This window comes from Fistularia commersonii, chromosome 29, assembly GCF_037954325.1.
Source record: "Fistularia commersonii isolate RoL2024-O1a breed Wild chromosome 29, RoL_Fcom_v1.0, whole genome shotgun sequence".
Classification (NCBI taxonomy): domain Eukaryota; kingdom Metazoa; phylum Chordata; class Actinopteri; order Syngnathiformes; family Fistulariidae; genus Fistularia; species Fistularia commersonii.
The window spans coordinates 3,958,521-4,099,137 of record NC_141312.1 but is presented as its reverse complement, the minus strand read 5'-3'; the positions used below and the strand labels follow the sequence as shown (position 1 = coordinate 4,099,137).

The 140,617-nt window shown below is 39.4% G+C and overlaps 11 protein-coding genes across 18 annotated transcripts; 7 read left to right on the top strand and 4 right to left on the bottom strand.

The window, feature by feature from the left end:
- The first annotated feature begins 25,970 nt into the window (after nt 1–25,970).
- On the top strand, nt 25,971–38,933 carry LOC147216706 (uncharacterized). 3 transcript variants are annotated; one of them, XR_015109083.1, is made up of 14 exons: nt 25,971–26,098; nt 26,283–26,636; nt 27,035–27,141; nt 27,859–28,012; nt 30,015–30,137; nt 30,857–30,973; nt 31,057–31,236; nt 32,145–32,247; nt 32,412–33,916; nt 34,806–34,913; nt 34,995–35,019; nt 35,257–35,333; nt 35,638–35,696; nt 36,159–38,933. XR_015109083.1 is itself a non-coding variant. In XM_086177348.1 (9 exons), exons 1-9 carry the CDS (start codon nt 26,038–26,040, stop codon nt 32,539–32,541), a joined length of 1,329 nt encoding a protein of 442 aa, XP_086033474.1. In that variant the 5' UTR covers nt 25,971–26,037; the 3' UTR covers nt 32,542–34,323. The 3 variants fall into 3 exon arrangements, 1 of the variants encoding a protein (XP_086033474.1); XR_015109082.1 differs by having other exon boundaries at nt 35,212–35,333; XM_086177348.1 differs by lacking the exons at nt 34,806–34,913; nt 34,995–35,019; nt 35,257–35,333; nt 35,638–35,696; nt 36,159–38,933 and having other exon boundaries at nt 32,412–34,323.
- Nucleotides 38,934–39,029: 96 nt separating this feature from the next.
- Nucleotides 39,030–40,745, top strand: timm10b (translocase of inner mitochondrial membrane 10 homolog B (yeast)). Its single transcript, XM_086176817.1, has 3 exons — nt 39,030–39,265; nt 39,360–39,455; nt 40,088–40,745. Exons 1-3 carry the CDS (start codon nt 39,239–39,241, stop codon nt 40,733–40,735), a joined length of 771 nt encoding a protein of 256 aa, XP_086032943.1. The 5' UTR covers nt 39,030–39,238; the 3' UTR covers nt 40,736–40,745.
- A 1,914-nt stretch (nt 40,746–42,659) lies between these two features.
- ilk (integrin-linked kinase) lies at nt 42,660–51,429 on the top strand. Its single transcript, XM_086176843.1, has 13 exons — nt 42,660–42,789; nt 43,191–43,319; nt 47,411–47,576; nt 47,657–47,752; nt 47,941–48,037; nt 48,146–48,229; nt 48,308–48,393; nt 48,477–48,586; nt 49,938–50,065; nt 50,188–50,309; nt 50,406–50,505; nt 50,660–50,790; nt 50,897–51,429. Exons 2-13 carry the CDS (start codon nt 43,231–43,233, stop codon nt 51,044–51,046), a joined length of 1,359 nt encoding a protein of 452 aa, XP_086032969.1. The 5' UTR covers nt 42,660–42,789; nt 43,191–43,230; the 3' UTR covers nt 51,047–51,429.
- A 922-nt stretch (nt 51,430–52,351) lies between these two features.
- Nucleotides 52,352–58,251, top strand: smpd1 (sphingomyelin phosphodiesterase 1). Its single transcript, XM_086177529.1, has 9 exons — nt 52,352–52,531; nt 52,677–52,911; nt 54,166–54,486; nt 54,969–55,249; nt 55,630–55,803; nt 56,025–56,196; nt 56,396–56,472; nt 56,805–56,950; nt 57,085–58,251. The coding sequence occupies exons 2-9, from the start codon at nt 52,693–52,695 to the stop codon at nt 57,486–57,488; spliced, it is 1,794 nt and encodes a 597-aa protein (XP_086033655.1). The 5' UTR covers nt 52,352–52,531; nt 52,677–52,692; the 3' UTR covers nt 57,489–58,251.
- A 1,599-nt stretch (nt 58,252–59,850) lies between these two features.
- On the bottom strand, nt 59,851–66,033 carry tpte (transmembrane phosphatase with tensin homology). 3 transcript variants are annotated; one of them, XM_086177141.1, is made up of 19 exons: nt 65,890–66,033; nt 65,445–65,525; nt 65,214–65,294; nt 64,950–64,997; nt 64,688–64,846; nt 64,144–64,263; nt 63,585–63,684; nt 63,378–63,441; nt 63,198–63,262; nt 62,732–62,792; nt 62,567–62,648; nt 62,344–62,432; nt 62,112–62,173; nt 61,936–62,016; nt 61,052–61,157; nt 60,877–60,974; nt 60,689–60,784; nt 60,531–60,601; nt 59,851–60,396 (listed from the first exon to the last, which is right to left on the bottom strand). In XM_086177141.1, the coding sequence occupies exons 2-19, from the start codon at nt 65,489–65,491 to the stop codon at nt 60,291–60,293; spliced, it is 1,536 nt and encodes a 511-aa protein (XP_086033267.1). In that variant the 5' UTR covers nt 65,492–65,525; nt 65,890–66,033; the 3' UTR covers nt 59,851–60,290. The 3 variants fall into 3 exon arrangements, with proteins under 3 accessions (XP_086033267.1, XP_086033266.1, XP_086033268.1); XM_086177140.1 differs by lacking the exon at nt 65,890–66,033 and adding an exon at nt 65,644–65,773; XM_086177142.1 differs by lacking the exon at nt 65,445–65,525 and having other exon boundaries at nt 65,890–66,031.
- Nucleotides 66,034–67,279: 1,246 nt separating this feature from the next.
- fgl1b (fibrinogen like 1B) lies at nt 67,280–70,571 on the top strand. Its single transcript, XM_086177233.1, has 9 exons — nt 67,280–67,732; nt 67,809–67,889; nt 68,033–68,300; nt 68,765–68,924; nt 69,071–69,168; nt 69,311–69,399; nt 69,989–70,114; nt 70,217–70,281; nt 70,391–70,571. The coding sequence occupies exons 1-9, from the start codon at nt 67,706–67,708 to the stop codon at nt 70,569–70,571; spliced, it is 1,095 nt and encodes a 364-aa protein (XP_086033359.1). The 5' UTR covers nt 67,280–67,705.
- Nucleotides 70,114–78,676, bottom strand: thsd1 (thrombospondin, type I, domain containing 1). 2 transcript variants are annotated; one of them, XM_086177230.1, is made up of 8 exons: nt 78,186–78,676; nt 77,274–77,391; nt 76,414–76,808; nt 75,672–76,332; nt 74,342–74,500; nt 73,450–73,861; nt 72,640–73,165; nt 70,114–72,546 (listed from the first exon to the last, which is right to left on the bottom strand). In XM_086177230.1, the coding sequence occupies exons 2-8, from the start codon at nt 77,323–77,325 to the stop codon at nt 71,908–71,910; spliced, it is 2,844 nt and encodes a 947-aa protein (XP_086033356.1). In that variant the 5' UTR covers nt 77,326–77,391; nt 78,186–78,676; the 3' UTR covers nt 70,114–71,907. The 2 variants fall into 2 exon arrangements, with proteins under 2 accessions (XP_086033356.1, XP_086033358.1); XM_086177232.1 differs by having other exon boundaries at nt 78,216–78,235.
- Nucleotides 78,677–78,949: 273 nt separating this feature from the next.
- On the bottom strand, nt 78,950–86,859 carry vps36 (vacuolar protein sorting 36 homolog). Its single transcript, XM_086176931.1, has 14 exons — nt 86,708–86,859; nt 86,064–86,132; nt 85,904–85,974; nt 85,127–85,241; nt 84,910–84,999; nt 83,927–84,013; nt 83,319–83,351; nt 83,104–83,181; nt 82,061–82,195; nt 81,874–81,939; nt 81,145–81,209; nt 80,714–80,798; nt 80,420–80,496; nt 78,950–80,019 (listed from the first exon to the last, which is right to left on the bottom strand). The coding sequence occupies exons 1-14, from the start codon at nt 86,801–86,803 to the stop codon at nt 79,938–79,940; spliced, it is 1,149 nt and encodes a 382-aa protein (XP_086033057.1). The 5' UTR covers nt 86,804–86,859; the 3' UTR covers nt 78,950–79,937.
- Nucleotides 86,860–87,087: 228 nt separating this feature from the next.
- proser1 (proline and serine rich 1) lies at nt 87,088–96,245 on the top strand. Of its 2 annotated transcripts, XM_086177526.1 has the most exons (12): nt 87,088–87,708; nt 87,814–87,879; nt 88,476–88,544; nt 88,819–88,913; nt 89,025–89,118; nt 89,434–89,544; nt 89,903–90,004; nt 90,838–90,916; nt 91,139–91,231; nt 93,574–94,966; nt 95,735–95,879; nt 95,974–96,245. In XM_086177526.1, exons 1-12 carry the CDS (start codon nt 87,664–87,666, stop codon nt 96,097–96,099), a joined length of 2,418 nt encoding a protein of 805 aa, XP_086033652.1. In that variant the 5' UTR covers nt 87,088–87,663; the 3' UTR covers nt 96,100–96,245. The 2 variants fall into 2 exon arrangements, with proteins under 2 accessions (XP_086033652.1, XP_086033653.1); XM_086177527.1 differs by lacking the exon at nt 91,139–91,231.
- A 2,314-nt stretch (nt 96,246–98,559) lies between these two features.
- Nucleotides 98,560–103,678, top strand: stoml3b (stomatin (EPB72)-like 3b). The gene is made up of 7 exons (XM_086177528.1): nt 98,560–98,717; nt 101,276–101,379; nt 101,471–101,543; nt 102,502–102,584; nt 102,687–102,890; nt 103,124–103,258; nt 103,349–103,678. The coding sequence occupies exons 1-7, from the start codon at nt 98,654–98,656 to the stop codon at nt 103,535–103,537; spliced, it is 852 nt and encodes a 283-aa protein (XP_086033654.1). The 5' UTR covers nt 98,560–98,653; the 3' UTR covers nt 103,538–103,678.
- A 3,576-nt stretch (nt 103,679–107,254) lies between these two features.
- On the bottom strand, nt 107,255–137,701 carry mtus2a (microtubule associated tumor suppressor candidate 2a). Of its 2 annotated transcripts, none has more exons than XM_086177525.1 (15): nt 135,531–137,701; nt 134,382–134,637; nt 127,663–127,914; nt 116,038–116,202; nt 113,169–113,267; nt 110,663–110,844; nt 110,459–110,584; nt 109,699–109,765; nt 109,154–109,368; nt 108,957–109,062; nt 108,798–108,871; nt 108,609–108,707; nt 108,291–108,410; nt 108,070–108,167; nt 107,255–107,814 (listed from the first exon to the last, which is right to left on the bottom strand). In XM_086177525.1, exons 1-15 carry the CDS (start codon nt 137,580–137,582, stop codon nt 107,397–107,399), a joined length of 4,329 nt encoding a protein of 1,442 aa, XP_086033651.1. In that variant the 5' UTR covers nt 137,583–137,701; the 3' UTR covers nt 107,255–107,396. The 2 variants fall into 2 exon arrangements, with proteins under 2 accessions (XP_086033651.1, XP_086033650.1); XM_086177524.1 differs by having other exon boundaries at nt 107,282–107,814; nt 108,070–108,170.
- Between the last annotated feature and the right edge of the window lie 2,916 nt (nt 137,702–140,617).

The following is a 140,617-nucleotide window of genomic DNA, read 5'->3' as shown; positions in this document are numbered from 1 at the left end:
CTTTGAACAAAATAAATGGATGATGGATAAAATTGTGTGATTTTACCTCCAAAACACAGGGTTTTATAGACAAATCCATAATAGTCAATGGACACACATTGGGGAAAAGAGATAATATCAGATAATGGTAAGTATTTTTCTAGTTACAGATAGTTTATGGTAAAACATCCCCAACTTAAAATCTGTTAGAGGTCAGAAATAGGTATAAAAAAATAGCAATTGCATAAAGATCCAGATTGGAAGATGTTGGGGATTGAACAAAAGCCTCTGACTCTATGAGACATAACATGGACCTCCATTATGTCTGTTCATTCAGAGTGTTTGGTTGCCATGTGCCATTTCAAGGATGGCTCTGTAACATTAATAAATGTAATATTTACAATTAATTATACAGTTTGCTTCAAATTATAAATCAGTCATGACTTTGCAAAGTCAAAGAGCTTTGCAGCCCAAACTCCTCCAGCTATCAAGGGCCACTGTGTGGTTACTATTCGGCAGCAACAGGTTATTATCGGTCGATCATGACCATAACGATAAACACAAGAGGATATGATGTTGATTTTGTCATGTAATATCCATTTAAGCGTCCATCTTTTTGTATCCAATCAAAGAAGAGTTGAGGCACATTTTAGTAATGCAGTAAAAGCTTCTGGGATGCCACTGAAACAGGCTCCCCATGTAAAAACAAAAACTGACACAAGTGTCCTCAATTGGCTCCTGCAGCCATTTTAAAAAGAAAGACTGACCTGGCAGAAGGCTGGGATTATTCTGTCACTCAGATGCAGCGGATGAATATTCAAGTCAAAGACCATGGCTGCGGTGCCAATCTTGTCACAATAAGGTAGTTTATCTCAGATAGATAAATAAATAAATCAGTCATTCATTCATTGTCTATACCGCTTATCCAGCACTCAGGGTAGTTTTTGGGCCGGAGCCCATTCCAGCTGCCATTGAATGAAAAGCAGCAAGGGTTCATTCTTGACCAGTTGCAGGCCACATATAAGGACATGCAACCGTTCACTCACATTCATATGTCTGCGCAATGTATGCAATCCAACTAACCTACGGCATGTTTGTGGGCTGTGGGAGGCAACCGGAGAAATTGCAGAACATGCAACCCTACACAGAAAGGCCTGGTGTCAGAATTGAGGCAGGGGCCTTTTTGCTTTGAGGATGAAGCGATAACCACTGGCCCAACCTTGCTGCTGTAAATAGATAAATAAATAAAAAAAATCAGTTTCAGCAGTTTTTCAAAATGACAGGTCAGCCTGCAACTTGCGAACTGACTCCATTTGTGTTATCTGTTCCATAGTGCTGTGACACATGGTGAGGATATGGGTTGGACAAACAATTTCTTACCGAAATCTTAGCATGAAAAGCCTCTTGAGCAAATGGGAAAATCATCTTTGAGGTTGAAGTACTAGATTTTTAAGAAAGTTATTTTTCATAATTAAAATTCAAAATGGATTAAAATATTAAATAATAGCATCCATCTCTGTGTTGGGTGAAAGTTGTTTGCACCTACACTGTGCCCCTTCTCGGCTGTATTAATATATCATATTTTCCTCCTCCTTGAAGTAATTCAAATCCCATAAACACCAGAACTTTTTCTATGTCATGCTTGATCAAGAGCTCAACCACCTCCAGCTAATATTATCATGTGGCTCATGTGAGCTTTGACAAATTCCAGTTTTCCCCAGGCCAACTAAATTCAAGCTTCATGAAAGGCCACACACACAGCACACACAGCACACTGCACAATTTATATATATTCTTACTTACAGAACCGTGCACATAATGCAAATTATCAAGTCTATGTATTTGATACTATGAGCAAAGCTGCAGAGTTCCATCTCCAGTAAAACAAAAATATATGTTCAAATCACACAGTGAAAAAGTTATGAAGTGAAGACTGACACTATCGAAAAAAAGACCAAAAACAGACAAAAAGCAAAGCTAATGCCTCTAATGCATCAATTTTGGAAGGTATCTCATGTCAAATTTGAGAGCCTGAAGAAATCATGCCTGACATTTTAAATTACTGAGGCTACTTGAAATTTATCATTTTTTTTGTGTTTGGGTATAAAAAATAGACTATTATATGGCAAAGATTCCATATGCGTCACTTCTCTTTTCCTTTTAGCTTTTCCCTTCAGGGGTCGCCACGGCGAATCAACCCTCTCCATCTAACCCTATTCTCTGTATCCTCCTCTCTCACTCCACCTAACTTTGTATCCTCTCTCACTACGTCCAGAAACCTTCTTTTTGGTCTTCCTCTAGACCTCGTATCTGGCAGCTCCAATTCTAGCATCCATCTACCAATATATTCACAATCCCTCCTCTTTACATGACCAAATCATCCCAGCCTGGTTTATCAGACCTTCTTTCCAAAACATCTAACATGTGCCGTCCCTCTAATGGACTCATTCCTGATCCTATCCATCTTCATCACTTCCAAAGAGAACCTCAACATCTTCATCTTTGCGACCTCCACAGCTCTGTCACTGTTTCTAGACCATACAGCATCACTGGTCTCACCACTGTCTTGTACACCTTTCCTTTCATTCTGGCTGACAGTCTTGTATCACATAGTACCCCATAGTACCTCTTTTCCACACTTTCCGTTGCTCTGGACTGTTGACCCTAAGTATGTGAAATCCCCCCGCTTCTTGATCTGCACTCCCTGTAGCCTCACTATTCCAACCGGGTTCCTCTCATTCACACACATAAATTCCATCTTGCTGTGACTAACCTTCAGTCCGCCTCTAAAGATTTTCCTCAACCTATTCTATGCTCTCCCTACAGATCAATGTCATCTGCAAAATCATCGTGCATGGAGATTCCTGTCTAACCTCATCTGTCAGCGTGTCCATCACCACTGCAAACAAGAAGGGGCTTAGAGCTGATCCCTGATGGAGTCCCACCTCCACCTTGAACTTCTCTGTTACCCCTACAGCACAGCTGTGCAACTGTTTCAAAGCGAACATACGTGTCCTGCATATATGGGATACTGACGTCTAACATACTTCAGTATCCCATATATGTCACTTATGGGAGCAAAACAATGCAAACTTTCCTTTATAATGTCAAAATGGCAACTCCAAAGCTTTGTTGTTGTATCATTTTTCCAATGTGTTTAGAACACAGAGACACAAATTGTACCAAGCCTCTTAAAAATGGCCAGCTTGAAAAGACCTTTGAGCCCTGTGACATGGAAAAGCCTGTACTTTCACAGCCTCAATGTAGAGCATAAATGCAATGTGATAAGAGATGTATTTTAGAAATACACGCAGTGTCATGTCTAAAATTACAAGATCCAAACAATTTAATCCAGAGAAATATCCAGTTTTATTTAATGAAATGGACCATTTTATTTGGTCTCCTATCAATAGCTTTGTAGTTGTCTTACTAAAACTGAATTTAAATTTGATGTCCCACCTCCACCTTGAACTTCTCTGTTACACCTACAGCACACCTCACCACTCTCTGACAGCGAGCATACATGTCCTTCACCAGTCTAACGTACTTCAGCATTCCATACATGTCACTTATGGGAACAAAACAATGCAAACTTTCCTTTGTAATGTCAAAATGGCAACTTCAAAGCTCTTTGTTGTTGTATTATTTTTCCAATGTGTTTAGAACACAGACACACAAATTGTACCAAGCCTCTTAAAAATGGCCTGCTTGAAAAGACCTTTGAGCCCTGTGACATGGAAAAGCCTGTACTTTCAAAGCCTCAATGTAGAGCATAAATGCAATGTGATATGTATTTTAGAAATACACGCGGTGTCATGTCTAAAATTACAATATCCAAACAATTTTAATCCAGAGAAATACCCAATATCATTTAAATAAATTGATCTCTATATTTGGTGTCCTATCAATAGCTTTTTTTATCTTTCTTACTAAAACTGAATTTAAATCATATTATAGTCAGCCCATATTTCAGTTGGCATTAGATACTGCAGTTGAATTGATATTACCTTCCAGCTCACAGCTATTTCACTGTTTGCACGTTCACTGCGAACAGGTTTTTTCACAAAATCCAACTCAACCCCGACCTATTCAGTTAGACTGATTTACTTAAAATGTACTTCTTACTTGAATTATACTTCATTGGAAAACAACAGGAGGTCAAGGAAATATTTAAGAGAATGAGTGAAGACTTTGCAAAAGATGACTGCAGTACTAAAAGGAACAGACAGCACTAATGTTGAAATCAGTACTACTACTCAAAACTTGGAAAAAACAAAACATGTCCCTCAATAGTGGAAAAAGTGCAGCAAAATCCCAGCACCAGAACCCAAGGTGAGACACACCTTCTGAACACCATCATGGCTGCACGCAGGTAAAAAAAAAATACGTTCTTGTTTGTGTTTTTGTCTGTTTTTATGCCAGGAAAATATTGCAATTTCAAGTAGATATTTCTGGCGCCCGAAGTCTCATCCTCAAAACATAAGTCTGCTGCAGGCACCAATGATTTTCCACCCAGATGCTCCGGAACGCATTTAGATCATCGTAATCCATGACTTGGAGGTATCGACCTGCTCGCAATGGATTGCAGCATTACAATTGTCAGCAGCAAATGTTATTGATGTGGGACTGCGTCGGCGACCCAACGTTGGGCTGAGGATGGAGCATAATAAGCAGGTCCTTGCCTGTGTGATCCCACTATGTTTTTTTCACGCTGGTCATAAAATGAAAAACACTGAAGAAAATAGAGAAATAGAAATTCATGACCAAGTTTGGAATTGAAATAAATAGAGATTATACGCTAGCAACCACAAACTTCAAATGGACTGGCTGTCACATGCAGGATGGTTCCAAACCTTCATCACACTTAATTCATGAAAATTAAGGGGTTTTTGTCTGTTTTGGGAAAAAGTGTGGGCGGCACGGTGTCGCAGTGGTTAGCACTTCAGCCTCACGGCACGAAAGACCCTGGTTCAATTCTGAACCTGTCTACGCTCAGTCTGCGTGGGTTTCGTCCCACAGTCCAAAAACATGCAGCAGGTTAATTGGGAAAAACTTGTGCGAATGAGTGAGTAAATGGTTGTCTGTCTGTACACTTGGGCCTGTGATTGGCTGGTTACCAGTCCAGGGTGCACCCCGCCTCTCGCCTATCCCAGCTCGACTGCTGGGATAGACACCAGCGTCCCCCCGCGACGCTGAGTGCAGGATAAGCCGCAGATGATGGATGGATGGTAATTCAATTCATAAATTCGATTCATGGTAATTCATAGACATGAGGTTCTGTGTCGTAAAACAAATACAATATGTGAAATGCGTAAGACCACTACCGTGTAAATTGCACAGATATATTCTACTCAGAAAGACAAACCGGGGGTTTAGGATGTACGAGCGGTATTATTGTTTTGGCTGTGAACCTGTGCAAAAGTTATTGCCTCACCGTGCGTCCGCCGTAGTTATTTCTTTTATGAATATCGCAGTCGTTGATGGATTATCTCAGCTATTGTGATGCGTCTGTCAGCGCCACTGTTATTATTAGGAAGAGATCAGTTGTGCCTACCAACCCTCGTACTCTCTCTGTCTCTGTCGCGCTCTTGTTTTCTTTCTCTCTGCCCTTCTCTCTCATTCTACCCCAACTGGTCAAGACAGAAGGCCATCCTCACTGAGGTGGGATCCCTCCGATGCTTCCACGGGGTAAAAGGCAGTGTTTTATTGCAGCTTTTGCCAAGTGTTTGCTCGTGGTTGTTCATTTTAGAGAGTATGGTCCAGACCTGCTCTGCATTGGAAGTGTTTCTCAGACAACTGTTTTTGTGATCTCTCACCATATAAATAAATTTCTAACTGGCCTTGAAATGCCGGTTGTGAAAATATGAACGGGAAAAGATGAATCAGATTTCAAGTGTTAATATTTACCGCGGAGTGTTATTTGTGTTTTTCCTTTTTGCTTTTAACCACAGGATCCGTGCTTTCTGCCCTTAAGGACAAACAGCAATTTGTCAGGTGCTTTCAGCGGTTTATGTTTATGTTTGTAAAGTGGTTTCATTCAACATTAAGACAAACTCGAGCCGTGAAAATGTCCTCCCTTCGGGATGTTAATTTACTATGTGTCGCTATGCAAATCCACATAAAAGAAGATATTAGCAGAACTTAGTTTTAATGAGGAAAAAAAAACAATAGGTGGATTCTGAATATAAATTCAAAGGCTGGCAAGTCCACTATGATTTTATTATCATTTTGGCTGATTAGCCCATTTCACACAACATTGGGCATTTATCAAATTACATGGAGAAGGAAATAAAGACACGAGTTGTTTTACCCAGGTTAAAATAAAGTGGAGAAATCCTTGAGTCATCAATCAGCAGTGCTCTGTATGCATTCTCAGAGGACTTCCAAACAGCCCAAATAAGAACGAAAACAGCTGTGGGTGAAAATTGTTCAATTATGAGACGTGAGCGCTGTAATGTAATTTTTCGCTGTCACGCCAAATGAAACATATTTTTGAAAACATTAAAACCCAGTGGAAAAAAACAAACAAATCCAGCAAGTTGTCTTCTCCCTTCTAAGTTGATAAAAAAAAAATAAAAACAGTTTTCGAACATTTTATTAACAAACCCCAACACAGGAAACTATGAATATATGTGAGGAAAACTATGCCTGAAAGGTGTCCTTGGACTGTTAAGGCAAACAGTGTTTTGTCATTTTTTTCTTCCTAATCGCAGCCATTGCTCTGTGGTACATTGCAACTGGTCATCCAATCATGTCAGAAGGCATCAACCTTTCACAGATATTTAACGAAATGATAGTTTCCCTGAGTAATATTTCACATGTCAAAGAATTCATCTTTTTTTTTTTTTATACTTCCCAGCACGCACTCGGGTGCCACTCACCATCGATTAGGCATTTCTGTTTCACTAAATATAGGTTGACATCACTGCCCGGATATCTAATGATGTCAGTAATTCAGTTTGATTTAGAATTGTAATCATCATCCATCATCATATGTCAGATGGTTCTCCAGTGTAGAATGCTTATGCTTAAGTGTAGAATGATATTATGGACTTTTTGGCAGTGTCATGTGTTCAAAACTGTTTTACACAGACATGTGAAATCTGCATAAATGTCAACCCGGTCAGAAATATGTTGACCACATGGTGCACTTATTACATAATAAACATTAGAGGATTTATCAATCTTTATTATTTTTTTTGGTTTGTTTACAAGGGTCGTGTATCATTCAGACTCTGTTCTGTTCTGTTTTAAGAACTGATATGGAAGTTCAGTTTGTAGTGGAACACTCAAAGATATTTTACCTGAAGTGCATTCGTAGGTTTGCCATCGCAGTGCAGCACCGTCCTAATCCAGGAAGATTTGTATTATACCGTGTGTCTTTTGCAGTGGTTAAAGAACCAAAAATCGAGGAAATATTATGCATCCCTGTCAAACGCCGGCAGCAGGCTCTGTACCGTAATCCCAGATTATGTTTTGAAGCGTGGTTACTCGGCTTTTCATTTTAGAAGATCTGAATTATTGGGGATGCATCCATCTACTCTTTGATTGATCTCCTCTGGTCGGGTCGAATACATAAATCTAATCCAATGGGATAAAAATATGTCAAGTCATATTGCCCTGACCTTGCATTTATCTTCATCTGAATATTTTAAAACCAGATATTACAGTGAATATTTAACCTTTATTACCAGACTTAATTGCATTTCATTAACAAGTGAACACTAACTCTCATCCGGTTAGAATAGATGGTCATTCAAATGCACTGCAATGATATATCAAGAAATATTTGTAAAGGAATGTTGAGGAGCACCTGTGAGGTGAGCACGTGATAACATTAGTTGTAAGTGACAGCTGGCCAAGTTCAAATTTCAAGTCCCTCCCTTTCAGGCACACACACACACAGACACACACACTCACACACGCACACAGACACACACACGCACACCAAATCAATTTGAAACAGACCCAACAAATCATTTGCATAATATCCCTGAAAATGAATAATGGCACTGTAAATTGAATAAACTGCACCGCTTCCCCAAAAGTTGCCAGCAGCAAAGATTGATCCATAGCCGAGGATGCTGTGATTGTCGCCGCCACTCAGTGACACCAAGAATGTTACATAGCGGGAATCTTTTGTAAAGACGGCAAATTAAATAAACAAACCGTCTATTTCCATGAAGATAAACTTGCAACTTGTGATAGACGGTGAGTTTTTCCTGAAAATTTGGTTTTCTACCAAACAGCTGATCTGTAGGTATTACTGGCAGCACAACAACTCACCGGCCCGCAACCTAACACCCACCATGATGTTGACCCTGATCTGTCTTGAGCCTTATATATCTTATATCAAATTGTAGCTTGTTGTGTGGTCCTGTAGCCTTTGCTGTATCACACTGTGATGGAACAAGTTTGGTCTTTGTGTCTGCAGTTGCGGTCAGTACGCGATGTGTGAAAGAATGCTGCACTACGGAACATATAGATTGATAGTCAGACTTATAATATAGTGCGAGGAAAAAAAGTTGTTTGTTAAGTGGTAGATTACTTTAGGATCTATTCGCCGTGTACGGGTTAGTGTTGTGATTCAGTAGACAGCGCTTCTTGTCCTCGACCTCACCTCATGATTCGCACTGACTCCACATGTAATGAAATCATGACTCATGAAGGCTCAAAAACATGGAGGCTGTGTTTCCTGACCTTGGTGAGGCGAGGGCTCTTATCATCTGGGATGAACCTTGACAGCTCCAAGTGAGCAAAGTCTACTCAAAATACTGTATATGTAGTTACCAACCCTCAAATTAGTGTGTATTGAGCGCTATGGGCATTACTTAAAAAAGTCAATTCTGCCTGTAGCCCATTTATACTCATGAACTATTGCAGTCCCTGATTTTTCATCCACCATCCGACTCCTTGTGCAAATGCAACCGTGTGGAACACAATCCAATGCCTGTTTCTGCATGCAAGGTAGCCAGTTGCGTCAGATATCAAACAGCTATGGCTATGTCTATCTTTACATATTTATATAAAACTTTGTTGTGGTTTGTTTTGTTTTGTGCAAAGCACGCTAAGTTTTTGAGCAGAGATAATCTACTAATCTGCGCTCAGGAATCTTAAACTGTGTTGGTATTCAATGGTTTCACTGAAAAACGCTTGACATCCTACTCCAGACATTAACAGCTGACGATCAGAAGACAATATTTGAAATATAAAATTTAGGGGTTCGTTTTGGGTATGTCTCTGTTTTTAATGTAATTCTCAGTCAGTTTTAGATGAGTTGTAGTTCACTTTTATACAATGCCTTAACTATATTTTATCTTATTAGTGTTCTTTAACTTTTATGTTGAGGTAATATATAACGGCTTTTTTATTTGATCTGGGATCAGTTTACAAATAGCAATTGTGCCGTGATTTCAAAATAAGTCCGGTGAAAGTGAAGAGGAAATTAGTAATAATGAAAAATAAAAATGTGAATTTGAAATGTCTGCATTCATCCAATTTGACCCCCATACTTAAGCTGTAAAACAGTGACTCATATGTTACAAAAAAAAAAAACATATCAAAGCAAGAGGTTGTTTCAGTTCATCATAACGGTTGCAGACCGTCTCTGCTATTACCCTCTGTCTGACGCGGTCTCACAGTTTATGAGACTGTATTTGTTTTGTTTTTTTACAGGCCCAGTTATCTGCACAGAGGGGTGGTGAGGGATTTGCTGGTTGTTGGGAGTTTCTAGGAGAATGTATCACATACACAATGGCATGTGCTATACTTGTACTGGTAGAGGCTATATATTTCACGGGATGAAGCTGTTGGACGCCAAAATTCAATCTAATACATCTGATTGGAGACATGACCCGCTCTTAGGTCACAAAGTTTGTGTTTATAGCACTTAGTTTTTAAAGTTGGAAAAAAAGAAAATAAAAGCGTTGAAAAGCTGAACACTTCCACAGAAAAGGGATACGTTTCTGCGCAGCGGTGCCGCTAACAAGGGTATGAGCATGGCTTGCTTTCATGAAAAGCGAAGTGCGAAGACACTAAAAAGGGTTTTGCCACTCAAGAACTAATATAAGAAACAAAACGAATGGTCAGATAGTAATTACAGTGAGGCACAGATGAGAGAAAATAAATTGAAAATCGCCCCAGCTTCAGAAAGTCTTAAGACTTCCTCTGTAACACGCTGTTATCGGGGTGCTTCAATGTGAATGCGACGAGTTCATGCCCTTGCAGAGCAGCAGCACTGAGCGCATAAGGGACTGCAGCTGCTCTCCTGTCACCCTTAGACTTGTCAGATGAGGCTCGTGCCACAAAACTGAAACAAAACTGAACATTACGGAGTCGAAGCAGTAGCCGACAGCTGACCGTGTAAAAGATGTTTCTGCACAAACCAACGGGTCTTCAGAGTCAACTGTGTCAGACTTGAGTAAACATACTGCAACGTCAGAATGGAAAACCAAAAAAAAGACAAAAAAAAAAAATCATGGTATGGATCTTTTCTCACAATGTTTAATACGTGAAGAGTTATATAGTTTGTTTTTGCAGTTCACTGCAAAAATGGTATGATTCCCATTGACCCCCCTTCTTGTTTTTCCTTATTCCCTTCATGCCCCTGTGAGTTTTGTCTGTCTCTGTGTGGTTTCTATGTAAGCCCTTTCTTCCTGGTGGGCTTGACTCTCAGCGCCCTGGCTGCCGGCACCCCAGCATCTCTAATCATCACATCTGCAGTGTGAGAATGCAGACTTCCCTCCAGTATCGTCTGGCTGTCTCTTCACGCTCAGTGGTAGACGGACTTCAGCCTCCGATGGGTTTTTTAGCTTTATTTATTTATCTATTCCTTTCTTTTATGTTTTTTGCTTGCTGCGCTCTTTCCTCAGCTCACCTGTGTTAAAGCTTGCGAGCAGTTTGGATTCTGGTTCACTCTCCTTTTGTTTACCACACAGAGCCGCTTCATCACCTCTACTATTCTCCGGTTCCATGTTGCGCAGTTCTATGGCTCGACATCCTTTTTAATAACGGTTTTCCTAAAAGTTCACGTTGGAAAAAACGGTTGAGAAAGGCGGACCTGCATTTTGTGACCAGTTTCAGCAGTTTATCAACATATGACCTTAGTGCTGATATATTCCTAATTGCACTAAGTAAGGAAGTAAGGTATCGTTTTAAAATGAGCCTTTTTAGAATAACACAGCTGTTAAAATACATTGGCTGCTGTGTGTAGGTTGTATTTACTGTCAGGATTGTCGGGTTTATATTTAGGATGTTATTTACATGACCAAGCACCAATCCATCAAACATCTTTTGTCTTTTTTTCCTGTTTTCTTTAGAAAGAATGAACATCTAATAGCTGGTATGGCGTTTTCTTTCAGCTGGTTTGTCAGTGAGACACTGAGCATAAAATAATAATAACAATATCATTTACAGGAGATAAATACTCTCCTGAAATCATTGTTAAAGTTTTGGAAGATCAAATCGGCATGTCCCTTCATGCAACTGCAAGACACAAGGAGGTAAAAAAATAATCACAAAAATATATAAATGTAGAAAGCACCTTGAGTGCAAAAAGGAAAAAAATATATATATATAAATATTCATTGGTGCAATTAAGCAAGGGCAATGAATAAAATAAAACTAAAGGAGAACAAATAAAAACCTTAGTCAGCAGTGCATTAAATGTGTTTAGAACAATTTTCACCCCAGGCAGCAATAAATATGTTACAGAAAAAGACTGTACAAATAGTATTTGCAACAAAGGGGAAAACAAATAACCAATAAATATGCAGATAAATATGATTAATGGTCTTCATCTGCTCCCCAACATGTTTACCTGATCTTGCTCTGGATGAGAATTGACAGATATTTGGGTATAAATGCGACCCTTCAATGTCCTCAAACATACATACATACATACATACATACATACATACATACATACATACATACATACATACATACATACATACGTGTGTGTGTATATACGTATATATAGATATATACATATGTATATAGATATATAGATATCTATATATCTATATATCTATATATATATATATGTATTTATTCAAGAGAACAAAAGAGATGTGGAAATACATCAAATACATCAATTTTAATTACTGTATCATTGGATCTTTTGAAGTCAACTGTCTAAACATCCTGTATGCTCTTATTGTCCATATGTTGCTCTGGCATCAAGCCTGCAAATGAAATGTGGCAGCTCTCCAACCAGCTGGAACCCAGGATGCATACACTATGACCACACTACTCCTCAGCATGCATACGCTAGAAGTGCAGTTGCTGCTGCCACGAGCTGTCGAACTGGCTGCTTGCCGAAGCCGGAATAGTGTAGGTTGCATAAGCAGCCTCAATGTGGGTAGAAGAATCGGACACAGATACCGCTTTGTACTGCCGCAAATGTCTAATGTCTTATTATACTTGACGTCCCATTTGCTGTCTGGCGGCTTTTTTTAAAAGATGAAAAGAGCAGTATGATTTGGACTTGGGTGTTTTTGGTATCCCAAAGGTCTGTATCCAAAAGGTTATGCAATTGTCAGCAACGCGGAATAAGCTGTACTGTTTTTGTTTCCTGGTTTTACACAACTCTAAATGTCTTACGAGTCAAAGAAAAGACGCATATAGTATTTGTGGGCGCAAGCCGCGGTTGAGAGTATTACAAATCCGATACAACATCCCGTTCTTGCCGTTCTGCCCCACGTCGCATTCCGAAAAAAAAGAATGGCTATCCAGAAAGTGATGGTGTGAAGGGGCAATTTTAGGATGAGGTGAAATGATTTCTCAGAGGCATAATTTGAAATAGGTGATGATAGCACTTGACTGAAGTCAGTTCAAAGACAGGATACAGAATATCCAAGACCTTTTGAATCAAAGATGGACCCAAGATCACCACTTTGGCAAAAATTGCAAGAGAAAATTAATGACGTTGCTTGTCAATGAAAGATATGAAGGTCTCCGGATCGCTCACCCTGTCCAGGGCAGAAACTGAATTTGTTTGGGTTGTTCTTTTTTTTTTATTCCAAAAAATCTACAGGAATTCCCATGCACACAAAGCGCAGGTATGCCTGCCAGGTATCTGGCCACTAATGATGATATATAGTCACCCATTCGGAGAGAAAACTATCACTGGTAAAAACCCACGGGCCAACAAACACTGGCCAAACACAACTAAACACAAATACCAGTTTCTTACTGAAGCGAGGAAAAAACAGACATATTTAATATATCTTGGGAGTAACATTATTGTATCCCAATTTTAGTCTTCATAAGCTGATTTGTAAGTGTGTCCCAGAGAATGTCAGAGCTCGCTAAGATATAAAAAGTGTGTAAACAGATCTGTAAATGTGACACCGTCAGACAAAATTGAAACCGTTTACAGTGAAAACAGTGTATTTGTCTTACACGGAACTCTGCAAATGGGTGAGCGGGATTTCTGCAAGGACGGGCAGCGGATGTTTTTTTTTTCCCCCCTCTGAAGGTTCAGACAAGTTCCTCCCTACCGTGCTGTGACAGTTGACAGTGCAAAGGTGAGCTAATCTGCTAATTGTCCGGTGATTAGCCAGAGGTCAAAGCATGCCGCGTGTGCTTTGAGAATCACTCAACAGGAAATTCAGAATCCTCTCACTGATTTATGATACAGTATACACCAAATTTAATATTGAAACCCCACATACAATAATCCAAATCCCAGCCAATGAAATAAATAACTGATTGTCTGTTTTGCAGTCGGGTGAAAATGATCATACACGGAGAGCTGCAAGCTTGAATGACAGGAGGGTATATTTATTTCCCAAAAGAAAAAATAAATAATTAATGTGATAAATGGCTGAGATTTGTTAACAGCCTGTCTTGGGTTTGTGCTTTTTTAGTTTGTTGTTTTTACACACGCAACAAATACCTCTCAGAATCAAAGAGAGCTTTCAAAATCCAGCCGCTTCACGATTTCTTAAGCACCCCCGGGTTGCAGTTGGCTTATAAAGCCTTGTATCGTACCTCCACTTCTGGTTTTATAGCTGGTAAAAGAAGGAAATTGAAGATTGCATCACCACAACCATAGCTATGTTTTTTTCTCAACTAGTCGGACAATAACAAGACGACCATTTGTTTTGTTTCATTACGCATCAGTATATTCCACATCGGTGAGACACGCGACAAATCATCAACACAATCGCTTTTATTATCTTGTTTTTCTTCTTGCCCCTAATTACTTTCATTTTCTGACAAAAGAAGACGGCGACATCGTGATATTTAATATCAAACTTATTGGAGTCTGGAATCAGGAGGGAAATCCTCATATTAATAGTGGTCGAGAGGGCTGATATTGAGCGCAGATCTGTCGGTCTGGAAGAGCTGGAGTGGAGATAATCATGATGACGAGTGGAGGAGAACGGCAAAAGATGTCAAAGTGAAAGTAGCCACAAGGATAATGAGTCATGTTTCAATGTGACTCCATCATTCCATGCCAGCAGAACAGCATTATGTCACTCCAAACACTGCTGCCTTGTTGGCATCTCCTCTCGGTGGTGAAAGTCAGGGTGGACCACAGAAAGCTGAGCCTGCTTAGTCTGCAGTTTTATATATGACTTGTCTTTGTGGATACATTAGCTGACCTTCTTTGCTCTGTGTGACTACGAAACACATTTAATAACCACACCCCTCTGTCTTGAATTACATCCAAAGAGAGTGTAACGCTTGAAAGAAATTCATCTTTTAGAGACAAAGACTGTGATAGCCATGCATTAACATGCTCACGCAGAAACACAAATAGATATAGTGTTCAAGTTTATCATTTAAATAAAGTCTGCCGTTAGGGCTTCTTTATTAACACTTTTTTATATCCATAAGGACTTTTCCTCATAAAATGGCACGGCGCTGCTGGAGAGAAGAGCGCCACTTTCTTGTTTAGTAGGTTTGTTCAATTTTTAAGGGCAGACAGGGAGAAGAAAAAAGAAAGAAAAAGTCACTGTCCTCCATCCTTGTGTTGCTAATGTCCCTACACACTAAATACCAACCGGAGCACATCAAGAGGCAATCAAATGTAACAAGCGGAGTGAGAGCCGCCGTGGTCGTTCAAACACCAGCGCTATTATGATTAGATTGGATTGAAAGGAAAAACTAGAGGAGAATTGTCTACTTTAAACTGCCCCTGAAAAACAGGGAAGCATACAAAGATGTACACGCACGCACAGTTCAGAACTACATAAAATTTTTCACTTGTGCAGTCAAATAACGTTCATAGGCGCCCCCTCCTGCGCTGTGGGCCGATTCCAGGAAGACGGATGTAACTATGCGGAGGAAAACTAAGAGCGGAGCAATTTTTTTTAAAGATTTTCTCCAGGAATATTCTAACTGCCGTGTATGCCAACGGACTGCCGTCAGTCTCTGCAGCGGCCGTGACCGGCTTCTCGTTGGATTCATACTCGGGTAGTACCAGTTTAAGAACATCTGCAGCTAATTGACTGTACTTTGGTGGTTTACAGGCCTCCAGCAGTTTCTCAGCTCCAAGGAATAGCAGATTGAGTCACAGGAAGTGCTTATTGTGTTTGCTCTTTGTCAGATCCGAACCTGGAAAAATATATTTTCGACTTCAGGTGTCGGACGACAGGCGAAGCAATCCTTCTTCATTTGTTCAAAGTTTGCAGCCGTCATCAGAAGAAACAGGGCTTGAGCAAAATTACAAGTGATTAAACAGACAAGGAACCAATTCAACATGTCAAAAGGCAACCTTTCATCAAAGTGGATACTGCATGTGTTTGGCAAAAAGTGGAAGGGACAGGAGACAAATCAAACTTGCCCCGACATGACTCACGGGGTCACTACAGTCTAAACACATCAATAATAAGTATCATTTCCCGACACTGACGTTCATTTCGGGATACGCTACCCTCTTGAAAAGAAGTTGTATTCCTCTTAAGGGAACAGTTTAGAGTATCAGGCTGAGGTTAATGACCCAATGATAAATTAGGACAACTCACAGAGCCCCCCATGAAATGGTCTCCGGAGAGTCGAAGCTCATTCCTAATCCTAATCAATGGATGACGTTCAAGAGAGAGACAGCTTCAGATGGCTGGAGGGAAAGACAAGTGCAAGTTTGAGTTAGGGGTCGAACACAATGGAGCTGCGCGCAGGAATGAGCAAACAGTCAGTGCCTGAGGTTCTCATCTGTTGGGTTAGTTCTTCTTCAATGCACTGAATCTCAGAGGACTTGTATTCAAGTAAGAAGCCTTGAGACATCAGAGTAAATACAAAAAAAATAAATAAAAAATCAGCACTTTGTTCTTCTTCAAGGCATTTGACGTCACAGCCAGAATCTGGCTCATTAGCCCACAAGCTAGAGCTCTGGGTAAGATCAACTCCATTTCACGGCAAAACAAAAACACAACTTAACAAAAATTTCTGAAACATATTTATGCTCTCAAGGAGATTATTTTAAGCAAATCAGACACTTAAAAGAGAGGCATGCCTCTCACATTGCAGGGAGCAAATGGCAGACAATATAGCGAATTAAGATAAACAAGGGAATTAAATGCCTTTCCTTTTGGTAGCTCAGAGAGATATTCCAAATAAACTTCTCACCGGAGGAGGAACGTAGCTGGATGTTAATGGTTTTGTTGTGCAGAAAAGCATGAAAAAGAACAAAATATGCTTATAAAGTTCTGGTACGCCATCACATTTACTTTACTTCACCACGTAGGCTTTTATTTTTCAGAGATATTCATTTGTATCAAAAGAATAATTGGGGATTATAGGCTTTGGAGTGGCATTTTGACAGCTTTTAAAGAAAATTTTATTTTCTCTGGGCAAACCAGCACCCTTTTTTTTTTTAAGTGTTGTAGTTTTTTGAGCCTCTCTTTTGTCCGGGCTTGTCATGATAGAGAGGAGAGGGAGTTGTCTGCTCCATTTAATTCTTGCGCCTTTGTTACGTAAACTATTGTCAAGAAGTCACGATATCTGTTGGTTTGCGTGATAGTGGATTTATATATTTTTCGTGCAATTAAATCCTTTGGGATTGCTTTGTAGTTCTGTTGATTTGTACACTTTTGGGAATCATCATGACATTCTGTTCATCCTTAAGATTACTTCCTCTCTGGTCGTCTTAAGTTTAATCCATTTTCTGTGCAGCCTGTGCTGCAGTCAGGGCTGCAGTCGGGCTGGAGTCGGGCTGGAATCTTTTGGTCCCAGGTGTCATTTGGAAAGAGGTGAGGCTCAGCCCGGACCCGTCGATCACAGGTTCATATATTGAGATAGATCCATTCACCCTCCCCCTCACATGTTCGGGTAAGTTAGCGTGTCCAGTGAACCTACTGCTTGTTTTTAGACTGCGGGAGGGAACCGGGGAAACCCACACAAACACGGGGGAGAATATGCAAACTCCACAAAGAAAGGCCTCGGAATTGAACTTCTTGCTGTGAGGCAGAAGCGCTAACCACTGTGCCGACCTACTTTGTTGTTGTTCTTCAGAAAATTACATGCAACTGGGTATTTTCAAAAAGGAAAACAGGAAAAGAAAGATTTATTGCTAATGTTTCCACATTGCTTTTGAGTTTCACTCCTTCACCCTGCAAACTCAACATACATTTCGCAGCCTTGAGTGTTTGATTAGCAACTAAACAACACTTCTCTGCAACACTTCCATTCAAATCCAGTCTTTCAGGGGTCATAATGTCTTGTCTATTTCAGGGGAAAATCACATTTGCAGAAATGAGTCTATCGGCATGTCAGACCACAAATATATTGAGTTCCCTTTTTACCGTCTAATGTATTTTCCATGCTGCTGTATCGTCGGATGCTAATGCATTAATTTGTTTTAAATCCAGGTATTCAAATGTCAACAGCCATGAAAAGGATGTGGTTTGCTGTCTTTGGTTTTAATTAGTATATCTTTTTAAAGTAACATTTGAAGTTGCGTTTCCAGTTTTGTATCCATTTCAGACTTTTTTTCAAGTGGACTAGTGAATAAGAGATTAAATAAGTTATTATCCCATCCATTATTTACCAACTTAGATTATTCAGTCCGCAGCCCATTGTGTACACTACGGACATGCTACGAACCATCACCAGGCTCTTGCAAAACCTCATTCTTTCAGATATGTTCAAAAATTGTTTAAAGTTTTCAAGATTTTCAGCCACAGGCACGCTTGTTATGTCCTTCCATTCATCAGTTCTCCACAAGAAAACCAGAGAGGTGAATGAGGGAGAAAAAAAATTGTGAACATGCAGTTTTCTGGACGGGGTGATACCAGCAAGTTCAGTAATACACACACACACACACACACACACTCACATAAGGTGTTATATTCGTTCATTAATTATCTATACCACTTATCCTGCAGTCAGGGTTGCAGGGGGACTGGAGCCTACGCAGCTGTCAGTGGGAAAGAGTCTGGGTTCACCCTGGACCGGCTGGGGTCTCCAATTAACCTCCTGCATGTTGGAATGGAGGGAAGGAAAGGGAGAACCCAGAGAAAGCCCACACAGACACAAGAGGAACATGCAAACTCCTAATATATTTCTGTGGGTGTGTGTGTGTGGGTGTGTGTGTGTATATATATATATATATATATATATATATATATATATACACATATATACATATAGGAAGAGTAAGAGATATTTGTATGCACTGCATATGTGTTTTTATATGTATGCATGTTGTTTACTGTCAATTGGCCATCCAAGTCACCTTTTCAAATTATTCAAAGGTCTTTCCTTTGGACGTGTCTGAGAAACCAAATTAAAAAGTAAAGACGGGTTTGTGGTTCCCGGGACAGAATCTCTATTTGGTTTAATATATTTTTCTGGAGTCTCAAACATACAATTATGTATATTTTCCCAAAGTACCCATAATAACAATGTATAAGATTACATAATTGAGTAATCAAAATACTTTTCTATTTCATGCTGATTGGATTTTGGTAAATTCACTGCATGCGTGTGCATGCGTGTGTGCGTGCGTGTGTGCGTGCGTTGGCCCTACTCTGTACTTTTACAGATTTAAAGAAGCCTACGGTTGGTCGGCCCTTTGATGTTGACTTAATATATCTCAACAACTATCTGATGCAGATGCCATGAAATTGCAGAAGACAGATCCGTGATCCAGGAAGGATGGAGTCTTCTGACTTTGTTGACCTACCTTCCCCCCCCCCAACCCTTCCCTTATTTCCCTCTGGCTTCAACTAGAGGTTCACTTTTTGGGTGAAATGTATTGACCTGTGAGATGGTTGCCAGGAAATGCAAAAGAGACATTTATAGTCACAGCACCTATGACTTCGTCTGACTCTGCTGACTTTTCATCTAGCACCACCAGCAGGGCTGCATTTTAATTACACCCTTTCTCCGGCTAATGACCTCACAGATTAGCATGTGGTCAACCTTAGTTCCACTCAGTCGTTTAAAAATTGTACGTGTCACAATTTAATTGGGATGTCCTGTCCTTTTACCCTCTGGGCCTTGCAAATTGGCTTTTACATTTTTAGTCTTGGAGGAAGGTGATTTAAGAAACAAAGGGTCCTCACTCTTTATACTGTGGCTCTTCAGGAGATTTCTGAGAAACAAAGACAGCTGGAGGATTTGTCATAAAGCTTCAGCCATGTTTACTTGCCACGATGCCTCTCCTGACAGATCAGTCTTATGGTTCTGCAATAGTCACATATCACGGCTTGCAGAAATCATCTTATCTTTTCCTTTCAATGGTTCCCTTCAGGGGCCACCATGGCCGAGTCATCTGCCTCCATTTGACCATATCCACTGCATCCTCTTCTCTTACTCCAACTCCTCTTTCACGACATCATAAATCTCATCTCTGGTCTTCCTCTAGGCTTCCCACCTCAGCATTCTTCTCTTCCCCCTGATATTCACCATCCCTCCTCTGTACATGACAAAAGCTATTTCAGTCTGGCTTCTGTGACCTCATCTACGAAACACGTAACACGTGCCGTCCCTCCTGATCCTATCCATCTTCCTCCTCACTCCCAAAGAGAACCTAAACATCTTCATGTCTGCTACCTCCAGCTTTCCTTTTAATTCTGCCTGATACTCTTTCATCACACATTACCCTGATTACTTTTTCCTCCACCCGCCTGGACAACCTGCCTGGACAATTTTCTTTGCTTTTTGTCCTCCCTATCAGTTAAACTCGACTGTTGACCCTGAGCATTTAAAAACCCTCCACCTCCTTTACCTCAACGTCCTGTAACCGCAACATTCAGAATCAGAAATACTTTATGGATTCCAGAGGAAATTGAGTGGTCCCTGATGCTCTATACAGGAAGAAAACATAGATTCGCAGGAATACATTGATAAAGATATTAAGATAATAAACCATAAGTGGTGTCAAGGTTCAAGATGAGATTCCACTCTGGTCCCTCTCATTCCTTTTTAGTGCATTCCGTCTTGCTGCGCCTAAATTTCCCTCCTCTCCTTTCCAGGGCATACAGCACCTCCGGCTTTCTGGATTTCCCTCCGCCTGCTCCTTGCACTCACCACAGATCACAATGTCATCTGCATACATTGATGTAGTCCACCTGCGTGCCCCTACTTTTGTTCCAGTTACCCCATGTTCCTGCCTCTCCCTGAAAAAAATATTTACTACAGCCACCGCCGTCCTTTTCACAAAGTGCACACTGTCTGTCCCTCTGCATTCCTTTCCTGGATACCAAACCTGCCCATCAGGATATTGTTCCTCACTTCATCAAACTCACTGTTAGATAATTTTATATAACCATTCTATTTTCCTTGATTTCCCTGTACTTTTCCGCTTCTCTCGTGAGACTCGCTCCCATTGACGTTCTCAAGGTCCTGCAGCAGCTGTGATGATAGTTATTGTTTCACCTTTCATTTTGAGCTTTTTCACCACCTGTTTGGTCTGCAACATTGTACTTCTCAGAGCCTGTATTGTTCATTCCTTTGTATAAAAAGGAATCACTATAACCAATAAATTGTGCTGGAAGACAAGCAGACACAGCCTCTGTCTCTGATTCTCTCCGCTACCCGTATAAAACCTAACCTCAGGTACAATAGGCCTCCTCCACCATCGGCCTGGAGATTCGGACCCTCGCCTTGGACTGAGAGGACAAGCAGGGCTGGTGGCAGTGGTTCCCGAAGGGTCGCCACCACTACCTCACTTCAAGACCGTCCTCAACACGCACTCCAGAATATCTCCTCCTCGTTGCCGGCTAATTCACATCTTACCTGTCACTAACACTGAACATCATCTCTTCAATTTCTAGCTAAAGACTCATCGCTCTATCTGACTTTTTTTTTTCACCTCCAGAATACTCTTAAACTCCTTCGAACGCCTACTCTATGTCTCTTCCATCAATACAATGATAGATCAGTTTCAATCCTGCTCCTAAGCTTCTAGCCGTGCTATTTTTCCCCCTTGTCTCCTACATACGCAGTATATACACCGTCTTCCTCTGTATCACGTCAACTGACTCTCGAGCTTTTCCTGTCATATCGAAGTCCCTCCTCCGGTAACTCAGAATCACCTGAGATACCAGTCAATCGCAGGGCCACGGACAGAAACAGACAGACAACCATACACTCTTTCATTCGCACTTCTCTGCAATTTTTCCAGTTAACCTACTGCATGTTTTTGGACAGGGAGAGGAAAACAGGAAACTCACCCAAACACATGTGCAAAGTCCACACAGAAAGGTCAAACCACGGTCCTTTGAGCTGTGAGCCCGAAGCACTAACCACTTCACCACCGCGCAGTCCTGCAGCACCATAAACATGCAAAAACTGGAACGGGCTGGTAGGAAGCAAGCGAAAAGCCACAGTATTTTAAAATAAAATGTGGAAATGTCCACTTTATGGAGTTCATATAAAGAAGTATACCCAGTTCCCATCATTTCTAGTCAAAGGTGAGGTTGTTATCACTTTTATTATCCACTGTCATTGTGGAAATTAAGTGGGTCTGCCAATCTCCAATGTCATATTGACTCGTAAGAGTCCTGCAATCACTATAAGTCACCGTATTCCCGTTTCCAATCACCGGAGTTCTGAGTCGATAGATTGGGTTGTAAATGTTATAGATGCATGCAATAATCCCCTACCGGGACAACAGTGTTCAGTATGTGCAGCGCACAGGGGTGTGAAGAGCCACATGTCTTGGTGTTTCATGTAAATAACAGATCATTACAATAAAACCCGGGAACATTTGTCACTTCTACCTTTAATCATACTGCAACCAATCACAATGAGCAAGATGTCCCTGTATACAGTTATGAAAGTGTGTATGAATCAACTGCAACAACTACACAATAACATGCTGCTTACACACAGACCTTTCCATCATATTTGTGTCTTTTAATGATTAAGTTTAAACTATCATATTTACTGGAAATCGGTGTCACACTTTTTGCATTTTTTTTGTATCGGTATCAAAATAAATGCTCAAATTTCTTCATCCAGCACTGATGACCACACATACACACACACACACACACACAGGCACAAAACACCCATGCACAAAACGAATGATTAGTGTTCTGTTGCAATGTGCTGCAAATTGTCACATTTGCTGCAGGTCACGGGGGAATTGAGGAACACCGGAGACTTCAGAGCAGGCGTGACCTCGATGTGGAGCCATTAGTGGGTGCAGGAGAAGCAGGGTGCACCGGCAGGTCAGTGCACTCTCTCTTCTTTCACCTCACACAGACTGAATCAGTAAATACAGAACCAGTAAAGTTAAATATTTCTCGATAATTATCTTACTATAAGGCAGAATAGACTTGGTTTGACTTCAAGGTGCAGAACTTTGGAAAGAGATGAGAGGCAGAGACTGTAACGCTCGCCTGCCCAAGATTTTGTTCTTGTCATTCTTCTTGGATCACTCAATGAGGCAATGTTCCAAGAAATAGCAGTTGGTTTTTGGAAAGCCTCTGTTGAGTTATTAAGGACATGCAAACAATATTAGTGGAAATTTGTCAATCAGCTTAATGTATCACAGGATCTACTGGGAATGTTCATAATAAATGGAGGGGGGGGGGCTCGTAATATCTGGCGGAGAGATCAAGAGAACTGAAAGGCAAACATGTTGTTTGGATAACTGCATTTTTGCTATGCAAATAACAGTTAGCTTTCCCTTTGAGTATACAACTAATGAAATTAGACACAAACAAAACACACCCATACCTTCGAAAACTATATTGCTTCTTCACAAGAACATTCTAAAATCCCCCTGAAGGACATTTGAGACAAAAAAAAATAACAAAATTGGACTTACTGGTGGAATGAAAGCATTAAGATGTGCCCTTTAGTTTAAAGATGGGAAAAAAAGTCCACGCTTTTTGTTTTTATAATACACAATAGTCAGGCACGGTACTCAGAGACGCTCTCTCTCTCAAAGCTGGGAGCAAATGAATCGGTCTTTGAAGAAATACATCGCCGTCTTACATTGCTTAGCCTTAATCTCACTTTGACCGAGTAACGTGAATCAATGACACTGGATTGGCAAAGGCGGCATACTAACAGGTTGATGAAGAAGTAGTTCATACAATTCCTCATCAACATAGACAGACAGACAGATAGACAGACAGACAGACAGATAGATGTAATAAAGTTATATGCTATAACTAAGCCTGAGTAATATCCTTGCATGGTTTTGCTTGAGAGCCCAGGCAGGACCAGCTTCTCATTGGGCGGTAAGACAATAACGACATCAAACGATTTGTCATAGTCGATGCAAGAAATACTAAGTGGGTGAGATGTGACACTGGCACACATTGAAGAGTTCATCATGCACTTAATCAGACACGAAACAAAAGTATCTAAAAACAAGGAAGAAAAGAATCCTTGAAATAAAGCAAAAGAACAGCTTGAAATTCAAAAGTAGTGTGTGAATGAGAGAGAATGATGAGGCTACAGGGAATGAAGATGTAGAATGTGGAGGATTCTAAGTGCTTAGGGTCAACAGTCCAGAGTAATGGAGAATGTGAAAAAGACGTGAAGAAATGGGTTAAAGCAGGGTAGAACGGGTAAAGGAGGGTGTCAGGAGCACTACAGGAAAATTAGAATATTGTGATAAAGTTCTTTATCTTCTGTAATGCAATTACAAAAACAAAAATTGTCATACATCCTGGATTCATGACAAATCAACTGAAATATTGCAAGCCTTTGATTATTTTAATATTGCTGATTATGGCTTACATCTTAAGAAAACTCAAAAATCCTATCTCAAAATATTAGAATATCTTGAAAAAGTAATTTTAGTTTTTTTAATTGCATCAAAGAAGATAAAGAACTTTATCACAATATTCTAATTTTCTGAAACAGTCCTGTATGTGATAAAAAGAGTATCAGCCAGAAAGGAAAGGAAAGGTGTAGAAAGCAGTTTTCAGACCAGCCGTGCTGCCCGGTTTGGAGAGAAGACAGGAAGCAGAACTGGAGGTTGCAGAGATGGAGATGTCATGGTTCTCTTTGGGAGTGACAAGGATGGATAGGATCAGGAATGAGTCCATCAGAAGGACAGCACATGCTAGATGTTTGGAGAGGAGGTCAGAGAAGCCAGACTGAGATGGTTGGGTCATGTACAGAGGAGGGATGGTGAATATATGGGTAGATGCATGCTGGTGTTGAAACGTCCTGGCAGGAAACCTAGAGGAAGGTTTATGCATGCAGTGAAAGAGTACATGGAGTTAGTTCATGTGGGAGAAGAGGATACAGAGAATAAACTTAGATGGAGGAGGTTGATTTGCTGTGACAACCCCTGAAGGGAGGGAAAAGCCTAAAGTAAAAGAAGTATGTTTTAACTGTAAAAAGGAGAGCCCGGAGAGAATGAGGCCATTTACGCACTGGGTCGTACGATCCAGGGGTTTTATAGATAATCTGGTTTTATACATCAAGTTGGAGCTCAAAGTACGACCTTGATGCTTCACTCTGTCAAAGTGGAAGCGATATTATCCGAATGATTGCTCACACTGGGCGAGATAAGACCTATTTACGTCTGATCTCACACACATGCTGTGTATGAGCCAGACTTGGACAATGAAACAGCCAATAATACAAGATTACCTCGGGGCCTAAGACTGGAAGAAGCATTGAGAGAAACACGTGGCCGTAATCCGAATTATGTTTAGAGTTTATTCTCAGTTTCATCTGATTTCTGTTATCTTTTTCGTGTAGCTACTCAAGAGGACAAGATAGAAAAGATATGCCAGCTCTCTTCATGTCTTTGCAACATACCTGCAAAAGTTAATTTTCACCATGATCAAGGAGCTTATTAAGTTCTATATTTCAGCCTGTCTTTTACTTAAAATTCCTCTCTGCATGGTATTTCACTAATCTTCAATTTTTGATTTTCCCTTTCCTCAAATGGAAATTTCCATTTACGTCGGCCTTAATTCAAGCGTCCCGTTGTGCTGTTTTATTCCTCTTCCAGACTGATCTTTGCTTTGGTTCACTGTCATTTAATCGTGAGTAGCATAGATTTGATGAGATGTGTGACAAATAATAAAAGGTTGTTTGCTGAATTTACTATCGGTATATTTTGTGATGCTTCTGATCAAATGCACACTGGACACTGACATTAACCATAGTGCTCAAATGCATTACTAATTTTGAAATTGCTATCATTTTTTTCATTTTATCCATTTATTTATTCATGCATTCATTCTCTACACTGCTTATCCTGCAGCAAGGGGTTGCAGGAGTGCTGAGCAAGCATGCAAACTCCATCTTGCTGTGTGACTGGACCACCACAACACCTCTATTTTTCCTTATTTTTTAGCAAATGTCAAAAAAATGACAGACAATGGTCAACAATGTGAAATGTATATTTCATTGCTCGTGACTGACATTTCTTTGCCTCTCTTCATGGATGACATTTGTAATGAAGTAGGTTACCTCTGATTGCCATGTGTTTGTTTAGACCAAATGACATCTTTGCAATAGATTTTCACCACAGCGCTTCATCTATGACTCACTAACGATCACCGTGTGGCTTCCTGTTGTGTCTGGCAGTCGTCGCTCTCAAGTTATCTCTTCTTTCTTTGTTAAGTGTCTCAAAGGATTCAACGTAAACGGTTTTAATACATTTGGGGAGCTCACGATATGGCTGGAAGCTCATTGGAAGCAGCAATTTCTCTTCTGTTTCTTGCCTCCAGTATTCAAGGTAATTCTGGACGATATCTCCATGACTCAAATAATGTATAAGCCAAGATGAGATATTCAGCGAGGTGTAACAAGCTGCCTCAGTATAGCTACTATTTTGTCAGTGTGAATCCCTGTACGCTTTTGATGGACTTCGAAATAATCGTTGGTTTACATTTTTTCTTTTCTCCTGTGTTGTTCGACAGGGTTCAAGAAGTATTCTGTAATCCACAATGAAACAATGGAAGCAGTTTGGGGCCAGAACATATCAATGACATGTATTTTAAACACCAGTCAGATAGATAATGTCAGCATTATCAGTACAGAATGGTCTAAGGGAGAAACTGGAAGCACAAAGCTGGCACTGTATTCACCAAATATAGGGTACAATCAATTTGAACCCAACATCTCCTTTCAGAAAATAAATAATGGGGGCAATTTTATAGGCTCCTCACTTGAGCTTTTTAATGTGGGCAACGGTGACAAAGGCGTTTACATTTGTAACTTTGCAACATTTCCATATGGTTCCATCTCAACTAAAATAAATCTACAAATCAAAGGTAAGCAGCAAATATTACTGGATGTCTCAAGCAGATGTAATAATGTACAGAACAACAAACAGTACGGCTATAAACTATATCTTTTGACATTGCCTCTGATTGCATCAGTACACCACTGTAGCTTAGAAGGTGTTTACTTGAAAGAAAGTTTCTTTACTAACTGCAAGAACAAATGTATTAATATGCTTGACTTGAAATGTATATCGTTATTCCTTAAGGGATTTAAAAAAAAAAAAAGCAGAAGATTTGGATTACTTCCAAAATGTTATTTGTCAGTAATCTTTTGTGTTGTCATATGAATGGCATACATGCTGTGCTTCTATTCATGTTGCTATATATTATTTTTGTCAGTTGAAATCAATTTCACCTTGTTTTTTTTCTTTGTTCCCCGCTCAAAGAGTTGAGCGTCATGTGTGATAAAGTCAGCCCTGTTGAAGTCACCAGAGGAGAAAATGTGACTATTCACTGCACATCAACTACCGGAGCACAGTACAGGTGGACAAAGGTAGAAGAAAAAAAAAGAATAAGGGAAATATGTCTTTCTATGGAAGTTCCATCATACAAGTCAGATAATTCTTTTTTCATCTTGATCCTGTGTTCTCCTGAATGTAATTTTAACTTCTGCTATGAGACAAACCTTTTTTTTATAATTGCAAGAAAAAAAAAAAACACACACACACACACACATATGAATATTTTTTTCTAACAAATTTTCAGTTACATTGCAGTTTTGCGTTGTATGCAAAAATAAAAAAATATATACATACATTGAATCCTATTTTAAGAACACTACATTTTTCCTAAAAGAAAATTAGCACATCTAACCAAAAGAGAATTTACCACTGACATCATTTGCTAATAGACAATACCTGGGAATGAACTTTTGTTGACAACAGAACCCAGCTGGAGGGATCAGTGCTACAACAACAAGTATTTAGAAAATCTCACTTCCCCCCCCCGGGGGGCTTATAGACAACAAAAGACGGGAGAGAAAGGAAAAAAAAGAGATGATCCCAAAAATGCTGAAATGCCTTTCAGGCATTTTCACAACAACAAAATATCTCTGGTGGCTGAAAGATGCATAACAACAGAAAAACCTTTACGAAAAAATAATTGCATGCCAAGGGTTCCATGATTCTTGGTCATCTCTGATAATAGGGTTTCATTACAAATCTGATGAGTACGATTGTTCTACTAGCTGAACGTTGTTGTCATCTACAAGGACGGTGAACTGGTGTCAGAGATGGACTCTCTGGAGCTCTGGAAGGCGACCGATACGAGCACAGGTGTTTATACACTGACTGTCAACAACAGCCAAGCAAGTCTGGAGAAAGAGTTTGTCATCACAGTGAGGACAACCACAGACTTACGAATGGGTGAGATTTTTGGCTTCCTCCAAGTAAGCAAGTAGGTCAGATTTTAACAAGCTCAAAGCAAAGAAACACATCAGTACATTGTAGCTGACAAGTTACATTTGAAGATATCGATGTACAAGTTGAGAGCTAGATATATATATTTTTTGGGGGGGGTTGTTAATTTATTTTAAAAAAAAAATATTATTTTGAAAAATTTGGAAAAAATTGCAACGAATGAGTGAGTGAGTGAATGTTGTCTGTATTTGCTTCTGGCCCCGCAATTGACCCGTTCACGTTGCACCCCGCCTCTCGCCCGATGGCAGCCAAGATAGGATTCAGCATCCTCTGCCACCCTGAATGCAGGATAAGCGCAGAAGATGGATGGATAGATGGTTGGATATATTTGAAACTAATAATTTGTCTTCTGGAATGAGATTCAATGCTGAAGAAAATGTAATTAAATAATTTTCCTTTTTAATTGTTGTGCCCCCGATCATGCTTGGATAAGGTATTGGTCCTGTGTGCTTTACTTACCAAATCAGTTACGCCAAAATCATTTCGAAAAAAAAAAGAAAATAAATAAGGGCGCTGTGGTGGCATTCTGGTTAGCACTTCCATATCACAGCAGGAGGGTCCCTGGTTAAATTCAATATCAGGTGGAGTTTGTATGTTCTTCCTGTGTCTGTGTGGGTTTTCATCCAACAGTCCAAAAACATGCAGTCTGTTCATCAGAGACCCGAAATTGCCCAGATGTGTGATTGAGAGCGTGGATGATTGTATGTCTCAACATTTGCTTGACTCGCAGTGAGTCCTGGGTGAACCTCACCTCTTACCAAATGATAAGGAAGATACGCTCCAGTCTCCTACAAGTCTGAGTGCAGGATAAGAGGTACAGATAATTAATGAGTGAATAAATAAATACAATATGCCCTTGTGTAAAAGGAACAAAATGGCATCAGAAGTCACTTCCGGCTCTTAATGGACTTTCAAATACAATAATGCAGAGCCCCAACGGCCATTGTGTCACAGAGTGAGAGCACAATCTGTTGGATAGATAAGAGTAGTACAGCCTTGGTGATGTTGTAAAAACTAACAGAGTTTGAGACAAGTTGAAGATGCCATTTTTCTGCAACACTGCATTGCATTTGATATACTTAATAATTTGGCCGTGATCATTTCCCTGGGATCTGAAATGAGGTGAATGGTACGTTTCTCACTTGTTATCTATGAAAATTCATCATTGAGATTTTAATGAAAGACAAGAGAATACTGATAAAAAATAGATTAGGTGTTAACTTAGCAAACATACTGTACAGTTTTATGTTCATCACCGCCGTTTTAATGACTGTTGGGTATTGCCCTCAGAGATGGTTCAACCAGATAAATCTTGCATTCATACTTACTAAACAGGTCAAAAGAGTTATATATTTAATAAAACTCCTTCTTGGGTCATTATTATTGCGAGCATGAACATTTTCTCATCTTATTTGACATGCTGAAATCACTTTATGTCCCTTGCAGGGCAAATGCCAAACCTCTGATTGAAAGAATACCCCATCTGTATCAGCAAGCAGATTAAAGATATGGGTTTCATTATAAAAGCAAATGTCTATGCAGTGAGAAGACCATTTTTCAAACATCTGGTTTTAATATGTACTCATTTTTCAGGTTAAATATTTGTCAAGTGTGGTGGTTGTGACTGACTATTCAACAGTTTAACTGTATTCAAACGAACACCTTTTTAAAATGCCACTCAACTGGTGGATAAGGCATGAACATAAATGATTAAGGAATTTGAATGATATCTCTTCTTTTAATATAATTTGTAAATTTTAATTGCATTGACCTATGGACCTAATATGCTCTAATGTCCTAATTTCCCCCAAAATACATTAATACCCCCTCCAAATGTTGAATGTGAATCAGGCTCTGTGAACAACCATGATTTAAATTAAATAAATGTATAAACAAATTAACATGGGGGAATAAACAAAATAGGAATCTGCTGTTTTGCCTCTTTCAGAACCCATGACGGTGACGCCACACAATGCAAGAAGTCTGGAGCCATTAACAGATACCACTGCCACACCTGCAGCAACTGGATTCTCAACAACAGATAGCCGTACCGTTTGGACAAAAGGTCCAGGTGACAATGTAACTGTTTATCATACCAGTACAGATTAGGTGATAATATAGCAAACATACGGTGCTGTTTACAGTTCATCCCCGCAGCTTTAATGACCATCGGGTATTGCCCTCCGAGATGGTTCAACCAGATAAATCTTGCATACACACTTTTCAAACACAGCAAAAAAAGATACGTGTATAATCACGCCTTTCTTTTATTTGGTCAATGTTATTGCGAACATTAACATTTTCATTCAACATTTCATTTGGCACGTTTAAAATTGCTTTATGTCCTTTGCGACTCTGGGAACCTTTCATAGAAAGAATATCCATACTGTATTAGCCAACTGATTTGAGATATGGGGTTTGTTGTAAAAGCAAATATCAATCAAATGAGAAGTCCATCTTGTTTAAATGTATTACTTTCTCAAGCTTAATATGTCAAGTGTGGTGGACTAAACTAACAACACTTTAAAAGTAGCTCAATTGTTGGCCAAGACACGAAAGGATATGATTAATAAAATTCTTTAGGAATTTGCAAAGCGTCGTCTGTACTTTCGATCCCATTTCTACATTCTGATGACTTATGGACTGAATGTGAAGAATATCAGGCAATTTCATCATTTCCTCCCAAATTAATTGAGATCACCTTTGAACTTTAACTGCAAGTCAGGCTCAGTACACATCTATGATTAAAATTAAACGCACAATCGCAATCTACTGTTTTGCCTCTTTCAGAACCCGTTACAGTGACACCACACAATGCAGAAAGTCCGGAGTCATTAACAGATACCAATTCCACGGCTGCAGCCCATGGATTCTCAACAACAGATAGTGTTTATTTTCAGACAAAAGGTACAGGTGATCACACCGTTGCGTTGCCATTTTCTGCTGATACACATTCTGGCCCTCAAGTTAATACAGCTCTATGGCTGCAGATGAAGGTGGCACAATGTTCAGAACAACATGGGTCCCTCATACAAATCCTCCAGGAGGGGCGTCCGCGATGACAACGCAGGAAACTAGCTCTCTGGGAAACAGTTCAAAAGTCTCTGGAAACCCCAGTGCGACACCAAGTCCAACTACTGCAAATACCAAGGTTGGCATCAAAAGTGAAGGTACTTGTTTCTCCATATTTGAGAATTATGAATGCAAAGGATTTGTGATTTCTTACCTTTTATTTTGCTAATTTCACCTAACCTGCTCGTATGTTATTTGACTGTCTTCAGCACACCTGAATCTTTGTAAAGATCTATCTTTTTGTTAATGCGTGCAACAACTATGTTGCAAGAGGGGCTGATTTATACCTGAAATATACCTTGCTGTTGAAGTCCTGCCCAAAACAAGCATGGTTGATGTGGATGTCTTTCCAGATCCATATTTAAGGACTTTGGAATTTTGCAATGGAATTTTATAATTCATAATTTTATAAAGAAAATTAGTTCAGAACCATTGAAGTATTAAAATGATTGGGACAAATAAGCTGTTTCACATGGAATCATTCTCACTTTCTCATTCCAATTAAATATTAGTGTGTATTTTGTGAAAATTACTATTTAAGAGTTGTGATGAATAATAGCAACACAACAGCTACAAAAGTACATTTGTAACAACTTATCATAAAGTTCAGGTGGACATTGCAAAACTACCAAATGCCTACAAACTAACTGAGATACTGTGTTTGCATAAATAACTTCCTTTGACTTCCAATGTGTTGTCACTTCCTTAGTAATAACATAAGCAAGAGCCCATCAAACACAGGCAAACTACATCTGCAAAGATCAACTAAAATACCACCACCATTGTCATTCCAACAGGGTTGCAGGTGAGGGGGGGCTGGAGGTCTTCAAGCTGTGACAGACTTCGGCAATTTGCATTTGACTGCCTAAAAACAAAATTGTTCATCATAAACATTGATCGTATTTGCAAGGAGTTTAATGGGAGCAAACCGATCAATGTCCAAGTTTAAAATGAGTAACCGCTGACTACATAAATGAGACTCTCTTCTTTGCATTTTTCTTCTCAGCCAATCAAAGGACACCCTTGCCATTAGTGTTCATCATCACTTCAATTCTCCTTTTTATCATTGTGGCTGGCATTATCTACAGGAGACATATTCTAAAGCAAAGGTACAAATCTAACCAGCAAGTCAGATAAAAATTCTCATCTGTAAATACTGTCAATGTATATAGAATAAACCATTTGCATTACACTACCTACTGAAGAGTTTATTGTAAAAAAGCAAAAAAAAAAAAAAAAAAGATGAAAATAACTGTTTTTCTACTCTCTGCAGGATGGATCTACCACCTCCATTCAAGCCTCCGCCTCCTCCAGTCAAGTATACAACCTCAAGGCAAAAGGATATTCAGATGATCCCAATATCTTTGTGTGAATCAACTGACTCTATTGAATTTGCTGTTTAATATGTATGCATATCTATCTGTCTATCTCCACACACACACACACACACACACACACACACACACACACACACACACACACACACACACACACACACACACACACACACACACACACACACACACACACACACACACACACACACACACACACACCACTAGTTGCAAAATTGTAGCCTATGTGTATATTATAGAAAGACACATGGGCTGTTTGCTTACACCACATTCATAAAAGGGGGAAAAGTTTTGAAGTTCATTGTTTCTAACCTTGTGTGGCACAGGTTGCAAATGGAAGTCTGATTGTGGAGAATTATTTGACCTATTTCTTGTTGCTTGATTCATTACTGAAGAAACCTTTTTTCCCCTCCTGAATTTCAGCTGAATTTTGAAGGGTGTTTACATGCCCCGCGTGATTTATTTGCATGTAAAAGCATTTCTTGAAACTGCTGCTTTTATCAAGAGTCATTTCCCATAGAAGGCAAATAAAATACATATTTTCCTGGGCACAGATGTAGAGGTCAGCAGCATTAGAGCCTGGTAAGTTTTTGTTTTTTTCTAAAAAACAGATAAATAAATTGACTAGATACACTGGACAGACAACATTGAGTCACAGAAGGAGTGTCACAACCACAATGACATGTGTGTGCACTTTTTGTGTTTCTTGCCGGTATATTGTATTTTCAAAAAGAAGCAAAATCATTCTAATTAATAATCTCAACAGCAACTATGCTTAACCTAAACTATTTCCAGAGCCTGGTTTTCAAGTGAACACCTCCTGTTTCCCTGTACAAGGCCCAGCGTCAGGATCTGGCCAGAGAACCTTGCTCTGACCGGGAAGCGCCAACCATTGCACCTCCATCCCACCAGAAAGGGGGAAAAAGAATTTTCATTTACCAATCAAAATTCCACAATCCTTTTTGAATTACATCTCCGGGTGCCAGTTATTTCAATTATTTGTGTTCATACAAAGTTATACTTATTTTGTGGGGTGCTTTGTCTGTACTTCCACAATTTCACTTTGTATGATTGCCTTTGAGTAAAACAGCCCATACAAGCCAAGCACAACAATGGTGAAAACAATAGAGCGTGAGGATTCGAAATCCTCGACACCTTCAACTGTAAATCTCATTATTGTGATTTTCATGTTAGATTGTGATAGGCCTTTCATAACAGTTCAAGTGTCAATGTTGTTCGAAAAATATTCGAAATCTGCCTCACAGCTTCCTGTTTGTAACTGAAGGGTAACCACAAAGGGATCTGAAAGACTGTAAATAAGGCAGGCTATGCAACAGTGCAGCTCACTTCAGTGAAACCCTGTGAGCGGATGCAAACACTGACACTTTTGTTCAAGTCAGCTGGATTATGAACTGCCCTGAAGGTAGGGAAACTAAAAGTCTTTTGTTGTTTTGTTTTTTTTGTTCTGTTTTTTGAAATCTATATTTCATTTAAAAAATTAATTATGATATCATTAAATAGCAATGACATTGATATTAATTCAGATTTGATTTTTGTATTCAAATGCTAATTTTACCACCTGAGGTTGATTTATTGAGGAAGGCAATCATTTGGTTATTATTTTTTGTGCCCTCTATCCATGTGTGTGTGTGCTTACATGTAACGGTATGTTCCTCTGTTGTTTAATAAATAACGTTCGTTTTTGCTGCTCTCCATACATGTATTTTTAATTAGCACAGCTAAAGCTACTAGACTCCCAAAATACTAAAGCTATGGCAAATGAATCACTATTGTTTTGTGAAAATTGATAGAATTTAATATACAACGCTTTTTAGAAACTTCTTGTCAAAATCTTCTTGTCGTGGCAACTGGACTTGAATTTCTACACTTGAAGATGTTTCACCCCTCATCCGAGAAACATCTTCACTTCAGAACTGACAAAAAGACTTTGACAAGAATTCACCATGACCTGGATGACTGAGACACCTTTTTAGAAACATAGAGAATTGCTTGATATGATACTATTATTAAGCGTGGTTGATATTTTGGTATATGAAACTGATATAGTATGCACCCAAAACAATTACATTGTAAAGACTTTTTCTTTTTCTCCGGCGCTTTTAAAAGGTCCTCTGTTTGCACGGCTTGAATTATTTTGACACAGCTATTTTATTTGTTTATTTGTGTGTGTTAAAGAACATGGAAGTCTAAAACCCTCTGCTGACACAGAAATCAATTTTGTTTTAATTTGGTGAAAATAATATATGCAGTTCAAGGTGTTTATACTTTTTTTGTTTTTATGTGTGTTCTAGATTGTAGAAAGGAATTGGTTGGATTGGGATTACTATCTTTGGCTCTGCTGATCTCTTTTTATCTTAATGTCATCAGCTATGTCAGGCAAAACCGTTCACTAGTGGGAGGTATGTATATGGTGTATAAATTCAATGTCGTAATGGCACATATTATATAACCCACACAACATTTTGTTTCAACAAACACAGATCAGCACAGTAATGATGGAGACAGGTATGAGTTTTTTTGTTCATCTTGTCTTTTTATTTCTGTATCCCCCAGGTGGCTATAATATGTGATGCCAGGTTATACTGTTGCACCATTAATCTATATGTATAAAACATATTTCCATTCTCTTTCTTGTCTGTAAATGACATCTTTGATAAAAAACAAACTGCCAAAGGGTTCCTCAATATCTTTTCAAAGCCTTTTAGAGGGTGAAGGGCCCAGTATTCATGATGTCAATCACAGGTGTCAGGAAAATCGCAATCATCACTTTCATCAACTGGAAAATCCTATCTATGGCAACGTCAACACAGGCGAAGAAGGTGAGCGCAGTCCTGTCAGCCCCCGTCCCCTTTACAGGAAGTGTTGAATCAGTTTCCCTTTCGCATTTCTTTTTTTGTCTTGACCTCTGCACTTTATATTACAACAGTTTCCAAATGAGAAACACCAGTCTTGACATTGAGATGAGAGACAAGCAAACCTTTTTTTTTTTTAATTATGATTGAATACATAGAAACTAAGCTGGATATGGTTGTTGAAATGTAAGATGTTTTTTGAATATTTTTTCCTGAAATCAAACTATGTGGATCATGTTAATATCTAATGTTGCCGTGTGTACTTGCTCAGGTTCTGGGGTCGTTGTGTATGAGAGTATGACCTTACAGGACGTGACAAATCGAAAGAAGGTAATTGCTGAAAGTGCTGACCGGCACTTTTTCGCCACCATTATGAAAAGTAATCATTTGATTTGTCAGAATATTCCTGCTTACTGTGGATATGTGGCGTAGAACATTTTGAACCTCACTGCTTTTATTAATTTGTACTTATGTCTGTCTTATGTTATAAAATGCAAGCTAGTGTAAAAGGAAAGTGCCTAACATCCATATGAAAGTAAAAAAGGCATAAGACCCAAAAAATGCTTGAATGAATTTTTTTAGTGCATTTTAAATATACATTTCTACACATCCCATAATAAGTGGATAAATGGACACTGCTATAATTAAAATGTTTACTTTCTTAAAATAAACTAGCCTTAAAATTTTCAAAGCCCAGGTGTGAATGTCCTTGCCATAGATTCAATCTTTATTTTCACTAATGTAAAAGGGGAATTTTACCAATTCTTTTTTGTGCATTTTCTCTGCAACCAGAATGCAGTGTGCGGCCCAACTTATGCCGTACTGGATCGAAAAGCAGGCAAAAGATACAAGAAGAAATACAATCAGACAGGCTTGACTCGCAGTCCAGACACTCCACATCATCAGCTACCAGTCCATCTCACATCCCCAGCAATACCCTCTCGTGATGATGCGGATGTTCAGCTGCCTAACAGAGACTCCAGCCATGTGGTTTCACACAGTACCATCTCTATGAACCGTCATCAGTCATTGGAAGACAGAGAAAATGGCAAGGGAGGATTGATGTAGGAAGGTTAAATCCATCCATCCATTATCTACCCCTTTTCCTTCACTTAGGGTTGCAGGGAATGCTGGAGCTTATCCCAGCTGTCATTGGGCGAGAGGTGGGGTACACCCTGGTGGGGTCGCCAGTTGATCGCAGAGCAACATATAGACACAAACAACCATTCACAGCCAAACATAAGGGTAATTTTCCTCATTTTTTGGTCAAACCCAGGGTCAGAACAAAACCGATGGACAAAGTGCCCATAATGGTAGTGTATATTGGGAAGAATCTATGGAGTAGGACACTGACAGTCTTTTGTCAACGGTTGTCATGACGATTTCTAACACCCCCAAAAATTGTTGCAATAATTTCATCATTGATGTTTAAAAAGGTTTTTGCCCAACCCCATTGATGAGCAAAATCAAGTCAAGCTGGAGGTCCCCATTTCCGAAACATACGAGAGCAGAATACTAAATGGATAAACCGGAAAATGGATGGAAGGAGTAACCTTGCCTGTGTACCAAAACTTTTGATTGGGCAAAGGTACAAAATCTATTTGCATTGTGCATTTAATAGAAACAATACTATTGACTCTGAATTAATTCATTCAAAAAAATAACAAACCGTGTGGATGGAAATGCCTGGATGGTTAAGACTCTGAATATGACTGGACAGTTTCGTGAAAACAGTGTTCAACTTGTTTCCACAGATTAATCAGAATTTTGACCCTACCTCCTACGAATTGATGGTAGGGCAACTAATTGAGGGAAAAGGGAAACAACATCTTTTTGGTGAACATCTTTTTTAACATCAGATGTAACAATGGGAGCCTTTAACAAACAGAGGGTAATTCACTGTTTGTTAAACCCCTAATGAAGAGATATACAGTAGGACACTTTTAGTATCAGATGATGTGCTTGTTGCACTATTTTATGTGCTAATGGGTATGTTTGTTCCTACTGCATTGGCATGATGATTATTTAGAGCACAATTAAATGAATTTAAAGAAATGATTTTCTACTGCTGTGTCTTCAAGATCGAGAACCAGATCATCACAAATATTCAAAAGGTTCTGTACAGCTGAGCAATTTCCTGTAATGCAAAGCGAATGTACCTTTCACTTCTCAGAATTTCCAGTCAGAGATGTGAAAGAAATTGAAAAGAAAAAGAAAAAGGAAACAGAACATGTGAACTTTGGAGGTCTCGGGAAACGTGGAACTTTTCGTTTGTGACGCCCCGCAAAAAGTAAGGAGGAGGAAAAAAAAAGTGTGATTTCAAAGTTATACTCAGTCACCTGAACTCAAAGTGTAGTGAGACTACTTCCTAGTCATGTCAATTTAATTGTCCTAAATTATGTTTAAAGGTCAACAGCATCAAAGACAACCTGCACAATTATGAATGAAGATCATAAATTCAAAATTATTAAATTAAATTGTGCCATTACTGCACATTGGTTAATGAATAAAAAAAATTGGTGTCATGTCTGAAAAACAAAAGTGTGACATGTTGCGCGCACACACACACACACACACACACACACGCAGACCCGCACCTAAATGCAGCTGCTGTTCCACCTGAAGAGTAAATTCATCACCAGATATTCAAGGAGCGAGTTATACAGTAAGTGGATACATTGCCCCCATCGGGACTTATGTTATGGAAATGTGTCTGATACATGGTATTTAAGTGTCAACCAATGACATTATTCATTACCTGAGTATCGAATAATGCCACAGTGAATGGGTGTGCTAACTGCTCAAACAACGACATCCCTTTCTGCAACACTCACCTCAGAAAAATAAAAAATTAAGGCCGGCTTGAGAGCAGAAAGAGCAGAGCTATGAAATCAACAGCGGATGCCTGCAGTGCACTGCTTGTAAACAAATTTGTATGTTATTATGATCTGTTTTTCCCATACATATTCATATTTAACCTGATGTGTTAATATACTGTATAACTGCGGCTGATGTGCTGGGAAGTGTAACAGAGGTAAGCATACAATATAGAAGTAGCATCCGTTGTTGTAATAATTTGAATGTGAACTGGGAACTGCATTTGCACGCAGACCAAATTGGGTCGCTTTATCTATTGGACAGTGTTTTGAATGTACAGAAAATTTGAGCTTCAGTTGATAATAACATGCATAATGTACAATTTTCTGATATTTGAAAGTTCTGAAATGCTATGCAGACTGACAAAAATATTTAAACTGTAGATCAAGCACGATGAGCATATGGCTTTAGGGGAGCAGTAGGGAATGTATGTGTGTGAGTGTGTCGGGAGTAGCAGCAGTAGTAGAAGTAGTAGTAGTAGTAGTAGAAGAAGCAGCAGTAGTAGTAGTAGTAGCAGTAGTAGTAGCAGCAGCAGCATGGGCAACCTGTTGTGTGGCCATGTCAGAAATACAGATGTGCAAGCAATTTTTTCAGCTCCTTTTTTTTAGCCATTTCCTTATATATCTAACTTAATAAAAAGTACAATGAAAATTAAGTCTTCAATAACAATCAAAAGTGAATCACTTTAGTTTAGCCGGTGAGCTGTATATGTTTGTCCTCTAGGGGGCGCTGTTGGCTCGACCTGCCGGAAGTTCATTGGAGAACAAAGAAGCCGTAGAAGAAGAACGTTACAAACATGGCGGCTCGCATGAAAGTCATGCCATAGTACCCAAATACACCTGGCAGCGTATTTTGGAACTCTTTGTGACTTTTTCCTATCCTTCAAAAATACAGCAGCCTGTCGATTGAGTTTAACTTTGTCCCCAGACCGTCAAGGATTAGTGAGACCACAGTTTCACTACGTTAGCTATTTCCGCTGAAACCTTCCGCTAAGAATGGATCCCGACCAACAACTGAGAAACGTAGGTCTAGAATTCTGTGTCAGGCACTGCATGTTTAATATCATGTCGCGATATGTGTGGTAATAGAAAAGTTAACATTGTCTTTATCTTTCAGCTGCGGGATTTTCTTTTGGTTTACAACCGCATGACGGAAATTTGCTTCCAGCGATGCACCAGCAACTTCAACTACAGAAACCTGACCATGAACGAGGCAAGGACCCTTAAACGGATCATATCTCAACAATTCACTGCAGACACACCAACTGATTCAACTGCAACACTGGATCTTACTGAATCTCTTTTGCTCATTGTTTACTCATACCATTGTTGTTGCATGCGGAAAGATTTACTGTTTCATTTTCAGACTGACTTCCCCAAAAGAGATGAGTAACTATGGTGGAAGATTTAGGATGCGACCCCAGGCTCACTGTTCATCCTAAGAGTGTGAAATCGAGAGGGGCCATCCTTCTGCAGCTTCCAGACTTGTGTTTTCAGGCAGATTGCGATATAAGAAGGCCTCTTTATGCTGCAGCAGTACAAGTAGAAAAAAGTTCTATTCTAAACTATCACAGCATATTGGTAATAACAATATAACTCTTTTGAAAATGTAATCTTTGTCAATGTTAACCTAAAAGTTTTGAAAAATAATTTACCCGCCCTTTTAATTTGACCATTCAACTGACGAAGGATGTGAGCAAATGATTGGTTTTGTTTAATTTCTTCGGAAAACCTATAGTTTTATTAAGGGCTACTAGGATATGATGCAGTGCATAATATCCTAGTAGCCCGGTATTTGTTGGACATTTAATTAATTGATTCCCTTGTTTACTCTCACCTGTCCAGGACCGCTGTGTGGATAATTGTGCAGGGAAACTAATCCGCTCAAACCACCGCATGATGAGCACCTATGTACAGCTAATGCCTCGGATGGTGCAGCGAAGGGTGGAAGAGATGGAGAGTAAGGCCGCTGAGAATGCCAAGGCAGCTGAAGCAGCTGCAACTGGAGCTTTGGAGTCCGCCGGTGCTCTTGCCGAGGCCTCACCTACATCTGAAACTCCAGCCATCTCTTCTGCACTACCACAAGTATCACAATCGGCCCCAAACTTTGGACTGGAAACACAAGGCTCAGTCTTAAAGTCAGCAGCAATAGATATTCCAGTTGAGATGGACACTCCTGTATCCCAACCGGCGACAGCCTCAGAAATCTCGCTATCAGCCACAACATCCCTAATACCGGCAACTGACTCAGTACTCAACAGTGCTGGAAGTGGACCATCTGACACATCAGGCTTTTCTCATCCCTCTTCCTCCTCAGCTGGAGCTCAGAAGGAGCCTACCAGTCCGGCACTTGAGTTCATCCCATCTAAACCCATTCCAATTACAGCAGTTATTCCTGCGCCAGATGCTGCTGCTACGGTTCTGTCTAAAAACAAAGAGAGCTCATTGGAACAAGCAGTAGCTCCAAAGGTTCCCCCAGTGTCAGACCAATAAAGGTGTCATACCAGATCCTGGGTCAAAGTCCTGTTCTTGACTGGCATATTGGCTGTCTGTGTTTATTCAGATAAAATACAGATTTTCACCTATTATGCCAGAAATGCTCTCCTGATCATATAGATATATTACATGTCACAAGCCAGCTTGATATCAAAACTTCTGGTATTTCAGGCTTGTCTGTGCAAAGATTTTTTTTTTTTATTATAATGTAATATTTATCAATTCAATTGTTTTGTGCCGAATAGAATGGATTCATGTCTTCAGAGATGTTGGAGAGAATTGTAGAATCTATCAATATGATACATTACCAAAGGGGATTGCAGCAACAGGGACAAAAGATGCAGCTGAGGTGCTGTCTGTAAAAAAAAAATAATAATAATAATACACACTGCAAACTGTAGCCATCTCAGATACAAGAAAAATGCAGTTTTCTTCTTGGGGTCAGACGTGTAGTCTTAACTCCTGGAACAGTGGAAACTAACCTTTACTGAGATTTTGAAGCAAAAGAAAATGTATTGATGAATCACCTGGTATTGTTCATATAGCCAGAATGTTGCGTAACAAAACTCCCAGGTGCTCATCATGCAAACAGTCCTAATAACTTGTGCTGATCATATGTTTCTGACTTACTTACATTAAAACAGAATTCATGTTGTCACAGACCATTCCTTTTAAAACGCGATACTGTTAGACAATCTTAAACAGCCAGTTTCACCAGATGCCCTATCAGTCAATAAAATGTTTAAAAGTAAGTTGTGAAAATGTGAACCTTTTGTTAAAAAAAAAACAAAACAAAAAAACACATGCTATGGTATTATATTGTGAGATGTCGGCTATTTCACAAAGTCCATTCTCAGCCTGACCCTGAGTCTCCCCAGCCTCCATGTCTTACTTGACTGCTTCCACATACTTTTGAGGTCACCAGTCATCCCATTTCTTCTAGTTAGATTTTTAGTAATTGAGAAGAGAGTACTCCGGATGTGGAAACGGGTTTTAAGTGATGCTCAGACATTCCCACCATGGGAACAAGATAAATACATTTATGACAAGAGGAACCTTGAATGAAGTAATAGATCACATAAAGGATGCTTGTAAGTGCTCTCACATTAAACATCTTTTTTTTTACGCTTTAGCTTCAGGGTTTTACTGATGGTTTGATCAAATAAACATGAAGACCTCAATTTTCTGTTTTTGGTACTCCTGTGAGACGGTCATTATTGTTGACCCGGGCGCGTATAAAAACGATTTTAAAAGCAGCATGTACCATGAAAATCTGAAAAAGTGTTATGCCTCTGCAGTAGATTTAAGAAAGGATGCACAATATGGAGAATCAAGTTTATGAAGCTATATGGCTGTGTAAAAGGGGAACTCATCCGTGAGACAGACATTAACTGAGTAATCATATTTTACTTTTCCTTCAATTCAAAGGAAATAATGATGGGCCTTTCTACAAAATGTTCATGGTCATTACAGACATTTAAATTTCGATACCATCTACATTAACAAGCAGCACCCCCTCCCCAAAACCAGGATTTATCATACATATTTGCCATTCTGTTAAATATAACCTCGGGTTACATTTAAGAGCAAATGGAGGCGCATAAACAGGGACGCTCAAATGATTACAGATGAACTGCAGATAAACATCTGGAAATGTTGCAATTTTATGGCTCAAAATGTAGTACCACTACAAACACATTAAAGAGTTGCAGCGTTTTTTTTTTTTTTTTAAGAAAATAAATAAAGTTGTTTTAAACACACTACTTAACGAAATATTTCTCTTGCTCATAACCGTCGTGCACCCTCCCCCGCCCCGGAGCCGCCTTTGACTTGCTCTGCTTCGCCCCCGGCATTCTGGCGCGGCGTCAACATGATGGAGGAAACATTATCGCATTGCCACCAACAGGAGGCGTTGCGTCCCGGCGCTCCTGCGGGGGGAGAGACCGCCGCCTTCCCCGGTCCGAGGAGCGGGGCGTGGACCGGCCAGACGACGGCGCTTTACCGGGCTTCTAAACCACACTCGGAAGAAACCGATCATCCAGTGGCAGCTGGTAAGACTTTTAAAACTTTTTTTTTGTTTTCTGTTTTTCCTTTATTTAGTTAGTTGGTTTACTTTTTGTGGAGACCTTCAAAGTTCAGAGTAGACTTAAAAGTGATCCTGAAAAAGAAAAAAAAAAAAGGCCAGCCCACCAGAGAGTCCCACAGAGGAAGATAAAGCCCGGAGGAGTGGGAACTATGAAAGAGTTCACTTTATTCTTGTACACTGCTATCTCAGACCCACTACTGTCTGGGTTTTTTCTTTATGCGACTGATTGTCTTTGGCCTTTGTCTTTACTTCTAACCCGATTGTATAAACAAATGGTTTGGTATAGCGCATAAAAGAACTGAGTTTGGTATCTGAAGAATGGACAGGCACCCAAACCCAATGCACATCTAACTTTTCATTTTGCAGGCTACATGCATCCGGTCTCCGGAGAGAAAAAGAAGTAACTATGGATGATATCTTCACTCAGTGCCGAGAGGGGAACTCTGTGGCCGTCCGCCTCTGGCTGGACAACACAGAGAATGACCTCAACCTGGGGTAAGTGGCCCTGGACGCCTCTCCAGACACTGGCAGTCTTTCTAGACAGATGCAGTGAAGTTTGTGCGCAGGAAAAACATAAATAAATAATGACCTACATGAGTAAGGATAACGTTTGTTTTTGTTTTTCTGTAACCCAGGCCATGAACGATGACAATTTCAGGAAATGCACCACATTTGGTATGGTGGTTAAGTCTGCTGTGTGTGTGTGTGTGTGTGTGTGTGTGTGTGTGTGTGTGTGTAAAATCTGATACTTGGCACATCAGAGGTCATGAAATAGTTTCCATATTGTGTGCTCCCAGGAACACCACGTAACACCAAACATCACAGCTCTGTAATTCCAGTCCAGCGTATATTTTTTCCCCCCACTTTTCCGCTCGGATTTCTCTACTTATGATGTCATCTCCAAAATAACTGTGTAAAAAAACACGTCACTTAAAGGGGCACTCCATAGCAAAATGAAAAAAGTCAGCTCGGCTCTTGCATGGTAATTGTTCTTTTATCAATCTCAACCGTTTGGACAGTAGGTGATCTGGGAGCTGCCTGTTTCAAGAGTATACGCCTTTTTTTTTTTTTTTAAAGACATTTTGGTCTGGCAGTTCAGGACCTGCACATTTATTTATTTATTCATTTGTTAAGTTATGAATTTAAGGAAATTCATCCAGCTGTTAGTTCGCTCGAGATAAGGTCTGTGGATTATCTCAATTAGGCAGACTCTCGAAAGAGTCTAGTCTCCTCTGTTCATAAGAGATGGTCTCTTAAGGTTAAGGTATACTGTAAGCTTTAAGGTTTACTGAAGGACAACATTAACTTAATTCCAATTGTTCTATATCTTTCTGGGTGAGAGTCTTAGCTTACTTGTTATTATTTGATACTGGATAATGAGTGACTATTGGGTAATCCACATTTTTTATGCTTTTAGCACCAAATGATCAATTTAATCCATTTGCTGTTGTATCTGAGAAGACAGACATAACAAGGGTTGATATCTTCAGAATTCAGCGACTCCCATCAAAATGATAAAGATGGATAAATAGCACTTCAGGCAGTAAGATTTTTTTTCCTCTCACTTTGAACCTAACTGCACATTAACACTTATAAAACCTATTCCAAATTTGATTAAAAAAAAACACCCCCTGAATCTTAGCAACTATTAATCATGAAGAGGAATGACTGAAAATTAATTAATTTTGATAAGGAGTTTGACTAATCACATTAATTCCTTGTATGAAGTTAGTTACTTGATTGGTAAAACTTTGAAAGTGATCAATCTAGAGTTGCAACAACCACAGCAACTGCTTTTTATAATCATTTCATCAGAGCGGGTCTCATTTAAAGAATCAAGATTTAAAAAAAAATCCCCCTAACCCTGTCTCCTCAAATTTCAACATTCTTTTCTTTACATTTTTCTGTCATTAAGTCAAGTGTGTTTGGATTGTTGAGACTTGACTATGTCATGCTGGGTTTGAACCGGCAGCGATCGATGTTTTCACCAATTCTGGAAATTTGATAGACTAATAAACCTATAAAAAGACAAACTGAAAAATGAGAATATACTTGAGTAGTTGCCCCGTGCAATCTTTTCAGAAACTTCTTTGTGTCCCGTTCTTCAACATTTGCATGAATGGTCTAATAAGAACATTTTAGGACTGAATTTCCCTTCTCGCAGTCACTAAGTATTCCTAAGTTAAGGTGTGACATACATATTTAAAATGAAATGCCTCAATACTACAGAGCAATTTTGCCTAGTGGGCTCATTTCCTTCCTTAGCCAGAGGACTTGACTGCTGAAGACCTTGGTTATCTCATTCTTGGGGCAGACCTTATATGTGCAGTCTGTTGACGTTGACTCAAGGGCTGCATTGCTGCTGGCCAACCACACCGCAGCCAAGACCATTTCCTCTGTTCAACTCCATACAGGGCCAGACCCTCTGACGGACCTTCTCAGGCAGCTTGCTGCAGCCCCATATAAACATCTGAGGGACTAGTCATTATGGCTCTCGCCTTCTTTGCTTGTTCGTCTGTAGAAGCTCTAATGTGTTTTCAAACTCACTTACAATAAAGTGCCATGAACGTAATCCGCAAGTGGGGAAATATGTTTAGTCGGAGGTGAAAAGCTTTCCCTCGGGTTTCGATTTAAATGGAATGGAGTCAACTCAAAGAAACATTAAATGTTGTTTCAGCTCTCCCCCCAGGAGCTGCAACACAGGAACACAGAGGGCAAGAGGAGAGAGAGGAAGAAAATATGTGGCTGAGGATTCCACCGTGTATTTACTGCTCTGTCATTCCCAAGTTTTTTTCTTCCTGTTTCTTTTTTTAGCATGCAGGCAGGCTTGGTCAGGTCTGTCTACAGTTCTGGATCAGAACTGACAGGGAATGCAACTTAAATTCACTGTGAGCCGGCACTGGAGCTATTTCCCATACAGGATATATACCGTGCAGCCTCTCCAGGGCTTTATTGTTAAATGGAGTGTAGAGCCTGTGGCTTTGCAGGGATTTGCGAGAACCCCGGCAGCTGCCTTGGGGTCAGCTAATGCAAAGGGCTCCCATGGCTGAAGGGGCCAATCACACATAGGTGACGCTCTGGCCGCGTTGGCTTTGTGTTTGTGTCCTCGCAGGCGCATTTATCACCAGGCCAGACTCAAGGTTCAGGCCGTAGGCTGCAGAAGCAAGCATGAGCTTAAGTCTAAAAAAAGGTTAGAAGATTGTGGGTGTGAGAACCTCTATATTTGTATGTCAGAAGGTGTTGCTGGAATATTTCACAGAAAATAAAATCTGTGGAAGTTCCCAGAGAACTCCTACCCTTGAGAATGTCTCTTTTCAGTCTGGCTGCTTTTGAAATCCCAATAATTGAGCAGAATTAGAGTGTATAAACATAATTTGGGAGACGGAGAACCAGATATTCAATCCGTGTTTTGAAACTGTTGGAGCTTCTCAATATCTCAATTTAAATTTATAGTTTTTATCATTGCCTTGAAGATTTGATCATCTAATCCCAGGCAAAGTGCTATCTGTAACAGCACTGAAAAAAAATCCACTGTCTGTAACTTTTTTGATTTTTTTTTTCCAATTAATGGTTTGAGTCCATTAATATTTAATTTGAGCATATCCATCCACACGAGTAATACCTGTAAGTCAATGGAAGTAATAGCAGACATCTTTCCTGCTAATACAGTTCATTCAAGAGGCCAAATGACTAAAACTAATTTGAGGAAGTAGGACTCCTTCAGCTGAATTTCCTTACATTCTGCATTGTGTGATAAGTCTACTCAGCATGCCTGTTACGGAGAGATATTTGGCCTTGGCCGAGCACCGTCTGCATTCGATTACACCTTTTCTTTCTTCCCTTTTATAAACAACCTAACACAAACATTCGTTGCACAAATCAGCTATAAATCGCTGCATTGCCTCTTGTGCTCTTCCAATCAATTCACAGTAGTTTTAAGAACTATGCTCAATCATCAGCATGGCACTGGCAGACCAAATTATCACATTGCGTTACTGACTAGATCTGGTCCACTTCAGTAAATTTGATATTTCCAGAGATCAACTATCCTACGGATGTGTCTTTCTGAACCCACAACCAAACTGGAGCAACAACAATGGTGATCTAGAACTCAGAAAAGTTGAACAGACCACAGGTTACTTATCAAATCAATCGCCTTTCTTCTAAACATTATCTTCAAAGGCCATACATTTGTTTTTCCCAACATACTAACATGTTTTGAGGTTTAAACTTTAGTAGTTTAAACCACTTTTTGTCAACATAAGTCAGAAGAGCTAGGTGTTCCTCATCCTCTATTGAACAAGCCTCGGGGGGGGCAACTGGTTGTGATTTTTCAGTTTTTGTCACATCAGAAACAGAACAGATGAAGGGTAACTTTGAACACCAATTTGCAAAGGTGACACTACTTATGGATCATTCAGGATGGTTATGGGAAAGCCCAAGCAGGATGGCACTGCAGAAAGAGTTATGCCATTACTTCAAGAGGTTGCCATCTCTGACAAAAAATGAGCTCTTCTATTCAGTTCATCAAGCGTATTTCGGATCCGTATTTTTCTGGGTTTTGCCTCATTGTGCATCTGTTTCAGTGACGACCACGGCTTCAGCCCCCTGCACTGGGCATGCAGGGAAGGGAGGAGTGGGGTTGTTGACATGCTCATCATGAGAGGAGCTCGCATTAATGTTATGAACCGTGGAGACGATACCCCATTGCATCTCGCTGCCAGTCACGGACACAGGGACATTGTGGCGAAGGTAAACTCTTTCCGAAGGAACTTTGCAACAAAACCTCCTTTGTTGTAACATTATCTAACTATCATGCTTGTGAATGCCAGCTGATCCAGTGCAAAGCAGACCCGAATACAGTGAATGAACATGGAAACACACCACTCCATTATGCCTGTTTCTGGGGACAAGATGAGGTTGCAGAGGTACACACACACACACACACACACACACACACACACACACACACACACATATAGGGTGAAAATGCCCTCTAGTGGTAAGAAAGAGCTACATGTTTTTGCAAAGCAGCAGAGCTCAAATCTTGCCACATCTTTGTTTTCAATCTCTGAATCTTTTATCTGCATAATTAAAAGCATGTCTCCTTTTCAAGGACTTGGTGACCAGTGGTGCCCAGGTGTGTATATGCAACAGGTATGGGCAGACACCTCTAGATAAGGCCAAGCCTCACCTAAGACAACTGCTTCAAGGTCTGTAGTAATCTCGGCACTAAAAACACAATCTGTTTTTGTACAGACACACACACATACGCAGAGATGTCTTTATTTATAAAATTGAATTTTTTTTTATCTGAATAGAAAAAGCTGAGAAATTGGGTCAGAGTATGACCAAAGTCCCCTATAAGGAAACTTTCTGGAAGGGCACCATGCGGACACGACCTCGTGAGTAACATTGATTTTGTAAAGAGGAGCCAGTCAGCACATTAAATAAGGGTGATTATTTGATTCTCTCTTTTCCAGGTAATGGTACACTAAACAAACAAGCCGGTATTGATTATAAGCAACTTTCTCTGCTGGCAAAAATCAATGAAAACCAGTCAGGAGAGGTTTGTTGCACTCATGTTTACTTTTGTATCAGTTTTTTTCTTTTTTACACCCTCTGTTATTAATGCAACTACCTTGACCGCAGTTATGGCAGGGTCGATGGCAAGGGGATGAGATTGTAGTAAAAGTGTTACAAGTGAGAGACTGGACGACCAGGAAGAGCAGAGACTTCAATGAGGAACATCCGAAATTACGGTAATTGAATTTTATATTAGTAGGCATAAAAGTAAACCAACAAATGAATAATTAAACCTTATTCGCTCTGAAATGGTCCCATTGGTTCATGTTACTCATCTATCTGGAACCTCAAAGTTTATGTTGGCTCACGGTGCTCAGTGAATGCCCTACAGGGGAGTTAGCTGGAACTACCTGTACTTAACCAAAATTTGTAGAAAACTGACAGAAAAACAAAGAAAAATCTCAATGTGTCCTCTAAAATCTTTGCTGATTTGAGATAAACTAAGTTAAATCTTGCAAAAATAATGTTCAAAGAACTCAAATGTATAAAAAATAGGTTTTCACAGAGCTTTATTTCTGCAAACTTCTATCCGTAAAGTTCAATCTCCACCTATTATTCAAAAAACACTTCTGTTTTCAAGTGTTTTTTGAGGCAGTAGATTATTTTTTCACTATTTCAATTTTAATCTCTTCACTATATTTTTTTGGCCCAAGGAAGAACATGGTAGATGTGTCCATTTTACATATGCAAAAATAGCCAGTCACAGTCAATTGTCTCAGAAGAAACACCAATACATTATGATAGTTTACTGGAAAAAAAAAGAATAATAAACGTTTACTTGAAAAAAAAAAAAAACGAGATAAATAACACCATTTGATCACAGTAATATTTATCTGGCCAAATTTAATCAGTAGCTCTACATACCTCAAGCAGTTACAGGAAAAATAAAGCCTTAATAGGAAAATTTTGTGAGTATCTCAGCAAGAGCCAATCAAAGCACAATCCATCACTGGAAAGGTTGTATGCAATACAAAGAACTTGGTGCTGTGTGATCATCTTTCATCTCGGCCTCCGTTCTCACTCCCTTTTCAGAAATTAATCCAAAGTGCTAAATAAAAAAAATTAGTGGCAACATAAAATTTATTGTGCACTTTGAAGAGCTTCAAGAAATTACATATACTAGTTGAAATGAGGCTAAGATGATGGAAATGTGAGGTTATTAAGATTCTCACGCCTTTCTAATGTGATTCTCTCCCAACTACCCATTTGTAAATAACTTGTTGAATTCATGCCAATGTACTGCAAAATGGTTGTAAGAATGCAACTAAAGGCCAAGTTAGATTTGTCAGCTATTTTTTTTTTACTCTTAATGTTTATGAATTTGTCAATTTTAAGGTCAACATCCACTTGAACTTGTTAATATTAATATTTGTTTTATTTATTTCTGGTGTAGATATCTATCTGAAGTTACACTGGCACCTTTATGATGTGCATTTATTGCTTCACCACAAATCCACACCACTGTTCTATCTCCAAATATAGTATTTATTTGGCACTAACTGCAATTATACATTCCTCGTATCACAGGATCTTTTCTCATCCAAATATACTGCCTGTTCTTGGGGCCTGTCAGTCACCTCCATCCCCTCATCCCATCATCATCACCCATTATATGCCATATGGATCCTTGTACAACATTTTACACCAGGGCACTAGTAAGTATAATGTTAAAATGTGCATATATTGCACAATGAAATATAGCTCACTGGAGACGGGTTGCATTGCAGTAGATGGGCAAACCTCATAGCATTTTCCTTGTGCGTTCCTGTCTCATCAGCTCTGGTGGTCGACCAAAGCCAGGCAGTGAAGTTTGCACTGGACATAGCCAGCGGCATGGCCTTCCTGCATACTTTGGAGCCAATGGTTGCACGTCTTTACCTCAACAGTAAGCACGTCATGGTAAGATAGCTTTGTGTTAATTTTTTGATACAATGTGTATTATCATCAAGAGTGAAAAGTTTTTTCTTGTAACAAGGTGATGTCATTAATTGGCAGATTGATGAGGATATGACAGCTAGAATAAGCATGGCCGATGCTAAATTCTGCTTCCAGTGTCCTGGTCGCATGTATTCTCCTGCATGGATGGCCCCTGAAGGTACTTATTGTACTTTTTGTTGCCTGTTTAAATTGAGATTTATGCCGTGTGAGACCTATAATTCAGTCCCAATATACAAATAGTTGGGCAGTTTATTGAGCGTGTTTTTAAAACAATTCATTTTACATGTATTTTTTCTCTTCACTATTTTCAGCCCTGCAGAAGAAGCCTGAGGACATCAACAGAAGATCTGCAGATATGTGGAGCTTTGCGGTGTTGCTGTGGGAGCTGGTTACTAGAGAGGTCCCCTTTGCTGACCTCTCGCATATGGAAATAGGAATGAAGGTTAGTGGGATCCACCCACTACCATTAGCTGCATGCTCACTGAGACGGCTCTGGTTTTTTCTGCGTTGAGGATTTTCTACCAATACTGTATTTTCCCTGTCCTTAGGTCGCGCTCGAAGGTCTGCGGCCAACTATTCCACCGGGGATTTCTCCTCATATTTGTAAGCTGATGAGGCTCTGCATGAACGAAGATCCAGCAAAGAGACCCAAGTTTGACATGATCGTCCCCATCTTGGAAAAGATGCAAGACAAGTGAAACCCTTAACTACTCCCTGTCCACGTGCTACTTTGGTTTATACCAACAAACCACTTTATCTTCACATCAGACATTTATCTGCTAAGCCACTGTAAATAAACCATGGACCACTTTTGTTACCCATTTCCAACAAAAGATATATTATACAGCTTTCTAGCATTATTTAACTTTGAGATATAAAATTTCTTTTAACATCTGCAGTATTTTGCTCCTTTACCATATCAGTCACATGATTGTCAGCTTGAACTTTTTAAATCCAGTGTCACAGTCTGGTCTGAGTGTGATACAGCTGCTCAGAAACAAATGCAAAGAAATGTGTACAGACATGCTGTCATTTACACAAAGAAAGTTCAATGCAATAAAAATTTTATATTTATGACAAACCCTTGTTCATATATTTGATACGTGGTATTCCTCTTTTTTTAAAGCATTCAATTGTCCCTTGAATGACTTCTATTGTGCAAACATAGACAGCAGGTGAAGTTTTCTTTGGAAAATTACATTTGTTGTTATTTAGCAGTGTTAAAGTGAGCTGCAAGCCTAAGCTAAAATTTTAAATATGTTTTCAGTAATTAAACCACATATTTTCTCGATATGCTTAATGAACGCGGGTTCCCTTGTGTTTACGTATTACCGCTCACATATAAAATTATATAGGTCTGAAAAGTGATGTATTGCCACTGTAAATGGGAGCTTTTACAGTGCTTTTACCATAGCAGTTGACCGTATCCAAAGGGTTTCTCAGCAATAGAATTGCAGCATGTTCAAAACCAGCAGTGGGACTTTACTAAGGGTACTAACATAAAAGAAAAATAAATTTCAAAAAGGCCTTTTTTTGCTCCTTGTCCCCAAATGCCATGACTGCCGAGGCTGACTCTAACAGAAAGTTCACAACGTTTGCATGTTTGATTCAGGGCAAATTATCTGATAATCAAAATAATAATGACAACATCCATGTATTTAAATTAAATTCATGAGTTTTCACAAATTAGTGATGAAATGTAACTTACTACATGGAGAGTGGGCTCAGGGAGGCGCATCAGGTGAGGTCAGCAGGTGTCAACCCACAGCTTGGTTCTCATGGGTCTGTAGTCAAAATAACTTCCCGGTACAATAAAAACAAAAACTGACATGAAAAAAACAAACAAAATGCCGGGTTGAAAACTTCAAATGTCCATGTTTTACTAAATAGACCGCAGCCATGGCAGTGTTTTGGGTATCAATCAGTTGCAGCTGTGATCGATTTTTCGCGGGAGGGGCGGGGGACGAGGAGGGGCGAGATCACGTGACCGGTCAGCTGACTTAGTTGGACTTTTACAAGAACAAGCTGCGAGTCGGTGTGTGTGTATGTGTGTGTGTCGTTCCTCAGATGACCAGCCCCTGAAGGACCTGTCAACTTTTCAGTTTGTTTGTTATTTTTTTGTTTTGTTTTTTTGCCTTTTTTTTCTAAAAGGAGAACGTATTCACGGTGTGCCCTTTTTCGAGGTAGGCTTTGCTAGCTTGTTACTTTGTTAGCTGGCGTTTGAGCCCAAGGTTGTTGTTTCAGCTGTTAGCAGACAAGTGTGAAATAAACACGTCCATCGAAACTCGAACAGATATTTGACCTTTTCGTCCTCTCCGTCATTCTCAGACGATTTCCAGGCACAATGAGGCTTCGTGACCCGGCGAACTGCCTCGGGCTGATTGCCGGGGCTCTGCTTCTTCTGTACCCGCTTTTCGGCTCCTGCCACCCGGCGCAGACCCCTCCGCAGCCCCAGCTGCTGTTCCTGGAGCAGCTCGGCCACTCAAACGTTGGCGTCAACTGGCGAAATATGAGCTGCCCAGTGTGCAAAGTCATCTTCACCATCCTGGATGTCGCTCTTCTGGTAAACCATCAAATATTCCAGAATATGACCTGCATCGTCTCACAGAGCAAACAATATTTGAATTGAAATACGATGAATGGCCCATTTTAGGAAGTTACTTTTTTTTTTCCTTTCTACTGACCTGTCTCGGGGACAAACAGCTTGGAATAGAGTTTTGTTTCTGCAACGATTTTTTTTTTCCCCAGGTCTCATTCAGATCTGGTATTTTAGTAAATCAATTTACACCGAAGTGGTTTAGTATTTCACAACATCGAGTTTTCAGAAAACTACATTTGGCTTGAGAATGTTGCTTTACAGGAGAGGTTTAACCAATATGAGGAGGAGCCAGCATAAAGATTGAGCCAAAAAGGTCAAGATTATTTGGAGTCTTTTTAACAACACCAACCACAGTAACTATCAACAGTTTGTAATATCTCTGTAGCAGCAAATAGTTGATCGTGCACCCCCCTTACCTTTTCAGCCAAAAGGGTCGATGTGTGATTAGCATATATTTATTTAGATTTATGTTATTGTAGCTTTCATCTTCCTAAATGCAATTGTAAGCAATGTTTTTTTTGTTGAATTTTGTTGTGAAGGTGATAAGTTTGAGCTAAACTGTATGCAGGGTGACTCCAGCATTTCCAGTTTGATTAAACCATGGTGGTTTTTCACTTCAAACCTGGCTGATTAGAAAGATAAAAGTGAACAATGTTGAACAGGTTGGAAGGATAACCTTGCAGGTTAATAGCTTTCAGTTTATTTCTTTGCACACACAACCGTTTTCACGACACAGTGGTAAGTCAACAATATTGTGGTTACTTTGGTTTCCTGACAAGTGAAGCATGTGACCCAAGTCCCAGTTCTTGTTTTCTTCTTATGATGTAATCTCTCATTGTTTGCTTATAGCTCACTTGAAACATTATGTGCACATGGTGTATTTTTTGGAAACCTCAGTCGTTCCTCCAAATCTCATTTTGACTGTCATATCCTATCCCTCCAATCCGATCAGTGCACGGTTGTTTTACTGATGAAGTCTGTTTCCTCAACAAAGCAAGTAGCAAACTTTTATGCTGATATGGTCTCTAGTTCAGTGCCAGCAGTTGTTTTTGGAAGTGCAGTTCATCATAATTTGTTTATTTTCAAAAGAATTTTCAAAAGAATTTTCAAAAGTTTCTTCATCACTCACAGAGACTGTTTAATGGCAGCCTTGAATGTTATAGTAGAAGAATTCTTAATTTCCCTGACCCTGTTCTTGATGCCTCCTGCCTTTACCAGAGTGACTCAAATGAAGAGCGTGTGGCACGAGCAGTTGGCGAAGCGTGCATCCGTCTACACCTGGCCGATGAGATGGTCTGTCGTGAAATCACAGAATTGTTCAGGGACGACTTCATCCGGGTCCTGCAGCAGTCAGTGCTGTGGCCCTCTGAAGCCTGCGCCCTGCTTGTGGGTCCCGCCTGTGGCAAATTTGACATCTACGCACCCTGGAACATTACTTTGCCAAATGTTCCGAAGCCTCCAGTTATACCACCCTCTCCTCCTAAGCCTGGTTCTCCACAGAGCAGGGTGCTGTTTCTTACTGACATTCACTGGGACCAGGTGAGTCTGGGTCAAACTGAAATTATCAAGACCTAATTTTGTGATGGTAGCTAACAATAACCATTACTATGACATAGACACAATACCTTTTTCATACGATGGGCCTAAGGTTTTCCTTAGACAAAAGCCTGATGTGGAACAAATACCAATGCAGCAATATTGATGCAAGCTAATTTTTTTTCTTTAAATAACCTTTTTTAGAAATGCATTTCCCTGTCTTCAGCTTAAAAGCTGCAAGTACGACAGGTGTATTTGTGTATGCGGTTTTGCTGTTTAACTGACCTACATCATTCATTTTGTCTTTTTTTTTTCTTCTATTATGCTAATGTATCAGTGACTCTTTCCCCTAATTTTAAATTTCTAAAACATTAAAGTTCAAATATTAAAGTACTTTCTGTAAGTTTATTTATCCACAATATATAAAATAAAATTTAGAACAGTTGAGCTGTTGCATCTTCAATTGTGCAGTTTGCTTTCCACAGGAGTATGAAGCTGGCAGTGTAGCAGACTGCAAAGACCCCCTTTGCTGCCGTAAAGATTCAGTGCCCACCAAATGGCTCAAGAGACAGGCTGGATATTGGGGAACCTACAGCAAGTGTGACCTGCCGCTAAGAACAGTCGAGAACCTCCTTCAAAATGTTGCCAGAACCGGACCCTGGGACTGGGTGTACTGGACAGGAGACATTCCAGCACACAATGTTTGGTCACAGACCAGGAAACAACAGCTGTCTGAACTCACAGTCATCTCTAGGCTCATCCACAAGTAAACTTCCTTTTTATATTTTGTAACGTCAGGGACCAGTTATTAACTGGCAGAGCTATGGGTCAGCATGCTCAACACAAATGTCCATTCTATTGATCAAGTGATGTCATTGGACTGGCAACTGAATGTTGTGATATTGCTACTTCCTGATTGTTTTACTGGACTAGGGTTATAGTGATAAGTTAATTAACATGAAACCTTTCAAATGATCGCTTTAACTATCCGTGGTCGTGCCCTGTTTTTTTAGGTTTTGACTTGGAAATATTTCAGACCTAATAATTACAGATCATTTGTTGGAATTTCTGGATAAGAAGCTTCATCAATGTAGCTTGTATTTCAGTCAGCTGTTGACCGTTGCCCCTCCCCAACGTTCTCTCCAGATACCTTGGACCCAACGTGACAGTCTACCCCGCTGTAGGCAATCATGAGAGTACGCCAGTGAACAGCTTCCCACCACCCTTTGTTCATGGCAACAGATCCTCAGCATGGCTCTACAATACCATGGCAGAGGAGTGGGCACCATGGTTGCCAGAACAGGCTTTGAGGACTTTGAGGTTTGTCAATTTATAATTCTTTAAGCTCAATTCTAAACATTGTTCTACTATCACCTGTGTCAGCCCAAGTTTTACATAATGATCACATCCCCATAATCCTGAGTGCAGGATAACCAGTATAGCTAGTAAATGAATAAATTGACCCTTTTTTGAATGTTCACATCTTTGGTGCATACAGCTAGACCTAGTTCTGCCTACCTGACCAATATCTGGCTTTTCAGACGTGGGGGATTTTATACCGTGGAGATTCAGCCTGGCCTGAGAGTGGTCTCACTCAACATGAACTTTTGTGCTCGTGAAAACTTCTGGCTGATGGTGAATTCTACTGATCCTGCCAACCAGCTCCAATGGCTTGTCCAGATTCTTCAGTCCAGTGAATACAAGGGAGAAAAGGTAAATACAGTTGCCAAAACCAAAGTGGACATGCACAATGTGAGGGCTTAACATCTGAGACACTGATGCTACTTGGTCAGCAATTAGTGCGTAACATTTTAAGAAATGGCAGAACTTTATTTTAATGGTTGATAATGACTTAACCTCTCAACATGTTTCATAATTCTCATGTGGAGCCTATTATTTTTAATTTTTTTAGGTACATATTATTGGTCACATCCCACCAAGCCTGTGTCTGAGCAGCTGGAGCTGGAACTACTATCACATTGTCAACAGGTAGGTGGATGTAAATTAAGCATTTATCTAAATATTTAGAGTTCAGGATTATTTGTGCAAAACTGTTGCACTGAATTAATGACAGCAACATTATGGGTGCCGGCCTTTAATGACAGTTTCTCTATGTTCAAAATCCTTTACTGAGCATTTAAGAGTACTGGTATACATAATGCTGAAGGGATATAGACTAAAACAAGTTTTAAGCTCATAAGCCTTATTTACTGTTTTCAGGGCTGGTAGGTAACACTTGTCACATGTAACAGCCAGACAAAAGCCAAGGGGAAATTAAACATTTTCTTTTTTCATAATGAGCTCAACCCATTGTATTTCAGGTATGAAAGTACAATTACGGGGCAGTTTTTTGGCCATACACATGTGGATGAGTTCCAGCTGTTTTTTGACGAGGCAAGCATGTCGCGGCCGTTGGGTGTGGCATTCATTGCTCCTAGCGTGACCACCTACATTGATCTAAACCCAGGTAAGAACATTTGCTAGTTTGAAGATCCCAAGGGAGTCTTGTTCTGAAGACCGAATGCAATCACTTCAATCCAGAACTCCTGCATGACCACTTCAGAAGCCTCATAAAAAGGAAAACCTTTATTTTCTTTCCAGGTTATCGCATTTACTTTGTAGATGGGAATTACCAAGGCAGCTCTCGGCTCGTGCTTGACCATGAAACCTACATCCTGAACCTCACGGAGGTAAACCATAGTCCAGGAGGTGGCCCAGAAGAGAACCCCAAGTGGACACTCCTGTACCGTGCAACTGAGGCATATGGTCTTTCCAGTCTCTTTCCTTCTGATTGGGATGGACTAATTAAGACCTTTATGAAGGATGACCGGTTATTCCAGAAGTACTGGTATCTTCGATTTAAAGGACACATTTCTGAGCCCTGCAAAGAGACATGTAAAACCAGAATTGTTTGCTATTTGCAAAGCGGGCGGTATGACATCCTAGAGGAGTGTGAAAGTCTTAATGGATTGGAACATAAAACGGTCAGAAAATCTCTTTGTTGACCTGAGGGACATTGAATGACTGGTTGGTTTGAAAACAATATGACCAAATAATGAGCCTTAAGTTGCTGACATATCAGTTGGATTGTTTGCATATACATGAAAACTATTATTCTGAAGTGACCCTATCATGTTTGATTTCAACTGCTTTCTCTATACCAATTGGTCAAAGACAGCCTGAATGTCTTGTTTACTTGAAATGCAGAGCATGGCTGGGATTGTAGATAGGTTGTTCAGAGTAATCTAATTATGGCCTAATATGTTGCAGTTCTAAGGTTGTCTTGCTGCACTTGTGCAAAATATAATTACCTCAAGTGTAAAAGCTGCTTCACTACTGTGCAACTCTTAATTTAAAAAAAATTCTGAGAGGCGGGTCACTTGATTTCAGTTAGTCAAAGGACATCCGCTATCATTCTGGTCAGGACAAATTCAGTAGCACATGTGGACATTTGAGCCAGTCAGAGTACTGAATGTGAGGCATCATCAGCTTGAGCAAATAACAGTATTTCCTTTCCGGGCTTACTTCTCTTTGCACTTTATTTTTGTGACACATTTAGCTTCACAGGATGTGTTGCTGCAAAGTCCACTGTAGTTACCCATATCAACACTGAAGAAGTAAAACACACTCAGCAAAATACTAACCAGTTGCTTGAATGAAAAGTGGTTTGATAGTATGATGAGCAGGTTCTCAAATTTCTAGCGCTGCTGTTGTTAAAACCTGTATGTTCAAATATTGTGAATATAAATAAATGAAGTGTCTTGTTGAGATGTGTGCATTTTTATGCAATTACCAAATACATGTCACAAGATCCTGCTATTCATATAGGAATCCACATTTGTGGCCAGTTTTAAAGAGTCTGTAATCTGATTAGGCCCAAATATACTTTAGTCCTCCAATCTTTCACAGTCTAATACTTTTTGGGGACTGTACTGAATAGCACAAACACCATTTAGCACTAACTGTAATGACAAAGATTGACAAAACTCAAAAATAAAACGTCCTATTTTAATTCCACAGGATGAGAATGAAAGATTCATGGTCTGGAAATGAATTTTGCAATGAATATACTGTAATGTGGGGTGGGGACTGGCCAGCAGAACCCAAGAATCCTTTGCAAATGATGATGACTGTTGGAGCTTCTCTTGGTTCTACGTTTAAGAACACCATGGTTGATTGAAAAATGGTGTGTTCGATGTGTGACACTAACCTGCGCTGTTAGTTACCATAACGGAGGAGTGGCTATTGCTAATTGGAGTTAGCGCCAGAGACGCCCCAAGACTGTGGCTGTTCAAGGTGATGCCCTTTGGTCTTTGCAATGTACCGGCCACCTTCAAGCGCCTTATGGAGAGGGTCCTGAGCGATGTTCCTCGGAGTCAGTGTGTGGTCTATCTGGATGACCTTCTGAACCATTCTGCAGAGTTCTTTGACAATCTTAAGGACATTTCCCTTGCCATTTGCCAGGCCAGCCTCCTCCTTGACCTGAAGAAGTACAACGTATTCTGGAGGCATCGTTTTTTCTAGAGGCATCTTTATTTGGGTCATTTAGTGAGTGAAGCTGGACTAGCCACTGACCAAGCAAAGATAGCGGCCATAAGGGACTGGCCTGTTCCCCAAAGTGTTTGTGAGTTGCGGCGCTTCTTGGGCCTGGCCTTCTACTACTGGCGGTTTGTTAAGGATTATGCTACCATTGCCCAACCCCTGCACACGCAGACCCAGAAGGGGAGGGCGTTTCAGCGGGGTGAGGAATGTGCCCACGCATTCTTTCAGTTCAAAGCGGCACTTAACAGGGCCTCTGTTTTGGCTTTTCCCGACCTGTGACAACCCTTCATCGTGGACACAGATGCAACATCATCTCTCACAAGCTAACTTCATGCCCTCCTCGACTACATCCATGAATCTTATCTTTGGTCTTCCCAGAGGCCCCCTGCCTGGCAGCTCCAATCTCAGCAATCCTTCTACCAATTTATTCTCTATTCCTCCTCTGCACACGCCAAAACCTTCTCAGTCTGGCCTTTCTGATCTGATCATTCGAAACATGTGCTGTCTCCTCTGGGGGTGACAAGGATGGGTAAGGTCACTATTGAGTCCACCAGAGGCAACTTCAACATCAAACCGCTCTGCCTCCTGTCTTTTTCTCAATGCCACTGTCATTAAGTGACTACTCGAGATTTATGAAACTTTCCCTGGAGACATATTGAAGGCTTAAAAAAAGCTTTTCAAAAAATATATATCTTTCAGCATGATAAATGTGTCATAGTTTTTGTTTTTTGTTTTTTTTAATCTTTCAACACAAAAAGGAAACCACATTCACATAAATACTAGTTTTTTTTGTTGGCTTTGTGAAAGTTTAAAAAAAAACAGACATTTTGTTTCATCATTATATTTCATGAGAATGATTCTCCCCATACAGAACAAGTACACTTGATTAATACATTCTAGAATACCAAATGGTAGTAGGATTAATACTCTGTGCTGTATCATGCTTTTGATTTCACTGATATGACAAGCTATATAGGTCCTTACCAGAGACAAGGAACCCCATGTGCAAATTTGTAGTAATCTCTAGCCTTACAAGTGAGATCCATGTAAAATAATCTTTTATAGTCACCGAAGTAAAACTGAGATAAGGACACAAAGAGGATTTGAGGATTTGACTGAATTAAAAAAACTATCACATATCTATGAATTTAACTTGAAGGTGTTGTTTATTTCCTGGGTTATTGCTAAGTTCAACTCGTGGTCTACTAGTCATAATTTATCATTCCCTTTATACCTGTCAAAACTGTTGTGTCCCTAATGACTTTTCATTCGGGTTCTGAGAAGAACATAGACACACCAAAATCCTCCTTGTACAGGTTCCATGTTTTGGGCTTGTGTGGGTTATCCAGCTCCTCTCGGGGTAAAAACAGCCTGCAGTTACGTGTGAAAAGAAAACCCGGTAATCAAGTTTAAAGTCCAAAAGTGATCCATAAATAGACCAAAGAACATTTGAATAAATAGAAATTGTTGACTTGGAAATAATTACAGCAGTGACAAAAACATACTTGTTATCCAGTATGAAGGACGTATTGAACCAAAAGTAAAATGGCACATCCTCGTATCCTTTTGGAAGACCCTGTGAAGAATGATTTAATTAGTTAAATCATGTAACAACAATAGAGTAACTAATATGCTTATGGAAAATTAAAAAGCAAATACTAACAGCACTTGATTCAAACATGACCTTTACATTTCCTTCAACCACAGGCCCATTCTGAAGGCTGATGACTGCCGCATTACTGCCAACATCAGGAAACACCTACAACCACAGATGAGTTTCCTCACACAGTGTATCAAAAAGTTTGATCTGAGGATTGTGCGTGTGTGTTTGTGTAGACATGTGTGACTTACTGTGCAGTTCTCTTGTTTGGCACACACACACTGAAATACCAGCTCTTTCTTTATGATTATCTTTACTTTTAGATCACTACCATCACCTTTGCCCACACCTGGGGAAAAGCACATGTTACCCTTGTCACAAACTTCAACAGGGGATGAAGATGTGGTTTGACTTGCATGGTCTTACCTGCTATGGAGTGTATACGTATGCTCTTGATCCTCAGACTTTTAGGGGGCGGCAGCTGCCTGTTGAACTTGCTCTTGACAATCTCATAATACCCCACATACCTCCCCTGTGTGCACAAACAATCCAGACACGCACAAGCTGAAACATCTTAACATCTACAAAGCTGTCACTATAGACCAGTTGTCTTCCTGGTCTGTCTTTCACTTACAGGTTTCCTTAATCTTTATAGAATAACCTCCAATCTCCCTATTCAATACTTGACCTGACAGATGATTTCCAGCAATCACCATGGTACTATACATAGTACAGCGTCTTGTCCTCAGTCTACACGTTACAAACTTTTCTTTGAGTCTTCACCGAATTTTCATAGTTCCTTCCATGCCCTGGACTGAATGCAAATGCCTCACTTTCACTACACTATCCATGACTACTCTGTTAGTTCAGGATAAGATATTGTCCGATGGAGAAGACAAGGTAGTTTCCCTCTTAACGGAAAAAAACAACTTGTGTTTGGGCATGTCTTGGAGTTCAGGTAGGAAAAATGAAAAGAATTATTGGATTGCTCAGAGGGGATATTGAGACAAGCATCCAGGCAAAAACATACTGGATTTTGTTTGATACAAATTTGTTTTATACAAGCGATACAAACATGTTGGCATCCATGTAGTTGTAGTTTTATTTAGCAGTATGGTAGTTTTATTATTTATTCCAATCCCACCTGGAGTTCTTATACATCTCCACCGATGACAATATTACACACAAAAAATTGTCATGACTGCTGTAAAAATCAAAGCTGTTTTTTGATTGAATTTGGTTGAAAAATGGCAACCCATCCTAATGAATTCTGTTTACACTTGCACGGTGCCTGAGGGGTTTGTTCCTACCTGCGATGGAGTCTCCACTCCCTGAAATTTGGAGCTCCGACTCTTGTCGGTTCTCCTCTCGCCAAAATAAGCCAGACTGTCCTGATTAGCATAAAAAAATTAAGAAGACAGCAGACTGAAAAAGTTTCACTACCACAGGGCCTCTTGCTTCAGCACTTTTCAAATTTGAGTATCACCTGTGCACTCTCAAATTGGTCACTGTCAATTAGCCAGGTGCATACCAATGTACCAGTGCGTCCTGTAAAACACAGAAGCATTACAATCTGAATACTGATCCTTTGCAGGAAATTTTTTAATTGTAATAATGGCCCCTTTTTGTGACAGAAGGGGACAACTGAGAATGACAGTCAAAAACAATTAACAAAATGAATGTCAGTCATGATTCAGATGATTGAGCAGAGGACTTGCCTTTCCCTCCTTTACAGTGAATAGCAATAACATTTTGGGGATCTGCAGACATCCACTCTCTCACACTTGCTGTGTATTTCAGCATGTCCCTGTGAGAGATAGTACAATACATTCAAACATGGAGGTATGCCACAAGCATTTTACAAGGAATACAAGGGAATAATAGTTTGGATATTTACTTTTGACTTGGCAACATTAAGGAAAAGTGAAAATTTTAACTTACTCCAAGGATGGAACATTGTGGTCATCAATGAACACCCGCTCAACCCTGTAGTGAAAGAACTGGGGGTCGTAGCCTTTCTCACCTAAAGCACAAAGAGATAGCTGTGATCTGGTCTTAAGAACTGCTGGGAGGAAATCTATGTGATGAACATATGATATGACTTACTGCACAAGTTGTAAACTTTATAGTGACCTTCATGTTTAGTGTCTAGAAACCTTGCCACCTCCTACAGGTAAGGAAACAAAATTTAAGTTTGTTACGAAAAGGGAAATGCCAGCTTTGAGAAAGTCTCTGGTTACCCATAAACCAAATTATAAGATTACGTTGTGAGTACCTGCTCTCCAATCTGATAGTAGGGCAGGATGCTAGAGATGCCCCTGCTACTAGTTAGCTTCTACTTATGAATGTTCATCAGTTGTACAATCTTTTAATTGCAATGACCAGATCAAAGTGATATGAAGTAAATCATACCAAACTATGTCCAGAAATGAATTATTTCTCCCAATAAGGATATGAACATATTGTAGTGATAAACTAACGAGCAGGGAAGTGAAAGAGTCTTGGTCTCTCCTGCAATGAGCCAAGAGTGGCTCTCTTTAGGAAGTATACACCCAGCCTTATTGAGACATACCCTGATCGGATTCCTGTAGAAAGACTGTTTCCCAGATGAGGGGAAAGACATGGCGATGACACGGTCTGGTTAAATAGGTAAAGATGAAAATACAGTGATCAAGATAAGGTTCTATCTGATCTCTCCAATATCTATTTTTGCATCATGTTATTTATGTATTTCTTAATCACTGTTACTTACCAGTAACGTAGGTGAGGTCAAGGTCAAAACCATCCTTCTGATAGCGACGCTTGTTCTCTGACACCTAAGTAAAGCAAAAGTATGATGATCTAGAACTCAAAGACATCTCCCATATTACCACATACTTCTACATAGATGCAATCCTCATGAAGAAAGTAGTGCCAATTAGAGAATCAGATTTCTGTAATTCCTTGGCAATGAGCTCACCATCCTCCTGGTTACTTTCTCCAGCTCTTTCTTCTGAGCAGCTAGTCTGAAAACCCTCACCAGGATTATTATTCTCAAGAACCGCAGAAATGAGATCACCCTGGTGGAAAGTAAATCAACATACATTTATATTTATTTTATCAGTCACTGGAACAATATATCTGTAATAATGTAAATAAACTAGGTACTACAGCTAATGATGAAAAGGTTGGCTGATTGATTTTGATTTGATCTTTTTTTTAACACCACCTAAACCTGTATGTTGAAGAAATGTTGGCTGACTGTTGTGTCTTTTGCTGTAGTCTGTTTTGTTTAAAATCCAACTATAGGTTCGTTTAGACCAAACATAAGTTTTAAGAACCTTACATCAGGGGTGAATCCAAATCACTAGTGATACTGAGTCAATTAAATTTAATGAGAATGCATGAGGGACCCTGGGTGTTTTTTTGGTTTGTTTGATTTTCTTGTTCTTCAGATAAGAAATGAAAAAAATAATAACACAAAAAATCTTGAGCCTATCAGTGATTCATGGTTAGCTGAAAACAATCTTTTAATATACCTGGGAATGAGGCTGGCACCAGAAAGGTCACTGAAGGTGTAGATCATGGTGACCACCAATGTGATTACCACCACACAGGCATCTACAATGTTCAACTTGGAGCTGAAGTAAACTTTAAAACTAGAAAGAGACACTGCAGATTAATAATAGCATTACCTTTTCAGAATGATAATAAACTGAAGTTAAATACTAGCCTCACTTTTAAAGAATGAAGAACTGGTTACTCTGAAGCATATCATACAAACGGCACACAATAGTGATAATAGTGACTGTGCATACACTCAAGGTTTTATTTTGCCTTGGACTAGTCAAACACATGCCCCGCAGTTGCTGCATAGCTTCCTCTGCAGAGCTTCCTGTCTAATCAGGATGACACACTTTGCTTCTGCTGAGTCGGGAATGTGTGTATGCATCACTCTTTTCAATCTACAGCATCTTACGATCACTTTTACAGCCAAGGAGTCAAACTAAGAGAACAGATAAAGTTACTATGGAATTAATTATATTGAAACAGATGCGTGCAAGCCAAGCCACTGTCACTCACCCTTCAACATAGACCCTCAGGAGAACATCCAGGAGGAAGAAAAAGGAAATGGTGAGGGAAACAGCCTCTAAGGTATTTCCAACCTCTCTATTTTCTAGCAGACAGAGGTCCACAATGATGAGCACAAAATCGACGATGATGAGTACCACTCCTAATACACTGGGGGGTGAAAAAAAAGATACACTTCAAACAGTGCCAGGCTTACAGTTCATCAACATAGTCGTTATTTCAATGGTTAAGAAAATGCTTAACCGAAACTCACCGAAATCCAAAGGACATAACGAAAGGTGCAATTTTCTTCCTGACATTGCTAAAAAAATATGAGAAAGGATAATGCTTGTCAGTGAACATGAAAGTGAGTGAAAAGCTTTTGCTGCTCACTTGAACATAAACAACACATTGATCTCCAAAATGATAGCTCAATTTTAAATATCAATCAATGGCTGTTGTGAATTGCATGTAGTTTGAGAAAACTAAATTTAAAAGCTGTTGTTATATTATGACCCTTTTTTGCGGTTATACTTACTGGTACATCGTATCTGGGTCCACACTCTCCTCTTTTCCGTCGTCAATCTCAACTTTAGCATCCTCCATCTTCGCAATGCATCTAAAAAAAAAAAAAAAAAGAAATGAAAGATTAAAACGCCAACGCAACATAAAAGATTCAACAAGTCTAACATAAACTAGGCGGTCAAATATTGACGCTAAATGGCACACAGGAGTTAAAAATGCTCATCTTTCTATGTGAGTTCCTCACCCATTGACACCCGAGTCCGACCCCGGGCTGAAATGCACAGAGGTCATGGTTATGTGTGAGTGTGTGTCCTGACCGTGTCGTCTGTAGATATGAGAACAAGAACTTTCGTAAGGGAAGTCGAAAGCTCCTTCTCCAGCTGGAGATAAGTTGAAGATTTCAGATAGGACGCCGAGGTGAATGTTGGAGAGGAAGAACTTACCGCGACGCGCACAAACGACAATAAGCAAGCGAGTGGTAACCGAGGAGTGCTAACCACGGCGCCCGATTTAAAGCCCAGCTAGCTTAAATGACAACCGTCCGTTAAATTATAAATTGTGTAAAATCGGCTAGGTAACCTCTCGTCGACAGTCAAGCCTTAATATTGGTGAAAACTTTTTTTTTCTTTTACAACAACATGTCTTGTGACTTCTCATGAATACAAAAGGAAGGTGGTTCAAAGGTTAACCTGCTGTTTTATATATTTTTTTTTGTCATCCGTCCGCTATTCCTCCGGCATTCCTGCAAAGTTAGCGGATTCGCACTTCCTGAAGTTCATCGTTGAGTTTCCCCGTCATTGCTTTCTCATATATTTAGGAGTTTTAGAAAGAAGCTTCACGACTTCTTCGTCTTCTTCCTTCATTTCTTTTCTTCCTCTTTCTCCTCCTCCTCATCCAAACATCATCTGGTTGTAATTACCACAAGAACGTCCTCTTTTTATTTTTTTCATTTTTTCTATTTCGACATTGTGGACGTGAAAATAGCTAAAAAAAAATTTTGGAGTAAAATGGGAATTGTTTTCTTCCTCGTGTACTTATATGACACCTCCAGTTATGTTAATGGAATTTACAAAATGGAAAGAAAAGAAAGTTTCACTCGCATTTTTGAGGAAACAGTTTACACATTCTTCCCCACGCACGGTTGAGAGTTAGTGTGTGCTGGCGCGCACGTCTTTTCCTTACGCAGTCACCCAGTTCCCCAAATTAACAGTAACAGAATATAAGTGAAGTAACAAAGTACGAAAGCTGGACCAGCAATAATTTCGTCTTTTTGTGCTGGGACGTGGACGTTGTTTGGATTATTATCCATGGCTCCAAAGTTAATTTTGTGATCAGATGTAATTGTGATTATCAGTTGATAACTGAAGTCATGTCATGTGACCTCAGGAGGAGGCCAGTGTGCTTTAGGTGACCTTGACAGTAAGAACTGATATCTTCTGGGAGCAAATTTGTATGTGTCAACCATTCAAAAATTTAATTGTAAGTCATGCAATTATACGATATTTATGATTAGAAGTGCAGGGATTGGTACTTCAACTCACACAAGAAATTTCTTGGTTTGGTTGTGACAGCAGGGCATTGTGTGTTTACCAATTTGACCCGTGTCCCTGTGGATTTACTCCAGAAGTTCAAAAATTGGAGGGCCTTAATTGCCCGGGTGTGTGAACGAGAGCGTGAATTACTTTTTTTCCCCTCTGTTTGGTCTTTGTCTTAACTTAATTGTTTAGATGTCTATAATTTGACTACAACAATGCAGCCCTTTGCAATTTCAGACCTCTGTGTGTGTGCAGCATATGGCAGTAATGACAATAAAGGTGACTTCAACTTTGAAAATTGGATGTGGTCTACATTGTTCAGTGTCAACGCCTCATTGCCAAGTATGTGATGATAAATAATGGAAACCAGAGAGAACCATAATACAGCGCACAGTTGTTCCCGGAAGTTATTGCGTAAGACAGATGAAATTCAGAGTGTCTTCCCATTAATGGGCAGAACAGATTTTGTTTGTTTGGGCTTTAAATCTTCATAGATAAGTTTGCATTTTAGGGGAGTTCAGGGGAGGAGGGGGGAGAGTTCCACCTAATGTATTGCTAAGCGTTCACTGTAAAATTGTGTAATCGTTTTTTTATTTAGAGTACAAAATTTTGTCCAATTAAATGTTTACATTGGTGCGTTATGTTTTAGTAATGAAAACTTGACCTGATTTTAGTGATAGGAAACTTAGGCGGTTTTATTGAAAAGAAGGAGCCACTATTTCAACAGCATCTTTGGTATGTAAGGAATGGCATCTTTCTCACATTGAAGAAATTTGCAGTTTTGGGATCAGCAACTTCTTCCTAATACCAAAATGTCTGATCAAGGGGGAGGAACTGCAAACTGATTTGAGTTCAGATGTTGGCAGAGTTGGTCAACTCTTCTGTTGCTAATGTGGACCAGGCAGAACCTTAAAAAGCAATAAATAACACTGATGTATTTCTGGGGAAAAAGAACACTCTGTCTGGTGAAATGAAGGAGAGACATTCGAAAATGCAGGTAATGATTTTTCTTCTACAGTACAAAGAATTTGTACTCTTCTTCATTACTTCTTTAACAATATCTTTGATTTCAGCCAAATAGAGATTTTTTTCCAGAGAGGATGGTGGTGTTAATGCTGGTGCTTCCAACCATGGCTTCATCAATGTATTTAATGGTAAGAAATGGTATCTGAACTGATTTAGGGATGGATTTGTATTCATTTAAAAGGCCAAATTAACACAAATCACACGGATCCCTGGTTATCCCATACAAGAAAAGCTGAAGCCCTTTTTTCAATTTAACGGTCCTTTTTTTCAGACAACAGAAAAGTGTGGACCCGAGGTTGAAGCTCTGAAGCGCAGTATTCAGAGGCTGGAAAACGAGCTCACAATCAGGACATGGCAGGTTGAGCACTGGCGGACTCACAAATACTTCAACCCGATCCAGCCGAGTCTATCTGAAACGGACCCTCCTCTGGAATCAGATACTGCTGTGAATAATGACCCCAGTGGGACAATCGACAGTTCTATCACAGGACAGATGAAACCTCTTCCACCAGCAGGAAATCTAATTGTCTATGACAAAGGTACTTTTACATGTCCTTTTCTATACAGAGGCTACAGTCATGCTTAAGAGTACAGAAAAAAATATTTCCATAGCTTTTGTTTAGTTTAGAGGTTTCTATTATGTAATGTGAAGGGCATATACTTGGATTTCTTTGAATATCCTGAATTGTGATACAAAACTTGCTGTGTAAAAGAATGCAAAAAGTAAATCCAGATGATTCCATTACGATAACATTTTTTTATTCTGTAGTTGGCCAAATTATGTATTTGAATGTATTTGCCGTAAGTGGGTCAATGCAACCTTCAAAAGTCTTTCAGTTATATATAAGAAAATCCCTTTCTTGAATTACTAGAGATATTTTGTGTAAATAAATACGGGGCATTGGCAGCACACATGTTGAAAACCCAGGTTTACGTCGACCAGCATTACCATGTATGATTAACATGACGATTTGCTGAAGTTGATGTTTGGTTGTAACTTTAGACTGTTCTGAACTGTCTGAGAGATTGAGACCACCCAGTGGTTTCTACCGCATCAGACCCAAATTACACCAGGAACCGTTTTTGGTCTACTGTGACATGGAGGATGGAGGGGGATGGACAGTGTTTCAGAAGCGTCGCCATGGAAAAGTTGATTTCAACAGGTATTCAAAGAAAGCAGCCTGAATGTATTCTTTTGAGAAAGTAGAAATCCAATCCAGAGAATTCCATCAGTTTAGAATGTAGCACAACAAAATGTATCCAGGTGTGTAATTGAAAATGATAAAGATATGCCATATTGTCATTGTAGAGATTGGGTGGACTACAAAGACGGCTTTGGTGACTTCAAGCTATGGAACGATGAGTTTTGGCTGGGGAATGAGCATATTTATTCTCTGCTCTCACAAGGTCATTAACAATCTCCTTAACCTGAAATAAGACATGATAAAATGTCATAAATGTAATGGAATTTATTTCATAATTTTATGTATTGTTGAGAAGGTGCTGCATATTTCTCATGTATTCTTCTTTATATCCAACTGTTCAAAAGGTAAAAATCTGGTGAAGATAGACTTAATGGATTGGGACGGAGAAAAAAGCCATGCATTTTATGAGGACTTCAGAATCACTGATGAAGCCGTATGTGAGGCAGTTTTAAGGGATGCACAATACTTGATTTTTTTTTTTTTTTCCAAAATCTAACTCACATTCATAACACAAATTACCAATGCCTGACAGTATTTTTTTGTCTGCCTCAAAAAAACAGACCATTAAATGTTTTTTCTTTTAGAATTCACACGTCATGCCAATTCTCAATGTGATGGACCACTTACAGGAGTATTTAAAAAGCACATTTCAAAACATTTCAAAATTAACACAGCTACTACAATGAAAAAATGTAAAAGAGAATAAAAAAAAGATTCCCAAAGGGGGCGTTTCTTTGTGGAGTTTGCATGTTCTCCCCATGACTGATTAGGTTTTCTCAGGTCCAGGAATGTGTGAATGAGACAGTTGTGAAACACTTGTTTTACTAAATATGTGGCTCTGTGATCAACTGTCAAGCAGTCCAACCACAGCTGCGATTAATAATTGATTTTTAAAGCAAATATGCGCTGAGACCAAAGACACCCTTATATTGTGCATCCCGAAATTCAAAGAACCCTGTCTTGGCGTAAGAGATGACTGAAATACTCTTAACAGGAATTACTTTCATTGACAATCTTTTCAGGATAAGTACCGTCTCCAGTATGGACAGTACAGTGGCAAAGCTGGAGATGCCCTCACTGGAGGTGGAGGAATGGTGGAGCAGTGGTCTGCCTGCCTCAGCGGCATGCAGTTCAGCACCCAGGATCAAGTGAATCATTTATTCCCTCTCAACATTTTGATTTGACGCTTTTACAGTTCAAGGTAAAAATGATGATCTGATTGTACTAATGATGGTCGTGGCCATTGACAGGACAATGACCGCTATCTTCAAGGAAACTGCGCCGAAGAAAATGGAGCAGGTTGGTGGTTCAACAGGTAAGACATTTTCCAGTCTGTGATACCTTTAAGTGTGATAATTGATCAAAAACACTTCCAGCTGAAGTTTATTCTCCCATTTGCGATTAATGGACTTTGTCATCTGCAGATGCCATGCTGCCAACTTGAATGGCCAGTTTTATCGCAAAGGCAAGTATCAGGGTCAGTTTGACAATGGAGTGGTGTGGGGAACCTGGAGGGGCCTTTGGTATTCCCTGAGACACACCACCATTAAAGTGAGACCTCTTGTGTTCTTGGACATCATGGGCAGTGGGGCAGGAGAAATGTGACATGGATGTTGGGGACAGGTGATGCCAAAAATGTTACCCAAAAATGTTACTCTTTGACTTCTCCCATAATACATTTCACCATGCACTGTACTCCATATAACTGTATATGACAAATAAAGCATATCTTTATCCAACTGTTTTTTGAAAGGCCGTGATAAAAAGTATCTCCTGTTGTGCAGTTCTATCTAACAAAGTCATGATATGCAGGCAAAACAACATATTGCATTTCAGCCAGAAAGCTCTTGCTGATGTTCATCTTTGACTATCCTCAAACATATGTTCCCTTGGTCATTGTTTATTTTGGGTTTTTATTCAATTTATTTTGTTTTTCATAATATTTTACTTTAAGATATTGCGAGAAGATTGCTTGACATTGTCAAATTGTCATGGAACTGAAATGGGTCCAAAGGATTAGAATTGTCTTTTCAACATCATAATGACATTGAAGTAGTGGAAAGAATGACATATAAACAGCGAAGAAAAAACACATGGTGAAATAATTATTGAAATGCCATTAACAGAACCTGTATTTAACAGGTGTTACTGTTGACACAAGGTCACGTTTGATCACTTTTAAATAAATGCATTTCCATGGATTGATTAACAAAATGAAATAAAATCTACGTATTTTGGCATTCAGAAACACAGCCATACTGGAATGTAAATGTGTAAAATTGAGATGCAACCTAAACTGATTCATAAAGATGAATACAAATTTTATATACAAATGATGCATTAAAAAAGAATTGAATGAACATCATAAACATTTGCAAAACAAGTCTGAATATTTCAAGTTGACATCATGTATCCAGTGTTTGAGTCAAGTTTCAAGTCACATCAGAAAATTCCAGCAATAATCCCCTGAGTCGTGTCCAAGTCAAAGCTAATTGGCAGTAATGTAATTGCATGTGTAAATATGTAACAAACACTTGCAGACATGAAGGTGACTGGTTAAATTCTGACAGGGCTCTTTCTGTGCAGAGTTTGCCTGTTCCTGCTGTGCCTACGTGGTTCTCCATCTTTATTCCAAAGTCAAAAATCATGCTGCAGGTTTTCTGAAAACTCTGAATTGTCTATTGATGTAAATGAGAAAGGGAATGTTTGTATGTCAACTGCAGCGTGGTGTACACATGATGTACATGAAGAATGACTGAGGGTGCCTGTCGTTGCGCGAATCTGAATGATGGTACAGTGGTAAACCTTATGCTAAATTATTATAGTGTCACATGATAATAGAGATCAATAGTAACAACGAATATATAATTTGGGAAAAAAAAGTTCCAGCTAGAGTCTAGTGATATGCAGTTGCTCCATAATGCACACTTACAAACCGTATTCAACCTTCCTCGCCTGATAAGGTTGAGGGAAGATCTAGGTCCAACATCTGCTTTTCTGCTTCACTCAGCCTGTAGGGAGAGCCATCATTGCTGCTGTGCCCTCCAGACATCGGGAGTGAGTTGCACCGGCCTTTCCTTTGCTCCGATGACGAAACACTGAAGGTTGAGCTGCGCTGTCGCCCTTTGACCCCTGAGCACGACTGAGCCTCCTTTAATTTGCGGGCCAGCATGTTTCTCTGGATGGGCGATGGGCCGCGGCGATTCCAATTCAGCTCCGCTCGCTCTGCTCGATCCGTACTCAGGTTCACTCCTAAACTAAAAGGTCCTATTGCGGGACCCCCGATCCCCGAGATTCCCTCTTCAACTCCGGTCCTTTTACTCCTTTCCCTTTCTATTGTGCCAATCAGATCTCCTCTGGCATGTTTCTCAGGTGATGAAGAAATGTTTGTATTTGTTCCTGTGTTCCTGAGTTCACAGCGGTGAGAAACAGCAGCTGTTTCGGTATGGGACTTAATCTGCATTCTGGGCTTATTCCACTCTGGGGTGCCATGCTCTGGAATTGGGTGAGGATAAAATGCCGGCTTCTCCTTCATGCCTTTGGTCCAGCAGCTTCCTTCGGGGAGTGTCCGAGATCCCACCTGAAAAAAAGAGATCTTTGTTAATCAGAACAAAGAAAAAATCATGAGATCTAGATTCTACATATGAAGTATAACTAATGTAGCATGGTTCACCTGTGTCATGCTCCTTTCCCTGAACTGCCTGATCTGTGAGGAGGATGTAAGCTGAGGCTTAGTGTCATTAAAACTTGAGGTCCGACGGAAATTTGGATTCTTATGATGGGAATTCCCTATTCCTGCATCTGTTCCTCTTCTGAGACCCGCTAAGCCACTCCGCTCAACCATCTCCACCCAGTCTGCAGTGCGGTCATGCCATCTTGAGCTGCGCCCGCTAGAATGACTAGAAACAGGCGGGCTTAAGACGAGCTCAACTTTTGGACTGAGTCGATCTGAGGTGATCCTCGAAGTCTGCGATGGCAACACAGAAATGGGAGTAGCAACAAGGAATTGGCTGTTGTTGACGTTGTCCAGTGTAGAATATGATATCCCAGTCGGCGTAGGAACGGCCGAGTTGGTCGGGGAAGCTGAAGTTTCTATCGAGGTGTCGTGGACGGGGCTTGAAGACACATGGTAGAACTGCGTTGTCTCCTTCAATCCCTTCTTCTTCATTTCTTTTAACTGATGCTGCGCTAACCGATACCTGGGAAGAATCAGTGTATTCATTTGCATTGATAAATTCTGAAGGAATAATTCGCTAAGAAAAACATCAAATCATTTTCTATTCTCCCTGGAGCCTCTGGAAGGTCAACTGAACACACATATGCACACAGGTTAGAGCTAGAGCCAAACTCTAGGAGTCCTGAGATGACTAAAAACATGTTTTGCCTAAAGACAGCATGAGGTCCAGTAGATAATAACTGAAATGTCACATTTGGGCAAACTATTCCTTTAACAAATCTGCTCAAAAGTGTATATAATACTCACCCAAATATGGATGGTAACACCTTCTGGCCCGTGGGAGACAGCCTCTCTGGGTCCTGGGAAAGAGGTATAACCAGTGTCGGAGAGAGAGACTGACTGCCAACAGGAGGCCGGTCAGTAGGAGCCATTCCCATCCCAGCTGGAGGACCACGGCTGTCGGACAGGCTGGGTCTTTGGAGGCTGTGGCCACAAATGGAGGCCTCGTCGGAGAGTTTGCGTACCCCGGGGGAATGCACAGAGCCTCGGCGGACAGAGCTGCACTGAGGGGTCTTGCAAAGTTTTCTCCAAACAGTAACCATAATGGTGGCCACGATCACGGCGAGGCAAAGAGATATGCCGATCACCACAACCATGTTACCACCTAGGGATACAACTCCAGTGGGCTCAGGAGGGTGAGATGAAGGAGCAGGCAGCACTGGGGACAAAATACAGAAAAAACTTGATGTTGTACATTTCGTGCATTTATCTTGCGATCTATCACTATTTCATCATGTTTTAAAGCTGAGGACCATGCGTCTCCCATTCCTCAACTCATGGTATTTGAGTAATAATTTTATCTTGAGTCACCTTTTTTTGAACGCCTATATAAGCAATATTCAAGCTCTCAAATGTAACTTCTTAACCCTCCTACCCCACTGGTTTAGGGGTTGTTAATTGCAGACTAGGACAAAAACAGCATTTAGCACATTCTCTTGACTGTGAAACAGCAATCATTTTTTCTGCCAAACATTTGTAACCAGTCCACTGTTTTGTTTTTTTTCCCAAGGAAATCCTATAGCTTCAGACAACATCAATTACTCAGAAGGTTCCCTTCTGATGTTTCTAATGATTATAAAAACAATATTGAAATTATTTGAAGTGTCAGCTACAACTCCAACAAGGTTGAGACACTAACCACAGTCCTCCAGTGAGCAGAGGGACTGGTCCTTCATCATGCCAATGCAGGACGTTCCTCTCACACCTGATGGCAGCAAACATTCGCGCACCCGTTCCCTCACACCCTCGCCACAGCTCGCGCTGCACACACTCCACTTCTGCCAGGGGCCCCAAGAATCTACAAGGAAAGACATGATCATGACATTCTTGTTGCTTTTTTTTTCTAAATCAAATCTAAATAAGGGCATGCCAAGATTTGTCACAATTATAAAATTAAATATTTGTTGGTTCACCACTACACAAACACGAATCAGATAACACCTAATTTTGATATTGTATATTTGCCTTTAAATTAAATATACTACAATGTGTTAATATCAAGGTGGGTACATTGGCATCTGGCCTCTTTCAAAATTTAGCAACAGATTACCCCCCAAAATACAACCAGGTATACAATCAGGTAGATTTATTTGGAAAAGATGTTGATGTACTATACCTTTATTTCACACTATTTCTGCATGGTGTGTTTTGCAGCTTTGGAATGTAATTGGTGGGAATTAATAAGATATATTGGCACCGATTGGGCTCAATTAATACAGCTGTTTCGCAATTTTCTAATATTTTCTTATCACATGTTTAAATCATTATCTAAATTCTCTTTATTCAGTTGATATGTGCTAATCCTGTCAGCATGAACTTCTCTCTGTAAAATGGGTGTTGCTTGAATGTAATTGTTGTTTTTTCCCCATCAAATGTCTCTTGTTACAGGTTTCCAAAATCATACGTATGAGATGTTGGCACTGAAAAGTTGAAAAAAGGTGATGGGCATTCTTATTTTCTTCAGCAAATTAATTTACTCATTTGCACTGTCAAATTGAAATAGAAGTGTACAAGAAATCATCAAAAATCAGTAAGCAGTTACCTCTAATTAGCACAAATCCTCCTTGAATAAGTTACAAGTTAAAAAAAGGCCAGTGTTGTCCAGAAAATACAATGAAATTTAGAGGTAATAGAAATAACCTACTATTACTGTTGTTTTTCTATAAGATTCAAAATTTCAAAGACTGAAACAGTTTCATCTGAAACGTACATATTTCCACTGAGGTTTTGCAGAGCATCGATATGTGGTGAGAGGCTTGGGTCAGGCATTATTCATTTTGGAGATCAGTTCTGAGAATTAATGATCTAAAACATGGCATTAGAACAATATAATTGTAGTAGACCCATAGAACCAATCAGAGCTCTACATTGAAGCACTGACCATTTTTAAGACGCACCTCTTAAAATGGGATTAATAATTGTCCTTGGAGGAGATGAAAACTACAAATGCATTGAGTGTTACATCTCACCTTCACTCCTGTATACCACCAAACATGTCTGCGCTGGACTAGGGGAGCGGCTGAAATTAAAAAGAAAGCGGAGGCAGTACTTATTCTTTCCCGGGTAAAACACAGAGCAGTTGAACTCTGTTTCGTTCTCTCCTTGAGTCAGCAAGTTATAGGCCAGGGGCGGGCTGGAGGGCCTGTCTGCTCCAAAGTCCATCGCTGCTGTTCCACCTGCTCCCGAATCATGGGAAACAGCAACACCTCCTCCGACACCTGAGTCTTTGTACAGCAAGACTCTCCCGTGGACGTACACGCAAGGCGGAGCTATGAGCTTAACAGTCACTGTCCCTTCACAGCCACTCCTGTACGTGTTGACGTTTTCCACCAGCAGCTTATAGGAAAAGATTTGGGACAGGTAGAGAGGACTCGAGCTTTTCACTTCATCGACAGTATGTGGAGAGCGTACAGCCACTCTGATGAAATCTCTATCAGAGAACGGGAAGACACAGGACAGCTTGATGCTCTGGGAGCGGAGGGGCTTGATGGGATGGCGTGTGCGGGCTTTGACCTTATCTATGCTGCTTCGTCCGATCTGGTTGTACTCCATGTAGCTTACTTCCACGAAGAGAGCGGAGTCAAGGATACTTGAACAGGCTTGAAAGTATTCATTAGTGGAGATCCCAAGCTGCAAGGAGACACAAAACAGGATGTTAAAGAATCACTGTTTTTGTCTGCGGAAAGTTATTTTGACATGTTGTTGTCTTGCCTGAAAAGATCCAGAGTGGTTTCCCGCCCTTTCGACGGCGATGTGAAAAGTGGGCCACTGCACCTGCAGTTCTGAGCTCCACCACCAGGCCGTGCTCTCTGAGCTCCGAGTCGGTGTATCATTCTGATGAGACGCTGTCTTGGTGCTGGTCAACCTCAGCAGGAAGCGGAAAGTTCCCGCATACAGGAAACTGGAGCAGTTGAACTCCACCCGACCTGCGGATTGATCGTTGGGCAGAATCCTGGTCAGGATGGTGGTGTTGGTGTCCGTGTTGATCAGCGAGAGGCTCATTTTTCGGATGTTGCTGCTGTTGGATTTCGTGTTGAAGTCCACAAACACGCTGGGATTGCTCAGGGCAACATGGAAGGAGGGCCAAATATTGAGCCCTGCCAGAGCTACAGGAGATAACAGACAGAGAAATGAGGGGTCTTACAAAATAAAATAATACAAAATAACATGAAGTCTATCGTTGAAGTCATCTTGCGGAATAATGATACTGGAATTTACTTCCAATGTCAGCGCTTTTAGTTATTGTTGTTTTTGAATGACAGCACGATCACAAATAACGCACTTCGCTTTACACTGTTAAAAGACCAGTGTATCAGCTAAGTAGCACATTATTTTTCAAGTGCCGTGATAATTTGGTGAATCATGTTTAAATCCTCTCGTGCGAGGGGTGAAGGGATTGATTTCAAGTGCCGAAATTGAAGAAACTTCTAATATTTGAGAAAACTGCAAAAGCATAGAGAAGCATCAGTCAGTGACAACAGGTGAGGGAAGCTTTGTAATGAACTTGCCAATGTTTTGCCATTGACATTTAGAGACATATTTGTTGAGGGAGTCACACGGTGACTACTCACCGTATCCCATTAGGATCAGCAGGAAAGGAAGCAAAAAGACAGCTTGTGGCATTCCGATTTTCCTGCCCGTATTCCTCTCCTATACCACATGGCCTTTCTCTTCCAACATCCCTGAGGTCTATCGGAAGAAAAAAAAAAATTAAAAAATCACACGCACTCCAGTAGAATAACCTTGCAGTGAATTGCAAATCAACAGGCACAAATATAGGAGGGAGCAACACATTCTGCAGAAGAATGAGCAACAGGAAAGCCGGGGGATGATGTTGTAACAATAACTTCTCTGGATTTACAGTAATGTCTTCCTCTTTTTGTCCATCTTTACAATCCCGTCAATTTGCTGGGCGAAGCAGCGAGAGGACAAACATGCAGAGGTCTTTGCTTCATGTGCTCTCTACTAAATATTTTACCTTTTCGACTCACTTGTATGCAGATATTTATTTGGGGCATGAGAACATTAAAAATTGAAATTCTTCTACACCAGCTCTTACAGGTCCTGACCAATTTAATGAATTTATAGAAAAATTATTGCAACATGAATTAAAAAGCATGTTCTTATTTGTTTTTAATCTAAGCTTGCATTTATATATTCATTTCGTCGATTTTTAACGGTAACGAATACATGAATCGGACCGGTGATAACTTATGATAACACGTACATTTAATGCAAAACCACATACATTTAATGCAAAACACTTAGGTTAGCCTAACTATGATTTTTCCTTCGTAAAAAGGGTGTCAGATTCACAACTCCCTGTAAATGGATCCCATCCAAAGGCCCTGAAATCAATGATCCTCTTGGATTTTTTTTTTTTTTTTTTTTTTTTTTTTTGGCTTAATTGACTCAAGACCAGAAATTCAAACATGTCTGTTTCCCCCAGACCTGTTGAAGAAAAGAAAAACTGATATACTCACTCGTCCCAATTCAACAAAACAATATCCTACTTTGTCCTCTCCAACTTTGTGCGCCGGCTCTTTCACTTTAACGCTCCCATTCTGCTTTGGATAAAGTGCGCCGACGGTGCACCGCCTGCAGCCAGCGGGGGCGCGCACTGACGCTGGGTGACGCGGGGTGTGTTTGCGTATTGACAGTTCGAGGTCATGTACTTAAAACCCCTGCAAATGTTCTCGTTCTGAAAAATAATATTACACCACAAGTACCCACATTTCTGCCCTAAATAAAATTATTTTGCTCCAAAAAATTTCCACTTTCATTTGGAATGTGACTCCAAATCCAGACCTCCGTGGGTTAATACATTTGATTTCCATGGATCATTTTTGTGTGATTTTGTTGTCACCACATTCAACCATGTAAAGACCAAAGTATTTTTATACAAATATTTCATTCATTTAGATCTTGGATGTGTTACTTTTGTGTTCCCTTTCTTTTTTTTGAGCAGTATATATTGAAGGTCAACCTGGTTGTCAAAAACTAAGTTGTTTCTTTTTTTAATGCTATGAATTATAATGGGTCAAATGATCAAATCAGTGTTTAGATATGCACAGCACAAACATAATCGAAACACAACTCATATCCTAAACAACTATTGTGCCCTCATGGGATTGAAACCTGCATCAAGTCATTTAGATAAAAATGCGATTAATGGTGTTGAATTACCGAACAAGGCATTACATTTTCAACTGTCAGGGAAAAAAAACTCCTCAAAGCAACATGAAAGTCATCATAATTATGGATTTATTACATTTAGTTCCAATTAAACTCTTTTTTTGATGTAATGAATTCAATGTATATATAGGATTTGCAACCTGAATGTAAATTAATTTGACAAATGAAACCGGAATATCCTCAAATGGACTTAGTATTAACATTTGTCAAGTATAAATCCATTCAGTAGGGAAAAATGTCAGCTGTTAGTTTAAACAATGAATACAAGATATTTATGACAGTGCTGTTTCACCGCGGTCATTTCACAGGGTTTACAGATCCAACAGTTCACCTACCATCAATAAGTGAACCACATGGCAAGGTAATCTAATCAACTGGAGGTCTGCAGACCTTCATTTTCCCCGCAGAGAGCCCACCGAAAACAGGAAGCTGTGCTTGAGATGAAATGCCGTTTGCTGCTCGGCCGAGTTCACAATAGGAACAAAGGACTGGGCTGTCCGAAACCTTTCAGAACACAAGGATTTAAAAAAAAATAAGTCCATGGACACGACTCCACCCGAACACCCGAAGAGATTAGGTGGTGTTTACTTACAATATGTTCATATTCATGATAAATCTGTTTTAATATGTTACTTACTACATGAAAAACATGATGATTTGTCTGATTATTACCCTTCTTTCCACTGCCAGTAGAAACTTGCTCTTTAGTTTTACTACATAATGATGTGGATTTTGCAAAGCCCACATTAAGAAAGAAGAAAGTCCTGTGTATATGATGAAGTAACTTTCCCAAAACCCATTAATTACTGCACAAACACAAATGTCAATGCATCACAGGCAAATCGGGATCAGTTTGCATAACGGCGAATATGACCAGCTGGTCCATGCAGAGTCCGCCTTTCAGAAAATTGAGAACATTAGCTTGTAAGTACAGTGGATGTGTAGGATATAAGAAGACACTTTAAATACATGTTCGCTCTTCCTACTCATAGAACTCAGTTCTGATGCATTTTTAGTCATCCGTGATCAGTAGTGAGAACTCAAAAGAGGTTTGGGTAGAATCGCAATCCCTCAACAGAATCGTCCCTGCAGAGGTGACCCATCTTCTCAGCCAGCAACAACCTGAAGTGAGAATGCAGGAGCCATTGGGTGAGACATTAAGAAAGAAGGAGTGTTTATTGGTAAATAAGCAACATGAGTTCACAAACACAGTGAGCAGAGAAGTGCTGAGTTTTATGACATGGCACGGGATGATATCCAAACTATCATTGCTGGGCCAAAGCCTGATGCTCTGACCGAGTTATGTTAATATCACATTATTGAAACATGTTTTTGACATTGATTTAAATCATCTCTATGGTATACAAAAGTAACATTCCATAATAATAATAATAATAAATATAATGTTTTACAGAGACCAATCCCCTCTTGATGTCACATCATGCTTCGACATGTTGGCTATTAAAAATTACAAGATATCAGTTAGTCCATATCTGCTATGTACTGAAAAAGGATTACTTACCGCTCTTTGGAAAGAAGGACAGAAAGACCCAGAAGCTTTGCAAACTCCTCTGCTGTTAAAGAGCCTTTCTCAGACACCTGTTGAAAGAAAAGATGAGTATGAACCAGAGATCAGATTTTGATTGAAACAAGCAAGCTTTTCTCTGTATATTTTTTATATTTTATATATATATTTGAAAAGAAAAAAAAAGTATTTTTAAAATAAACACATACATACATATATATATATATATACACAATGATTTAGTCAAGAGGCATGTCATTAGCATGACGACTTTTTAACAGTGAACCTCACATTGTCCAGAGCAGAGGCGATCATTTCCTCTTCACTGTGAGACTGCAGCTGGACTACCATCACACCGCTGTCAAACACCCTTAGCCTATAAAACAGCACAAAACAGACCAAGAGGTGAGGGGCGAGAGTGTCAGAGTGTGAGCATGTGTGTATGTTTTTAAGAGGATAAAAATCAGGTCAGTATGGATGTAGTGAGACCAGCATTGTAATCAAGCTGTTGTTTCTGAGTAAACTTTGGGAAGTTACAGGAAATGGATAACACGTCCCACAACAGGAAACCAGGCAGGAAGAGCCTTCCTGATTCTTGTGTGAATACTCCCCTATTTTCTTTCAGTAACCTGACAGCCTGCTCCACACACATATGCACAAATAAATACATGATCATGTGCACAGATGTGTCAAATATAAAGGCAAGTGTGATTCAAACGCACCTCAGCGGGAGCTTTAATGATTCAGTCATCTTGCACGCATTTAGTAAGTCTTCTGGAGATAGAAGCTGTTGAAAGGAGGAAAAATGGATTTGAACTGGCCTCTAGAGATTTTTGAGTGAAGTGTTAACAAAAGAATGCATTGTCATCGGCAGTCACTCATGCTAGCAGGTAAAGCCGGGTGTTATGAAAACAAATATTAAAATATTCAGAACACAAGCCCCTCTGGATGAAGATATACTGCAAAATCAAGAATCAAGTCAGCTATGGAATATAAACAGCAAACTAAACAACAAAAGGAAACTATAGTAACTGTCATCTCCCTGCAATATAAGAAATTTTTATTGAATTTCTTCCTAATTTCTAGAGAGCTTGTTTCTAAGCTTTTGGCAATGTCTAGCTGATTTTGATCCCAGGGTGACTTTAAGATTGTTTCATCTGGGTTTGGGTCTTATTAGGAAAATTTCCTGCTCCTAATATTACAAAAAGACTTGTAGGGATTTTCAACCAAAACTACATCAGATAAAAAACATTTAAGACGAAGCAATATTTTTTTTTTTCCACTGAGAGATCCATGTCTGGTTATAAAAAAAACACACAGTGAAACTGTGTTTCACAATATCGATATAAACCACATGAACTGATACCAAGAAATTTCATATGATGAGTCCAGGCGTTCTTCTGGTTCAATCTTTTTACTGTTCTATTTGAGTACATTTATGCAAGTATTACCTCCATCCCTCTGGCTCGATTAACAAGACAGTACACCTCAGTAAGCGCCATCATGCCCCCTCTCTCCTGAAAAGGTAGTGAGTGGCAGGAATTGGTTAATTTTAAAAAGTAAAACTATGTCTATGATCATAACTTTAATAGAGTCTGGATTAAAACACCTTCCAAAGCAAACATAAATAATGCTCACCTCTAGAGGGGCCTGAAGCATATCTCCTAGCTGTTTGGCCAGCTGCATATGGTAATGTGTACCTGACCCATGTGTTTCCCTGGTGACAGGATTAGCAATGCCCATGCTCAGCAGGTACGATTTGAAGCGGATTGTCTATTAAGCAGAAAAAAAAACATCAAGCAAGCAAAAATTTACAATTTTAAAGTAGATGTAGATAAGTCATTTAATGGTCATACATGGTAAACAATTCAATTACGTTCATGCAGAGCAGAATGCCTGCTTGGAATGATAATACAATGACCTGATCAGACGTTCTGTCTTTAAAATACTGCCCTAGATGATCAAACCAGACACTGGTTCTGACACATCCGAAAGCCAAATATTAGTTAACAACATTAGCAAAGAAATTATTTGTAAATAATATGAGATCTTGATAACTGATCTCTATGCAGCTATGTGATTTTACACTGACTTATACAAACACAAACCTCTGAAATGCCAATATAGCAGTGACGTGCAGTCAGGGGAAGCAGGAGAGGCCGTGCCTCACTTTCAAATCTTGGTAAGAAGATTAAAGAAAAAAATATGTAAAATTAAAAAAAAAATTAAATGGTTATATTTATCAGTGATTTACACTATAAATGTATTTTTCATTTAACTTCACCAGTTTTAGATTTTTTTTTTCTAAAACTGTATGTGCGTTACTCGTGTCTTGTGCTGAGTGATCATAAAACGGCTGCAAAGAGCCACTAAGTGAGGCACGCAGTTCTCCTGCCTCATGACAGGTGTGCCCCACCAGCCACGAACCTCCCTGCATGTCACTGCGCTATAGATATGTCAATCAGGATATGAGCATGGCTATCACTAAAAGGATACATTTGCAAGATACATGACAATCATTTTTACCCAAACAATTGTAATGCTTTAAATATTCAACAGATTTGCAAAAATGTTTGTGCATGGGCTTATGAGTGAAAAGCAGTCTTATTCACACATGCACTTTTTAACTCGGATAAATAGCTTTCTCTGATTGTTTCTGATTAAGCCAGTGAGGTTCTTACCTCATCCTCAGTTATATCCCCCTGCTTCTCTTTGATCTTGTTTGCAATCGATCTTGACAGCTCTACCATCTCTTTGGCCTTTTAAGATATATCAGACAGATTTTCTGCCATAAAGCAGGCCTTTCATACACGACTATAGTGCTAATTATTCATAGTCACAAAACAAAAAAATGGCCAATGTAGAAAAGCACATTTCAATATAAAAATTGTTTTACCTTCACCATAAGCTTACTGAGATCTTCAAATGCCTGAAAAAAAATCGAAATTGGTAACTTAACAAAAAGGAACCTCTGTTTAATTCGCTGCACATTCTCCTCAATTCATTTACGTCTTTAACACTGTTTAAAAACAAGAGTTTGAGGATACTCAAGTCACATCGACATTGATTCATATTATATCCTGTATGTAAATTTTTGTAACAAAGTGTAAAGAAACTCATTACATATCCAAGTACTTCATATAATGCATCAAACGGGAAACGTGTAGTCAATGACAGATTAAATCTGAGTGTAGTTGTTCAATAAAGCATGTTTTTCTTTAGGCTTGAAATCACTTTCACAGTTAGTGTCCCCAGCTTGAATTGACTCCAGCAGTGAAGAGTTTTTACATTTCAAACAAATAAAAATAGAACAAATACATTATTTGAACTTCTCAAATGACTCAAAAATGTTCCAAAATGAGTTTTTCAAACTTCAGCAGGGTAATTTGACTGTCTTTCCATTTCTAATGCCATATTTTGGACAAAGCTCAACAAGTCAATACCACACACCTCCCACAATTCTATTTCTAACAGTCAATTTTCACTGTTGCTGCTTAACTTTACCTCAGAGATGTTTTTGTCTGTTTCTTTCCTTCTCTCCTCTATTTTCCTCTCAATTCCAACAATCCCCACAGCACGTGTTCTTCCTGCCTGTGTGACCATGAAGGAAAGGAAAACACTCCAAGTGAGAATTCAGATAACTCTGGTGAGCGATTATCATGGTTTTGCAGCACGACAGATGTAAGACCTGCTACGTGGTTTGCCAGGGTGAGCTCAATGCACACTTATAAGACAATAATCCCACTCAAAACATGTATAATTAAACTATTTAGTCTTGATTTATTTCATAAATTCTAAATCCCCTCACATCTAAAGTGCATTTCTTTATGATTAGATATTGGGAGATGCCACTATTAGTCATACTGATAATACTTATATGTATATTTTCGGTAAAGATACTGCTGAAAAGTACATAAATAAATTAAGAACGATGGATTGTGAAAGAAATTGCTGACTGATGAGAGAGAGAACACAACTGGAAATGCTAATGAAAGTCTACTGACGCCAACTGCTGTAAGATCTCACAGAACAAGAAGACGAAGAACAAAAGCATGTAGTGCAAAGGATTACTTCAAGATGCTTAAAAAAGCATTAAATATGTACAAAGAAACATAACCTAATGAACATAGTAAAATGTCTGAACACAGAATTGGCTGCTGTGGTACTTGATGCCACATTCTGCCTTTTCACTAATCAACATCAATACTAACAGTAACGGGAAAAACGGCTTGTCAGTAACAGGAACACTGGCTCTGCAGCTTTTTATAAAACCCTAAACAAACTTACGTTTCTTTATTCAGACAAATGAATATAATGACAACACTGCCATCCTGTGGCACATAGCCTGAACTGACACTCATATGGTAACGTATGTCACAATTTAACAGGGAAGCAATATGACTTGTCTAGATGTGATCAAATTATGTTGAAATTAACTATATAAGCATCTGGCATCTGAATTAAAATGTCTTCATTCAGTTTCAAACCTGAGAACCAATTCCCGAGGAGATAGGCTGTGAAACTGGTGTATTCTCCCATCTCTTCTGGGTCATTTCCTCAGTTAGTCTTCTGTAAAACTGCGAGCAAAATATTGTTGTGGGACAGAAAAAAATAAAGATCAAGCACAAACTCTGTCTGAGGAAGGTTCATTTAATTGTAAGGAAAGAGCACCAACTGCTTAACTAAAAGACTTCATAACACTACCTCAATCTGCCCATGTTCTTTAAAGGACAACTTGATGTAGGAGTACTTGCTTTGCTGGTATGGGCCAGGTTCTTTGTTGGCAGGTGCAGGGTGCAGGTGTACAACTATTTTTGCACTACCAAAGAAAAAAATACCAGGACCATGTTAAAATGATTTCCTGATGATTAAGATCACAGCTAACAACCCTTAACACACAGAGCACATGATTTCCCTAAGTGCTGCAATATGCTTTTACAGTGTGATCGATTTGCAAATAATTCACAAGAAGACAACCACGCCCCAAAAGTGATTTGTTTTGAGGATTGTGATAGATGATTTAAACTTTAGAAAAGGCTAGCCTTGATTTCAGATACATTAAAAAACAGTTTTACTACAACTTCTGAACTACAACTTCAGAAAAGAAAAAAAGGCTCTGGACTGTCTGCATCTTCATGCATGTGTGTTTGTTTGTTTGTTTGTTTGTGTGTGTGTGTGTGTGTGTGTGTGTGTGTGTGTGTGTGTGGTCATCCTAATAGGTCCATCACCCCCAGTAGTGCAGGCTTTGTGTGTTTCAGATGATAAATCTATTAGCATATGAGCGCTTTGTTAGATAACAGGTTTTGTTTGACAAAGAAGCACAAGTGAGGAGTGGAAACTTGGAGATAAGAAGCTGTGGTACATAGTGGGGCCGGATAGGGTACTACATTAGTACATAATGTCCAATACTAAAATCCTGGTCTTCATTTCTGTGGTTAAAAATCTGCTTTTAAATCACAACTTCTGTTTGGTGACACTCACCTCCTTCCTATTCCTGCAGCCTGTTCTTCAAAGAAGAGGATCTGTGACAGGGGCAGGGCAATGCAACACTCCTACGAAAAAAAAGAGAAAATTTGATTCAGAAGAGATTAATCACACCTTAATTTTACACTCATATATCTAGTGATTGCTACTCTCTCACGTGATTTTTACTGTCCCTCCAGATCAAACGATGAGTACTTAACAAGGCAACTCCAACATCCAGCTTGGCCTGAAAGAACAGAGGGAAAACATTAAGTCCAACTGTCAAATCAACATTTTGCTCACATTTACAGACTGAAAAACAACTTATAAAAAAATAGAATATTCCAATCTGCATGAGCTAGATTGTGTGCAAAGTTGTTTTGTTTTCTTTTGTATTAGTTTCATTAAGGTTTTTCAAAGGACTTGGTAAATAATTACATAGCAGTTTGGACTTTGTAAATAATGTGACATTTTCTAACGCTTCAACTTATGGGATATTTAAAAAGGCAAAAAAGTGAAATATCATTCGATTCTAACAAAGCAATCAATATGTAGGGACATTGCTGTTACTAATGAATCATTATGTACATGTAACGATAAGGGTACTGATAGTCGAATGGGTAGAAAAAATATGCAATTCATTTTTTTAAGCCTGGATTTTGCAGGTTTTCGTATCTCATAATGTCTGGACTCGCACTTTTGTGCTGCATCAAAGTCGGAAAGGCAATCGGTTTACAGTTTCGGCAACATTTAGTCTGCTTTACTGTGTTCATGTATGGGCTATAAACTTTTCAAACAGTCGGGTTTAAGACAAAACTGTACCTTGTCATCACCGTCATACAGTCGGACACCTCGCTGCTGGATCACTAGCGTCTCATTTATTTCTAAGAGTCCATTAGACCAAGAAAATCGGTCCATTTTATTATTTGGAAAACGTCTTAATTCCACTCTCCACCTCGGGGGCGACTTTTTGTGTTTACTTCCTGTCCAGTGTCTAAAAAATTAGCCTGATGTTGCCTGACAAGAAAGTTGAAAACGTTCATTTAAATATATTTCCCCACCCATTAAATTAATATCTTATTTATCCTTACTTTATGATATTTTAAAACATCATATCTAAATCAGAAATGTTGCAATGCTGTTTTTTTTAATGCAATTCAATTCACTGTCATTTCAGTCAGGCTGTCCTGGATGGGTCCTTTGCGGAATTGACGTTACAAGCGCCAGCTGTCAATTTAAGCTAGCATCACTGCTATCTTAGCGCGTTGTCATGCGATATTTTCTATTTTTCCGTCTCAGTATCGCTTTTTGCCAGTCGGGAATGCCACAGAATATTGAATGAGCTCGAATACTAATATTTTCCGTGCTTTTAATTGTAGTTTCGTTGGACTGGACGGGATTGAGGTAGCTGTACTAGGGTAGCTTGTTGTTAGCAACGGAGAGAACTGTGACATTCTGCAGACACATAATAGCCCTTTTTAGTTGGGAGTCATTGTTCACTGGGAAAAAGCGAGTTTCTATTTAATACTGTGAAGACCATGCAGATTTATAATAGAACTAATTATTTATTGTTAATATTTACCACTTTGAAAGATGCTTGCGGTGTATTATGAATTTTGTCCAGTAACATCGGGCCTTAGCGTCAAATACTTCGATATATCCGAATGCAATTCATCATAGAGTTCCCTGTCTGTGTGTCTCTGAGAGTTCGCTTTATCAAGTAAATAGTGTTATAATTGTTATAATATAAGTGAGTAACGTTTGTTTAAGTCATAAACATGGATAAAAAATCATTTGACATTGTCTTGGATGAAATAAAAAAGGTAAGAGTTCCTTTAAAAGTATAAGATAAAGTCCCTTTATCTGTCAAAATAAAAGCGGAAATAGTGAGACATTTCAGTCATGTAATTCCTATTCCTGTGTTTCAGTGCGTCATGACTGATCAACGGATCAAAGCCATTGAACAGGTGCATGGATATTTCTCCAGTGAACAGGTAACTGCCCTCAATCGGAAAACAATTACGTATTGTTGCCCTTGCAGAGGCAAATCCTAAATCGTTCAGTTTATAGGTGTGCAGTCTAACTGGTTTGTCAGTTGTATGTTGTTGTTGGACTATTTGGATAATCATCTTTGTATCAGAATAGATGAGTTGAAATTGATAATTATTGGTTATTATTTGATCATTATTAATACTCTTCACATTGTTACAATGCTTTCAATAGTTGTCTCTGTAATTTCAAAACTTTCATATTATTTTGTTACTTATATATATTGATCGTACATTGAAAAATTGTCCCTCACTTACATAGCACTTACATATAACATTTCAAGATTGGAAGCCATCTGCAAGTTGTATGGCAGTTCACGTGTCTCTGTAAAATACTTGAAACTCAAGTTTTTAATTTAGCTTAATGGAACGGGCTCTGGAGAGCCACGTCGGTTGAAAAAATTAAAAATGATGAGCAGACCTGAAAAATATGTGCCGGTGATTTCTCTGCAGAGTGACATGCGCATCCATGAGGCACAACAGATGCAGTGGTGTTTTTTCTAGTGTGAGGTTTAAATTGTTTATGTCTAAAACATCTGCAGGTGATGGAGATATTGAAATACTTCTCATGGGCAGAACCCCAGATTAAAGCAGTTAAAGCTCTACAGAATGTGAGTCAAGTGGTCTTGCTTTTTAATTTTCTCTACAAACAACACTGGTGTGTTTTGTCTTTTTTTTAACTTTAGTAGCTATTATGCATATTTTTGTTCATGCCGTTTTTGCCCCCAGTGTAAAATCTTTAGCCATAACTTGTAAATAGCTATAGTTAAGTCTAGTATATTTAAAATGTATATTAGGACTCAAATTTGTGCTACAAATGTATCAATCTCATTTTTGTTTGTGTCTTCTTCAAATTTTGAAAAATATCTCAATTTTGTCGCTCAGAAAATGGTTGCCATCCCTACCACAAAGGTTGCCAATATTCTGAACTGCTTCACATTTACAAAGGACAGACTAATTGTGCTGGAACTGATAGCCTTGTGAGTATATGTAGTTTATTGCAGTTTTAACATATCTTCCTCTATTGGACATGATGTGCTTTGGTCGTTGGTGTGGTAGCATGATGGTCATCTTATCTCTGACCCAAACAGGAACATTTCAGATGCTCAAAACTTCCGTCCTGTGGACGATCTGTTTCGCACACACTTGTCGGAAAAGAAGCGGGCTCGCAGGATATTGGAACAGGCAAGCAGAAATCTTTCAAATTCACATAAACACTGCTATACTTTCTGAGTAGTTGTGATGGACTTTTTCCCCAATGTCATGTGTTTCACTTGGATCACCTCAGTCTCTTTTGCAACCCTTATATCCCAAAAAATACATCTGTTGCATTCCTGTGTCTTTTAGTGACATCTACAGGCCCAAGCGATATATGCAATTACAAAAGAATGATAGACCCCTCTCAAAAATGGGTTTATGTTTTTATGGGTCTATGTATATTCTTGTACATCCATAACCGCAAGTGCAATTTTGAAAACATGACTACTTCTGTCTTAAAAGGTATGCAAGGTTGGTTGCAAGGCTCCTGTGGCCATGATCTCTTCCTGTGGAATGATACCAGGAAATCCATATCCCAAAGGCAGACCCAGTCTGGTCACGGGAACATTCCCAGTAAGCAAACATTTTGGAGAGCATCTTATTTCTAAGGATAGTCATAATCCTCAAGCAAAGTCACCTTTTTATACTGTAGTGAAATTTTTATGAAAATTCACTTGCTTTCAGTTTTATATCAGTTATGAACATAGTTAAGCCCACCACTGATGTAGCCTTTATCAATATAATTTCTGTAGACTATAAAGGTGACTAACAGAGAGCAGATCTCTGTAAAATAAAAATGTTTATTTAAAAAGCCATGGGATTCATATTGAAAGTAGATAGCAATGTTTAGACAGTTTTCTTTTTTCTCAATAATAATTCTAAACTTCAAGTGAAGTTGTTTGAAATGTTTCTATTTTTTTAATAATCGCAGGGAATCCCTCCAATTAAAAAAGAAGGAGAAAAGAAGGATGACTTCTCTAGCAGCATGGAGGGGAAAGGAATTGCAGCTCGGATAATTGGACCTTTCAAACCTGTAAGTATTTAAAAAGCCATTGGAAGCGGGGGTTAAATAATACCACAATGCTCCATAATATCATGACTGATTGGTAAATCCTGACATGGCTAATGCATTAAGCTGGCCCAACACTAGAGGATTATCGGACAATTTCTGGAACTGATTGTATTACCTGATGGTTGAGGGGTAGTTCCGGATTCCAGGCCAGACTGAGCAAATTATCTGTCCCAGTTTTCCAACTGTGTGACGGGTGTGTATTTAGCATTATACATATGAGTGTAGCTAGCTGAGGACAGTGACCCTGTTTGAGGTTCTTTTTTCTCAAGTTATTTTTCACGACTACAATTTCTGTATTAACCAAAGCTTTTGGAATTGCCACTCTGTTATGTGGTTGCTAAAGATGTCCAAATCCTATATATATATCCTTACTCAGTTGTGTGTGTGTGTGTGTGTGTGTGTGTGTGTGTGTGTGTGTGTGGGGGAGGTGGGGTGGGGGCGTCTTCTGACAGTTGTACCATAAAAATGTCACAAACAATCGCCAGACCAGTAGTCTCTCATGTTTATCAGCTTGGTAATTTTTTTCAAATACTCTAGTGTTGAGCATGCATTCCTTAAATATGGTGAAATATTCAGTCTACAAATTTGAACGGTGCCATGTCTATGCTAGTAAGTAGCTAAGGGGGGAGCCAAACATGGTGATGAATGTATAAAGAACCATGGGCTAAAATGTGATGTTTTTTTTGGTAATGACTTACCATTTAGTTTTTTTGAATTTAGCGAAACATAAAAAAAAAAATTGGCTGATAATCGTAAGTTAACTAAATTGTGTGTCATGTATTTTCTTTTTACAGTTCCCTTCAACCTACAACCCACATCGGCCAGTGCCCTACCCTATACCCCCATGCAGACCTCATGCCACCATTGCACCAAGTAAGAAACAACACACTGCAGGAATTTTAGTCCTAATTTATTTATCCCGTCTTAAGAACCACATCATGGTGCTGTTGAGGAAATTATCCTTTTTTTTTTTTTTTCCATAATTTTTTAATTAGAACTACTTGATGCAGGCTGGGCCTGATAGCAGCATATCTCAGTGATAAGGCGTGTAGGATTGTGTGGTGGACATTGTTAATATTTGCAACTGCTACTCAGGTGCGTACAACAACGCAGGCCTTGTTTCTATGGGAGGGGTCATAACAGCCAACGTGCCCCCTCCCCCCTACAACTCTACCCACAAAGTAGCAGGTATGGCTCAATGGAAAAATGGGAATGCGTGCTTGTGTGTGTGAGAGCAAATAGACTTCTCAAAGCTTGCTGCCTAAGAGCCTGGCATGCTGCTCTCATGCGCTTCTCCAGTTTAATGCCTTCATCAGGTGCAAAATGTGCTTCTTATGCCTATTTAAGTGCACTGAGTGACCAGAAAAATAAACGCACTGTACTTTTCAATGCAATCTAGTGCAACAATCATGTGCTCTAGATTCTATGAATTTGATTTCAAGCTGTTGATCATGTTTAGGGTAGATATTAAAATGTATCTTTGGTTTTCTGTGTAAATGAGATGGATTAGAATGAAAACATCTGCTAAAATAATTAAATCCAACTCCACACTGCTAGAAAATAAAGCCCAGAGTAAGTATTATAGAATGGGGTAAGTAGCATTTTTGTGACTGTGCAGGTGTTTGCTTTTTGGTCAGTCAGTGTAGATTTGTGTTCTGTGAGGATGGGTCTATGGTTTCCTGAACCTGAAATAGATTGATACTAATGCCATTAGTCATCTTTCTGGATTCACGCTGCTTGCAGCTTGAGCACAAGCATCTAACATGCATTGCTTGGATTAACTTGTTTATTGAGATTTTCTGTTTTGACCTTTGATAAACCAGTTCTTTGGGTACTTTTGGGAGATATGTGAAGAACAAGTTTGATGAGGATGTCAAATTTCTGTTACAGACAAAAAGGCTGTAAAAGTTACATGTTACCAAATTATCACTGATTAAACACCAAAAAATTAACCACAGCAGGTTATAACACAAAACAATCAGGATGAAAAAAAAAAAATTCAAAACCAAACACACACATTTTTAGTCCCGTACTCTTAACTCTCAATATCCAACCATTTAAACAGGTTTCTAGAATGCTGATTATGGGTTTCAATTATTCATTCAGAAATAAGAAAGACTTACAAACAGATGACAAACTGAAAACATCAGACTACTTCATAATGGAGAAGTTTTAAAATGATGAAAATCTGCAGTTACTATAGACCAGGCCTGGCCAACCTGTGGCTTCCGAGCCGCATGCGGCTCTTAAGTGCATGTCGAATTTTGTGTTTGTGTGTTTTTTACTTGTGCAATCGCGTGTCGCATCCGGGGTTCTCTGTGCACAGCAAAAAAAACCACACATATACAAAAATTGACATAAACGTGAGAGCCGCTTGTGGCTTGGGAGCCACAGGTTGGCCAGGCCTGCTATAGACTATGAATCAACATTGGGAAAAACAATTTTCATTACAAAACAATCACACAACAATTCACCATTCACAATCTTCTTGCCATGTGCATGTATATTAAATCCCAAAATATAAACAAGATACTGAATGTGTGACTTCTTCAGTCAGGACTTGGCCACTCTGTCAAGCCCATTTTACATATATGTTCTGGGCAGGACAAAACTTATGAAGGGCCAGCAGTGTTAACTAGATGTGTCTACTAAACTGGCTTGTGCAGTTACCAGCATCTCAGCTTTTTACAAGGGCATTGACAGGTCATAGAAAATAAGTCCAATCAGACACAAAGGAATCATACCAGTGTGCTATTTGCATTGATCTCATATGTTTTGATGGTAGAAACTAGTGAGTTTCAAATTTTTGCAGAATAAATTTATCGTTGCAAATCTTTAGTGTAAGCTGGCCTTAATACTGTAACTTGCATTGTTTGTGTCCAAATTATTGAAATCACAGGGTAGGAATGCTACATTGCCTTCAATAGGTGGATAACAAATGCCGATTGGAATTGGCTGAGACCAGCAATATTTGAATTGAGTATGCCTCAATTGTGATGCAGCCCAGGTTTTGAGTGTGTTAGGAATTTCAAAGGTACACTCTTCCAGGGAAAGGATATAAAAATGAATTTATGAATTATTGACCTGGCAAAGATTATGAAATTTTAACAGACCACTTATTTCAGCTCGACAACCTATTTCAGTGTGTGCCTAAATTTTTCTTTGTTCCTCCAATGAAAATCAATTCCTCTGATGAAATATATATATATATCCTGATGTTAGGTGTCTCATCCAGGAGAAACATACCCCAATTTAAGGCAAAAAGACTGGTCGCCTGAATAGATCAAATGTTACAACGTGGTCAGGCAGTTCTGAGATTTCAGACTGGGTTAGGGTCTATACAGCTTTGTGTTTCCAAAGCTGTATAGATAAATATCAAGATAAATTTAGGCTGTGCAGTTTCCTCAACGTGGTACCGTTCTTAGTCTTTTTCCCCATTACACTAAAAAGAAATTCACTTAAATTTCTTCCACGGTTTTTCCCCAACTTATCAACTAATTTTAGCCATTCTAATCTCTTTCTGCTGCCAGGTTACACTAAACCAGGCAATCCTCAGAACACCACACCTGGAGTCAACAGTGGGCCGCTGCTAATCCATCATGGGTCCACACCCTCTACCCCTGTTCCATCCCAGTCTTCTTCAACTCAGCCAGCTCCTACAACCCCCATCACACCAGTTTTTCCAGGAATGGTACCCTCTCACAACCCAAATGCCCCGTCTCCATCCCCTGCTCCATCCCCTTCTGTCATCAAAGCGGGCCCACAGACTCCCACAGGCCAAGCTACACCTACCCCCTCGTCTGTCATTAAAGCCCATACCCCTTCAGGTACCCCTTGTGGAACCCCTGTTCCTGGTAGTGGGGGATTCCCTTCCCCCTTCCATGGTGTTTCCAGACCAGGCACCCCTGCTACCTCCCGCAGCGGCCCAGATGCCCTCTCTCAACTGAACTCCATGGGCTCCGCTCAGCAGAAGATTTTTACTCAGTCCGCAGACCACCAGTCAGGACCCACAATCCATGGCATCCCCCCACAAGCAGGTAACCTTTCAGGGTCGGTGATTCGAAGTTACACCCCCTCCGGATCACAATCTCACACTCCTGGACCTTCCACTCCAGTAGCTCCGAGCTGTTCCACCCCAGGCCTCAGCCACAAACCTTCCCCAGTCCTTTCTGCACAAGCCCAGGCTGCCATGGGGCCACCGGGGGCCCTTCAAATTGAACAGCAGCGCGCTGCTTTGAATAGACACACCGGCGGTAGCAGCAGTGGCAGTAACAGCCCTGTCCCCTCTGCTTTCAAGGGAACTTCTCGCTGTGGCACACCGTCTGTTAGCTCTCTGGTGGTACCAGGATCTGCGCAGGCTGCCCTGGCTCGTTCCTTGGGTCTGTCACATCCCTCAGGTTCTCCTCAAGTGTCTCTCCCCAGTCCTGTAACGATCACCAGCCTCCAAGCTCTGTCTTCCAGCCCAACACCATCGCATTATCCAGGCCTGTCCCCCTTCCCTTCTCTCTCTTCTTCACTACCTCCTTCCACAATTCCCTCATCATTGTCTGCAATGCCTCCTTCAACCAACATTTCCAACCACCCTCCAACCACCATCTACCCAGGCCTGGCTCCCAGTGCTGCCCCAAATGCAGCCTCCCCTTTCAGCCTAGGACTCACCTCTGCCCCCTCTATATTCCCAGGCCTTCCGCCTGGTCCTAGTCCCGCTGCCTTTCCAGGCTTGGGGGTTTCAGGAGGTCATGGCCCAGGAAGCCCTGTGTTGTCTTCATTCATGGGGCTGCCGGGAGCCACTCCATCTTCCGTTGCATCAGTTGCACCCCTGCAAGCTGCGGCAGCAGTGGCCGCTGCGGCAGCTGGGGTCCCATCATCATCACCGGTTTTACCAGGCTTTGCATCCGCCTTCAGTTCTAACTTCCAGCCCGGGTAAGTCCAACCTACATGTCATAATATTTTTTGGAAATAAATGTAATCATTTATTTTGCCCGAATAGTTCATTTTATTCTTCAACTAAAAAAAAAAATCAACGCAGTCAGTAAATCCCAATCCAATCATTAAGGGTTTTTGGACCTCAATAGAAGAGGACAAAAGGAAACAGGAAGGGTTTGTTTTTGGCCATACACATTTTAAAGTGACAGTAATGTGTCCCCTTGCAAATATAGTGGTGGATAAAATATCAACATCAGTCATCTTAATTAGTTTTCTACTTCAGTTGTGAGGAAATACTCTATTGAACTCTGCTCTAGGAGTGTCAAGATTGGACTTTAGCTGACACAGTCCATCATATAACAATGTAGAGCCATATAGTTTATGTGTTTGTCAATGGATGTGTTCTAAGAACGAACTTTACCCGATATCTGAGGCTTTAAAGTCATACCTATTGTATGAGTCATGTTTACATGTAAGAGCAGCAATAGACGCAAAGCGGTGGTGTAAAATCAAAAATATCAAATTTAGGGTGTTGCATGTTACGTAACTGCACACTTTTCACATACAAGTTTTCATATTGACGTTGAATAAAAAATACAGTTGATTTTTTTTCAAAATTATGTTTAAACTGCATCTTTTTCTTGTATTCAAATTTAAAACTAGCAGAAGTTGGTTGGATTAAAAAATGAATAAATTAATGTAGAATGGTGCAATATAAAATACTGCCTTTCAGTTCTCTCACAGTGACTATTATATGTGTCCAAGGTTAAGCAGTGGACTCCAGGCTCCAGGGAGCAGCGGCTTTCCCAGCTTGCTCTCCTTTCCTGGCGTGCCAGGCTTCTCTCCGTCTGCCTCTCCGGCTGCCCTGGGCGGCCTCCACAACCCCACCATGCAGTCCGCCTTGCTGCAGGTATTTTCACGAGCCATTTGTATAACAGTTTAATTTAAAAATAAATAAATAAAGCTAATTATGTTTTTCTTGTGTTTTTTTTAATTTTTTTTAGGCCCATCCTTCACCTGGTTTGGAGAGCTTTCCTCCTCAGCCCAATACCTTCACTAACTACCCCCCAGCACCAGGAAACCCCTTCCCCCTCCAACCAGGCTTGCACCCTCAGTTAGGTTGGCAGTGAAACCGGTGGTTGTGAAACATTTAGTATTTTCATATGACTGGCTAGTCATGTACACCTTTGCCATACATTTGCAGTTAACTGAACTGTGCATAGCTATTGAGGTTTATGAAAGTGTAAACAGAAATTATCCACTGTAACAGACAACAACTAAATTAGTAGGAGGGAGATGTGATATTTCTTTTGTTATTAATAGTTAAAAGTTGTAAATATCAGTTATGCTTTACAAGTAGACTGTGTTCTTTTTGTTAGCTGCCTATGGCTGTTTTGATCAAGTTTGGAATTATACTGGGAATAATGAACTGTAGAAAATTTGAAACATTTACATGAAATTATGTAATGAATTGACAATATTCCTGAATTCATTGTCTTGCATTGTTTAATCTCAGTTGTATCATGAGTATCTGATTGATTGAATGAAATACTGAATGGCAGGGCATTTTTACCTGATAAATGGCGCATTGGACTCAACTGCACGATCACATTTGTGATTATAATTGTGCTTTTAAGGGCGGTCTGTACACCAAAAAAATGCATTTTGGCCACGTGTCTGTTATTTTAGTAAGAATGTGGTCAGCAGTTTACTGTGATTCACAAGTTGTATGTTTACAAAGTTAATTTGAAAGATGCAACACTGTCAGTGCTGATTACTGGATATGACCAGACAAACTGTATGCAGATGCTTTTGTTTTGTTGTCTTTTTAAATGTTGAATAATTATTCTTCTTTAATACTTCAGAGATATTGAAAACTGTAATGTTCCCTGATTTACTGTACACCTCCACATGACCCTCAGGGGTGGTTCATGAACAGTTACTTCATCCTTTCAAAAGTATGTCTCTTTGTTTTTTCCCTGTTTTTACATTGCAACAAATGTATTTTTTTTTTGTCAGTAAACTGCTGGGACCATGTCATGAAACCTTCTGACTACATAAAATTTCTCCCTTAATGAAAAGTTTTTATACATTTTCCATTGAATACTGGACTGATTTAAGTAGAATCAATTGCATACAGTTTCTTAGACGATTTCAAAGCCCTGCAGGTAAAACTGTTGGTAATAGAGAGAAGGCCTTTCAAATTGAAATTGCTTTTATTTATTTGTTTCGGGTAAACACAGATTGCAATGTGGGAGTAAAAGAATTCTACATGTGAATTGCCTGCTAACACAATCGGAAGATTGTGGTCAGCTTTCACACGCAAGCTATTTCCGTTTCTGTTTTATTATTCATATTCATAAGTATGTCTTTATTTTCCAAGGGTCACTCTGTGAACACAACTCAGACCTTTGACTTGGTTTTCATGTTTGAAAAACTGAAGTGTCAATTGATATTTGCATTTAAAGGGGTATTACCACCATAATGTATCTACAATATATATTTTATTTTATTTTCTCAATGTGACCAAAAGCAGGGAATCGGAAAATGTTAAGCCATGATGCACAACCTCTAATCTACTAAGGAAAGGTTCAGTGACAAGGTTTAGTGAGCCATGAGTAATAAAAAAAAAAATCCATTTACTCCCTTTTTCCCCTACTGCTTTGTGGCCCACTTGTTGTCAAGATATGTTTTTTGAATGTTGCTGGTCCCACTTGAGATTTTCTGATGTGTAATCATATGTAGTTCAGTCTTTTAGGAGACTAATATTGTATATTAGGTATTTTAAAAATGGATCACATTTGTCCAAAATGTGAACGTCTCTATATGTCTTCCAGTTTATTTAACAAGATTTTTCCTGTATGGACTCTGCATGATCTCCCACTATCGAGAAATTGCATGAAAATTCAGATGTTATAAAATATACAGATCTAGGCAGTGAATTAATTGAGATTAATTAAGACATCGTCTAATAATATGCATTAAGATATCCCAATCATCTTTAATGCATTTAATGATGACATTAAATGCTCAGAAGAACTTGTTCATTTTTTGTAATATATATCAATTCCAAATTTATTGAACAAAACAAATTTTTAATAGCCATCAAGAGTTTATCTGCAGATTAAATGCTATTCCATTCAATTCCTTTTCAAACCATTCATGTAATATATCACAAAATGAAAAGGTCACATAAATATTTAAACAGAAGTCGAACTTCCTTACAGTAGAAATGAGTAAAACAAGCGTAGGCACAGAACTGAAATGCACAATGTTTCAAGAGAATCATCAATAGGGAAAAAACAATGTTTTAGTAAAGTTTTCGAAGGCTGTTTTGTAGATAGATCCATTGTGTGGACAGCAATTAGTGTATAATTCCACATCCTTTTGTATTACTTTGTATAATATATTTCAAATGACTCATTTGTGTGCAAGTTTGCAGTGTTGTTTTTTGTTGCTGTATAAAATTATACATTTTATACAAATATTAAGGTAAAACAATAATCTGGGAATGTCGTGCTGATTGCATTTAGTACAGAACCCGCTCAGTGCAAGGTATGAGCCACACCTTCACATCTGCGACGCAGTGTTGTAGCTTTAAAAGGCCGGATAACTCGCTCCTGATTAGCAGCACTTCTTAAAAGTCCCCGACAACCTTCTTCCCACAACAGTTTTTACCAGCATATGGAGATGGAGGACCAAATGGAGAGCCAGAAGAGAAGGGAGGTGAGCAAAGAGGACTTGATATGTAAGTCGGCAATATTTCTTATGTTTGCTATGTAATTAATCCTTGTAAAAAAAAACAACATATGCCTGACATCTATCTGAATTTAACATCAAAAAGTGAATACTCTGTTGGCTCAGAGACTTCCATGTAAAGCCTACACAGTGAGATTAAATTCTGTTTTCTGTATTTACTGTTCCGCACCTGTGCTTGAAAGGTAAGGGTGTTGAGTAACTCCACTGTCATGGAGACAAACTCACATGTCACTGAGATAAAGAGTCCCGAGAGCATGTGACTCAGTTTTTATGTTTGTTGGTACAAGGATGAGGAGGGTGATCATGTTACTGGATTGGGATGGGTTTGTGTAGAAGCTCATTTATGTTTAATAGAAACATTTATGTTTAATAGAGTTTAATAGTTTCATAGGTCTTGTTTGACAGAATAGCTGTGTAAACATAATTTACATAAACTTTTCATTTGAACAGGCCCTATCGGTGAAAGAGCTCAAACAGTCTCAACGATATTTTCGTGAAACGAATACAGGTCATTTGAATGTTCTATTTTGTTCCACTCTATTCAGATGCCCCAGTGAAAATGTATTATAATTAGTCCAGGTCTATTATAATCAGCCTGTACCTTCAAATGACTGATGTCTTAACATGCTTTAATTCATGCCGATGAGCTATATGTTTACACACACCTTCTTTTACACACACACACATATATATATACACACACACACACACACACATACCCACACACTCATATACATACAAGGATACAGAGAATAGGCTCAAATGGAGGTTGATTCGTTGTGGCGATAAGGAGAAGATATACATACAAGTGTGTATATATATGTATCTATATGTGTGTGTGTGTGTGTATATATGTAAATGTATATATGTGTGTATCTAAGCATATATGTACACACCCATATATACATGTTCATGTATCAATAGTTATATATATTTATACACACACACACAACGCACACACACATCTGTCTGTCTGTCTGTCTGTCTGTATAAAACAATCCTTAAAGTACTTTTCTGAACATATCAGAATTACTCTGTTTCCTGACGTGAGGATTTAGATGTTATGTTGGTCAGGTTTTATGTTAGCTTGGTTAGAAACAGGATGTGGAAGTAGAACTTGGTTTTGTTGTAAAAGAGAGGCCTCTTTCTCCGAAACCCACTGGAAACAAATGCCCTTCCTCATCATTATATGATAAAGTACAAAAGCTTCCTCTACTTCTGAATGCAGTCATGGCTCTTCTCTCGTTAGAAAAACTGTAACAATCACTTTAGTTTCACTTTAGGAGGTTGCGTGACCCAGAAAAGAAGATCAATACCTTTTGCCATGCCATGACAGGAAATGAAGGAAATAAACAAACTATAAATCCATTTCGTTTTCTCTCTATTTTGATGCTCCAGTGAAAATATATCATAATTAGCCTAAATGAGACTTCTCAAATTTACTCCCAAATCTCTGCTTTGTCAGATTTATCCGAAAGGGGATCTTTTAAAAATGTGCCCAGTCCTTTGTTAATAAGTGTCAATGCATGTGAATCAGTTACAAGCAATTTACAAAGGGTAACTTATTCTGAGTTTTTTTTTCCATTGGTTTATTTTGGTTGTAAATGAAAGTAGACCACAATCATTCACTGTTCAAGTATAAAAATATAAAAACTATAACACAACTCTCAGTTCAAGTAAATCAACTTCCTTATTTGCTGCAACAATTGGAAATTTTTTTGTTGTACTGTGTCAATGTTACAAAAGCAGGACAAGGTTTTCAAATGGCTGATGAAATGTTAATAAGTATATATATAGATATATATACATAAATCTAAAACTATATATAGATAGATGTTGAGAAAATTCCTTTTAAGGATTCCTTGAATAACTTACAATTATGAATATAAAAAAAGATAACTTTACATAGTCTCTTGACTTGAGAATTTCAAAATTTATTATATATATTATATATTATTATATTATGCCGATTTTATGTCGGCCCAGTTAGAATCAGGATGTGGAAGTAGAACTTGGTATTGTGCCATCTGCCTCAGAAAACTACCAGTTTTGTGAAACCCATCATACACAAAATTACTTTTCTTTGTGTCAAATGGGAAAGAGGTAAACATACAATTGTATATATTCACTTTGTATTCTGACAAAATGCTTTTTAGTTGAAAATTCTAAACATAAAGTGAAAAATGAAGCCATCAAACATCAGTGTTTTTAATGGTTTTGTTGTGGATCATGCAGACGTCTGTTCATTTGAATCAGATCCTTTAACAATTCAGAAGCTTTGTGCTTTTGCTTTATCAGCTCAGAACTGCAGAAGTCACATTGCCTCGGTACACATTTGCTATTTGCAGTGTGTTTGTTTGAATTTCCCTGTAAATGGAACAAGCATTATTGTAAAACACTGAGGTGCACCTGATAGCAGAATGCATTATTACGAACATAGCCTTTCTTCTTTATAACCTTTGCAGTGAATTAAAGAATGAATTTATTATGTCATGATATTAGAACTTACTCCAGTGTTTTATGTTTTTTGTCCCTATTTGTCTCTAGCTGAGCGGACCGGATCTTTGGGATGCATCGGTTGGTTTATAGTCATATTGTCAGGCATCTTTACCTTCTGCCTCTTCCCTTTGACCATCTGGTTCTGTCTGAAGGTGAGTTGACATTTTTCGGCACTGTCTCATCAACCCGATCTGCAAACCAGATTGTTAATTTGAGTTTAAACACTGTCGCTTCATTGGGCAGATCGTTCAGGAGTACGAGCGAGCGGTCATCTTCAGGCTGGGCCGTATCACAGATCGGAGGGCCAAAGGACCAGGTTGGAAAACATTAGACTTCTTTTTCATGCTTTCTTAATGATCACGGTTAAAGGAACCCAATTTAATCTGTGGAGTATTATATATACTGAATTTTTATTTGTAACTGTTCAGAGATATTTTGAGTTTCTCTGACAGAAATGTAATTTTTGCATGTGAGCCTCATTTCGATGAAAATACCGACTGCAATAGATGTTTTACACCACTCACTTTGTTCAAATGCCAACATCATGGCAAAAATTGGCATTTTAAACACACTCAAATGTTATTCGTCCCAACACAATCAATTTATCAGTTTAATTTGAGCACAACTTTATCCAGTGCCATTGTTTTCACATGCTTTTCTGCCTTTTACTATTGCCTTCTTCGTATTTAATCACATGGTGTAAATTATTATTTACATAGTTTGAAATATTGTCTACACGAAGTAACAACCCAACGGTTCTTCTTGGCGTTCTCTCTGATGCCGTGATGCTGGTCATCTTTGCATACATGCCCCTCACCGCCAGGCTGTCTGCAATTAGTGACATACAGGAAGCTTTTTATTTTTGAATAGGCATGAGCACTTCAAAATATTGCTCCACAGGGAGCATTGCATCTCCATAATGTGCAGAGGCTAACTCCATCCAATTTTCCAAGTCCCTTTATTTCATTTATCCAACAATTCCTCACGTAATGTGAGTTAAGCTCTTCACTCAATAAATTAAAACTATCGCTCTCACAGCAGTGAATGCTCAAGCAGTCATAAAGAAATGCAGAAAACATTTGTTCAAGTGAAAATGAAACTAACGATTCATAATGCTGGAACACTAAATGCTGAAATATTTAGATGTCAAAAGGTAGAGTAAAGAAGTAATATATGAAATAAATGCAGGATTTTTTTTTTTTTTTGGACTGGTTGGGCATGGGGAGGTGCATGGCAAGTCTTTCAACTTTTCTATTCCCCTCCTTTATTTTTAGGAATTTTCTTTGTCTTACCATGCACGGACTCCTTTGTGAAAGTGGATCTGCGTACAGTTTCATTTGACATCCCACCACAAGAGGTAGGGTCAGTGCAAAAAGTACATGTGGCAAATGCAAACATCATTATTTGTGTCAGTTAAATTAACAAATATCACACACTCTCCTGCGTATTTCCACCACAGATTTTGACCAAAGACTCAGTGACAGTCTGCGTGGACGGTGTTGTGTACTTCCGGGTCAACAACCCCATTGCATCTGTGGCCAATGTGTCCAACGCTGATTTTGCCACCCGCCTGCTGGCTCAGACGACCCTCAGAAACGTCCTGGGGACCAAGAACTTGGCCGAGGTTTTGTCCGACCGCGAGGGCATCGCCCACAGCATGCAGGTAGAGAAGCGCTATTTCAGACTTGAATGCACTAACAGTTGGATGTCTCCGTGACGGACTGGTAATCAGGTCAGGGTGTACCCGGCCTCTCACCCAGTGACAGCTGGGATTGGCTACAGCCCCACAAACACACACACACACACACACTTACAATCAGCCCTGTGACTCTGATGGAGAAGTAATATGGACAATGAATGGAAGTTTCTAAGTCTCCTCTTTCCATCTTTTTCCAGTCAAGCCTGGATGAGGCAACAGACGACTGGGGTATCAAAGTGGAGCGGGTGGAAATTAAAGATGTGAAGCTGCCAGTTCAGTTACAGAGAGCCATGGCTGCTGAAGCAGAAGCTACACGAGAGGCCAGAGCGAAGGTGCGGATAAACTGTTTTTTTAAAGTCTGTGTAAAACACAGGGTTTATTCGGTCATGGCGTCTATACCCACTTTCTTGATCTTCCAACAGGTGATTGCAGCAGAAGGAGAGATGAATGCATCTCGCGCCCTTAAAGAGGCATCCCTGGTGATCGCAGAGTCTCCTTCCGCCCTGCAGCTTCGCTACTTGCAAACACTCAACACCATCGCAGCAGAGAAGAACTCCACCATCATCTTCCCTCTGCCAATGGATGTCTTAACCAACTTCATGCGCAAGTGACATCTCAGTCTTGCAAACGTGCGGCTGATGCTCTGTGGTCATTTTCATTCTTGTTTCTTTAAGTTTTTTTTTTAAGTCCCAGCATTGTGAAAAAGTGTTCTGTCTGTTCTTTTGATTTAAAAATGTATAATTTGTGAATTGATGTTGATCGAGAGACTGACTGAGAAGAACCTGGGGACCACTGCTTATTATAGACTGATGCATGATGTCACTGACTCGACGGTGAAGCTGCAAAAAAATCTCCAGGGACCATCAACGGGTCGTGGGTCGCTGGTTGAAAACCACTTTTGAGAACATTTCATTATGTGATGGTTAACGGAGAATTTCTTCGAAAGATTTTATCATATATAATAGATATAGTGAGTCTAAATTGGTAGCTTCATTTTTTATTGCTATTTGTGAATTCACCAGTAAATAAAACAAGTGGTTTTCATTTTTGACAATTTTTTTTTAGATCATTAGATCATTCCTTGAAAATGTTCTTTTATGAATTCAGAAAAACAGACATATTATTTTCCTCAGGTGAATACATTTTTTTGAGAGTATCAGGCTCTATACCTCTTGGAGATTACCGGAACAATAGATTTATATACAATATTCCATCTTAATCATAACATTATATAGCAGCTTTTGATAAAAGGTGGGTTTCTAAAACGTATTGGTTTGACTGAATCTGATAGGATTTCCTGAATCGTGATAAATCAATGCAGTGTCACAAGGTAAGATTACTGGTATTCCATTGTTGCTTTTTTGTTAAAGTCTTCAGATGGTGTACAAATGTAGAAATAAATGTTTAATTCTGTTTTATTTTCTTGCACTAGGATCCCCAATCTAGTAAGACAGCTAATACCGGGAAGAAAGTGCCAGACATATCCTTAAAGTAAACAGCGCTTCAATACATACTTTTCCTCAAATGTTTTTAATTGTGTTCTCCCCCAGAAAAGAACGAATGGAAGCATCAAAAGACTGTATACATTACACGTTGAACTACCTCATTACTATCTCCTTATGCTACAGTTACATTTTTACCATCACAATGCAAAGGTAAAAGAAGAGAAAAGGAGCGTGAGAAACAGCAAAGACAGAGAAAACATGCTTCTATTATTCTGTAGGTGCACTAAAACACAGCTTGTGTTATAAATGTATTTACATTCAAAACATACAATCAGTGCTAGGACAAACAAATTCATTTTCTCTGGACTGTGGCCACAAGATGCAGTCGCAGCACATCGCAAGTTCAAATCCATTCAGTGCTGAGAGTCATGGAAATATTTGCAGCAACAGCATTGAAAATCCCAAAAGAACAAGACACACTGCCCATGATTCTTAGAGGGAGGGTAAACCAAGTGCTACATATTTAAGGACTGCTACATACTGTTCAGACAAGAGGTTCTGCACTTGACAAACCCACATGAACAACATAGAATGTAGTCATTTTTGACATTCAGCGCAGTGAGACTGATGTCCACAGGACACATTGGAGAGGCATCGTAATACCAGGTTGTAATGAAATCGGTCTTTTTCGAGGTGACTGAATTTTTGACAAAAGCTTTTAAAAGGTATTGTGTAAATCAGTTTTGTTCCATCTCATAGAATGTATTTTTGGACCTGATGCAAGTTTAAGGGCCCTGAACAATCAGTCTCCGATGCCCCCCCAAGGCCAACCATTTAAATGTTTAAAAACACAGTGACTATGGGTTGGCATTTAATTACATTTGTTATGCATTGACATTCTACAAAAGTTCTCAGTGTGTTGAGATACGTTTCTCAAATTTGACAGTGTAATGACATTCTTTTAATTGCATTTAACCCTGTGCACGAATCATACAAAAGGAACCCCACTAAGGAAACGGTTCATGATCATCAAAAGTGCTGGTATAGCAAATTAGTATGTAGTTGAAACATTATTGAGTAAGTATCGTCCCTCACATGCTGGTCAAAGGTAAATCAAATCTGTGAATTTGCAAAAAATGTTCAGACCCTGTAAAATAGTGAAAGACCCCAAGACAGGCCTCCATAGTACCCCTCCCCACATGCAAAGACAGAACTTTTACAATATTACAATAAAACTTTCCCCTCATCCAGTCCCCCGACACTGTTTCCAGACAGCAGGGTCGTGTCATCTGACCTCCTTTCAACTTCTCGGCAAAGGACACTATTCGTGTGACAGTTTCAGTGAATGTTAATCGGTAGCAGACGGTCAAAGCAGCCCTGACAAAGAAATATAACCCTGAGGGTAAGTTTGAGTACAATACTAGAGGCAGCAATGACGCCCTATGATATAAAAGTTCTCTTTATACACCAAAGGTTGGTTTCTCTATTGCTTCATATATATATATATATATATATACATATACATATATATGTATATATATTTATATACACACACACACACACATATACATATATATATATATATATATATATATATATATGCATGTGTGTAAATTTTTCTTGGGAAATATCTTGTGTATTGTGCCCTGTAGAGAAGCTATACAAAAGAACTATAATTACATTAAAAAAAGTCCCTGAATGATTATGCTTTTCCACTATGAAAATTCAATGCCATTTGGGAAAAAAGTCACTCCGATTAATCATAAGAATGTCTTTTGTTATATGAAAAGGTCAACAGTTTGAGAAAGGGCTATGCTAATTTACATATCACAGAGAGGTAAACAGAAGGTTAACTTGTGTTAACCTTTTTTTAATGTATATTACGAATATAGTTCAAAATAAGACAGTCGCCCAGGTGACATGTCAAAAATAATTGTAGTCCTTCCTTCAAGGTACGTCACATATTTCCACATGTCTGATATACTCCGTCTACTCAGTCTGACATAATCATTGCTTTTCCTTTACAGCTTCTCTTGGTAAATACATCACAAAATAACAACACTGGAAGACTTTCACTATACAAGCTTGCTTAATTAGCAAAAACATGAATCAATAAATCAGAGAGCAACATCACAAATCCACGACACTGAAAATGGAAATTCCTCTGCTAGTTATCCCTCTTAGCTCTGGACTCCCCTTCATGAAACTCTTGACCGGGCATTCCTACTGAGGTAAATACTAAATGGCAGACATTTTTCAAGTTGACCTGAGGGACCCCAAAAGTGAAGAGTAACTCACATGGTGAGGAAGACCTGGCAAGGATTTGTACATTTAGTCCTATGTATTTTGCAGTAGAACTACTGTAACTCTGGTTAGAGAATGAAAGTATCACATCTTGAAGAGGTGCAGGCTGACGGCACCCTCAGATATAAAAACCAATTGATAATCAAAAGTCATGGAAATAATATGTTGGGTCACTCTCTGCTTGAGAGATAGCAGGATGAAGTACAAGGCGCTTTGTCAGAAATGTGTTTTCTAGAAGTGACCATGAGAAAAGTATTCCCAATGTCAGGGAGTGTAGCTTATTTTATTGTAATTGAGGCGGTTTGACACACCAGAGCATTTTGCTGCATGAAGAGGAATGCGGTACTTGTCCATCCAACTGTTTGTCAAGTGACTTACCACACAGGGGAGGTTAACTTCATGCTGACATGATTTGCACCCCTATTATTCGGTATATACATTAAACATTTCTAGAAAAGAACTGCAGTCATCTGCCTTCATTCACTCATTTATCTGTGCTATTTCATTTGTTCACAGATAACCCTTGATGAGGAGGCTTGAGAAGTTTCTTCGAGACAAACTTTTGTCATACCTGGAGACTGCAGTCTTTTTTTTTTTTTTTTTCCTCCAGCATATATTTCATTTCACATTCAAGAGGGAGTAGAGTATGGGTGATGAATCCAAGACTGTGGAACAGAAAATGAAAAGGTAGAAGGAAAGATGGGGAAAAAAAAAAAAAGAGTTATCTCTGTAAAGAACTGAGACAAGCTGCTGAGTTACAGCGGCTGGCTCTGTGTGTGGGTGTGGCAGGACCAGGGGAGAAATTTTGATTGTTTGAGGCCCTGTGTGTGGGAGTGGCTGGCCCCGGGGAGAGGTTTTGATTGGCTCTGTGGGAGGGAGAGGCATATTGTGCCTGCTGGGGACAACCATGACAGTGAGTGGGGGAATCACATCCTGCTACAGGTGAGGAGGACAAGAAGGGGGATGTGGGAATGGGGGAAGTAGAAAAGGAGCGATGCAGGGGGGAAGAGGAGGGGGACATCAGGGGGCTGGTCTGGAGACGCCAGAGGAGCTCCTCGTTGTTCCGACTTAGGCGCTTTTTCTCGGTGCTCTCCTTCTCAACGGATTCCTGGAGGTTTGCGTTCTCCTCTGATAGCTGCCTGCAAGCAGACCAGAACCAGAGTAGTCTTAGCATAAAGGTGGGAACTTCACACATGCTTTGAGTGAAGAGCATTTACAGGGAAGGCTTAGTGAGAAGTAATTTGTTTCCTTCACACACATACACACGCATGCATGCACGCACGCACGCACACAAGTTTTAAAACCCCAATTTCACAATATCACAGAGTGAAAGGGAGTGAAATTTGAACTTGTCCTGCCCCTCTTCAATATGGATTTGAAGTGAAGGGATATACCTTGACAGGACGAGGTTCATTTCAATCCGAGCCTTTAGATCTTCGTTCTGCTGCTTGAGAACCTGGACTTTCTCCTCAAGGAAGACATTCTTTTGGGCCTGCTCAAAAAGTAAAATACAACCACGGCGCAATCTTTCATTCACCAGACACACTCATGTGGTGTGTATCAAGCGGTGAGCGTGTGCCTGCCTGTGTTACGGTGTTAGATTATTTGAGCCTACCACTTTCTCCAAGTCTGAGATTTTCATTTCTTGCTGGTGTATCTGTTGGTTTTTCATTTCAACAATTTCTTTCAAGCTCTTCAGGTCCTGCTCAATATGCTGATATGGAGCTAAAGCATCCTATTGAAGACATGTATAAACACAACAAATTGAAGAAACAGCACAATTTCTAATTAACATTTTGAATTGAAAAAACTGGGTTATGACAATCATGAAATTTAGAACTATATTCAAAGTGACACATTCGCATGAGATACATGAGATTTGTGCAGCCATGTACTGTAGGTACACTGTGTGTTTCTCTAAGTGTAATCTCACAACTATCTGTTCATCTGTGCTCCTCCTCAACGCTTCCTCAAAGCGTTTGGCTTTGTCCCTCAAGCTGTGGTTTTGAAATGTAAGTGTGTCCACTTGATCCTTCATAGGAACACACACAAAACATCATACACGGTTAAGTATCAATCACATGGCCACCATGATCTGGTGTAACAACTTATTCAGTTATACCTGTAATGACAGCCGGAGCTTTTCAAAGTCCTCCTCCATAAGTGTTTTTTGTTGTTCATGGGCTTTTCTCAAGTCTACAGGAAAAATAATAGAAGAAGGTAAAAGGTCTTACAATGCTAATGTATATTGAATATTTACACGTGTAAGCTATAATCATGCCTCTCATGGTACGAGCATGCTCCTCATGCAGTGTTGCCATGGTGATGTTATGCATGTCTCTGAGCTCCTGAATGGCTGCCTGGTGGTGGACCATCATCTCCTCCACCTAACAAAATAGACATTTTTTGACAGAAAGGTGAGAGGTCATTGGAGCAATAAACATATTTGGAAAATATACCAGGCTAATTTGCTCTCACTTGCTCCTGTTGCTGAGTTCTCAGCTCCTCCATCTCTGACTGATGCTCCGCTTTCAGGTGTTCTGCCTCCGCTGAGTGACACTTCCTAAGTCCCTCTTCTACAGCAGCAAGCTCTGCTTCCTGCTGGAGCTGCAGCTCTTGCAGTTCTCGTTCAAACGCCTCCTCCAGTGCTGACTTTTCCAGCTTGAGTCTCTCCCAGCGCATTGAGTTGGACACTACGAATGGAAAGGAGTTTTTCATACGACATTACTTGACGATGAGCAATAGTCGTCCATTCATTGGTCAAAACAGTTTATTCTGTATTTGTCGCTCGCTGTGGGGCTGCAGCCAATCCCAGCTTTCCTTGGGCAAGAGGCAGGGTCACCATGGGATGGCTGTCAGTCCATCCCAGGACCATAAATAAGACATACAAGCATTCACAATTAATAATTTTCAATAAATCTACTGCTTCAGTTTCAGGATTGTCGTGTCAGAACATGAATGAAATTTGGGACGTGCAGACTTCTTCTACTTTGCTTCATAAAACAATGGTAACGTGTACTTACCCATTTCGTCTCTGATATTTTGCATTTCCAAGAGTAATTTCTGTTCATTCTCTTTGGCTACTTTATTCTGAAAATCCAGAATAAAATAACATTTCAATGCAGCCCAAGTTTAAAATAATTTTTATACAATTCAACCTGAACTTTGGATGTAAATATTGAGAGAGCTGGTTGGTTGATTACTGCAAATACACAAAAGAAACACTAACATCACTGAGTCAAAGGACCACGAGTACTAAAAAATGACCTTATTTATCAAGAAAAGTGTGTCACTGTGTTACTTCAGTTATATTGTGGCTTTTTGTGTCTGATAACAGCAGAGGGAGCTCTCTCCTATCCAATCAGAACCACACAGACTACCCGTGTCTTCTTTATTTGCACTATGGGACCAATAATTGCAGCACTCAGACGGCAGCCATAAAGAAGTCAGACAGTATGCTTATCTCAGGGGCAAATCATTCCATCAGACACAGACACCAGCACACTGACCTCTCAGAGACCCTTCCTGCAGCAGTGACTGCTGCTCATTATCCTTCTAAAGGCCGTTAATCCCATTGCAGAGTGCAGAATATTTTGCGATCCTGAGTTACTGTGTTAAAAAGGCTAAACATTTGTTTTTCTACCCAGGATGACATGCTAATGAAGCAGGCAGGAAAGCGATAATACAATTTGTCTTTTCCAACAAAGAGAATTCACAGAATATTTTAACTCACTGTCGGGGCTGCTGTAGACCTGACTCATTTCATTGCATTTACTCGGTTACCTTGAGGCAGTAATGCTGCGTGGTGATGATGAAGGCTTCCAGACCCAGGGAGGTCTTTCTCAGTTCTGCTTTTAGAGCTCTCAGCTGCCTTTCCTGCTGCTCACAGCGTCCTTGCAGCCTCTCAACCTGAGTGACAAAGAAACTGCAATGAATACAGTGGATTTGTTCATATGCAGAGGCTTCGAGAACATTTTCTAAACTCACCTCTGCCCTTTGTTCTTCCTTTTCTCTCTCCTCAGCTTCCCTTGCTCTGTCTTTCTGTTGAGCCTCCTCCTTCTCTCTCTGCAGGCTTTCCTGTGTTTCCTGCTGTAGCTTCAGTTGAGGCCCTGTGCAAGGGGACCCTTGGGGACCTGATCCCCGAGATGACCCTACAATGGGCCACTGGACTGTAGGGAATGTAAAACACACAGGAAATTACGTTTAGACAAAAAAGTGATTATAGTAAATTAATAACACCTATTGTATATTTCCCTGTTCGTCATTATCACCAGATGTCGGGAACTAATCCTTGAATTTGATGGCAATAGTTCAACATATGATGAAACTGGTGAGTACTAAATCAGGGAGGAAATTTGACCTGACCTACTGCCTAATAACAGTGTTCACTTGACAAATGATGGCAAGTTAATTGAATCTTTTCTACAGAGGCAGCCTTGGGGGTAATACCCAAGTCTGGTGTTCCTAGGGGACCACCTAATCTCATGATAAATGTGACGAGTGTTCAGTAATGATTGATCTCTGACTTTTATTAAATTGTATCTGCTATTACAGTTCAGGTTTATGATTGGGTCTGCTGTTAATAAATTAAGCACATGTTTGATTTTTGGATCTTGATGATGGTAATTCATGAACAAGAAAAACAAAAACAATCAAAAAGACATTTTTACCTAAGGGGCAAACTGTTAAGCTGCAATTGACATAGAGGCAAGCAGAATGACCTCTGTGAGTCACCTTGTCATGCAGTGAAATCACATACTAGCCCGCGGAGGTGCACTGCATGGGTGTACAACACCTTGGATGGTAAAATCCTTTAACACTGTGTGAGAATAGTTTGTCTCGACACCACGCACACATACATACATACCCCCCCACACACACACACACACACACAAACACTGCAGTTCCGAATCACCTGTCTCAACCATATCATTCGCGCCTGCTGAAGCAGCGAGCGCAGTCTCCATGACAACAGGAAGCTGGGTTTAGGGGTTTCAGGGCCCCAGATAATGAGTGAAAGATCAGTTAGGAGGAGGTGGGGGCATAAATTGAGGGGGGCACTCCCGGTGAACGAGAGAAGACAAAGAATTCAGTGTGGAGGGGGGAGGTTACACAATTGTGGCACTAAACAATCGCATGGGTCAGAGACTCATCAGAGCACATTATGGTTTAGAGCTAAAAGGTCTAAAATTGGAAGCATGCATAATACGCAAGATGGTGGTGTGCCAAATGTCTTTGTTAGATTTAATTGAGCTTATTAGATCTCTTCATCCGCTAACCAATAATGGATTTCTAAACATCAAAAACCTATTTTATTCACTTATTCCCTTTAAAATTGTCCTTTTTTGATAAAGTACAGGTAGTCCTCAACTTACTTTGGATATGTGTTCCGACAACCCCATCATAAGTTGAAAAGAAAAGTTGAGATAAGTCCTAACTTACCCAAGAGTCTTAAATAATTGTAATCATTAAGTGAAATAGAGCAATTAGAGTGATGTCAGTAATGTACTTACAGGGGCCATGTGTATTGTACTGCATATGCCTACTGTATGAAACTGAAAATTTTACAATTTTCCATCCTACATGAATGCAAAATTAAATGAGGGATTAACCACTTGTAGATGCAACATAAATTTAAGTCTTCTTTAAAACTGGAGGCCTTGTTTTAAAACAACTTTGAGGTCTTTGTGTATTTTGTTGACATAGTTTTCAAGTTGTCCCATGCACACATGAAAACACTCACACCTAGCTTAAGCTCTGCCTAAAAGGCTGGGGATGGAGCAATTCATCTTTGGTTTATCTGACTGATTGTGATCACAGTGGTAAAGGCTATTTAAAAAGACCATTTGCAACCACATTTAAACATGCTGGCATTTTTCAAGTACAGATAGTAGAGACAGACATGGTTTGGTCAATACCTTTAAATCTCAGCAAAAAAGAGATACCATTACAGTGGTGACAGTTAAATGTATTTTATGTGTGCCTGGGAGGACACAAGCAGAAAAGAAGTAAAGGAAAGGTGAGCAACCTTATTTTAGTAAAATAACAAGATCCACTTTGCAAAATTTAAAAAGGTGGTTCCACAGCTACATTCAAGCACAAGATATAGGCGTGAGCATCAAAAGGACTAAGTACGTAAACCCCTTGGAAGAATTATTGTTCTTTAAGCACAATAAAACCTGAGCCAGACACAATCTCGAGAGAAGAGTATCTTTAGAGGCAGAAACAGAGGGAATGTTCATCTGAAGACAAAAATGTAATTAAAAATAAATAAACATGTCCCTCCAAATACAGCAAGGCAAACACGTGCCTCAGCTGAATCTTAATTTAAATTTGACTTTGAATTTTAATTGATTAGTCTGATTTGTGGTCTAGTGCACAAACAAAGACAACTTAATATAACAAAATTATCATAATGCTCCTAGTCTGTCGTGAGAATGCCATAGTTCTAATTGTCTGTGTGTGTTTTTACCGAATTTGAGACGTAACTCACCAGGGGATTGAGGCTTGGGAGGAACCACTGCGAGTCTCTTTGGAGAAGACGGGAGGGAACGAGTGACCTCTGAAGTTCGCTGAAAGTCCTTTTTGCCAACTGTTGATCAGCAAGGATGAAACTCATCAGTGACAATATCTTCTTCAGAAACATATACTTATAATCATTTACAACAGCAGTCAGGACGGCACATAGCTGTGACCGGCCTGAGTGCACCTGTGCTGCTTCCACAATTCCCCAATCTCACTGCCCGCCCCCGTTCACTTACTCTCCCACTCAAGTCATGTCCCATCTCTGCTGTCTCCCCTTGCTTGTCCCAGCCTGCACACATCCTATTATATTAATTTTTGTCACTATTTATATCGTTGTTTAGTTCTAGTTGTGTATTTTTCACCCTCACTGCTCCTTGATGTTGCCCATTGTCATCCCTAATGTTGTTGTTGTCTGTTGTCTACTGATCTGCTGTCTAATTGTTTGTGATATTTTTTGTCTTGCTGTCTCCTGTCTTCTGCCTTTCTATTTCTACTCAAATTCATATTCATATTTATTTCCTTTTTCTTTTTGACATTTTAACTGTTACACTACTGTGACAAAGGAATTTCCCCCTATGGAGAGCAATAAAGTTTACCTTATCTTATCTTATAAGTTGTGATACACAATGTTGTGTTGTAATAACCCACTAATCACAAAATTAACTCAAAATTAGATGTGAATTTCCAATACCAAACAGATACTTGGATAATAAGAAGCACAATTGATACAACTAATGTAAAAACACTCCTGTGAGAACTGTGGGTTCACCTGGTCCGACACCAACCAAGAATTAAATCAAAAACCCTTTCACGCGGCAGTCTCATGATTCCTCACAGCCATTCTGTTGCTGATTTTTCTATCATCCAAGCCACTTGCAATCTTTCTTTTACATGCCTTCATCTCCATCTATCTCCTTGCAACTGTCATACAGCTCCTACAAAAAACTACAACCTCCCCCCTGGGATTCTGAGTGAAAGAGAAGCAGAATACACCGAGGAGGATGAGCCCACCATCCCTCAGTTCTCAGCAGGCACGACAGAAAACAATCACGCTCTAAGACTATTACTCTGAGCCACTTTTAAAATACTTTTTGAACTCCTATATCTTCTCATGGGTGCCATGTCAAATCTGTGGCAGGTTTCATGAAACATGCGGGGGCAAGAAGCTACTTTTAGAACAATAGATTCGTTACACGAAGGCCCTGGAATAGGGGTAGAAGGAAACCTGGGGAGCAAAATCTGACTGTTTCAGGGGAGCATTGAGTGTTGTGAAGCAGAAAGGAGGGGAGCTTTGAAAAGAAAGCTAATTAGACCTGTAATGTGAGGGAAGCCCATGATCCAGAACAAATCCGCAAAGAACCCTTGAGAGATGCTCGCCGCACTACGGAGGTATTACTTGTGTGGGGTGTGCTGATACGGTCATTACTTCAATTCTACACCAGTCTCACACGCTAAATGAATATATTTGGTGATAAATATCCGCATGACCGCATGGGAGGTAAAACAACAACAACACAAACAGCTGGGCTAAGCTGTAGCTAATGGATAAAAGGCTAGCCGTATCATTCGTCCAAGTCTAACTCACCTCATGAAATTCTACAACCAAAAGTTTACGCTGGCTAAGCCAAACGTCTCCTTTTTCAATTCTTAATTTTAGGGTGTTGTTTTTCTTTTAAAATTTTCAGAAAAATTCGAAAAAAGTCGTTGTTGAAACGTCGTGTGTCCGTCTGGGGAAATTGTTATGCCTAATCAGGCGAATTTTACGTCAATCAAGCTAACAGCGCCGCACCTGTGCGCACGGCTGATTCAGGTAATACGGTTTTATTTTGTTCGCAATGTGGTATTTCGTGTTTTATAAACCCTCTAAGGAATCCTTGTAGGAGAAAAAAAAACACTTTTAGAAAACAGACAATTAAAAAAAAAAAAACGTGTCCCAGCTGTTTTTTCAAAGGGCAAAGTCCCGACGTATAGGCTCATAGATAGACACAGTCCCATTGAGCACAACACGAATTTCCCCCACAGCTGCTACAACTGTCTACAAACCCCTTCCTTCCCACTTAATGTTCAAAGTGCGTCAATGTTTGACACGCATCTTAAATAATGTTGCGTTTTCTTTTTCTTCTTTAGACAATGTAAACAGCATGGACAGCACGGTGAAATGTACACTTCAATTGAAACGAAATGAAAGAGGAGGGAGAAGAGGAGGAATGAGAAGATCCTAAACGACTCTTAGGTAGGGGACAATGTCTTAAGCATATTTGCGTAGTGAAAAAGAAAAGCATAACATTTACTTCATTATAATTAATATTTATATACTTGCTTTAATGATATCAAGGGATTTTAGTGTTTTTATCCGGTTAGCATTACAAGTGTAACATATGTTGCACAAGGGAATAACTTATACATCTAGCTTCTGTACTGCAATTGATTTTTGCAGAAGCTGGCAGAGAAACTGTATGAAATATAGGAATTGTTTCCAAAAAAAGCAAGGGTGACTGAATTATCGGTCAAGAAAAAAAAAAAAAAGTCAGATTTTTGTCCTGATCTGCTTTTAACATTAAAACTGCAGCCAAAGTGTTACTTGTTTTATGATCGAAATATAGTATGAGTCAGCTGCATGATAATTTTATCTGAGACAATTATGTTGACCGTGTCCTCTATCAACCAAAGAATCTAAAAAGGAAATGAGCGAGCAGAAGCCTGTTTTGGTTCATTACTAGTGAGTCTATGTTTCAACAAACATAACATTACGCAGACTTAAACAAAATCTTTGAAAATGTACATCTTTCAGCAAACTGCTTGTTTTTGAATGTCCTCTTCATTCAACATCTACTGACCTCCGGGGGAACTTCTCGGTTGAGCAGGAAGATGGCGTCGAGGCAGAGCTGGGGTGGAGGGTGGTTGGAGGCTGTTACTGCGGCAGGGTACAGCTCTCTGGTGATCGGTCGAGAGTGGGCCGATGGTCACTCTGTGCTGTGGAGGTTCATCGCTGACACTCAGGCCTGTTATGGACAGATTTAGATGAATGTTCTAACATGAAGAGATGCATTATCAACTTAGATTTATTTGGCTGATCTTGGCCTTTTTTAGATTATATGTTGGGTGATATGAAAGGTCAAGGATGGATATTTGATATGTCAATGATACAATCAGTTTTTTGACGTCCGCATTCTCAATGTTGCCGGAAACTAACATTTTAGACATCATGTGATAGAAAGTATTTTTCAATGTCAATATCTGGACATCCTTTTATCTATAAAAGCAAACATATCAGTATAGATTTTTCTTTGTCCTAAATCCAGTGTGGTTTGGACTCCATGACATGTATTTGAATACCTCATATTGTCACAAAGAAATGCCTAACTCAGTTTTTGTTTGGCAATTTTTTTAACATCTTCCCTAGCCTTTTAATTAAATGCAGCTCTTCTATTTAGAAAATAATTCAAATTTCTATATCTAAAGTATCTCTCAAATTTTGCCCATCAACCAGGCACATTCTGTCACAGAAATCATCCCAGTTCTACACAAGCACATCAATCATCACTCATCCTGTTCGATCTCATGTCTATAATCTATCAAATGACCGGTGGATTGTTTACACACTTGCAAATGCTGCATATATCCTGCTTATCTACCCATCACTGATCAATACTTACAACTCAGACTGTATGCAGGTCTCCATTGTGCTTATGTGACAAGCTGGACTGAACAAACACTGGTGATTAAGCCAGTACATAAAGCACGGAGTCTCATTGTTAGGTGTTTAAAGGGTTATACATATCAAGTGCACTTTCAGTCATCAATCTTTTTTTAGTGGAGGCAATGTCATTTCATAACTTTTGGTCTAGGTATTGAGAAAAATATTACAGTCATATTCAGTGGAGCACATAATTCTTGCTGTTCATGTTCTCTGTTCACTGTCAAATTTTTGCATCATTGTATAGGAGCTAACACAAATATCCACAGGGCATTTGTTGTGCTCTTGTCTCTGTGAAAACAGAATGGGAATCTCTTTTGCCGTCAACATTTCCTTGTCACTTGACAAGGAATGTTTGATGACTGCTGAAAAAGAGGAATGAAATAGGGGAGAAATTTATTCATCCATTATTTACACTGCTTATCCTCCATGCAGGATTGCAGGGATGTTCAATCAAACCCAGCTGATACTAGGTGGGAGAAATAGCCACACAATCATAGATACTGTGCCCCTAAATATTAAAATAATGTGATTGTGAGTCAAACAATGGATATAATAATGATCCTACATCTAACGTGCACATACTAAGGCAACTTTTGTGGTTTGCCCAAGCACTTAGTTGTGCGCTGTTCAACAAGGAGTTTTTTTTCTTTTTAATATATTTGCCTCAATTTGGTATTGATTTTAATGGTAACAAATAATCATTGATTCATTATCTATACCGCTTGTCCATCAATCAGCATCGCGGGGTGTGGGTCGGGGGGTCGGGGGGGGGGGGGGGCATCCCAGCTGCCATTTGGCAAGAGGAGGGGTATTCTCTGTAATGGTTGCCAGTTGAGTCGAATATCTAATATTTTATAGAAACTAAAACTTTCAGAAGGGAAAAATCCTGAATAAATAAAACAATAATATAGTTGCAACCCCCTACAATAGTCTTTCCCCAGGGACAGGAATGCTCTGTGCTATACAGCACATTTACTGCTCATGCTGCCAAATCAACATACTTGTGATGTAGGGTATGCAAATAACAAACCCAAAGCATCAATGGTCATCCCAAAGGCCAAGTGGGATTGATTAATAAGGGTCCTCATTGCAGGTCATTCTATTAAACAGTCAAGGGCAGTATGTCTGGAGCAGGTATGAACTGACGCATTGTACTTTACCTTTGCTGCTGCAGGAACTGCTGTCAGCATTAGGTAAAGTAAATGAATGTGGAAAAAAATAATATAAAGACAACCAATTTTTAGTCTTTGAATATTCTGTATCGACTCTATGCTTTGACCGAGCAGATCAATTGCCAGACTTGTATGAACAATCTAATTATCAAGTATACAAGGACATTCCTAATGTAGTGAGTACAAAAAAGGAAGAATACATGACCTTATAAAATAACACAAATCGAAGATCAATGTGACTCATAAAAAGAAGCCAGCTGTTCAGGGGCCAGAAAAGGGAGACAAAGGGATTTTTATAGTCTAGGCAGACTGATACACATCAGTAATTGACAAAATGGCAACCAATGTTGGATCATAGAGCAAGAAGAGGAGAGAAAGAGGGAAGAAAGCCACTGGCAGGATGGGATAAAGAGGAAGCAAGTGAAAGGATACGAAGAGAGATATGAATAGAAATAAATGGATGAATCTGAGTAAGTGCCAATGGCAAATTCTGTGTCTGGTGAAGATTAATTAAAAATACCAATCATATTAAGAATGTAGCATGAGCAGAGGTATTTAGAACAGAACAAAGGATGACCGGTATTTTCACCTATCTTGATGGACATTTTATTTGAGTGGTTTGTACGTCATGAATAGTGTCTGTTAAAAAAAATATTGATATTTATATTTGAGTCAATACTTTAAATTGCGAGTGAATGGACAGGAAGGCCTTTTGATTCATATACTTTTACCATCTCCACTTCAATTATTGTATCTGAGTATTAGTTTCAAATGAAAGTAAGAATTCAGCTCTGGCAGGTTTTTCATTTGACTGCGGCCTAAACCAGCATCTGAACTAAAGTAGCACATTCATATTTGAATTATGCAAAAGAGACTCTTGTCCAAAAAAAAAATCATTCTGGAGAAGACTATCAGCTTCTCACCACAAACCCAGCTGCAAACGTACATACAGATGCATCGTGTACTTTGAATGGTGAAACTACAATGCCAGTGTTGAGAAATAAAAGAAGCTCTTATTTAGAATAATAAAACTCACAAGCTAAAATAACTGGTAGAAAAACGTCTTGCATTAGGCAAATATGAGCAGTCTCCTTCTTTAACAAACATCTATCTCATCTGATTCAGCATCTCTGATCTGACTCTTAAACCTATCACTTGACAAGAATGTACATCATTCTTTAAGTTATGTTGTATAGTCAAATGAACAGTTCTTCTGTGTTAGTGGAAAAAAAAAACGCATGCAAAATTGGTATTTGTCTTTTTATGTCTTTCCTGTATTAGAGTCTGTGGAGTCTATTCATGTATTGAATTGTGAGATCACAAAATATTGAAGAAAAACTGGTACTAGTAGTACCTTAAACAATAGAGAATTACACAAAGGTAGTGTTGGGCAGGACCATAATGAAAACTGAGACACCAAAGCTAACCTTAGTGTTGCCTGGGAGACAGCAGCGTAACACAAACAGATGTCAGCTTCATTCACCTCTGTTCAGTGCAGAAGACCGTTTGTGTAATTAAGCTGAGGGGGTTGATTCATTTATTCATCCAAATTATAATTTGTTCAGCTTATCAGTCCTTGCTTCCTGTCATCTGTGTGAAGTTTGAGAAGTTTTAAATCAGGTGTCCAATTTCATCAGTCATGAGGTGCAATGAAAAGTACCATATTCTCTTTTTATCACTTTTACTGTCAACTTTTATTTCTTTGAAACTACTGTTCTTGTGCTCCTATGTTTCTAATCTTTTATTTTCCCTCCTGTCATGGGAGATGTTTTAAATGGATTGTAATAATATTGGTGGTAATTTTTACATTTGAAATGTCGGTTAAATCACTGTCCATATGTTTGTGTGTCTTTTTTATGTCTCTTCAGAAACAAGACTTGGTATTCAGTCTCATCTAGTCAAATTCAGGCTTGATTTTACATTTACTGATTTTTGAAAGTGTCACCCTTGTTGCTGATGGGACTGGAACAGGCTAAGTCTTTCAACAGCGGAGATTAAGTGTCTATTATTTTCCACAATCTCACTTTGCAGAACCAAAAACTCTTTGAACAGTTGCACATTTTAAAAGCACAGCTCAAAGATACAGGTTTTAGTATTTTTCAACTCTTGAGAAATGAACAAAAACCTTTTATTGTGTACATGTCAACCAATGTCAGTGTTTGTAATGCAAAAACAGAGATGGTAACAGTCTAAAATGCCAGCACCAGAATAAACTCGACAGACTGACTTCTCCTTCTCTTCGTTTCGGGTTTTCCCTTTAGGGGTCACCTCAGAAAATCAACCGTCTCCATCTAACCCTATTCCCCGTATCCTCTTCTCTCACACCAACTTCATATCATCTCTCACTACGTCCATAAATCTTTTCTTTGGTCTTCCTCAAGACCTCGAGGCCTGGCAGCTCCAATTCCAGCATCCATTTTCCAATATATTCACTATCTCCCCTCTGTACATGACCCAACCATATTAGTCTGGCTTCTCTGGCCTTAATACAATCCTTATTGCTTTGAAAATTTATCTCTGGTAGTAGTTCGTTGTAATCTTGTTTAGTGTGATGTCATATTTATCGTATTTATTTATTGTGTATTTATATACCTGAAGCAAACTCTGAAAATGCTATAACTGAGTTTGTAGTGGCAAAATGGCTCATTAATGTTAAGTATATATGCAGCAATGTGTGTGAGCCAAGGTTAGAACTATTCATAAAGCTTGGAGGAGTCTGGATAGTAATGATTCCTCACCAACAGACCAGAGCTCTGATTGACGGATAGATTAAATGATAACACTGGAGCAGACAGTAGCAGCAACTGGCCAGCTGTTAGGAGATTTTGGTTCAGTCAAACAAGAAGACAATGTAAGATGTTTCCACTCTAAATGAAATCACAGTAAGTGTATATCTCCTTCGAGGTAGAAGAACCTTTATTCCAGTCAGACAAGTTCAATTTGAGTAAAATTACCAGCATTTCCACAGTGTAAAGACTCAGAGTAATACTTTGCCATATCAAGTGGTGCTGCTCAGAAGCAGCTGTGAGTAGTATTCTTCTTGACAAAGAACGGTTTAGAATTGGGACAAAAGTTGCAAAAGGATTAAACCAGATCAGGAAGGAATGAGGATTTTCAATATGGAGCATCAAGGTGACTGTCGTGCACAGACTGGGTTCAGACAGCAGTTCATTGTGCATTTAATTAAATTTGTGCTTACAGTCTGTGTCTGACTATTGTCCAAGTGACCAACTCAGTATTACTCTACGTTGTATTTAGCTGTGCTTTGCCACATAGCGGTCAATAGTATCAAATTGGCAAATATCTAACTCAAAAAAAGGACCATTTAACCATCTATTCTGTGTAAATTTGCTTTTAAAAGGTAATCAATTTTAATAAAAATCAAGACTCAGGCAAGGCTGTCTGGGGGTTACTGGGTGAATTTGTTTAGTATATTTTCACGGATCCTATCACATTTAAACAATGTATTTTTGTAGGGGAAGCAGGGGAAGGGGGAGCATATAGGGTTATTTAGACATATAGGGTTATTTTCCACAATAGAAAATGTGACTATTATCACAATGAGTAAAATGATTTTACAATTGAAAACACAGATGTTTCTGTGAAGCCTGTGGAGGTTTGTCAAATGTACAAGATTTTAGATGCTCTATATCACCTGCTTTTCGTTAAAATTGTGCATCATAAAACAGTTGCAGAGCATTTTGTTTAGAAATTTTAACAAGGTTCCAGTATTTCTGAAGCCAAATGGTGGCAGATCTTACCATTTCCAAAGTGTTTGTCACATCAGAAAGCCTTCACTGGTCTCTTCCACAGGCAACTAAGGGTTGTCAGCGCGATTATAGTCTTTTCTAATAAATTCCTTTTGACAAAAAAGTTCAATCATTACATTTAATTTCATTCGAATTTATGCTATTGTACAGTCCTTTGCCCTGCCTCCCATGAATATGGAATTCGCATTTTTCATCTGTGGCTTAATGGTAAATCCTTCCTATTAAAAAAACATTTAAAATGTTCTTATATCAGCCTAAAACTACACTAAAACATGTTGTTGATTTATTAATATGCTATAAACATGTTATATATGATTATACATGTATATAAGAATCTTATCTCAGATGTTAATCCAACACTCAAGCAGGTATGGCAAACAAAAGCCATCTGCAACAGCAAGAAAACTCCTTAAAATACAACAATGGAGTGATTGCAATGACTAAACTGGAATTTAATAAGTGAATACATAATCTATGTGTGGCTAAGCTGGTCTATTGGAGAAGTGACTGCAGAAGCAATTGTCACAAAGCTGAGCTGATGAATGCACTACAATCAGTCTGATTTCTCAAACCACGCAACACAGCATGTAGTCAGATTGTATTTACCCAACCCCCTCTAACACAGCTAGTGCCCCCAAATGATAACCAAACAAACAAACAAACAGACTTACCAGCACTATTCAAGCAGTTAAAATGTTGATTACCATCCAAAGGTAATTTAGCTTTCCAGCAGCTTATCTGCAGCTAAACAATTGCTAGACTGGAAAGTATTTCTGCCCAGTTAAAGGGAGGCAGACAACAGGAATCTTATTTGACCAGGTTTGAGTCCAAACTAAGACTGGCCTCTGGTGTGCTACGTTCTACTTTCCATTTTCTGTCAAACTGAAGAGTTAACCAGGAAAGTAAAATGTTACCAGTCGTTTGGATTCACTTTATCATTCAAACCTATGAACTGTGGGAGGAAAAACCACAGACACAATGTACAAACATCACATAAAAAGTCCACTATTAAACTTGAGACAGGAATCGTCTTGCTGTGTAACCACTGCACCACCATTTAGTCATAGTCATATTTAATTACAGCTGTGTCCATTACTGTTGGGGGAGTTGAAGCCCAGATAAAGAAATAGCAAATTCATTACATTTCTGTTTCACTGTTTTTTGTAAATCTTAACAATCAATTACATGTTGATGCACATGAGGATGGAAAAAAAAACTGCGGGAGTTTGTTAGTCAATGAACACATATTGTCAGTGCTTTCCCACTTTAGCAAGTCACTGCCATCGTAGTTTTCATCCCCTCCCCTGCAGAATGGCAGCCATATCTAATTGGCCCAAATAGCTTCCTGCTATACCAGAGTGTGTTTGTGTGAGTACGTCTGTGTGTGTGCTCATGCACCATAGAAACCATCTGTTCACAGTGAGCTAGCATGAGTCACAGACCAGATCTGAGCCATGGCATCTGGAGTATGGCATCGACTCTACATCCTGCACCAAACTCCCTATTCTTTTCACTTTCCTCTCCTTTTCCTTTCACACGCTTCCTTCCTGTCAACTCTGTTTGCTTTTATCTCTGCATCTCCCAACATTGACTCCCAACAATTCTCTCATTCCCCAGTGTGTTTATTTTATATTCACCATTATTTCATTATCACCTAAAGACACGACTGATGGGTAGATCATCTGTTTGTTTTGGAGATTGAGTTTACTGTCACAGAGATAGCATGGTTTAAAGGCACCGTCTTCATCAGCCTTCTGCCAGATTCACCTCCTGGCTATGCAACAGAACCTGTCAATCACAGAGGAATTAACAACTCATCCCCAATCTAGTTGGCATGCATGGATGCTTTCTGTTTCACACACACACGAGTGTCAGTGACTATGCTAAAGGAAGGACTGGGTTAATAGCTAATCAATGGTGAATAGTGTAACCTTAACTCCCCATATGCTAGAATAAATTTCACAATATTTTTTTTCTGTGATCTGCTCCCGGTATGTGAGACTGTTTACCAGGATTTTATTTTCACACTGGTAAACTGCAGAATGTTGTTAGCCTCTAAGTACAATAGCGCACAAGTTATTAAACTACTCCAAAAAAAAGGGCCATAAGACCCTAACCAAGGTTCTCCCGAAACAACATATTTTATGCAGGTAAGAATCAGGAAATTTGCTATACATTTTGTATAAACTATTATTTTGATCTTTTTCTTTTGTTTTCATTTGCAATTTTTATGTAACAATAAAACATCATACGTATGTGTGTGTGTGTGTGTGTGTGTGTGCACATGTACTTTGGTTGAACCAGTCCTGTAACATCATGAATATGAAACAATAAGATAAAACTTTATTGATCCCCATTGGGGTAGGGAAATTCGAGAACAATTTCTTTTTCTGAGCTTTGTCTTGTCTTCTTTACAAGTTGTTCAATCGCAGATTGATCATAGTGTGCTGAAGACAGCAGGGAGTTTAAACTCCGGGGGATCGTCACCTAACCTACTTTACTGAGGCACACCAATCCATGGCTCTCTATCGCCACTCCTCAATGATTTCTTGTATCTGTATCATCCAGATCCCAAACGGAGGGTGTTTTGCCCGTTGATCAATAGAGAAGGAAAGTGAGTAACACTGATCTTTCTTCTCGTTGCTTCAGAGGGAGACACTGGGTTGTTACATTTCCTCTGACATTCTTGATGGGAGGATGTGTGAAAGTGAAGTGTTTGATGTGATGCATAGTGTGACAGGCACAGATCTATGGGTGATAGAGGAAAATACAGTATCACAAGCAGTTCTCCATGTCCAAAAAACAAACAACAAATGTGGAGCTTCAAAAATGGTCACATTTCTCAGTGTGGCAATGTCAGTATTGGATCCCAATAATCTCAAAAGTAGATTTCTGTAGGATCCTGGATTCCAGTTGTAGTGGTTCTGCATTCCATTATATTTTCAGGTAAAAGTAATAATATTCAAATTTTAAATCAAGATATTTATTAAATCACATGTTTTTGTTTCTCTAATGTAATGTAGGAGAATAGACACTCGATAGCTGTTTGTGCAAATGTCAAAAGGGGCCTTTATAGTGGGAGACACAGTGTGATGTATGATTGAGGCCTATTTAGTAAAGGTCAAATGGCGCACAGAGATCAAAATGCACCACACAGGGTTGAAAGCTCAAATAAATTTGTCTGGTATCCTTTCGTCTCTCTCTTCATGTCTGATGTATGCTCTTTCTCTCACTCACTCACTCACTCATTCACTCACTCACTCACTCACTCACTCACTCACTCACTCACTCACTCACTCACTCACTCACTCACTCACAGCAGAGGAATACAACATTGGTTAACGAAGAGTCTATCATTTGGAGTAATATGATGAATCCAGAAACACTATCCAGTGAAATGGGCAGTTACTTAGGTTTTGCGCCTTCATCCACTGTTAGGTCTCATTATATCTTTAAAATACATTTTTGTAAAGCCTGTAACTTTGAAAAACAAAATCATGTGTCAGCATATATATGTTGGCAGAAAATATTGACGCTTGTGATTGTCAGTGATCTGCCTCAGAAGACGCCACTGTTATTATTGATATAATATGAAATGTCATCTTTTGATATTGAATTGATTTGTAATCTGACTGATGTTGCATTCAACATCAAGTTGATTGATGGGGAGGCATGGCTCTGATTGTAAGAGTGGTCATCTTGGAACCAAATAGTTCTGGTTTAATTCCCAAAGTCCTCATAGCCTGCTGAAGTCTGGCTAAGCAAGGCAATGAACTGCTAACTGTTAACTGCTAAGAACCATTACCGCTGCCCATGGTTCATCCATGATTTTGTGAATACATTGTGCAAATTTCACAAATCCTGTATATAACTGAATGAGACGAAAAATAAAAGCTCTTATCATTTTCAGTTTCAATTCATCATCACACTGAAAACAGCTATTTGATGATCAGTTTAACATCTTTTTGACATTGAAACCAATGTCCCATGTCTGCAAGCTATTATTAGCATCAGCTGTTGTACCTGCCATGAAAATCTCTTAGGAATTGGTAGACATATAGTAGATTAAAAAGCAAACACAAAAAACACGTTAAGTAATAGGATGCGGCAATGTGCTATGAAGTAAATGCTTTCAATCATAAAAGAAAATCTCCCTTTTCTACTTTTGTTTACATCCTACCAGAAACCCATGGGAGTTCTGTTTTCACTCTTCATTTGCTGAGAAAGCACCTACCTGACATTGCTACCCAATTATTATTCATTTCAACAACTTTGAGGGAGGAAAGATATGAAATAGTAAGAATCCAAAGAGGAAAGAAGTGATGACATAACAGGGGGCCTGACATGCGTGAGAAGGAGGTGCTGACGTCAGCTGTAACTGGGAGAAGAGCAAACATATCCTATGTAGGTCACATTAAAAACACATAGGCTTATCACAAATTCAGCCAACTAACCAACCAGCCAGATACGACTCACTGAAAGCACAACTGTAAGTGCACTTCCAGTTCCCTGTGGCTGTGAATATTTTCAACCACAGAGTTCACTGAACAGTGTAAGAAAGAAATACTTGACTGAAAAATGCCTAGTTAGGACTCTTTCTCAATTACTGGTGAGTCTATGAAATAACTACAAAATTCAGCATGTCAATCTCAAACACATTCAAGACAAAAAATTATCATCTGTAGCTTTACAGTTAAGATCACATTGTTTCTTTTGACTGTGGACTAAAAGTCAATAGTTCTGTCTGCTCTTTCACACAATAGTCCCCTTCCAGATGAAGTTCCACTCCAATCAATCTTGCTTTCATTTTGTTTATACTGTAAATCGTCACCGGTCCATTGTGCATAATGGGATATGGATGGAGATTAATTGATTGGGGAAGGTGTTTGTTTTTTACAATCATTGCTTCAAGGGTGTGCAGACTGGAATAACACTAATTAGAATTGACAAGTATGATGTGGAAACATGAAGCCTCAGGGTTATAAACAATGACAATTACTTTTTCAAACAAGTAAAGCTGTTTATTAAAATGCATTTGTTCATTCATAGAATCTTGAATTCTTCATTAAAGAGAAGGACAACATAATTTTAAACAACGGATTTTTAAACAAATGATGTGTCATTCGTTGGAGTGTATATTTTATATCTGTTATCACATTTGATGTATCATTGTTGTACGGTGGCACAACTGTGTAATAGTTAGCATTTTCATGTAACAGCAATAATGGAGTGCTGTTCTACCAGCCAATAGTTTAGCTGAGAGAGCAACTGTGAATTGTCTGTATTTGTGAATGACAGAGTAAATACAGCTGGGATTTGCACTCCAACCTTCTCCCCCACCCCAAACACACACATACATTCAACCTTGTGCAGGATAAATGAAATGAATAATGCATGAATGGATGACTGACTTTAAATTGATGATCTTTAAGGTTTTTCATCTTGTGCATGTTCAAAGGTGTTGGTTTGTACAATACCAAACCACTGATTATATTGAAAATCTGTCCTTTGGAATTGTTTCATAAAATAAGAAAAATGCTTTGCATTTTGTGTGTGTGCCAAAAATCCAGTTCTTTTTCAGACATCGAGCTGGAGTTTAAGTGGAGTGGGGAAAAAAAAAACCTTTAATCAGGGTGGATCTCAATGAAAATAAGCAAATTGTTACATGATGAATGTGGGAGGGGGGGATTTATGTAAATTATATTCATGAGGGGAAATTTGGAAGTATAACAGTAAGGTTATGCTGATGAGGTTCCACTATTTAGTGATTAAGTGAGTTTTTATTACATTAAAAGAACAAGGCAGTAGATTGAGACTTACGATGAGATGTCCTGCAGGGGTCACTCTGTGAGCTGTCAGCCGAGTGGGTGGAGGAGACAGAGGAAACGCTAGAACTCCTGACAAAGCCAAAGGCTACCAGGCGGCCTGCGGGGATTCGGCTGGAGCTGAAGCCTGGAGGGCGAAGGCCTGACTGGCTTGCTTTTGGAAGCAGAGACCTGGATGAAACGGCTTGCGGCTGAGCTGTTGCTGGAGCAGGAGGAGGAGCCTGATGGGTAAAAACCTCTTCTTGTGCTAAAAGTGCAAATGAAGAATCCTAAGTTATGATCACACGTATCATCACCAAGCTAACTTCCTAAAAAGCAATCTAAACTTATGAAAAAAAAATCAAGACGGTTCAATAATGATATCAGCAAGAAATTGCCCAAGATTTACCAAATCACCCTAATGCTAGCATTCCAAGGCATTTAAATAAAATTCATGATCATGGCAATCCATGTATGCAATTAAGTGTCAGCACAATGGCACCTTTATTTTAGCTGTTGTAATGCAGAACAGACAGCATCACAATTTTAGGAAGAATGGAACAACAAGACACAATGTTTGATTGTTGTGCAGAGCTATGACCTTATTGGTGTTGTGTATCATTAATCATCGTGTGACACTTTACAGCTTTAGTCAACACCAGGAACTCTTGAATTTTTTGACTGCTAACTGCTAAATCATGACAATCCAATCAGATGGCAAAGGCTACTCAGTAAACTGCTCATTTTGGCTCAGTGTGGTCCCATTGATGACTAGGTCAAAGGCAAGATGTCCTTCCAACTCTTTTGTGACATTACATAATGCTTGTCGTAGGCACAGATAAAAGATGCAGAGTTCCTCCCTTTTGTGAATAGAAGAAATGTGATCCAGTAATATGCTTGATCCAGTGCTGAAACTGAATTTACATACACACAGCTCTCTGAGGTTTCTCCCCATATTTAGTAATTTCTCTGATTTGCCATTCAGTCATTAATTTGGGAAAACAAAAAAAATCTAAAAGGAAATTTTCAGAGGATTAATAACAAATTACCAAAAAAACTCGAAAGATTAATACTCAAATATTTGCAAGCAACCCCAAGGATACACACTATGTTTATAAGATTCTGTGGGTGTTTGTCTTTTGGAGGTTTAGCTGGAAAGCATCAATTTCCCCCTTCTGTACTTTTGAATGTGATTCTAACAATTTCCTAGTGAGTGGCAAAAAGTTGCTTGAACCACAAAAGGAAACTGAAGGGATCGTTGATTATGTGAAGAAAAAAGGGTTTTACAGTGAATAAGATAGTAGAGTTTGACAGAGAAGAAGGAAAGGAAATAAAGTAATCATTGCTCCCTGGTGACAGTCATTGTAAGTCAGCAATGGAGAAACAGAATCCTTGTGTCTCATATTTTCCAACATCAAGCCTTAAAATTACACACACACACACACACACACACATACACACACACACTTAGTAGTATCCGGGCCTTGCAAGATCCTGGGTAGGAGAAGAGCATTATCCTCTGCTGGCCACTGAGATAAGGTAGAAAGCCTCCCTTTCCTCTCCATCTGGCACAGCAGTAAGCTCAGTGGATGCTACAGAATATCGCTGCATATAACAGAAAAAGCACTGAGAGAGGGGAAATGCAGGCAAAACAAAGTGGGGCAGGAAGAGGGGGGAAAAGTCTCCAGTGTAACTGCCCTCAAGCATCATCAAAGCTGCTGCTGCTATTCTCCACCTCTTGAACAGTACTTCAACAAACTTCAGCTGATTCAATGTGTTGAAAACTCTAGTTTTAACATCACTTCACTGAGTTCTAGTGTGTTGTTTAATGGACTGTAAAATTTCACAAGTATTATGCCAGCTGAAAGGCATTTGGGGGAGTTGGCCTTTTCCCCGTCTTCCCTGGGAGAATCAGGTTAATGGGCTGTCTCCCGCACCTACAGTTGAGCGCTAGAAAGCCACTAGTTACCACTGTAACCTTTGCAATCGTAAACTTCCTCCATCAAGACATGATAAGCAACACACATAAAATCTAAAACAATTGTATGTATGTGTTCTGAGTCATACCAAAATCTTACAAAACTTGAATGTAAACTGTGAGGGTATGCAATATTTTATGCGTATTTTATACTTTAGTGTATCTGCTAGGCAGAAAAAAATAAAAAATAAAACTGGACTCTGGGGGGCCATTGTCATTACACACAGGCCTTGATTTCTGCAAGAAAATAAGCAAAGAGACTTCAAAGAAAATGTTATTTGAATGGAAAACCATTCAGAAAATGGGGTCTTTTATGGTGTTTTATGGGGTGGCTAGAGTTCAGTTGGTAGAGCTATCTCCAATTGGAAGGTAGCTGGTTCGATCCCCAGCTTCTCCTGTCTGCATGTCAGAGTGTCCTTGAGGCCCTTGAACCCAGTTGCTCTCGATGGCCCTGCTAATACCTTGCATGATTCACCATGTGTGTGAATCTGTTTGTAAATTTCTGAATGTGATCTAGTGTATAGCTTTGGAATTGCAAGGTGATTAAAGTGCTTTATAAGTGGGGGGCATTTACCATTTATGATGGAAGATGGATACAATATATGAATACACTTCTTGTGAGTTACTAAAATCCGTATTTTAGTTCTGCAAATTAATTGCATTATCATTGAACTGTAATTCTGAATATCTGTATTCATTCATTCATTCATTCATTCATTATTTGCCACTTATCCTGCACTCCAGGTTGAAGGGATGCTTGAGGTTGCTCACACCCTGCCTATCAATCACTGGGTCAAATACAGAAACAATTTCAACTGTTGGAGGAAACTGGAGAGCCTGGGGAGATCCCACACAGGAGAACATGCAACTGAACCAGGGACCTTCCTGGTGTGATGCAGAAGTGATGCACTGTGCCACCATTATTATTATTATTATTATTGTTCAGTCATCCCCTTAATGTCATCCAGTATAAAATTCTATATGCAGTCAGCTCACTGTACACTGCATACTTCTGTGTGAGAAACTTGAGATGAAATATAAATGTTCCAATTTCCCTCCTGCCCTACTTCACTGAGCCTCCTCAAGAGATGAGGGAAATGGAGGAGTCTCAAAAGCATCCACTTTAACCTGGATGTCACCCATCTCTGTTTCATATAAATGAAAAACAAACACAATTCATCACAATCCAAAAAAGGAATGGAAAGAAATCTAATATAGGATGTGACTTTGCCTGTCCTTCTTCCTCCAGACTTCACTGTAATCCGTTTTATTATTCTAGAAATATTTATCACTGTTTTTTCCTCCCAACACCACTGCTACACAATGAACTGTGAAATGGTGGCTTTCAAAATGAAAAGACAAAAGTAGAAAAGAAAAAAAAATTAATCAAGTGTAAATAATTTTGAATCAAGTTGAAGTTTTCTCCGTTCCAGTGGTGTAAATTAAACCATTTTCACTTTAAGTAAGTGGATGAACCGGTTTAATTCTCAGGAGAAGAAAAGTAAAAGTAGAGCAATCCAAATTGAGGATGAGTTACTTTTTTGTCACTAATTTTGACAAGTAAAGTCACCAGCACTGCAGTGACCAACCATTTTAATTACAGCTCAAGGTGACTTGCAACAACCTACGTGGATTTCCTCCATAAAGCTTTTAAGTGCATGCTGTTAAATCTGATAGTTTAATGCACTGCATTCCCTGCAGTGCTTTTGGAGTAAAAACAGGCTCAACTGCCGTTCGGAAGGCATAATGAGTGCTTCAATATGCAGTAGTCGCACTAAAGTTGTCCTATAGGTGAAAAACCCTTATTAGCAACAGTTACTTTTAATCATAGACCTGCTGTGTGTATATATATATATACTGTATATATATAGTTTGTTAGGTTGGCAACTCATTCCCTGTAAGAATCTGTTCATCTGTTCATCCAAAATTGATTCGAAAGACATGTATGTTTTTTGTGAAAACATTTGCATGAATGTAAAATAAATTATGACGTTGCACCTTATGTGATTAAGTAATCAGTGGTTAATATGATTTGATGAAAGGAACATGAAATCTTATTCAGTAATGCATCTTCACACCAGTGAAAGGAAAGACTGTCTCGTTTGTGTGGTGACAATGAGGAGCACTTCACATTCTATATGATCTTTGATATTTACATGTCAATACTTTATGAAAGGAAAGGCCTTTCAAATGATTTGAATACATCTTTGAGAAAGCGACAGTCTTTTTGTTTAACAAGGCCTCCAACACCGCTCTTAAATGCAACTTATTCATGCTCTATGGGGGGGAAGAGCTTTTTCTCATCTTCAGATATTTGTGTAATTCCAATTGCCCCAAGAATATCAGGTATGTCTAGGAGGACTTCGGGTAGCTTGGCAGCAGTGTAGCGCTAGTTATGGTGATTGTTTGAATATCATTTCAAGATTTGTCATGAAAGAATAACCCCTGTCTGTGAGAAAAGGGAATTATATCGACAATGAAGTAATGCAATGTTTTGTGAAAAAAAAAGATCCTCCAAAACTAGTGTGTTGACTGTCAATATGCAGCAAAGAACACGTTTCCTTGTGCACTGCAAAGATGGGCACCAGGAGGTGTGAGCGAAAGTACATGTGAAAGCATCTGATTTATCATGAATAACCCCAAACCCAAACAAACCAAGTCATTCAGGTAGATTGTTGCACATTTTGTCAGCTGAATACCCTGCCCTATCACTTTGCACAGAAATCTAGTGACTCAGCATACATTGATTTTTGCAGTGGTTGTTTGTCACTTTTTAGTTTTAGGAAATACTAAAGTGAAAACTATTCAGCAATCTAATAATATTCTTCACCTTGAATTCCTTGAGACAACAATGGAAAACAGAACAGTTTTAACTGCCAGGCAAATATCTGGAAGGATCAATGCCAGAGATGCGATTAAAAGTAAGAGGAACATTAGTTTTGTACATTCGGAGAAAAATGCAGCACTTTTATGCCAACTATGTGTGTATTCCCAAATTATGAATAGATGTAGGCAAGGGCTTAAGAACACATGATAACTTTGATCAGCTGGAGCCACACATGCCATTTGTTTCAAATATTTTCATGAAAGAGGATAATATGTGCCTTGTTAAACAGCTAAGAGTCACATCAGAAACTGTATCATCTTTTGGTGATGGAGAATGCCAAATTAAAAGGCAAATGTCATTATAAACTGAGTTTCCCCTCATTGGTTCATTAAGCTGTAACTTTGGGTCTCCTTTGGACAAAAGTGGCAGCAATAAAACCTGTTGACCTCTGTGGCCTGAGCTATCCATTAGAGTCAGGCTTTTTCTGACATGAACCTTACTTTTAATAGAGCACAAAAAAAAATTCTCCATCTACACCCTCATAAGTCAACAGATGAACATCCTCACTGCTCCATCATACGTATACCTTTGATTTTACTTATGGAGATGAAAAAAAAATCTCCAAACTGGAACCCAAACACCTCAGATGGGGAACATGTGATAATCTTGTCATCTTGCATAAAAATATCACATATCAGGAATTCCTATCTGTTAGAATGTCATTCATGATGTTGTATTTGAGTAATAGACAGTACCCCATCAGATTGCTTTTTACTAATGAATTGTAGCTTTAAAATACATCTTAAAATGTCACATATTTGTTTATAGCGTGTTAAATACGCAAGTACAAAAATAACGAAGTAATTTGTAGTTGTTAAAAAAATATGTATTTGATGATTTTTGATGAGGGTAAGCTAATGACACCATCTATTATACTGTGCCAAGTACCAGACAGAAAAGACGGACATGTACCTTCAGAATTTATTTAAGGGATGATTGCAAATGATCCGTATAAAACTAAATTTCTCAAAAAGCTGGCAAGCCACTCTCAGGGACTCACCAGATTTAAGGAAACATCAACAGCAAGGAACACAATGATCGTGATCAATGCTACATGATATACTATCACATACTTGCAGTGTGTAGAGCTGGGTAAAGTAGGGATGAGAAATGATTTCAGAAGGAAGATCCTGTCACTACTTAAGCGTTAATTGCTTTGCACTTCAAAGCTACCAGGCCCTGCAGGGCCAAGCACCTCTGGGATGCCCTATGTATAAATAGGGATAATGATTAGGAGGCCTGTTCAGTTTGATGCAATTTTCATTTATTTTGTGTGTAAGGGAGGTGTGTTAAATTTAGCTGTGTGTAATTTCGCTATCTATTTTGGTTGGACCAATATTAAAAGCAGATCAAATTTACATAGAAGTGATGACTGGCCTTTCCTTCTTGCACGATGCAGGGTCAGGAGCAAATTTCACATCTTGATTTTTCCAGTGATAGTAGAGCTGCAGCATGAATTTGTGAGGCTTTTCCAGATTGTTTTTCAATCATATGAATTAGGAATGGGCTGTGTGTTTAGAGAATGTGTAGTTGAGCTGTTATTTATTTATTTATTTTTTTTGTCGATGCAACCCCCTTGGAGCAGAAATAGTCCCAGCTGACTATATTTTGCAGCCCTCCAATCATATCAGCCAAAAGTAATCTCAAAGAATACATTTTAATGAGCTGCCTTCATCTTGGGCCAAGTTGAGGGAGAAAAAGTCCCACCACTGCTTATTGCTGCAAAGGCAAGGGAAAATAAGGTTGCTTTCTAGTGAGACATATTTTGATTTGGTGCAATGAAATCTGTCACTCTCTGCTTGAATTATACATTTTAAAATTTGTTTCTGGAGGATAAATTCCAATTAAAGAATAATATTTCTTTATTTACCTTTGTTGTCTTGACATTTCTGGTTAGTTGCTGGACCGACAGGTTTGATTGGCTGGCTGAGAACCAATGCAGCCCTCTGACCTTGACCAGACCCTCTGCCCTTGACTGAGCTTGTAGTTGTCCTGGTGACAGCTCCCAGGCCAAGACGCATACCCCTGCTGGAGCGCAGGAGACTGCCGCTGCCCCCAGCCTGAGCAGCTGTCTGGAGCTGCAGCGAGTCTTCAGTAGAACTCTCCTTAAAATGGGAAGATCCCACCTAAAATTTGACCCAATTAGGTCAAAAATAGTATCCAGCAGTTATCTTTGGGTCAATGAAAATAAATGAAGAAATGAGTTCCACTCTTGTCCAACAACCACATATGTTTTGCTAAATCTTGTTTAAATTTTTATTAGGGAGCGTTTTGAGAAAAGCATATGCGTTATCTGTCCTTATGTGTTAATTTCTGCATTTTGAATGCCCTTAAGAATCATGTGATCAGTCATTTTTAGCTCTCAGAGGAAGTGAGTGTCAAGTGTCTGCACTTACTCTGTGAAACACAAAACAGCATGTAGAGTATTGGAAATTTAATGTCTTGTCCCAATGGGCTTGATAAATAACCATTACTATTGCATTACTGTTTATTTCCACATGTTGACGTTAGATGCCATCTTAATGAGAATGCGAAATTAGGTAATTTAATCAGAATGAACTAGGACTGATTGTGAAAGCCATAATAGGCACCTTTAGTGAGACTGAGAAAAAATGCATAAGATAGGTAATCAATTATAGATGGTTCACTCAGGGATATGAGATGGGGCATCAAGAAGTATCATTAATGGAGTGTCAACAAATATAACAGAAGGGATCAGTGTTTGTAATGAATGACTCTGACCATGAATCTAGAATGTGATTTAAAATATTAGAAGCTCTCACAATTAATGGTAACAATCATGATTTAGTCCAACTTCTTCACTTTTCATTTTTGATCTGGAATTGTACTTTTTCTCAACTCAGTTGAAAATCTTCTGTTTGGTAAACTAGAACGTGGGAATTTAGTAGAACAGAGTATTCGAGCTTTGCTCTCATGAGCATAATGAAATATTTCAGAACATTGTCCGACCAGTTAAAATCACATTCCTTTCACAGGCTGATAGAAAGATAAAACTCACCTCTGCTGGTGACCCGTAATAGTCATTGGCTTTGCTACCCAGCTTTGGAGGTACTGTGTGGCTGTGTGTGTGTTGATGTTGAGCAGCAACTGTGTGTGCAGGGGGTACTGTGTTTGTGTGTCCAGGGGCCCTGATACTCCTGCCCAGCAATCCAGATGGGAAGCTCTTTGTTTGCATCTCATGGCAATATTTCTCATAAAGTAAGTTGGAGGCACTGAGCACTGGGACTCCTCTGGTGTCTTTGCCAGTCTTGGAGGGGTCTTTAGGTGTGTCTTTGAATGAACTGGGAGTCACGTTGTGACTGTAAGCTGACAGCCTTGTTGGTAAAGAAGATACATGATAGGATCCGTCAGCGGCCTGGGGCTTGAATTGAGGATTTTTTCTGACATATGTAATGATTTTTGGACGAACTCCTTTAGGTTTAAGTTTAGGTGAAGGAGAGCTCTCTCTGGGGCTTGGGTTGTAGTTGGAGTTTTGGGAGCTCTGCTGGTTGTTAAGAGGTGCTTTGGGGATTCCAGTTGTGCTTATATTTGTTTTGACTGGTGCTCTTAAGCAAGTGTTGCCATAGCCCTGAGTTGTTAGTACAGGAGGGTTGCATCCTGGTGGAATTTGGCGAACCACTCCACGGGCATCCCTTGAGATGAAATACATCGAGGGTTGCCTACGCGGGGAGCCCTGGGGTGTCCTGAGAGGGGAGTGGGGAGGTGTAGATGTCTTGGAATCTATCCCAGTCCTGTTTGGGCTGGAGCAGTTTTTTCTGTACGTTAGCTGACTCTGGGGTCGTTTCTCTACGACTGAGGGTTTTGGTGGACTTGAAGTACACTGAGCTGTTGTAGCTGGTGTCTTTGCCACTGGCTGAGCCTCCCTTTGGGCTGCTTGGTTTGGCTTTATGGACTGAGAGACTCCAACAGTGCTATAAAGGTGGGAGAAATCCGATGGTTCCGGTAAAGATGATTTTGTAAACCGTCTGCTGGGTCCATTACTGTGTTGCCCTTTTTCAGCTTGAAGAGCACTGGGCTCTTGTAAGCTCTGTGTTCTTCCAGCCTCGGTCTGACACAGGGGTCTGACAAGCTGTTGTCGCCGTGGTGGAAGGACCCGTTCCTCAAATCCAGCCTTCCTCCGTTGTCCGAGCCCCACATCGGAGGACAATCCATTTTTATGATTGGTTCCCTCCTCCTGTCTATGTTCCAGTCTGCAATGCTGAGGATGCTCATGTTTCTCCTGAGGATGCACCTGTGGGGAATCCTGGCTGACATCAACAGCTGCCCCTCTTCGAGTCAGGGCTGAGGTAGCATTGTTGGCATAGTGAAAAGGGTTGGTCTTCGAATTTGGCAGTCTGATGCGAGCGTCTCCACTGGTATCGAGAGCACTTGAGAGGCTACCACTGAGGGAAATGGCTGATAGACTGGAGACGAATACATTTGTCTCGGACTTGGATTCCTTGAGACCTCCCTTCCCTCGGTCACTGTCTCCTCCTCTGCTTGTCTTGCTGTTCTTTTCAATTACTGCCAAACATGTATCAAGCTCCTCTGTGCTATGACAGGCATTTTTTCCTCTCACCTCTCTGTCTCTCTTTATTCTGCTCTGCACATTGTTACTGTCATTGTCGTTCCTCTTCACCCCAGTAGAAGAAGAGCTGGCAGTGGAACTGGAAGAAATGGACATCGCACCCTCATCTTTGCCATCTCTTAGGCTTCCTCCATCATCTTCCTCTTCATTGTCTTCCCCCTGATTCACATTGCCCAAGAATGTTTGTATCTGTTGACACTCCACAACCTCAAACTCTCTCAGCCCAGACTCTGTGCATTGTTGCTCTGAGTCCCAAATCACTAGTTTATCATGGGAACCACTTTGAGAAACTAAAGGAGGGATGGTACTTGTTGTATACCCAGAGTCCTCTATCTGTCCTTTTTCTTCATGGTCACTTATTGAAGACAATCGGTTAGCGTTATCATCCCCATTTTGGCATTTTTGCATTTGACTTTTGTTCGTAATTTTTTCTCCTCTTCCGCCATTAATACTGAGGTCTTTGATACTAGTTGAGAAGCTCATGTTGACTGATTTCTTTCGCCTTACTCAATGACTCCTGCAGGCCATTGATGGAGCAACAACTGTTTCCTCACTGCCTTCCTATTTGGGTCTGTGATATGACGGCCCTTCAGCTGATTCTTCCAAGAATAATAATTTCATGAGTTCGTCTTTGCCTTAATTCAATAGTTTTATTGCATTTTCTGTGTGTGAACAATGCCGTTGTTATTGTCTCTTGGAGAGGAAATTGGCTGGACAATCTGAAACAGAAAAAATTTTTTTTTACAACAGACCCTTTGAAACAGTGCCGCAGATGTGCATGGTGTACAAACAATAGAAATAACTATTTACTATTTGATAAGAATTTGATTTTGAGGAAGCAAGTCACTTAAAGAGAAATGTTCATTATTTTGTGAAGAATCTAGACAAACTCATGTATAAGCAATCTCTCTACCAAATTTTTGTGAAAATCACTGCTGGGTGATTCTGGGAGCTCCTTCATTATTAGTGACACAGCAGGATTTAAAAGTCACTTAACTGCACTTCATTGATACCTACTGATTAATATCTTATTCCATCAGATTCTTAATTTACTTGTAGAACTGTGCTATCATTAATGAATAAATGACCTCAATCATAACAACATTCAGCAATATCACTATGAGGGAAGAGAACTATGACTGTTGGTTGGAGAAAAGAGAAGTGCAATGATAGCTCCAGTGACAACTTGTAAAAGGACCACCCTGGGGATGCTGATGGTGACAGGAAGATGACCGGAGGATGCTTTGTTCTGAAAATTGTCTTTTTTTTCCTTTAATGACTTAAAGACTTGGCTTTATGGAAAAATGTAAAGATATATTCACCAGATTTTTAGGTTTACAGAAAACACATTACCATTTCCATATAAGAACCAGTGTCTCAAATATGCCCAAGTGGATACCCTTTCCCTGACATGAGAAAATGTACTGCTTCCATCAATAGCTGTGTTAAATAAGTGTGAAGCAGAAGCACAATCCATACTGCAGGTCTGATCACTGCAGGAGGGTTCACACTCCCCTCTCAGTACGTCTCCACTCACACACCATATGGCTGATTATACCAACATTTGATTGTACACAACATCCTGCTTGATTTGAAAGCAAAGTGGAATCCTGCTGGAAGCACAGAAATATTTCATTTGCATAAAGCGCTACAGAAGCATGTATCCAGTAGATGAGCAGATGGCAAGGAGGTTTTGTCACATAATATCAAATTAACCAAATATGCCATTGGTTTCATGAGGAACCTGGTTAGATTGAAAAAGAATTCAGCATCAGCCTTGAAAGAGAAAAATTCAATGAGAATTCAAAATCAAACATGTGTTTTTTGTTTGTTTAAATAGAATTCATTTCCTCTTCTCTTCACATGCACTTCTATAGACTTGACTAACTGCAAACCAAAATGTAGTCATTTATCTTTGCAGTTCATAAATTTTGACTGCAACGGTCATCGTATCACCTTAATATTTTGATTATTTGATTAGATTCCCATGTCTAGATAGAGACTCTGTAATCCTGTTTGCGGTTGGGGTATAAGATTTCATTAGTAGGTGGCTTCTTGAGCAGTATTATCATGAACTGAAAGAAGTGCAAAAACTGCTGCTCCCACTGCCTGTGGCACATTTGGTGCAGTTTCAATCCATGGAGATCTGCACAAATGTACTGGGGGGGTGAAATATTCAAGGTCATGATTTGTGTTTGTTAGAGATTGTCTTTTACACAATTTCGAAATGAAATGTGAATTTCTTTACCTGAAAAGTCTAATATGTAAACACACACTGGTGGGCTTCCTTTGTAATCAGTGTGTTTAAATAATTTTAACACAGATGTAAGAAAAAGATGTACATGCTCAATTTCCAACCTTTTTTAACCATCAGATATCCCTATCAGGTTTTCCAAAGAGAGAAGTTATAAGTGTGTTTGTAAAATTTGATTTGCTATCAACAATTGCAGAGAAACAGGAAAAAATACTGCTGTACAAATAGACAAAAAATGTGGGTTAATCCTCAGTGTCTACCCCTGTGCCTCTGTACACTGCTGTCTTTCACCTATTTCTGGTGTTCAACTCCAAATAATTGGCAAATGATAAAGGACATTGACAAAATATAACGAGGCAGAGAGGGAGACAGTGGTTGAGATTGCATTAACTGTTGGGAGAATTAATGGACAGGACATGGTGACAGATCAATGACAGCACTGATGTAGAAGTGGAGGTTGTGCTGATGACAGCAGTCTTGGGAGGTTGAGCACCAAGCTTGGTCTCAGCAGCTGAGCCAGAGTCAGCCCCTAAAATCTCCCTTGCAGTAAGGCAGACATCATCAGGCTGGAAAATCAAAACAAATCAGAAAGAAGGAGCCTGTCTATTGGAATAAATGCTTTGGCTGAGATGAAAAACTCTAAAAGAGGAAATGCATATGGTGATTCTCCTGTAAGAAAAAAAACAAGAATTTGGCAGCCTCCCCCTCTCTTCGCACCATCTTATCATGTTTGATACACTGTAAATGCTGAAAGTAGAAAAAGACACGTTTCCATTGTGTGAGCAAAGACATGCTTGTGACTTGGGGGTTTCCACTAACTGGAATATAATTAATGAAACCAAATGTGCAATATTCGAGACTGAATTTGTATGATCATAGGTGTTTATAGTTCCGATTTTATGGGGAGAGCACTGCCTGCAGCCGGTAGTGCACGGATGAGTTGATCTCATTCACCCATTCATTCATTATCTATACCGCTAATCTGGCAATCAGGGCGGCAGGAGTCGAGTGACAGGATACAACCATTCACTCTCTCACAACCTTCATTCTTGTCTGGACAATTTGTGAATCTTCAATTAATCTACCCCATGTTTTTGGATTGTAGGTGGAAACCGGAGAACCCAGAGGAGCTGTATTCAGACACAGGGAGACCAAGCAAACTCTGCAGACAGGCCGTCTGTTGGAAGTGAACCAGTGACCATTTTTTTGTGAGTCAGAAGTTCTAACCTCTGCTGCACTCTGTTGCTTAAGTTACTCTCAGTCA

Excerpts from the sequence above, each read along its gene's own strand:
- smpd1 (XM_086177529.1), top strand. The coding sequence starts at position 52,693 with ATGAGGCTTCGTGACCCGGCGAACTGCCTCGGGCTGATTGCCGGGGCT. Across the intron at positions 52,912-54,165 it reads TCCTGGATGTCGCTCTTCTG|AGTGACTCAAATGAAGAGCG; the intron begins GTAAACCATCAA and ends TGCCTTTACCAG. Across the intron at positions 55,250-55,629 it reads ATCTCTAGGCTCATCCACAA|ATACCTTGGACCCAACGTGA; the intron begins GTAAACTTCCTT and ends CGTTCTCTCCAG.
- ilk (XM_086176843.1), top strand. The coding sequence starts at position 43,231 with ATGGATGATATCTTCACTCAGTGCCGAGAGGGGAACTCTGTGGCCGTC. Across the intron at positions 48,038-48,145 it reads CCTAAGACAACTGCTTCAAG|AAAAAGCTGAGAAATTGGGT; the intron begins GTCTGTAGTAAT and ends TTATCTGAATAG. Across the intron at positions 50,310-50,405 it reads TCAACAGTAAGCACGTCATG|ATTGATGAGGATATGACAGC; the intron begins GTAAGATAGCTT and ends ATTAATTGGCAG.
- LOC147216706 (XM_086177348.1), top strand. The coding sequence starts at position 26,038 with ATGGCTGGAAGCTCATTGGAAGCAGCAATTTCTCTTCTGTTTCTTGCC. Across the intron at positions 28,013-30,014 it reads AACCACAGACTTACGAATGG|AACCCATGACGGTGACGCCA; the intron begins GTGAGATTTTTG and ends TGCCTCTTTCAG. Across the intron at positions 30,138-30,856 it reads CGTTTGGACAAAAGGTCCAG|AACCCGTTACAGTGACACCA; the intron begins GTGACAATGTAA and ends TGCCTCTTTCAG.
- thsd1 (XM_086177230.1), bottom strand. The coding sequence starts at position 77,325 with ATGCCACAAGCTGTCTTTTTGCTTCCTTTCCTGCTGATCCTAATGGGA. Across the intron at positions 73,862-74,341 it reads CTGCTCACTGGAGGACTGTG|TGCTGCCTGCTCCTTCATCT; the intron begins GTTAGTGTCTCA and ends TTTTGTCCCCAG. Across the intron at positions 73,166-73,449 it reads GTGTTACCATCCATATTTGG|GTATCGGTTAGCGCAGCATC; the intron begins GTGAGTATTATA and ends GATTCTTCCCAG.
- fgl1b (XM_086177233.1), top strand. The coding sequence starts at position 67,706 with ATGAAGGAGAGACATTCGAAAATGCAG. Across the intron at positions 67,733-67,808 it reads AGAGACATTCGAAAATGCAG|CCAAATAGAGATTTTTTTCC; the intron begins GTAATGATTTTT and ends CTTTGATTTCAG. Across the intron at positions 67,890-68,032 it reads CTTCATCAATGTATTTAATG|ACAACAGAAAAGTGTGGACC; the intron begins GTAAGAAATGGT and ends CCTTTTTTTCAG.
- timm10b (XM_086176817.1), top strand. The coding sequence starts at position 39,239 with ATGGATCCCGACCAACAACTGAGAAAC. Across the intron at positions 39,266-39,359 it reads CCGACCAACAACTGAGAAAC|CTGCGGGATTTTCTTTTGGT; the intron begins GTAGGTCTAGAA and ends TTTATCTTTCAG. Across the intron at positions 39,456-40,087 it reads GAAACCTGACCATGAACGAG|GACCGCTGTGTGGATAATTG; the intron begins GCAAGGACCCTT and ends TCACCTGTCCAG.
- tpte (XM_086177141.1), bottom strand. The coding sequence starts at position 65,491 with ATGACCTCTGTGCATTTCAGCCCGGGGTCGGACTCGGGTGTCAATGG. Across the intron at positions 63,685-64,143 it reads GGTGCCAGCCTCATTCCCAG|GGTGATCTCATTTCTGCGGT; the intron begins GTATATTAAAAG and ends ACTTTCCACCAG. Across the intron at positions 62,793-63,197 it reads TCTACAGGAATCCGATCAGG|GAGGTGGCAAGGTTTCTAGA; the intron begins GTATGTCTCAAT and ends CCTTACCTGTAG.
- stoml3b (XM_086177528.1), top strand. The coding sequence starts at position 98,654 with ATGGAGATGGAGGACCAAATGGAGAGCCAGAAGAGAAGGGAGGTGAGC. Across the intron at positions 101,380-101,470 it reads CCATCTGGTTCTGTCTGAAG|ATCGTTCAGGAGTACGAGCG; the intron begins GTGAGTTGACAT and ends TTCATTGGGCAG. Across the intron at positions 102,891-103,123 it reads GCATCGCCCACAGCATGCAG|TCAAGCCTGGATGAGGCAAC; the intron begins GTAGAGAAGCGC and ends ATCTTTTTCCAG.
- proser1 (XM_086177526.1), top strand. The coding sequence starts at position 87,664 with ATGGATAAAAAATCATTTGACATTGTCTTGGATGAAATAAAAAAG. Across the intron at positions 87,709-87,813 it reads TCTTGGATGAAATAAAAAAG|TGCGTCATGACTGATCAACG; the intron begins GTAAGAGTTCCT and ends CCTGTGTTTCAG. Across the intron at positions 91,232-93,573 it reads CTCTACCCACAAAGTAGCAG|GTTACACTAAACCAGGCAAT; the intron begins GTATGGCTCAAT and ends TTCTGCTGCCAG.
- vps36 (XM_086176931.1), bottom strand. The coding sequence starts at position 86,803 with ATGGACCGATTTTCTTGGTCTAATGGACTCTTAGAAATAAATGAGACG. Across the intron at positions 81,210-81,873 it reads ATCGAGCCAGAGGGATGGAG|CTTCTATCTCCAGAAGACTT; the intron begins GTAATACTTGCA and ends TCCTTTCAACAG. Across the intron at positions 80,497-80,713 it reads TCGCCTCTGCTCTGGACAAT|GTGTCTGAGAAAGGCTCTTT; the intron begins GTGAGGTTCACT and ends TTCTTTCAACAG.
- mtus2a (XM_086177524.1), bottom strand. The coding sequence starts at position 137,582 with ATGAGCTTCTCAACTAGTATCAAAGACCTCAGTATTAATGGCGGAAGA. Across the intron at positions 134,638-135,530 it reads ATTACGGGTCACCAGCAGAG|GTGGGATCTTCCCATTTTAA; the intron begins GTGAGTTTTATC and ends GTCAAATTTTAG. Across the intron at positions 108,411-108,608 it reads GCACAGATGAACAGATAGTT|GATGCTTTAGCTCCATATCA; the intron begins GTGAGATTACAC and ends TGTCTTCAATAG.